Genomic DNA, 144,179 nt, shown 5'->3' with positions numbered 1-144,179 from the left:
GAATCGGTTGTTATTGTTCGTTACCGCATAACGTTCAATATGTCTATCTGAAAGGCGTATATCTGCAGAATCCCTTTGATGATGATCAACAACTGATGAATCCTTTTTGCAACATATACAGATTAGCACACTACCTAATATTCCTATAATGAAAGGAACGACAAAAAATAGTACAACATACAACCATTGACGACGTCTGCAGGCTACTCTCACATTGTTATCAACATCTGGGTGCCATGATAACGGACTTTTGCGAACGGCCTCAAAGCATACTGCATACGAATCATAAGTGGAACCGTAGTCAATCTGGCAAAGTGTCTTGTCCAGACAAGTTCTCTGGGCTCTATTAAGTAGTTTTAAGTTTGGTAATGGTTTTGTAAAAATGGCAGACACAAAAGATATGGTTGCAAGCTTATTGTAGAAAACGAAATACAAATCTCCAGATTGTTTCATTGTTTTAGGTGGTAATTTAAAAGCTTTGTCAAAAGTATTGTAATTTGTACATGACGAATCTATGACGTAACGAGTTGGCCCATTTATCCCACATCTAGTCCAGGAATCCGTCAGAATACACGACTTAAAGTCCATTAACCTTGTAAATATATATATCTTTTCAATTGCAGGTGCACAAATTTTTCCAGAAATCCTGTCTCCTTGCTTTAAGGACACTTTTAGGTAGAAAATACCATATCCCGGAACAGGTGTTTTGTTAATTCGAGTAATTGTAACTGTAGACTGTTGACATACTGCCTTACTAGATGCTTGTTTAGGTAAAAGATAGGCATTCACTCTGACTGGATATTCACTGGTTATATTAACACCACTGCAGAACTTATTAGAAAACCAGTCAACATAGTACATTTGATCCTGGGCTGGTATAGTGTTAAATGGTTTGTTTTTATGAAGGAGCTGTACTAAACCAGCGGTCAAAAATATAGCTATCAGTACAATCCAAAGAATATAGACTCTGTTTGTATTAGTAATATTAGTTTTCCGTTCTTCTAGTATTTGACTTGGGCAGATAATTGATCCAAAAAAATCAAAGCACTTTCCGCAACAGTTTCTCCTATTACTTGACATCTGTTATATCCTGTTGAAACCACAATAAACATCTGTAATATGAAATAAAAAAATATGTGTTACATCCAATATTTTGTTTTCTTTATAAAATTATCGTGTCCCAACTGTCATGCCCTACTTGTAATTTCAGCTTTTCGTAAGGACTTATGTATGATGGATACCCCCATACCCCCTCCTCCTTGTTGCACAAGTTCTTGGTTAATACATTATCAAATTCAAAGTTGACTTCAATATCATGGCCCATATCAAGCTGGTTATATTCAAACAGATTGTTTCTAGTTTAACAATTCTTATCATAACAAAACAAAAACCTATTTCATAAAAAAGGAGAAAAGGAGAATAGTTGTCAATTATGGTAACACAAGCGCCGAGCAAATCAAGGCAAAACAATTGATGATTTTTGCCCCTACAATGATATTTTTTTCTGACCAAGGTATACTCTCTAGGCCCGTACCCGGATCCACCACTGTATATGGATGTCGATTCCACTAGTGGATAGGAGACACACAGTGCCTTTATGAGTCTACCTGTTTAGTATGCGCATGCGTCAAGCGAATTAGACACGAAAATTTTTACTTGGCAAAATGTTTAGTTTTTTTAGTCAATTTTTGACTGTTTTTATATTTATTTTGAATTATTTTACATCTTTATTCTTATCTTGATTAACCCCTATAGTTTGAATCATAATTTAGCTGGATCTTACATGTATGTATTATAGCCGTTTACTGGAATTTTATTTTTATTGACATTTTGCCGGGAAACCGCCATTTTTAGCCATTGTTTACCTGGACTACCAAATTTTACGAACTTTTACATACACACATGTATTACATTGTGGAACCAAATATTTTATTCACTGGATATACATGTATTTTTACTGGAAGTTTTACACTGTGCCAACCATAATTTTACCTTCGTTCGGACTTATTATTGTGCAGTCAGGATAAAATAGAACTGTTTTCCGACTGTTTAGGTGAGTTTATCTTATCAGAGTCGGAAGACAAGAAGACATATCTTGAAATACAACATGAATCCCCAATACCTAATGGGTATAGCTATGGTTTTGTTACTCTGTGGAAAATGGATGGATGAAGACACAGGAACATCGTCACTCCAAGATCACCCTACAAAAAGGTCTGTGATTGCCACTGTTTTGCAGATACAAAGGTATGTACATCTTTACCTTAGCACCACACACAATGGTAGTAAAACACTGGAACATCGCGATCATACAAAAACCACCATCCCACCTTTTACATGTTTTAATTCGTATTCTACTGATAATATCAGGAATTGAACAAAACCCAGGTCCTGTTTAAAACAGTTGTGGAATATGTCGTAAATTAGTCAAAAGAAATGACAAAGCAATACACTGCGATGCATGTGATTTATGGATCCACAGACGATGTACATCTGTTGACAATACAACGTACGCTAAATTACAGAATACAACTAATCAATGGTTCTGCCAAAACTGCGTTGCACCATGCGGAATTTGCTCTTGCAACATACATAACTGTGACCCAGCAATCGAATGCGACAGATGTAAACCATGGATTCAGGACTCCTGTGCAATAGTGTCAAACGATGAATATAAAAACATACAAGCAACAAATTGTACATGGATTTGCCCATTATGTGATGAAAAAACTTATCAACATCCTACTCAAGTACTTCATCAGGCATAGAAACCAACAATACCTTTGATACTCTTACAAACACCAAAGAGACACTTAGTAGTTCAAAATGTACTTCAGATAAAAGCAGACACATTTATACCAGTAAGATCAGAACGGTTTCCATCAACATCAACGGTTTAAGAGGGAAAAAACTTGAACTGCAGGCATATTTACAAACTGAAAACCTCGACATAGTAGCGCTGCAAGAGACCAAAATCGACAACAGCATTACAACCAATGAATTGATTCCAGACACATTGGGCTATGATATATACCGCAACGACAGAACGGGCAATGGGGGAGGCACATTGTTACTCATCAAAACACACCTTGACTCAGCACCTGTGAAAATCCTCGAAAATGGATCAGAATCTATTTGTAGCAAAATCGTCTTGCAAGGAAAATATCATTATATAGGAAGCTGGTACAGAGCACCTGATGTCCCTTTGGATCAAACACAACTACTAAAGGACCAAATGGATAAAATCAAGAAATCAGGGAAAGCAAGCAAACAACCATGCATTCACGTCTTGGGGGTGATTTTAATTACCGTAAAATAAATTGGCAGACAAAGTTAAATAAAGATACCAACATATGTCTAAACGGTAGTGACGGCCAATCATTAATAGATATACTAAATGAGGCTAGCGCTGAACAACTCGTCCTGTTTCCAACCAGGGAAAGTAATACACTAGACCTTTTAATTACAACCTTACCAGAGCAGTTCACAGATATCCACTCACCTGATCGGTTTAGCGACCACGACATTGTCATGGGTACTCTGAGATGCACAATTCCAAGCAAAATAAGACAAGAAAGGACCTTCTTCCAATACTCAAAGGGAAATTACAATCAGATGAGAGAAGACTCAAGGGACTTCACCAGAGACAGATACTTCAATGGCCATCAAAACAACAGGAATGTAGAAGAAAACTGGAACATGATAAAAGAATTTATACTAGGAACCACCAAAATCAATGTACCAACTAAAACATCAAAATAAAAACAGTCAATACCATGGATAAATAATAATATCAAGGCCATGATAAAACGAAAGAACAGAACACACGCCAACTATAAAAAAAACAATAGCATGAGAATAAAACCAAAATGGCAAGAATTAAGACGCACAATTAACAAGGAAATTGAAACAGCCCACAACAACTCCGTCGACAACTTAATAGACGATATGAAAAAGGATTCTAAACCATTTTGGAAATATATTAACAACCAGAAGGCAGACAAACAGGGAATACCACCACTTAAAACTCAAGATAATAAGACCGCCGATACAGACCAACAGAAAGCGGAGGCATTTAATACGCAATTTACAAGCGTTTATACCAAGACGGAATATGCATCCATTCAATACCAAACTCCTCATGCAGACAAAATGAGAAACATCACAGTAACAACCAAAGGAGTCGAGAAGATACTTAAAAACGTTAATGCGTCAAAAGAGATGGGCCCTGATGGTATACACCCCCGAGTACTGAAAGAATTGGCACCTAACATATCAGAGGTAAAGGCTCACTTTTTCTTATAATCCATCCACAGAGGAACCATTCCAGATGAATGGAAGAGTGCTAATATATGCCCGCTATTCAAGAAGAACGACAGAACCATTCCAAGTAATTACAGACCAGTATCTCTAACATGTTACTAGAACTTGTCATTTGCTCCAACCTAATGCAACACTTTGAAGATTACAACATCCTAAATAGCCGACAAAATGCATTTAGAGGAAGACACAACTAATTAACGTCATACACGACTGGGCAACTGCCATTGACAACAGGAAACAAACTGATATATTTATTTTGGATTTTGAAGAAGCATTTGACACCGTACCGCACGAGCTATTAAAAAAGTAAACTTAACAAATAATGCGTGCCGAAAAACATCTTGAAAATTGGATTGACGCCTTCCTATCTACAAGATCTCAGTGTGTGGTAGTGAATGGGATTAAGTCCAAAACATCGACAGTCCTATCAGGAGTACCTCAAGGAACGGTTCTTGGTCCCATCCTAGTTCTATTCCATATCAATGACATAGCAGAAAATGTAACATCAGAAATAAGGCTGTTCGCAGACGACTGTGTATGCTACAGAGAAATAAAAAATGAAGATGACTGTGCAGAACTACAGAACGATATAGATACTCTTGGTAACTGGCCGACTAATTGGGGTATGAGATTCCAACCAATTAAATGCAACATGATGACATCGAGTCGCAAGAAGAAAATAACATCATTTAAATACACTCTCAAAAATACGGAACTCCAATTTTTTAACATCTATTAAATATCTAGGAGTAATCAAAATGACCTACACTGGGAAAGCACATAGAGGAGATATGCAACAAATCTTATAGGACATAAGGTTTACTAAAAAGAAACCTATCAGCATGTCCAGTTGAAGTTAAACTGCAGGCATATAAAGGACTGATGCGACCTGTCCTAGAATATGCAAGCACTGCCTGGGACCCACAACAACTATATCTTCAAGACCAACTGGAAAATGTACAGAAAAGAGCGGCTAGGTTCATAACATCAAACTACAACTACGAACCAAGAAGTATGACAGCAATTTTAGACCAACTGCAATTACCATCACTAAAATACCGCCGTACACGAAACAGACTGATCCTGTTCTGCAAAAGTATACACGGTCAAGCAAACTTGCCATCTGACCAACTGAAAAAACCATCAAGGACAACCAAGAACATGCATAGCCAACATTTCCTCAGACTTCAAACAAAATCGGACACATTAAAATACAGTTTCATACCAAATACCATTAAAGACTTGAACCAACTACCACCAGATATTTTCATCAAAATTCAGACAGCAGAAGAACCAGCTAAAACCTTTAGTGAAATTGTAAGGGGGCCCCACTTAAATAAATTACTTGACGCACGCGCGGTGTATTGATATCCTTGGATGTATCACCGTATTCTTATCAAGATCAAGATCGAGATCTGAGACGTATCGCTATAATTGACCGTTAGACACTTATCTTGATTTTTCAATGTCGTTTAAAATTGGTATAGAGTTGGGACTTCACAACTCACATGTTTCATCTCCGGTTTGCAAAAATAGGAAAACCTATGTGTAGTCCTTGACCATGCATTTATTCTCGAAAGTGCCAATCTGAGAAATCAAGCTGTAATCCGTACATATCGAAGACAAAGTATTCCGACACTGCTTAATCAGTCATCTGAATCTAAATCTTACGTTACTCTATGCAAAAAAAAAAATGGATAACAGTTAGGCTTTTGAAACGGTATCCCGGCAACTGTTCTTTTTCTTATATCTACGAACAGTGACATATAGTATATGTCTCAGGTGCGGAGAACCTCAAAAGTAACTTTGATTTCCAAAATAAAAAAAAGTCAAGGGAACAGTGTCCATGACATTTAATGAGCCTTCCTTTTAATCGTGGTATCTGTATAACCAGGAGTAACTCAAAGACGGAATTGATTATACCAAATTCTTTAAACTTTATTAGCAAGGTCCGGACAGTACCAGACCTAAGATCTAAACTGACTTCAAAATAACATACAAAAGTATATATAAAAACAGTATCTATAGAAACGGATTAGTGTCCAACGGATTAACTTCTTATCGTCTAGAAGGTATCCATTACGACAAACATCTTTTTAACAATAGAATAAATTAAACACAAAGAAATGTAAAAGGTTAGATAAACGGATTAACAAATTGTCACTGTATCACTTAAAATATATAATCAGAATTTGATTTATTTCTAATTCACATTTGTCCAAATCTTCCGGGTTATATCTATGATGATTTTTTACCGTTTCAATTTGATGTATCTATCAATAGCATAACTGTTATCCAAACTTTTTTAGAAAATAAATTCATCATAGATACCAGAATTAAGATTTGTACGCCAGACGCGCATTTCATCTACAAAAGACTCAGTGACGCACCAATCAAAAAAGTTAAAAAGGCCAAAAGAAAAAGTTGAAGAGCATTGAGGACCCACTCTCTGGTAGTCTTATATAATATTTATTTTGGATTTCAAAGCTTCATGATTGAAAATAATCGATTTGTCTATCTATATTTGTACGTACTGTTTATGTTAGATGTACTAATGTGTCGAACTGCGTAAATTTATCTTTTCATTCCTGAGATATCATGTTTTAAAAAATCATTTTGTACCCTTTTATTCGACCATTACTTTGTGATTCTTTAAATGTCTAATGAACTGTATTGTGAGCATAGCTGATTATGTCATAAGTATCAAAATCTCTTGAATCAGATGTTACTATTATCCAACATTTGATAAAATTGCATCCGATATTTGTCAAATCTATTTTAACTTAGCTATAGGTCTGATATGTCATAAATATGTATGATTGAGTATGCATTTCTAAATATTCAAAATATATGAAAAGGGTGTGTACTGGATGCCTCAACTGATTATCCCTTCCACAAAAGGATTGAAAAAGTCCCCGAGGTTTACTCGTCATCAACGGACCTCCGTCCCCACCCCCCCCCCCCCCCACCCCCCCACCCCCCCCCCCCCCCACGGCCCGCCCCCGAAAATAGTATAATATCATCTACAATACGTTATGTTGCAGATCATAAAATGGTTTACACTTTCAGGATAATGTGTAAAGTTCTACTATTTTACCCATTACTCTTTAATTTTTCACACAATACATTATGGGCACCCGACAATTCTATTTTACTGAACAGACTATAAATAATGTAACAAATCATTGATATAAATATAGGTAAAAACATTATATTATAGGTAAATAACTGTGATCATTGATGACCTGCATGGATATTACATATTTTCAAAAGTTTACCTGTCGTCAGAGGAATAGGTGTAAGGTTAATATTAGTTTCCTAACAATTCATGTGGAGAGAGGTATACTTCAATCATGATCATTGTGTTGTCCTCAATATGCATGAAATTTTTTCCACGGGACGTTAAACAAACATCAAACAATCAATCATTTTTGTGGTAGGGGTGAGCAGCTGAGTTATCAAATACCCCACCATATTTATTCATTTGAACATATCCTATATTTTATGAAATAATAAACTTGTTGCTATATGATCCTATATTACGATATTTAGTGCAAATATCTGATGCATTAACCATGTTAACGACTATGAATTTCATCACATGTTTAATAAATACTTACATCTGGTTATGATCTATAGTTTCAGATACTTGATTTAATCAGCAACCTCAACATATATTTTTTCTAAATATCTCGCCATTATCACACATAACTACATGAACTAGTGAAGCTTTAAAAAGTGGTTTATTCAAGCGGCTCACTCCTACCTTTAATTTAGTACGTTGTAAGTGTTCATTCCCAGTCTGTGGCGGATCCAGAACTTTTTGTAAGGGGGGCCCGCTGACTGACCTAAGAGGGTGGCCCGCTCCAGTCACGCTTCAGTGATTCCCTATATAATCAACCGAAATTTTTCCCACAAAAGGGGGGGGGGGCGGGCCCCCCCCCAGGCCCCCCCCCCCCCCCCCCCCCCCCTGGATCCGTCTATGAATTCCGATGTCGATACTTTATGATAAACCTTAAGTATGCTGAATACAAAAAGACAAAAAATTAACATCGAGTGCAAACGAAAAAAATACAACGTAGAAATCCTGTACCCAAGCTCCTGTGTTTCGGTATTGTGTAATATGCATAGTATTACTATATTTATAAATAGCTGATCTATTAATACATTATACCGTGACAATCTACATGATCTATGTATTGATATAAATTACAAAGAAGTATTTAATTGTAAGAAGAAGGTAATTTGTTTGTGTATTCATTTATATAATAACATACCATATAACATTACATGTTGACATTCATTCTACCTGTTCAACATTCACACCAGTCCTTATTTCGAAATATTCTGAAGTACAACAACAAAGGGCAATAATTCTATTTTATCATTGTGGTTTCAAACGTATCTGTATAATTCTGCAAATGTAGGCACACCTCCAAGGAGTTGAATAAAATGATATCCTTGACCACACGAATTATTAAGTTGAGAATATGTCCAAAACACCTTACAATTGTACTGTATCAATAAAACTAATTCTTCTATCCCACCACCATTTATATACAATTTATAAATAATTTCAGAAGAAAAAGATAAAATTAACTTTGTCTTGCAATCCGTATATACCCATGCAATTTGCTTCTAGTAATGGTCGATAGGCATCCGTTCAAATGTCCTGCTATATGATTTATACTGATGATACCTGTGGACATATCAGCAACCTGACCCTCAGTATCCTAAGATAATAATTACAAGCTTAATTAACATACAATTTACCAACGTGATGACTTTTTTCTTATCACATTTGTGTTGTTTGGTATGTATGTAGTTCATATCGATTCAACTACAGATTGTTAATAAGCTGTCCTCAAACTACTTCTAGCTGGTCACCAATAATATGATTAAGATTACTGAGTATTTTGTTTATTTATGGCATAATAGAAAGGATTAACCATCAAATGTACTTAATTTACACTATCTCAAATGAAGAATTTTACGAACAGTTCACTACCTCTATCAACTATAATCTGCATAAATCTTTTCCTTACTGTTTCAAGGGATTCACAATTAAGCAGAAAATGCGATAAAATGTGAGGACTTTTGTTACATAGCTTACATGTTGGACTGACTCTATTCTTTTTGAATGCCGCTCGTTTATATTGAAAAATATATGTCCCTTTTGCACTTTTGATTCGTGTAAGAATCCTTACAATATATCTGCGTCTGGCGTACAAAACTGCAATCCTTGCATCTATGTTGAGTTTATTTACAACCACTTGGTAGATTCCACTGCTGATGGAGTTTTTCAGCCAGTCCAATAGTCAGCACTTCTGTGTTGACTAAAATTATCATCGATATGGTCATAATTGTAAATTAACTGTTCATAAAACTTTTAATGTTTCTATATTCTAAGGATTTACTACCCCATGAATAGATTACATTAGCTGTATTTGGCAAAACTTTTAGGAATTTTGGCCGGTTCGCCATGCTCTTCAACTTCGTACTTTATTTGGCCTTTTTAACTTTTTTTATTCGAGCGTCACTTATGAGTCCTTTGTAGACGAAACGCGTGTCTGGCGTTCAAAATTTCAATCCATGTATCTATGATGAGTCTATTTTCTATTGTTTCTGTCCTTGTGGTAATCAATGGGTGTATTTTCCCCGATGGTATATTGGCAGTTCATATATTGAAGAGTTGTGTACATCTTTAAATCGTCTAGAATCTTGTTGGTCATGTAATGCACACTTTTGGGTATAAAAGACTTCCATCTATAATAGTTTTAGTTAGTAGATTGTCCAAAAAAAACTATATTGTCTATCCTTTATTGCAGAGAGAGCTTTTTTATATTAATTAACCAACTATTACTGTTGACAAATTTCAGTTTTAGCTGCCTTTCTGTTAATCTCCATTCAGTGGATGTTTTTGTCAGATCAAGTGAATGGACCGGATTAGTACAGTGTCCAAATATTTATATGTATTTTAGCTTCACAAGGTATTGTGCTGAAGAATCTACATATGGCTGGGTCTGCTGTATTAGTAGATAAAGATAGCTGTTTTATTAATTTCGTATGAAACAGATTAAGCGTCCTTAGTGATTCGCCTTTTGGAATAAAAGATTTCGAGTCCATAAGTTAGAACTGGCTGTACGAATGTTTTAAAAATTATATGTTGTCATGATGTCCAATCTTGGAATCCAGATTACGTAACCAATCAATTCCTTGTGTTGAAGTACGTCCCGATTTACCGAAGCACTGACTACTGAGCTGCAATCGGCAATCCTCGGGTGAATCCGCTACTCTCCTTCTAGATGAAGGTACGGAATCGGCCGAGTTGTGACGAATGTACTGAGCTGATGATACCATCGGGCATTGATAGTCCGCCAGCAGCGGTATCGACCCATTGCTGTAAAAAATGAAAACAACACTTTATAAATTTCATGTGTCCGAAGCGCTTTTCTGGATTTACCTTCATCAGGAACGCTCAACGCCGAATATTTGAAAGCCAAGGATGTATAAGAACTTTTAAAACAGTTGAAGAGCTATATGACAAAAAAAGCGCTTTAGAATAATAGCCAAATCCATCTAAGATCAATTTTGACTTAGGGAGTTGAACCCTTAACTTTTTTATAATTTGTAATTTTCTAAACGGACAATTTAATGTCAGTTCCGAAGTATTAACTACTGATGATACCCTCGGGGACTGATTGTCCACAAGCAGCGGTCTCAACAATTAAGTACTGTAAAAGTTTTGAAAACACTTTATAAATTTCATGCGTTCGAAGCAATTTTCGGGATTTAAATATATAGATAGATATAATTACTATAAATATCAGCACAACAATGTTAAATTTGCAAATTTGCGGAAGCAAATTTTTTGTTCTTCCCTCGCCGGGATTCGAACTCATGCTATTGGGATATCGTGACAACACCGCCTGCACTGTGTCCAGCGCTCTAGACCACTCGGCCACCTGGACTGAACTAAAAAATTCAGCTTTCGGTGGCCTAGTGTTACCTTTCCTCGTCAGTAGAATCTAGAGTTGTAACACAGTACATGATGTATTAGGCATGAAGATGGAATTGATTGCAGATTAGCTAAATTATCTGTCGTAAAGGATCGTAAGATGCAGTCACAGAAATAATTATTTGATAAGTACGTCTAAACAAGTGACAACTCTACGAAAGATCCATCCATTGGATCACCAGTGAAGGTGATACACGGCTGAAAACACATATTATATTCATAATTACTCTAAATATCAGCACAACCATTTTAAATCTGCAAATTTGCGGATACAAATTTTTGTTCTTCCCTCGCCGGGATTCGAACTCATGTTATTGGGATATCGTGACAAAACCGCCTGCACTGTATATATATAGATAGCTATGTGTCAAGATGTCTTATCTTGGAATCTAGATTGTTACATAACCAATCAAGTTCTTGTGTTGAAGTATATCCCGACTTGAAACACCCCTTGGTTGTGTTTTCTCTAAGGAGAGTGCAATGTTTGCTCACCCAATATCCCTTACTGTCATTAAGAACAACCGGAGTTAGACGATTTTGTCTAGTGGGTGTAACAACAGACTGACTTTAGTATTCCAATACTCAATATTTTGTCATGAGTTGTATTATGCTACTATAAAACGCAGATATACTTGGTCATTTACAGATAGACAAGATTATACACAAATGATGCATTGTATATCTATCTATGGAATATATAATTAAGCTAACTATGAATATATATATATATATATACTCAAGCAGACATTACAACAGTTATATACATGAAGCTCTATGAACTGCTGAATGTATTTTGGTATATATATATAAAACTGAATACAAGTATCGCCAGATTATATATATTTAAAAAAAGTCTTTATATGGTAAAACAAGTTTTATCTGATAAATCTTTCGACTCCTGTAAAAAGTAGATCGTTGCGAAAGTAGGAAAAGCGCAAATGTCCTTTTTAAAAAGCGCAAATGTCCATCTAACTTAAGCGCAAATGTCCTGTAAAACAACGCAAACTTCCCGCGCCGGATTTTGAAAATTAAATCTTAAATTATAAATTATAGATTTTAAAATCACATAAAACTACAGGCGATATAGAAACCTCTATCCATCGCTCCTTAAAATGATAAACCATAAAGACTTTTATTATAACAAGTACACATTTTAAACTGAAGATAGTCTAACTGATGTCTTTTCAGGGAGTTTTATCAATTTTAAGTTATAAAGTTTTTAATTTCTTGCAAGACCGATGTATACAGTGTTTCTATTCGTTCTCATTTCATTTTCATTTTAGTTTAACATATATAAATAAATTTTAAACAGATAATTTATTTAAAAAAATAAACGCATATATATTTAATGAGATGTCCCTGCAAATAGAGTCGATATCCTATAGAAGAAGTTGCTATTGGTGAGCGTTTAATGACAAAAATATCTTTCTCCACAACGACTGAGCTTACGGGATGGGCTTTTTCCCATTCGAACCCACTCTGCCTTGGACCCGCTGGGGACTCTATACCCCCTTGCCGAGGTTCGGGCGTACACTTCAAAAATTTCCTAGCTACGCCAGTGGTCAAGAGGGTTGTGGTGGTCTTTCAGCTCGTCATGCTTTAAATTCCTCTTCGTTCGCTACGGTATGTACGGTAGACGTCACATGAGTTTGTTTATTTTATTGTCATTCTTTAAATCGTATTTATAAGTTACCATTTGCGTCAAATAAAATAAAACATTTTTCGTGAAAAAAATTCTATCGTTAATCGTCATATGGGTTAGCCCATTTACACCCTCAATCAGGTCTGTAGAAAATTAGACTATATGATAGCTATGTATACTATAGCAGTGCTTTTATATGGGTCAGAATGCTGGAGAATGACCGAAAAGGACATCAAAAAGCTTTCCAGTTTTCACAACAGTTGCCTCAGAAAGATCTTAGGGATATTCTGGCCACGTAAGATTACCAACAAAGACTTCCATGAAACAACAGGATCCAACTACATGGAGAGACTACTTAAGCAAAAACGATGGAGATGGGGATGGATTGGTCATGTTCTACGAAGACCAGCTGACTACTTGACCAGAGTTGCCCTAAGATGGACACCAGAGGGGAAAAGAAAAAAGGACTCCCCAAAACAAATTGGAGAAGAACAGTTGAGGCTGGAATGAAAGACCACGGAATCAGCTAGGGCGAGATAGAAAAGAAAGCACAGAACAGAGATGAGTGAAAATATCTTTGTGCCTCCGGGCATAAGAAGGACTAAGTAGGTAGGTAGGTATGTGTTTTATATAAACAAACAAAATATTTGCTATTAAAAGCCTTGCAATGAATATACTAAGCAACAACTTAACGATACATTACGTCAAAAATAGAATTAAAAGAGAGGCGAAAGATGCCAGAGGGACATTCAAACTCATAAGTCGAAAAATAAACTGATAACGTTATGGCTAAAAAAGAAAAAGACAAACAGACAAACAACAGTACACAAGACACAACATAGAAAACTAAAGACTGAGAAACACGAACACACCAAAAAATTAATGCTTCTGATCGAAGTATCATTTAGGAAGGAAATGAATGCCTTTATAAGGTAACAGTCACACAGAAATATTTTTAATGAAGGGTAGGCTATTCATAATGGCGACTTTAGATCCCTTTCGGGTTTTTCAGTATACTACTGTGGACAGTAAACTGCACATTGCTAGAAAACTACGAAATATGCCTGATTAAAATAAATGGAGAATGTGTCCATGGGACACAAATGATTTCCCCGCTTGCATATAACGTTATAAAGGGACATAACTAGAGAACTGTAAAAGTGACGCCACCCTAATTCGAACTTGATCTTCTGTGCTTTATGGTAATATGCATTGGGTATAAGTTTCATAACATTTTGTCATGGCAAACTAAAGTTAGAGAACAGAAACCAATTTTGGGACGCGGGACGTACGGATGCTTAATGCCTCCTTCGCCTAACGGCGGGGGCATACAATGTTGATCTGCATACCGAGTCTCTGTGCGGCGAACGCGTCTAAAATTGGAAGAGAGATAATCATTGAACCAGCTTACCCACTATTTGAAAAACAGAGCGTTCTATCCTAATTTCACTCTTTCTCAAATATTGGTGCCCATATAATCAAACTAAAGTAGTGTTCTTCTTCAACTAATGGCATTATACTGTTACATTTTAGCTCCCCTTTTCAAAAAATATTATAAAATTAGAAGTTTTAGTTTAGTTACAGCACCGTTTTTACTTTCTGTTGCTAGAGTGTTAACAGAAAAACGTGACCGTATTGTTCACTCATATAATCGTGTACGCAGCAAAGCTTCATTGGTTCCTTTTTTTTCTTACTGCGTCATTTTAACCTGTATCTCTGAGGTACTGTATCGAGAGGTATTTATTAAGCAATTCGTCAAGACTTGATAAAGTATTTTGTGCTTTTAGTTAGTGGTGATGAAATTCTGCTACTTTAGCTACTAATACATTAACCTAGCTTGCATCACCTGTTCCAATGAAGGACAGTGTCCTCTTCTCTTAATATCATGAATTATTTGGCTTTCTAATATAAAAATAAATACATTTTTTTTTAAACATTTCATTGTCAAACTAATGGAATACCGAACTATTGGGTGTCGAAGCAATAGGGTGTCGGACTAATGGTGTGTCGGACTATTGGGGTGTCGGACTACTGGGGTGTCGGACCAATGGGGTGTCGGACTACTGGGGTGTCGGACTACTGGGGTGTCGGAATATCAGGGCTGCCCCAAACACTAACCAGAAACATCAAATCTTTCGTAGTCTCTTTCAGTGGGAAATCTAGTGACAAAATATTACCTCCCCTGTAAACACTGAAAACTAGATCTTCTCAATGTTTGTCCCATTTTAGCAAGGACGCTATCAATTATGAATTCACGGAAAAACGTTCTGGTAAATAGTAAAAAAAGAAATAAATTGAAATAAAAACAAAACTTCCACTCAATGTTATCATTTTCCGCCTTAAGTAGCAAACGACAAGTGCAGCAGGCTAAATATGTTTGGAGTAAAATTGGTTTAAAATGTTGCAATGCGAATAAATTCCTGGAGTACCAACTTCAATTATTTTTTTTACTGTCTGTATACCTCTCTGGAACATGCTTATAATTCGTATATATATACAGCTAGGTCAGAGAAAGTCAGGGGAAAAATTTCAAAGGAATCGATTGATATGCAGCAAAGATTGGCACTTTTGAAATTAAGTTACTAAGCAAAATCAAACAGACCTTATTTCGATGTAAACATTGAATGTGAATAGATCGAGAAGACCCTAAATACTTGTACAAAACTCGAGACGACCTTTTTTTTAAATTGTAGACAGAATAGTAGAAAGATACCTACTTTAAATAGTTATCTTTAATTTTTTTTTAACCTGCACAGACAGACTTTTAAATGTTTATATTCACGAAAAGACAAAAGTTCTCTATTGAATGTACATGTGACAAGAGCAGACCGGTGTGCTCGATAACTTAGGTGTGAAAAAAAGCATACTTTGGGAAATTGTAACATGCTAAGGACTTTTTGGAACACTCAAAAAATTGGTGACCCGAAAGATCTTTCGATTTTGTATGTTCATGATTTTTTCCAATTTTTTTTATCAATATGCAGCAAAGATTGGCAGTTTTTATATTTCAGTTTCACAAGCTTCTAAAGCAAATATCTCGATAAATACTGAACATAAAACATCGTGTATTTGCACATATATTTCTAATAACACAATTTAATAAAAAATTTCTTTAACTTTTGATCAGTATCGTCACCGGTATTGTTTTATTATTGACTTTCTCGGCTCAATCATAAGAAGATTGAATTTTCTTTTGTTTTCGTTCACTGGATATCCCACTGCTTTGAGTTTATTTAAAATTGTACCAACTTCTTCGCGATTTAGAGCAAGGCATATTCATTTGCCACTTGGCTGTTGATGAAGAACGTTTGTTATGGCAAGCCGTTCTCGTCAAAACTATGTTTAAACCATTTTTCGAAAAATTTACACACTGAGAATTAAAAAAAAAACACACTGAGATTAAAAAAACCTAAAAACACACACTGAGAATTAAAAATTACACACTGAGATTTCATAAAAACGCACTGAGAATACAAAAAATGAAAAACACACACTGAGAATTGAAAATTACGTACTAAGAATTGAAAATTACACAATGAGATTTCAAAAAGACACACTGAGATGAAATAAACTGAAAAACACATACTGAGAATTTGAAATTACACACTGAGTATTTAAAATTACACACTGAGATTTGTGCGCACTTTTTATGCGCACATATCTAATTAGCATACTTAATCTGAATCTATTACAAGCTTAAAACAACTAGGGGACAGAACTCGTTAGTCCTTCAATTTGGCGCTAAATGCTTTATAAAAAACACTAAAAACACATCGAATAGAAAAACTACGTTATTAAAGACCAATAGAACAAGAAAAATACCCACTTACTCTCATTACAAAATATAACCAAATGGTGAAAAACTTTATTAAAATTATAAGAAAACATTGGAACAATCTGCAAAAATATAATTTACAATCTGCGAATTTTTTTCCCAAGTGCCTATTGTAGCATATATACGTAACAAAAATATATATGATTACCTTGCGAAATCAATAACAGTTGAAAGACTTTTGAAAAGGGCACATGCTTAAACAGTTTTAAGCAAAAAATCCCGATATACTGTTAGTAATAATCTGAATTATAGGCAACAAACTTATGGATATGAGTTAGCAAAAAAAGTATTTATAAGTCTTGAAATTTATTACGAATGTTAGTTGTAGGAACCGCATTTCATTATAATGACAAGAGTTCTGGGGACCAAGATATTAATCTGTTGAATTATTCATCTCATGAATATTCATTAGTAATTGCGTTAACCCTCAGGGGTTAAAGCAGTATATATTGGACGATGTCCGTAGTCTTTCGGAACACCGGATGTTATTCGGAATACATCTGTTCTTTCTATGACCACCTTTCATATACATGCGCAATAGCTTATTAATTGACATGTTGAATAAGCATTAGCATCTTAAAGTTGCTATAGAGATATGTTACATATGATGCGAAATTTATTATGATGCAAGCTACTTTAATAAGCATTTGAATACTTCCTTGCACGCAATTACAAGCTGCTAATATTTACCTACATATATGCGTACTTATTTTAATTAGAGTCGAACGTTGAAACCAGCTGTGTTTAGATATGAGATAAGATTTCATGTAAACAGTGCGATTTATATTCGGAACGAGAATCGTTAAAACTAAAATCTATAAAAGAAGTATTACTAGCATTTCATTTAAGATTTTGAGTCTAGGGAAGATGTACTTGATGTACAGAGCAGGCTAATTCATTTTTTTATACTGAAATTAAAAAGAAGTCTTTCTTGCACTTTATTAAAATGTTACGTCTAGAATAGACCAAGGACGTATATAATCTATTATACGTCCTTGAATGGATGTAAAAAACGAGGATTTTTCGAAAAAAAATATCGTTTATTAAAAATAACGTTTAAATTAATTATGAAAGTACATTGCAAATTGAAATACAGTTATTTTCTTTGTTTAAATATTGCAACATTATTTCCTTTTTAAAAAACAAGGAGGTCATATAACCTCCTTGATTAAAATAACAAATCAGATTATTATAGGTATATCTGGATCCGTTTTCGTTATTAGAATGTGAATAAATAGATATTGAATATGAAAAAAACTAAAACTGAAATCTAAATCTAAAATATATTTAAAAAAAAAACACATTTGACCATGCAGATGAAAGAAATAATACTTCAAGCAATGAAATAACGAATTAAATGTGCCGCTTTAATTACGATCGATAACCTTAAAATTAATCATGCGTGCAATTTCAGCAGACTTAACAGGGTCAGCGATAAGATATCAAATGTCTATTTATAGACACCGAGTGGTGACAGATGCAGGCAGAGATAAGAAAAAATAATTTCTATTTATAGTTATCTGGGCCAGGGAACAGATTATCTAACCTGTAGTAATTAAGGCTCTTCAAAATGTTCGTCAAAATAAAAAATAATAATTATTATTTCTTGAAAACGATCAGATGATGAATTTTCGGTTTTAATATATTAAATACGAAAATGTAAAATAGTGCAAGGGGATTTTGAAAGACGACAGGATAATTGATACTTAGGTTTTATGCATGTAAAATAGTTTTTAGGAAATTTTGAAGTTTGTTTTATTTATGTTATATTTTTATAATTTTGCTTTTTTTCATTAACAAATGCATGTTTTTTTATGTAAACTTTGATTGGAACTTCTTTAACAGAATCCTGCTCTGTTATAAATATTTTTAGAGCAGTAAATTTTATAACTGGACATACTGAAATAAATAAGCTCCTTCATACCAAGATATTAATCTCTATACATTGAATGTCAGATATCTAAATGTTTTTCAACTCAAAATTATTATTGAAAAATTCAATATGGTTTTGTACATATTTATATCTAAAGCTTAGATTTCATAAACTTTTTAAGGAGCCTGAAAACTTCAATTCTTTTTGGCAATCTCTTTAAGATCATTATTGCTTAAAACATGTATACTATTTTATCATAAGTGTAAATATATAATTGAACCTTACTTTAATTGACGAGTGTTAATAATTTGTACTTTATAGTGCACATTATAGTAATACCATGGACACTAGAGTTTAAGATTATTTGAACAAAAGTTTATTGCTTAATTATGATTAATCTGTTAGAGAAAAGGATTTCATAACCAGTTAAAAAAATTCAATATCTTAGCCAATTTATTCCTTAAACACTTTCCCAATTAACTTCAAGTTTCAAAATCAAAATTTGTTCAAGTGATATCTTTGCATATAAATTGATACATTGTATGTGTCTGAATGTTTGAAAGAGATTCTTAATTTTGAAAAGTTATATGAAACTTTATTATTTTGTAGTGCCTGAGCTTTTGTATTTTCTCTAAAATGATCTTGCCATGTTTGTTTAAAATAAAATATTATTGGTATTAAATTGCTTTGTTGTTTGCATTTACGATTCCTTTCACTTAAACATAGAAGCAGCAAGAAACATGACATTGTATGACATATATAATTGAGGAATTAGTTTCTTTAGTATCGACTAATTTGAGTTAAAAAAAAAATTCAATATTGGAAATCAATGTTTTTTTTTCATTCAAAACTGCCTCAATATAAAAATAAGAAGATGTGGTATGAATGTCAATGACACAACTCCCTTTCAAGACACAATGTGGTACAATTAAACAAAATTTTACAGGTTACATTTTTTCTTTTAATACAAGCCATCTCAGTGATCAGTAGGCTATACAGTGCCCCCAAATGACTAGTATAAAACTATCCAGCACGAGAGAAAAAGGATAGGTCAATATAAGAAACCTACAAGGCAACTTCAGTTCCATTTCAATATTTAGATTATTCTAATGGATTTGTCAAATGTCAGAGGGAATATCTGTTTTAAATGTGGTAGGAATACCAATGAGACAACTCTCCATCAAGACACAGTGTAGTCAAAGTAAGCAATTATAGGTTATAATACAGCCTTCAAAACAAAGGCTTGGCTCACATTGAACTGCATCCTACTAGGGGCCCCAAGACACTGTTATAAAACAATTCAAACAGGAAAAATCAAATCTAATTTAACTTCAAACCAGAAACAAAAAACAAATATGAACTGCACCAAAAAAAACCCCAACTAAACAACATGCTTCTGACTTGGGACATGTGCTTATGAATACACCTGTTTTAAAAGAATTTACATACATACCATAAGACAGTAGTGTAACTTTACCATGTAAAAGACACCCTTTAAAAGTTAATGAAAAAACGTGTTCAAATAAAAAAAGGAGCACCTTACAACAGTTCATAAATGTGGCCTTTAAACAAACTAATGTTTAGAAATGGGTATTCAGTGATAATTTCAGGTTTGATTATGTTAGTTGTTTTGTTGTTTTCGATTTAGTTTGTTTATTTATAAGTACAAGGTGTAAGCTGTTTTGTCCAGGCTGTAAATAGCTTTCTTAATGAATTGGTTTTGGTCATCAAGGTGAAGAGAATACAGTGCAATTCAAATTATATATATTTACAATTAAACTTGCAGGCCTTTTTTCATGACCCACAATTTAAAATGTAAGAAAACATCAAAATAAAAAGGGACATTCAAAAAATATCTTCAAATCGAGTTAAAGGTTTTAAAAAGTTTTTGTTTTGAACAAAAGAGGTTTGTCATCTAAAACTTTTAAGAGCACAAAGCACACAACTTAAAATTGCCAATGCTTAATACCCTAAGCATCACAAAAACCTTGCAGAGCAATAATAATAATGAACAATATCAAGCCATTGTTCAAATAACCATGAACATATCTCAAATGCCAATAAAAACAGCTATTAAGTTTCACGTATTGCATTTCTTTTTTTAAGCACAAATAATCATTAATTGATTAAATTTCTTCACATTTGTATTTGAACATGAGCCTAGAAAATAACTCTTATCTAGAAAAAACAATTATCTAATATTTAATGCCAAACAAGCATTTGGGTTTACGATTGCATTTCTTTTTTAAAGAAAGCAACTTGTTTGCATATTAATCTCAGTGTGTATTTTTGAAATTTCTTTGTGTAATTAACAATTCTCAGTGTGTGTTTTTCAATTTATTTCATCTCGGTGTGTCCTTTTAAAAATCTCAGTGTGTAATTTTAAATTCTCAGTGTGTGTTTTTCATTTTTTTAAATCTCAGTGTGTAATTTTAGAATCTCAGTGTGTAATTTCGATTTCTCAGTGTGTTATTTTAGGTTCTTAAATCTCAGTGTGTAATTTTTTCGAAAAAATGGTTTAAACATAGTTTTGACGAGAACGGCTTGCCATAGTTTGTTGACCATTACATAACTTATAAAATTGATTGATTGTTGGTTGCTTAACGTCCAGTGGCAAATATTTCATGCATATTCAGGACGATAACTTATAAAAAGAAGGAGATGTGGTATGATTACCAATTAGACAACTAACCTCCAGAGTTCAAATGACGTTGAAGAATGCAATTATAAGTCACCGTACGGCCTTCGAGACCAATTAGTTATACATGCCATACACCAACAGTATGAGAATTATCAAAAATATCTACTTTTAATTTGATGATTTTCTCTGTCCAATTCAAAAACATATTAAGATATAACATTGTGAAAAATCTGAAGATTCATAAATACTCATTTACACATGTTCGATATTTCTTTTATTAAAACATAAGGTCAGTTAAATGTTCATGGTTAAGTTCAAATGTACAATGTGGTTGACCCAAAATGTATTCCACAGGTCATGGTCAAATAGTCTTCTATACACAAATAACTCTACAGTTATTTTGGTTTATTAAAATTTGAACTTATATGGCTTTAATTAGAACGTCACGATTTTTCACAGAGACGTATATATGTCTCTGATAATAGATAGCAAGTCCCCTCCTATAAAAAAAAATGGAATTAAAGACATGAAAATAAAATTACAATAAAACGATAATGGATTCAAGAATACTATTGCCAAATGTAAAACTATAGGAATTATTCAGTGGACATTATTCAAATTCTATATCTCACTGTCGTAGGAGCTGGGGGAGGGGGCAATCAGAGACACCCCGTTTTGTGTCTTGTTCTTTTTTTTTTATTGCTAATGAAAATGATCGGGGACACTGATTAACTTCTATATGACACATTTGCCTGTCACTTTGACACATTTGCCTCCCAACCTGATAAGCCTCGTCCTTTAGTCAAGTAGAGAAGCCTCGTCCTATTGTTAAGTAAGAGAAGCCTCGTCCTTAAGTCAAGTAAGAGAAGCCTCGTCCTTAAGTCAAGTAAGAGAAGTCTCGTTCTTTAGTTAAGTAGAGAAGCCTCGTCATCGTGTTAAGTAAGAGAAGCCTCGTCCTTTAGTTAAGTAAAGAAGCCTCGTCCTTTAGTGAAGTAAGAGAAGTCTCTTCCTTTCGTTAATTAAGAGAAGCCTCTTGCTTTTGTTAAGTAAGAGAAGCCTCGTCCTTTAGTCAAATAAGAATAGCCTCGTCCTTTAGTCAAGTAAGATAAGCCTCGTCCTTAAATTAAGTAAGATAAGCCTCGATCTTTAGCTAAGTAAGACAAGCCTAATCCATTCGTCTTAATTTAGTAAGAGACGCCTTTTCCTACAGTCATGCTATTATAAGAGAAGCATTGTCTCTTAGTTATGCTACTATAAGAGAATACTTGTCTCTTAGTCATGCTTTATTTAGAGAAGGCATGTCCCTTAGTCTTGCTTAACACAGAGAAGCCGTGTGCATTAGTCAAACTTTTAAGGGATAGACAGGGGTGAGGGAACTTGGGAATGAGGGGACGGGAAGCGACAGTCAGGGCGCTGAGAAGCAATAGTCTTGGGGTAGGAACTTTGGGAAGGGGAAGTAAAAATAAGGATATTCTGGGTAATATTTTTGATCTATTTTCGTCTGGGAGGGAGGTGGGAGTAGGGGGTTTGAGAGTTGGGGTGAAGGTAGGAGAGTAGGAGGATGGAAGTGATAGTTGCGGGGGTAGGGAAGTTGGGATCAGAGACACCCCTGTCCACCCCTAGTTTGAGGAGCTATGTTTCGTAGTTATGGTTTAGTTGGAGAATATTTCCGTGAATGAAGAAAGATTTTGTTATTTTCTCACATGTTTGAAGCGCGGGTATAAGTCACCAATCTCTGATAATCAGGATTAAATTTAACAAGCTAAATTTCAACATCATTGTTAGACCATGATTTCGTTGAATGTTTTATTAGTTATCATGAAGGATTTTCCAAAAATTTAACAAAATGTAAAAAATAACGTGATTTTTGAAAGTTTCCCATTCTGACCTTTGATTACAATTTTCAAAATATCCTCGCATTAGCACTCTACGACAGGGTTTATTCAAATGAAATTATATCTATCTTCAAAATAAGACCAAAACCAGCCTCAATATAAAAATAAGAAGATGTGGTATGAATGTCAATGACACAACTCCCTTTCAAGACACAATGTGGTACAATTAAACAAAATTTTACAGGTTTCATTTTTTTCTTTTAATACAAGCCATCTCAGTGATCAGTAGGCTATACAGTGCCCCCAAATGACTAGTATAAAACTATCCAGCACGAGAGAAAAAGGATAGGTCAATATAAGAAACCTACAAGGCAACTTCAGTTCCATTTCAATATTTAGATTATTCTAATGGATTTGTCAAATGTCAGAGGGAATATCTGTTTTAAATGTGGTAGGAATACCAATGAGACAACTCTCCATCAAGACACAGTGTAGTCAAAGTAAGCAATTATAGGTTATAATACAGCCTTCAAAACAAAGGCTTGGCTCACATTGAACTGCATCCTACTAGGGGCCCCAAGACACTGTTATAAAACAATTCAAACAGGAAAAATCAAATCTAATTTAACTTCAAACCAGAAACAAAAAACAAATATGAACTGCACCAAAAAAAAAACCACTAAACAACATGCTTCTGACTTGGGACATGTGCTTATGAATACACCTGTTTTAAAAGAATTTACATACATACCATAAGACAGTAGTGTAACTTTACCATGTAAAAGACACCCTTTAAAAGTTAATGAAAAAACGTGTTCAAATAAAAAAAGGAACACCTTACAACAGTTCATAAATGTGGCCTTTAAACAAACTAATGTTTAGAAATGGGTATTCAGTGATAATTTCAGGTTTGATTATGTAAGTTGTTTTGTTGTTTTCGATTTAGTTTGTTTATTTATAAGTACAAGGTGTAAGCTGTTTTGTCCAGGCTGTAAATAGCTTTCTTAATGAATTGGTTTTGGTCATCAAGGTGAAGGGAATACAGTGCAATTCATATTATATATATTTACAATTAAACTTGCAGGCCTTTTTTCATGACCCACAATTTAAAATATAAGAAAACATCAAAATAAAAAGGGACATTCAAAAAATATCTTCAAATCGAGTTAAAGGTTTTAAAAAGTTTTTGTTTTGAACAAAAGAGGTTTGTCATCTAAAACTTTTAAGAGCACAAAGCACACAACTTAAAATTGCCAATGCTTAATACCCTAAGCATCACAAAAACCTTGCAGAGCAATAATAATAATGAACAATATCAAGCCATTGTTCAAATAACCATGAACATATCTCAAATGCCAATAAAAACAGCTATTAAGTTTCACGTATTGCATTTCTTTTTTTAAGCACAAATAATCATTAATTGATTAAATTTCTTCACATTTGTATTTGAACATGAGCCTAGAAAATAACTCTTATCTAGAAAAAAACAATTATCTAATATTTAATGCCAAACAAGCATTTGGGTTTACGATTGCATTTCTTTTTTAAAGAAAGCAACTTGTTTGCATATTAATCTCAGTGTGTATTTTTGAAATTTCTTTGTGTAATTAACAATTCTCAGTGTGTGTTTTTCAATTTATTTCATCTCGGTGTGTCCTTTTAAAAATCTCAGTGTGTAATTTTAAATTCTCAGTGTGTGTTTTTCATTTTTTTAAATCTCAGTGTGTAATTTTAGAATCTCAGTGTGTAATTTCGATTTCTCAGTGTGTTATTTTAGGTTCTTAAATCTCAGTGTGTTATTTTAGGTTCTTAAATCTCAGTGTGTAATTTTTTTCGAAAAAATGGTTTAAACATAGTTTTGACGAGAACGGCTTGCCATAGTTTGTTGACCATTACATAACTTATAAAATTGATTGATTGTTGGTTGCTTAACGTCCAGTGGCAAATATTTCATGCATATTCAGGACGATAACTTATAAAAAGAAGGAGATGTGGTATGATTACCAATTAGACAACTAACCTCCAGAGTTCAAATGACGTTGAAGAATGCAATTATAAGTCACCGTACGGCCTTCGAGACCAATTAGTTATACATGCCATACACCAACAGTATGAGAATTATCAAAAATATCTACTTTTAATTTGATGATTTTCTCTGTCCAATTCAAAAACATATTAAGATATAACATTGTGAAAAATCTGAAGATTCATAAATACTCATTTACACATGTTGGATATTTCTTTTATTAAAACATAAGGTCAGTTAAATGTTCATGGTTAAGTTCAAATGTACAATGTGGTTGACCCAAAATGTATTCCACAGGTCATGGTCAAATAGTCTTCTATACACAAATAACCCTACAGTTATTTTGGATTATTAAAATTTGAACTTATATGGCTTTAATCAGAACGTATATATGTCTCTGATAATAGATAGCAAGTCCCCTCCTATAAAACAAAATGGAATTAAAGACATGAAAATAAAATTACAATAAAACGATAATGGATTCAAGAATACTATTGCCAAATGTAAAACTATAGGAATTGTTCAGTGGACGTTATTCAAATTCTATATCTCACTGTCGTAGGAGCTGGGGGAGGGGGAAATCAGAGACACCCCGTTTTGTGTCTTGTTCTTTTTTTTTGTATTGCTAATGAAAATGATCGGGGACACTGATTAACTTCTACATGACACATTTGCCTGTCACTTTGACACATTTGCCTCCCAACCTGATAAGCCTCGTCCTTTAGTAGGGGGGCAAGGGGGGTTCCAATAACAGCAAAACAGCAAATTGATTTGGCTTATAACTGATAACAAGGAATTGAAAAGGGATAAACAGATAACAGTAAATGAATAATTAAAATCAGTCGGGTCCAGGACAAATCCAGTATATATCTTATTATAATCCTTTGTAATGAATTCCATTTTCTATGAACATGTTTTTAGAGTTATACATCTAGAATTGGTTTACTCAATGCATGATGATATTTTTTTGTTATGGAATACTTTTTTCAGCATTTATTTCTGTACTTTTAAAGAAGCTCACACATGCTTATAATTTAAATAGTGAGTGTATTCTTAGAAAAGAATCACAGAGCTGAGTCTGTGTTCCTTATTATATAAAAGGTGTTTAGGTTAACTGGTCGTATGGAACTAGGACTTAATTGCCATCCTCATCAGGTATCCCTGGCCATATGTTTTCCTTTTTGTCGAGTCTGCGACTTTTGTCGCAAAAGCGAGACATAGTGATCACACATTCCGTCGGCGGCGTCGTCGTCAGGGGCATCCACAAATATTCACTCTGTGGTTAATGTTTTTAAAATTTGAATAACTTTCTTAAAATATCCAGGATTTCTACCCAAACTTGGACAGAAGCTTGCTTATAATCATAAAATAGTATCCAGAAGTAAATTTAAAAAAAAAATAATCCTATTTATCCGTATTTTACTCATAAATGGACTTAGTTTTTCTGCCAGTTTACATTACATTCATTCTGTGGTTAAAGTTTTAAAAAATTTAATAACTTTCTTAAACTATCCCAAAGTTGGTTTCCGTTCTCTAACTTCAGTTTGCCTCAACCAAATGTTATGAAACTTATACACAATGCTTATTACCACAAAATACAGATCAAGTTTGAATTTTGGGGTTGTCACTAAATTTTCTGGAGTTATGCCCCTTTACAAATGGAAAAAATGCTGAATTTTTCGTTTCCGTTCACCGAGTAAATTAAGTTTGCATTAACCGACTTTTATGAAACTTATACACAATACGTATTACCACAAAACTCAGATCAAGTACAAATTTGGGTAGGTTCACTTTTACTGTTCTTCAGTTATGTCCCTTTATAACTGTATATGATATGCAAGCGGGGGCATCATCTGTGTCCCATGGACACATTCCCCATTTATTTAATAACTTTTTACCCATTTTGTTGAGCCTGCGACTAACATCAAAAGTAGGCGAGACACTAGTACTGGGTTCCGCGGAACCCTTACGAATTTTTGTAATATTTTAAAAGAATTGTTCGAATTTAATATCGTCCTGAACATGCATGAAATATTTGCCACTGGACGTTAAGCAACCAACAATCAATCAATCAATCAATCGAATTTAATATACACATTCAGGGAAACAAGGATCGTTATCCCTATACGTAAAAATCAAGATAATTCTAAATACCTGTTCATAGAAAAAAGAATTTATTACAAAGGATAATAATAATATATACTGTAATGGTCCTGGACCCAACTAATATAAAAATGTTTATGTGATTAAATATAAGAAGATGTGGTATGAGTGCCAATGAGACAACTCTCCATCCAAGTCACAATTTGTAAAAGTAAACCATTAATATAGGTCAAAGTACGGTCTTCAACACGGAGCCTTGGCTCACACCGAACAGCAAGCCATAAAGGACCCCAAAAATGACTAGTGTACTGTAAACCCATTCAAATGTCTTTATGTTAATTGAATCCTTCTCCGAATACGGGACCACCATGTTACTAGTGGAAAGATCCCAATTCAATTTCTGCTGAAGATTGGCTGTCAGAATGCTAACATTCCAATTTTCAATAACAGTTAACAGCAAATACATTCTCACAATAACAGATAACAAAAAAACTAATAGTCCAATAACAACTAACAAGGAATAAGACAATAACAGCTAACAGCAAATATATTTTCAGAATAACAGATAACAAAGAATTAAATTGCCCCAAAACAGCATAACAGTTAAACCCTTGCCCCCCTCTTTAGTCAAGTAGAGAAGCCTCGTCCTATTGTTAGGTAAGAGAAGCCTCGTCCTTAAGTCAAGTAAGAGAAGCCTCGTCCTTAAGTCAAGTAAGAGAAGTCTCGTTCTTTAGTTAAGTAGAGAAGCCTCGTCATCTTGTTAAGTAAGAGAAGCCTCGTCCTTTAGTTAAGTAGAGAAGCCTCGTCCTTTAGTGAAGTAAGAGAAGTCTCTTCCTTTCGTTAATTAAGAGAAGCCTCTTGCTTTTGTTAAGTAATAGAAGCCTCGTCCTTTAGTCAAATAAGAATAGCCTCGTCCTTTAGTCAAGTAAGAGAAGCCTCGTCCTTAAATTAAGTAAGATAAGCCTCGATCTTTAGCTAAGTAAGGCAAGCCTCATCCATTCGTCTTAATTTAGTAAGAGACGCAGTGTCCCTCAGTCATGCTATTATAAGAGAAGCATTGTCTCTTAGTTATGCTACTATAAGAGAATACTTGTCTCTTAGTCATGCTTTATTTAGAGAAGGCATGTCCCTTAGTCTTGCTTAACACAGAGAAGCCGTGTGCATTAGTCAAACTTTTAAGGGATAGACAGGGGTGAGGGAACATGGGAATGAGGGGACGGGAAGCGACAGTCAGGGCGCTGAGAAGCAATAGTCTTGGGGGTAGGAACTTTGGGAAGGGGAAGTAAAAATAAGGATATTCTGGGTAATATTTTTGATCTATTTTCGTCTGGGAGGGAGGTGGGAGTAGGGGGGGGGGGATTGAGAGTTGGGGTAAAGGTAGGAGAGTAGGAGGATGGAAGTGATAGTTGCGGGGTAGGGAAGTTGGGATCAGAGACACCCCTGTCCACCCCTAGTTTGAGGAGCTATGTTTCGTAGTCATGGTTTAGTTGGAGAATATTTCCATGGATGAAGAAAGATTTTGTTATTTTCTCACATGTTTGAAGCGCGGGTATAAGTCACCAATCTCTGATAATCAGGATTAAATTTAACAAGTTAAATTTCAACATCATTGTTAGACCATGATTCCGTTGAATGTTTTATTAGTTATCATGAAGGATTTTCCAAAAATTTAACAAAATGTAAAAAATAACGTGATTTTTGAAAGTTTCCCATTCTGACCTTTGATTACAATTTTCAAAATATCCTCGCATTAGCACTCTACGACAGGGTTTATTCAAATGAAATTATATCTATCTTCAAAATAAGACCAAAACCAGCCGTGAGGTATCGGTCCATTTAAATTTACCCTTGTTGTTACCGATCAAAAATGTATTCCACAGATCATGATCAACTATTCTTCTATACACAAATAACCCTACAGTTATTTTGGCTTATTTAACTTTTAACTTATATGGCTTTAATTAGAACGTCACGATTTTTCACAGAGACGTATATATGTCTCTGATAACAGATAGCAAGTCCCCTCCTATAAAACAAAATGGAATTAAAGAAATGAAAAAAAAAACTACAATAAAACGATAATGGATTCATGAATACTATTGACAAATGTAATAATATAGGAATTATCCAGTTAACATTCAAATTCCATATTTCACTGGCATAGAGATGGGGGAGGGGGCAATCAGAGACACCCCGTTTTGTGTCTTGTTCTTTTTTTTTTTTATTGCTAATGAAAATGATCGGGGACACTGATTAACTTCTATATGACACATTTGCCTGTCACTTTGACACATTTGCCTCCCAACCTGATAAGCCTCGTCCTTTAGTCAAGTAAGAGAAGTCTCGTTCTTTAGTTAAGTAGAGAAGCCTCGTCATCTTGTTAGGTAAGAGAAGCCTCGTCCTTAAGTCAAGTAAGAGAAGCCTCGTTCTTAAGTCAAGTAAGAGAAGCCTCGTCCTTAAGTCAAGTAAGACAAGCCTCGTCCTTAAGTCAAGTAAGATAAGCCTCGGCCTTAAGTCAAGTAAGATAAGCCTCGGCCTTTAGTTAAGTAAGAGACGCCTCATCCTTTATTCAAGTAAGAGAAGCCTCGTCCTTTAGTTAACTAAGAGAAGCATCGTCCTTTAATTAAGCAAGAGAAGCCTCGATCTTTAGCTAAGTAAGACAAGCCTCACCCATTCGTTTTAATTTGATAAGAGACGCATTGTCCCTCAGTCGTTCTATTATAAGAGAAGTCTTGTCTCTTAGTTATGCTACTATAAGAGAATACTTGTCTCTTTGTCATGCTTTATTTAGAGAAGGCATGTCCCTTGGTCTTGCTTAACACAGAGAAGCCGTGTGCATTAGTCAAGCTTTAAGGGGATGGACAGGGGTGAGGGAACATGGGAATGAGGGGACAGGAAGCGACAGTCAGGGCGCTGAGAAGCAATAGTCTTGGGGTTAAAAAAACGGGGGAAGGGGGAGTAAAAATGATATGCTGGGAAATATTTTTGACCTATTTTCGTCTGGGAGGGAGGTGGGAGTAGGTGAAGGGAGTTGGGAGACGGGGGGAGGAAATTAAGAGTTGGGGTAAAGGTGAGAGAGTAGGATGATGGAAGTGATAGTTACGGGGTAGGGAAGTTGGGTTCAGAGACACCCCTGTCCACCCCTCAACTTAAGCTTGAGGAGCTATGTTTTGTAGTCATGGTTTAGTTGGAAAAGCCATGTCTCGTAATCTTGCTTTCATTTAGGAGCCATGTCTCATCGTCATGGTATAGTTTGAGGAGCCATGTCCCGTAGTCATAGTTTAGTTGTAGAAGCCATGTAGTTAGAAATTCAATGCCTTTTAGTCATGCTTTAGTTAGAAACTCTTGTTGTCCCCTAGACACGTTTTAGTTAACAATTCATTGCCCTTTAGTCATGCTTTAATTACAAGGCCGTAACTACTGATGAGGCAGACGAGGCAATAGCCTCGTCTGAATTTCTGGCAAAAAAAATTGATAAGAAAAATAAAATGGAGGCACGCAGGGGTAGAAAACATCCTTGCATTTTCATATCAAGAATTAAGTATAGCATACTTCGAATCATAGTAATTAATGCTGACGTGCAGCTTCTGTACTACGTTAGGTATCGAACTCTCTGCCTGACTACCATGCCAGTAAAACGGCATTTTGTTCTTCAATTATTTATTTCCAGCGAAAATGATAATGGATTTGTTTCCACATTATCAGTACGCAAAGTAAATCATAATTCAAAAAAATCGTATTCTTCAACTTGCTAGGTCAATATTATTAAAGAAGTATTCACAGCTCACGCAGGAGTATCAAAACACCCCACACAATTTGTGTTCATTTCTCTTTTCAAATTAAATGAAGATTTGAGGCATTTTCAAATGTTTTGCTTCCAAACTGACAACTATTCGAAAACAAAACGTGTATTTCGGATGGATGGAGGATTTGTTTAGTTTAAAACCAAGTGGGCTTTATTTCGGCTATATAATGGAGAGCAGGTTGTATGACAATTTCATTCGAATGTTAAATGTACAGGACAAGACATTGGGAGACTGAAGATTTTATTCCTTGTTATTATGAATTTTCATGAAGTATTGTGGGAGTACTTCGGGCTTGCGAAAAAAGACGGTCGCACAATTAAACATGGTAAAGGTGGCTCGAGAGTATTAGATTCGTATAATTATTGATTCGGGTGTTATGCATTTATTTATAAAATTTACAAAATAAACTAATTATTCAATTTCAAGAAATTAGTCAAACGATGTGATCTTAGTGGCACAAGAAAGGTCGAACTAGCATTCACAGACAGTAACTACGTTACACTCTTTGTATTTATAAAGTGTTATTGAAAATTTGTGTTATTTAATGAAGTGTTGACCCCACACACTTGTCCCCCTTTTTTACTATCAAACATGAACCATTCTGTAAATGGATACATGTTTAATGGTACAAAATTCGAGGCAAGTATCTGTAAGCCTGCTCTGATAGCCTAATGCAGTTCTTCATACGGTAAATATGAAACAAAAACGGATGTAACAAGATACATTTCGACCCCTTATATTACAGTTTTCGGCCGGGGGGCTTTGCCCCCCTGGTTCCCCCATTACTAGGGGGCAAGAACTGTGACCCCCAAACCCCTGCCTCATCTGTTTTGAAGGCCTAGTTTCGGCCCTGAATTAGAACCCCTCGTTGTCCCCTAGACACGCTTTAGTTGACAATTCATTGCCCTTTAGTCATGCTTTAATTATAATCTCTTGTTGTCCCCTAGACACGCTTTAGTTAGAAATTCATTGCCCTTTAGTCATGCTTTAATTAGAAATTTATTGCACTTTAGTAATGCTTTAGTTAGAAACTCTTGTTGTCCCCTAGACTCGCTTTAGTTAGAAAGTCTTGTTGTCCCCTAGACTCGCTTAGGTTATAAACTCTTGTTGTTCTCCAGACATGCTTTAGTTAGAAACTCTTATTGTCCCCTAGAAACGCTTTAGTTAGAAACTCTTTTTGTCCTCCTAGACTCGCTTTAGTTGGAAACTCTTTTTGTCCTCTAGACTCTCTTTAGTTAGAAACGCTTGTTGTCCCCTAGACTTGCTTTAGTTAGAAACTCGTGTTGTCCCTCTAGACTCGCTTTAGTTAGAAACTCTTTTTGTCCCCCTAGACTCGCTTTTGTTAGAAACTCTTTTTGTCCTCCTAGACTTGCTTTAGTTAGAAACTCTAGTTGTCCCCTAAACTCGCTTTAGTTAGAAACTCTTGTTGTCCCCCTAGACTCGCTTTACTTAGAAGTCATACTTTACTTAGTAAAACTATGTCCCTTTGCCATGCTGGTGTACTTTGCGCCAGATTATCCGCATGTGATTTATACATTAACAATATTTGTATTTGCTTCATAATTTTCATGTCTTGTTTTATTTTATTTTCATGCCGTCGACCAGAGTTATATTATAACAAACACATGTATTAGCAAGACAGTAACGTAAAACCATTGTGATTTCAAGGTAATTTATGGTCAATTTCATTATTAAAATTCGACCGTTAAAGACGTCAGATAACATCAAAAGCCACGGGACACTGGCGGTCGGTCAACAAAGCATATGATATGTTTTGATTTAAGACGTATGTTCAGGTGTAGTATAGTTTATATACCTTAATAACTAAATAACTACCCATGTAAACGAATTGATCCTTTGAATAAACTGATTATCAATTTAACACAGTAATAAAATCTTAAAATAGTGTTTTAATCAGTTCTAACATTGATTTTGCTTTTGAAAAATGAAAATATAACTAAATATATATTGCTATATATGTATAGTTATGAAACTCGTGACCCTACATCCTGTCGATACTGCTTACTTATATTTTTGCATATCACAAGGTACGTCACACGTTTCTCAGTCTCTTTATACTACCGTTGGATTCTTGTGTACTGGTTAAGTCTAGGAGAACTTATTTATCAGTCGTAATTGGCTGTGAACTAGCTTTCACAGTGGGAAATCTAGTGACAAAATGTTACCCTCCCTATACACACTTTATAGTTACTTCTTATGTTGTCCTGTGAAACCACTGTCCAGGGTTAGGGGATTGAGTGCCCACAACAGTGGCGGATTCAGGGGGCGGGGGGGGGGGGGATACCGGGGGTTGGAACCAACAGCACCGTCTTCGCCGAAAAAAGTATAAGGATAAACAAAAAATGCTTACCACAACGAACAGTAAATGGTCCAGATAGTCTGGCTTGGTACACGTCAGGCACAAACTGTAGTGGGGTTAAACTCCAGATAGCCTGGCTTGGTACACGTCAGGCACAAACTGTATTGGGGTTAAACTCCAGATAGCCTTGGTCGGTACACGTCAGGCACAAACTGTAGTGGGGTAAACTTCAGATAGCCTGGCTTGGTACACGTCAGGCACAAACTTTGTTTTGTTAAACTCCAGATAGCCTTGCTTGGTACACGTCAGGCACAATCTGTAGTGGGGTAAACTCCAGATAGTCTGGCTTGGTACACGTCAGCGGCACTAACTGTGGTGGAGTTAGACTCCAGAAATCTTGACTTGGTACAGGCACACACTGTGTTGTGTTAAACTCCAGATTGCCTCGATTGGTACAGCACACACTTAGGTGGTGTTAAACTCCAGATAGCTTGGCTTGGTAGCGACACACACTGTGTTGTGTTAAACTCCAGATAGCTTGACTTGGTAGCGGCACACACTGTGTTGTGTTAAACTCCAGATTGCTTGGATTGGTACAGGCACACACTGTGGTGGTGTTTAACTTCAGATTGCCTTGATTGGTACAGGCACACACTGTGGTGGTGTTAAACTCCAGATAGCTTGGCTTGGTAGCGGCACACACTGTGTTGTGTTAAACTCCAGATTGCTTGGATTGGTACAGGCACACACTGTGTTGTGTTAAACTCCAGATTGCCTGGATTGGTACAGGCACACACTGTGGTGGTGTTAAACTCCAGATAGCTTAGCTTGGTAGCGGCACACACTGTGTTGTGTTAAACTCCAGATAGCTTGACTTGGTAGCGGCACACACTGTGTTGTGTTAAACTCCAGATTGCTTGGATTGGTACGGGCACACACTGTTGTGGTGTTTAACTTCAGATTGCCTGGATTGGTACAGGCACACACTGTGGTGGTGTTAAACTCCAGATTGCTTGGATTGGTACAGACACACACTGTGGTGGTGTTAAACTCCAGATTGCCTGGATTGGTACAGGCACACACTGTGGTGGTGTCAAGTTAAACTCCAGATTGCCTGGATTTGGTACAGGCACACACTGTTGTGGTGTTAAACTCCAGATTGCCTGGATTGGTACAGGCACACACTGTGGTGGTGTTAAACTCCAGATTGCTTGGATAGGTAAAGTCACACACTGTGGTGGTGTTAAACTCCAGATTGCCTGAATTGGTACAGGCACACACTGTGGTGGTGTTGAAATCCTGACTAGAGTGCACACGCTGAAACGTCTCACCTTCTTTACTAATCATTGATATTATGTTGATAGTCCTAAATATAAAGCTTTACTACAACTATCACATAAACTTAACATGATCCAAGAAAATGAGGTCAAGGTCATATAAACCAATTAAGAAATACAAGTACACCTTACAATCATTCAATATACTAAATATAGTTGACCTATTGCTTATTGTTTCTACAGACTTAACCAAGAAAACTAAACATTGACCAATGAACCATGAAAATGAGGTCAAGGTCAGATGAACCATGCCAGGCAGACATTAATTGAGGTCTGTAGCTGGCATGTCAGTAACTGCTAGTAGTCCTTTGTTCATTTATGTATCATTGTCATTTTGCTTAGTTTCTTTTGTTACCTGTTCTGACATCTGACTCGGACTTCTTTTGAACTGAGTTTTACTGTGCGTATTGATATGCGTTTCTTTATTCTTCATTGGCTAGAGGTATAGGGGAGGGTTGAGATCTCACAAAACATGTTTAACCCCGCCGCATTTTTGTGCCTGACCCAAGTCAGGAGCCTCTGGCCTTTGTTACTATTTGTATGTTTTTTAATTTTAGTTCATTTATATGTTTTGTAGTTTAGTGTGACGTCCATTTTCACTAAACTAGTACACAATTGTATTAAGGGACCAGCTGAGGACCACCTCCGTGTGCGGAATTTTCTCACTGCGTTGAAGACCCATTGGTGGCCTTCGGTTGTTGTCTGCTCTTTGGTCGGGTTGTTGTCTCTTTGAAATATTCCCCATTTCCATTCTCAATTTTATGTACAGCTTGCAATCCTTCCATACAACAAATATAGCTGACATATTGCTTATAGTATAAGAAAAAAAGACCAAAACACAAAAACTTAACACTGAGCAATGAACCGTGAAAATGAGGTCAAGGTCAAATAAAACCTGCAAGACTGACATGTACATCATAAAATATTTCCATACACCAAATATAGTTGACCTATTGTATATAGTATTAGTAAAACAGACCAAAACTCAAAAAATTAACTTTGACCACTGAACCATGAAAATGAGATCAAGGTCAGAAGACACCTGCCAGCTAGACATGTACACCTTACAATCATTCCATACACCAAATATAGTAGACCTATTGCATACAGTATAAGAAAAACAGACCAAAACACAAAAACTTAACTATAACCACTGAACCATGAAAATGAGGTCAAGGTCAGATGACACCAGCCAGTTGGACATGTACACCTTACAGTCCTTCCATACACCGAATATGTTAGACCTATTGCTTCTAGTATCTGAGATATGGACTTGACCACCAAAACTACACCTTGTTCACTGATCCATGAAACGAGGTCGAGGTCAAGTGAAAACTATGCGGACCTTGCAAGGTACGCACATACCAAATATAGTTATCTTATTACTCATAATAAGAGAGAAATTAACATTACAAAAAATCTTAACTTTTTTTTCAAGTAGTCACTGAACCATGAAAATGAGGTCAAGGGTAATGGACATGTGACTGATGGAAACTTCGTAACATAAGGCATCTATATACAAAGTATGAAGCATCCAGATCTAGTCACCTTCTAAAATATAAAGCTTTTAAGAAGTTAGCTAACGCCGCCGCCGCCAGATCACTATCCCTATGTCGAGCTTTCTGCGACAAGAGTCGCAGGCTCGACAAAAACTGTTCAAACAGTTAATAAAAAGGACAAGTGTGGTTTTATGCAAACATGACAGCAACCAGTAAAGGAAAATTAATATAAAAACAGACAAAATTGAAGAAAAAAAAACATGCTGTCAGTGTAAAAGTGCAATGCTGACGGACAGAAAAAAAAAGTCAATATATCAGTAAAATGCAGAAAAAAATAAGGGTCTTTATTGGGTACTAGTATTCATTTCTGTAATTTTTAATATTTAGACCATTTTTTCTCAATCCATAATTCTTTTTTGTCAATTATTATCTATAATTCTTTATATTTAGTTATCCTATTTCTATCTATTGTTTGTGTATTTTGGGGGTCTATTTACTTTAATGTTGTAAATCCTACCCATGCCCTAAAAAATGTGAGATAGAAATAATAAATGACATAAATGGACATTTCTTTCCAATAGTTTGGACAGGACCTAATGTGACTCAAGTACTAGATTGCGTTATTATTTTATGATAACTGCTGTTTTTCACTTTATATTTATTAATCATTCTGTCATTTGACCTTTAGTTACCAACAATAAGATTGGACCAAGAAATATAATGATCTACCCTTTAAGAGGGTCTGGAATGGGGGTATTCATTTCTGTATTCTTTCTTTTTTTGCCATATTTTTCATTCTTTATAATTTTCGCCAAAAATTGTCTATTCTTCAATGTTAACACACTACTATATTTTCTTTTCTTTTTTTAATTTTTGTGTCATTTTGATGAATTCTCTATTCTTTATTTTTTATCCATTATTAGACCCTGCTTTAAGACTGTAAAAGTACAATAGCAATTAAGTCACAAACGGGAACATCGACAATGACAAGAATATACATGTAACTACGTAAATCCCTTAAATCCGTTATCCCTTTCAAGGTACCATGAACAACTTTCAGACCGTAAAGGTTTTGATTACACAGATTTATTATTTTTTTTTGTTATCACATAATAAAGATTTTATTATAAATACATGTTTTCCAACTCAAGAATAAGAATTAAACAAACAAACAAAAAATTTAGTTTTTAAACGGGCAATTCATGTAATAAAGCTGAAGGTCATAAAAATGAACGATTAGAAAATGTTTGTAAGTTATATTGAAATGTTTACGACTTTAGATTTTTTTTTCTCGAAAAATATATTTCCAACTCAATTCCAGTGTAGGCTGGTCCTCGCCCTTGCAAAATACGGGTATCTCAGATACCTTTGTTGTCATCTGTCAGAGCCAAACAGATAAAGGACAGGGAACCAGTCTAAATTCCAGTGTTGAGAAGTAACCTTAAAAGAATAAATTATTGTACAGAAATAAGAAATAAAAAAATGAGGCAAATCAAAATGAATAACAAAAAAAGGAGATGTCACTGGTATGACTGAGAATGAGACAAAATTCAAATTCTTTATTACATGTAACTTTGAGCCTTACGGCTCATCAGTGTATTAGACAAAAATGTGTGCTATTTTAAAGTCGCCCACTATGTCATGTTATTTGGTAACGAGAGTTTAGGGGAATATACCACCGCACGGGTGGATGGTTCCAGGGTATATAAAGCGGGACTTCTAGAAACCTAGTGATAGACAGGATAGATAGAGTTCTTGAGATAGTACGCAAATATAACGGACCCAAGAACAAGGCATTGGCGGTTTCTCCAATAGATACTTTTCGTGTCTTTATTATTTTCAATATGAAAATTACATTGTTTTGTGTGTTGGTATTTTGGACGATTTGTTCGACTACATCGAGGGAAATACCACAACAGTATTTACGTAAGTAGAACATTTTTACTCGATTAAATTTACAGAACCCTTTTTTTAAAAAAAAATAGTGTGCATCTTGTATAAGCTGCCATGATTCCAATAAACGTTTTAGGTCTGCAAATTAGCTAAAATACTATTCACGCCCTGTTTATACCAGATATCGGTATGACAGATGCATTAGGTAACATAGATAAAAATCTTGCAAAATCCATTGTATCAGGTTGGGAAGAACCCCCAAACGAAGGATATCCCTTAAACGAGGGATTGTCCTCAGACCAGGGCTTATTTTGTTGTTATAGAAAAGAAAATAGAAAAACTAAGACTTTTAACTTAAAAGGGGGAAAATTCATTATATTTGGAACAACTTTTCTAAAAGAGGGGTCCTTTTATTTTCAATAAAAAGGAAGATTGAAGTCCGTGAATATTCCATAATTAATGGACATGTTTTGTCGATATAATACCAGATAGACGTATTGTTCGTTTGAAGAAGTTTTTTTTATTGTTCTCCTTCATCGGTTTTGATACTGTACCTGTACAGTATGCATTGTCTGTGAATTAGGTGGATTCAAACGGAGGTCTTTCTCCCAAAAGTTTGTACAAAAAAAAATATAAAAGATGCTCAAGATTCAGTCGTGAGATCATGGAACTCATACACTTCAGAATTCAGATCATGTGATTGTAAACAGTGCCTCGTCCAGGTGAAAAAAGTTTGTTCGTGGATACTTACCTTTGTAACCACTCGTTTCAAAGCTTCAAACACAAAAATAAATATCTTAAACATTTGAGTCGAATTAATTCATTTCTTATTTCTTCGACATTTTTTTTTTTTAGTTTTTGAAGTCATATTTCTCGCCTTTGTTGGTATTATAACATTCAAAGGATTTAGAAATCTGTTATAAATTGATTGTATATAAATAATAAAACTAAAAAAGTAGAAAAAAATGACAGGTCTATGTCCTACTTTTTGAGATAAAATTAATTGAAAATTGGGCAGGAAATGATTTTCTCTAGATTTTTCATGCATTCAACATTGGCACCTTCTGTCTTTAATTGTGATGTCATAATAAAGTGGAATTTCATAAAGTAAAAACTGTTTTTTAGCTGAATTCTGCACAATTTATGACAGTTTTCTGAAAAAAAACAGTGGCGCCATTCCTTCACTCAGAATATTTTTGCTGAAATATTTTTTATATACCATATGTTTACTTTTTAATAAAAATTTCAATGGGCGAGGGGTGGCGTCACATACAAAATCATGAAAGAACGTCGAAAAATTGACAAAATGTCTAGAAAATTAAATCTATTCCTATTTCAGGCTAAAATATTTATAAATATGAAGCAAATATAAAATTTTCATTTTATACTTTTAAGTATCATACATTTAGCAATGCATACTCATTAGATTTAATTCAATGATTGAGGTAAAAAAAACTTTCGGGGCCGTTTATTGGGGTTCCTTACTCTACTCCTTTGTTTTTTAAATGAATCTTGGATGATATTTATGGCAAAGAAAAAAAGTCTTCGCTATCATGGGTTCTGATTGATTGATTGTTGGTTGCTTAACGTCCAGTGGAATGGGTTCTGAAATTGCACTTCTGTGTTGATACAAATAATCAGTGATGGTTATAATTATAAATTAAATACAAATAAGATGTGGTATGAGAGCCAATGAGACAACTATTCATGCAAGTCACAATGTGTAAAAAGTAAACAATTATAGGTAAGTACGGCCTTCAACACGGAGCATTGGCTCACACCGAACAGCAAGCTATAAAGGGCCCCAAAAAGACTAGCGTAAAACAATTCAAACAGGAAAACCAATGGTCTAATCTATATAAAAAACGAGAAACGAGAAACACTTATGAACCACACCAACAAACGACAACCACTGAACATCAGGCTCCTGACTTAGGACAGGTGCATATAAATGCAGCGGGTTTAAACGTTATAACAGGCGCCAACCTTCAACCTAACCTGAAACAGTGGTATAACATTACAACATAAAAAGACACACAATAACATGTCAATTGAAATTGCTTAACTCGATCAAAAAGACAATACACAAAAACAAGTATACACTGAACGAATAAATTTGATCTATGACACAATACAAATAAAATAAAAAAGATGTTTCAATGTCAAAAAGACAACTTTAGCCTAGGACAAAATGAGGTTATACAATATATAAATGTTTACAAAACTTTTAATTTACAAAATGGGGTTATACAATATATAAATGTTTACAAAACTTTTAATTTTTCGACAAACTAAGGATTTTCTTACCCAGGAATAGATTACCTTAGCTGTGTTTGTCAAAACCTTTCTGAAATTTTGGTTCTCAGTGCTCTTCAACTTAGCACTTTTAACTTTTTTTATTCGAGTGTAGACGAAAAACGCGTCTGGCGTTCAAAATTTTAATCCTGGTATCTATGATGAGTTTATGTACTAGTGGGTGTACGCTGATCTTGACGCTTTTATTTTGCTTTCACTTCTTTAACAACCATTAAATACAAATCAAAAGATTGCAATAGTGGCTGATTATAAAAATTTTAAAGGAGGGTATAGAATTAGATGTTATATTATTTTACTTATAAAATACTTATAGATACATTAATGCCACTTTACTTTTCAGAAACATAAATGTTTTTAAATGACTATATAAAACTGACCACGAATACCGTTAGGCAAGAAAAATACAAATCAGTATTTAAAACTTTCAAAGGAAAAAATTCAGATTAAAAAAATAAACATTTACTTACCCGATTTTAAATAATTTCCCTCATTTAACTTTATCGAAATTCGATAATAACATTTAATCTAAACTTATCTGAGGGTTACAAATATTCGTTTTAATTTTGACAATATTGAGTCGTACCTCTCATCCGAATCTGTGTCCTTTATAGTATGGAACGCTATAGCAGACAGTAAAATATTTGTTATATTTCCTATTTTGTAAATGAAAATTTCAACATATATCTATAACATATTATATCCTCTCCTTTCTTTATTTACAACAGAATTTGTCGAATTAAGAAAAGAAAAAAATTGTCGAGTACTGTGCCAGTCGACGGGTGTTACTAGTTGGACCTGACCGACTCACCCGGATGTGAATGTGATTTTTGGGAGTCAGTACAGGAGCCATCCACCCGATCGGTTTTTGTTTCTCGATCTTTTAATTTTTGTAATTGTTTGTATTTTCGTCATTTTCCTTTTGATAATGGTGTTTTGTGTATTTTTTTCGACTTACAATTTAGTTATTTAAATCAACTCTGTTCGCAGCTTCCTACATTTTATAGCAATAGTTCTTATTATTGTCCTCCTTGCTCTGTCGTACACCATACTAAAAACGTTAAAGCTTTCGATCCAAAGAAGTAGTTAGTTATAATCAAGTTATGTTATTTTCTCGCTAAGTCGAATCATTTTTATTATAATAATCACAATTTCAAATGTATATCCCGGAATTTAGACATTGCGCTTTATTTAAACGTGTTTTGCGGTTAAGACTATTCGATTTTATAGGTGTACTAAATATACTCACATCCTAGATACACTTGCTATTGCATCCTGATTCAACAATTTTGAGAACATTTCGTAATTGACAAATAACCTAAGCGTACCTTTAATTCATTTCTATTTTTTTTTTTTACAATTTTAAGAGTTGAGCGCTCAAAACATTATGTATGACAGTTGCTGTTCAAAGCCAGGAATCGATTTCACAAAAAAAGTTGCAACTAATATTGATCGTAAGTCAGTCTTAGTCGTATGTTTTTTGTGAAACCGACTACAGGAGCCTATCGTCCAGTGGTTGTTGTTGGTTGTCGTCTGGTTTAATTGTTTTTTTTTTCAATGTTTTTGGCTTGACTCAGGATGTTTGTTTGCATCTTTTTACATTGATATACCTGAGGCTTTGTACAGCTTATAATATTAGCGGTATAAGTTTTGCTCATCGTTGAAGGCCGTACGGTGATCCTTATAGTTATTTATATCCTTGTCCTTCGGTGGGTCACATTGACAACCATAGAACATCTTCTGTATCATTCGCATAGAGCATGCGTTAAATTCACCAAATTTGCTATAGAAGCTCCGGCTTCCCCCAACAATAGAAAATGAGCGCCGTGAACTTGAAGGTCATTGACAGTGGCGTTAAACATCAACAAATAAAAAGTTAAGTGGCAGCTGATTTTTACTGTCCATTAAGTAAGATGATATTAAATATCAAAAAAGGAAAACAAATTAAAATAAGAAAAGAAGAATATTTTATAAAAAATATCTTGGATTACACAAAAGAGGGCTGACACGGTAGGTTAATTTCACAAATCCTTTCTTTGTATGTTTTCCTTCACACTTTTTTCATCCTTTCCAGGCCCTAATGTTTACCCTCTATATCCCTCATCCCCACTTTGTTTACCCCTATTCCCCACATCCCAACTTTTTTTACGCCCATATCTCACATTCCAAAAGCGTGTCACCTAGGGCTCACAAAAATAAAAAAAAAAACGGCATTGCGAAAGCGTCCAAAAAATTGAGAGAGAAAGTCTGTTACTGTATGAAGTACTTTTTATATCTCCAATGGCAATTTTGAAACACTAGAGGATCTAATGCATCATAAAACACTTAATCTAATAATCTATGTTTTTGAATGAGTATATACACGTATCTAATTAGATATAGATTTAATTCCTCGGAAAGCCCATTTAAGGTGATTAGTTTATACAGTTTAAGTGTCAACACCTCTCATTGAGGTATATCTCTCATAAAGTTGGCAGGTCTGTTTTGAGTGTTTTAATCTCAAGTTAAACTGGTCCTAATGTGTTCAATGTACGGAAGGTCTTTCACTCTCACAGTTATTTTAAAATTATAATTCAAATAAAATGCAATAAAGACTATGTCTAAATTTATAGATATATTCTATCTACGTATAGTAAGAATTCATACTCGTGGTGTCATTAAACGGTATTATACCATTTGCATGTTTTGGGTGTAATGATGCTCAGCAATAAATTAAGACGCTCAACTTTGATTTATACTTTACAATTTATACATACGTAGCTGCAGGGGCGGATCCAGCCATTTTTAAGAGAAGGGGTTCCAACCCAGGATAAAAGGGGGGGGGGGGTCCCAACCATATGTCCCCATTCAAAAGCATATTTCAACTGTTATCGCGAATGAACAATATTTATAATGATAGAAAATTGTATGCTGGAAAATGAAAGTAAAATAAAGTAAACTTAGATAAATAAATGAATAAATAAAATATGAAAATTGAATTATATTGCATTGCTAAAGTTTTGAAACAATACAGGTGACGTAAGATTAAGTAATAAATAGTTTCGTCTTTTTGGTAATAATATAGTCAGTAATCTCATTTCTAGAGTTCATGTTAAGTAAAGTTTAAACTATTTTCAATTTAATGTTAAAGTATGAATTTATATTCTGATTTAGATAATATATTTCAGAAATTCTTCGCGTTTTAAAACAGATAAATATAAGTTTCTGAATATAAATACCAGAGACATGTATATCTCTGTAAATACCAAGGATATATGAATCCTTGTAAATGATCGTAATTTAAATACATATGCCTGTTATACAAAAATATAATGACTAAAATTCATCAATTCAAACGATTATTGTAATGGGATAACATGAAATCAAACAACTGTCTGTAAAAAAGTGAAATGACGGGTTTGTCCAATCTGCCGCCATGTAATGAATCATTCAAAGATCGGCATCATTCCGAAATTGAAAACAAGGCATACCCGTCAGTGCTTCAGGGCTTATCAATTTCCCGCCAGAATTTTTTGGCTTGTTTACTGCAAATATGATTTCCCCTGAAATATCTCAAGTTAAAAACAAGGAACTAAGACATCTAAGCTGATAGACCATGTTTACTGGATACCATTACCAAGTTCTATCATTTTGCAAAGTTTTAAGAAAAATCCTTGACTATGCATAGAACACTAAGTCTAAGTTACGAAAGGTATTTACTCATAGTCATATATTTAAGGCACTGGCTACGGTTACATGGAAATGTAACAATAATATAAAAATTATTGTTACATTGGAGACTAATTGCCGGAATGCAGGGTTGGGTAAGGAACCGATTAATTACGAATGTAACAATAATATTTGGGTCTACGGTTACATTGCGTTATTGTTACATTAACGCACTGCAATGTACGATGGGAATACTAATAGATATGTATTAAAATAAAACTTGAAAACTTTTATTTGATATTTACAATATTGCATACAATATTTTGATTTTTTATTTACAATGACCGTTTCTACAAATCCAGTATGTTGTTTTTGGAGCATGTTTTAGTCTGACACATTTTCCGTGAAACCACTCTGACTAAGCAGCCATCACAAACCAGTGATACGGCAATGTGCACGCTCTATATTGCATACCGTACAATTCCATTCTGCATTTTCCCTTTATGAAGTTTAAGAAACTTTCAATGTCTGAATGCCATGCTTCAGGTGAAAAATATGTTGTTACTCTTGCGATGTTTACATTTTCGTCCAATATTTTTTTTGGAAGCATGTTAGGTTGTTTAAATACAAGTCAATTGTGAAAGCAATAATGTTGACATTTGCCGACAGATTAAAATTGGTGGAAACAGTGTTTTCATTTTCAGAGTCTAGATATTTTGTGATCATCAGTCGTGACAGTACATGCTCTATTGAACAGTTCATTAAGTATTCATCAATAGTGATATTGAACTAAACTGTAGTAGTCATGATTTTTAACAACGCCAAAACAATCAATACTTATTCGCTGAATAATATTATTATTATTAATATTATCTAGTACATATCGAAGAATTAAGCAACATAACTATAGAAGGTTTAAGTTTAATAAATTTATCATACATTGCAGTCTTTAATGTAACAATAACGCAATGTAACCGTAGACCCAAATATTATTGTTACATTCGTAATTAATCGGTTCCTTACCCAACCCTGCATTCCGGCAATTAGTCTCCAATGTAACAATAATTTTTATATTATTGTTACATTTCCATGTAACTGTAGCCAGTGCCTATATTTAAGGTACTGGAACTGGAGCATGTGAGAATGCATCCTTTTCACTTTACCATGTTTACATGCTAGTTATCATTAATTATCTATTCTTTGAAGGCTAGATGAGTGTGATGGTCGAGTTTGGTTTGTCATTGACTGCATGGGCGGATCCAGCCATTTTAAAAAGGGGGGGGGGGGGGGGTTCCAACCATACATTGTATGTCCCTATTCAAAAGCATTGATCGTAAAAAAAAAGGGGGGTTCCAACCTGCCCCCTTGGATCTGCCACTGGATTGGAATAATTGAAATTTGCTGTATGGAGCCAAATCTGGGACATAATATATGTATAATAAAGTCCAGTCCCAGGCCAAATCGTGCATATTTATTTGTTCAGTTTCTGTTGTATAGTCATCATAGAAAATAGATGTAAATTACAAGTTGATGATTGAGAAAGAACTGTATATTTCATTTGCAGGAAATGCCAGAATAGCAAAAGAGTTGAATGAACTGGAACAGCTATTGAAAGAACGAGAATATGTAAGTACTATAACAGTTCAAGTCGTGTTGCTTCAGGAGGGACGTTTGAGAGGGTTTGGTGCCCTGCCTGACGCTCTGCCTGGTTTTGTAGAATGTTTGGGCACCAATCCCCTTTTCCTTCGTATTTTATAACACTCTGTAAATAAGCCGTCCGAATTTAAGTTGATTGATTTGTTTTTAGATATAAAGTTGATTTCTCCTTCAAATAGTGTAAAATTAATGAAATTGGTCCAGAAGGCAAGAGATGATGGGTTACCATAATCAGTAAAGATCACCCAATTAAATGACTATCTGATGAACATGTCAAGGCTGGGTTAAAGACTGTGGCATAATGACCATTAAGGGTAAAAGACAGGATGTAGCCCATAGCATTCTCGTTGATACAATTTCATTTGAACGTTATTGTTTAGTGATATAGTTATCAGTTTCGTTATTGGCTTTTAACATCAGTTTTTAATATTAGAATAAATTGACCATGTTTACCTCTAGGACTTTACTTTGATAAGATATTCTCATTCAATACAGGTTTATTTATATATCAATATTTGGCAAATGAATATGTGGTTGTATTAATATCAAATTCAAATCAGATCTTAAAGATTTTATCATCTAGGTCTCTATTTCTTTCATGATGTTAAAATTTAGAAATTAATTATCTGGACGTTTACATGTATTTGAACTTGACATAAACTTTTACATGTGTTTTATCAAGATATAGATTTGATGTTGATTTTATCTCTTGCTTTTATTGGTTATTAAAGTCTGGTATGAAGTTAACATGTACATTGTACTTCAATGTCAATTTGTGTATAATTTGACCTGTAGTGTCAAATTTAAAGGTCTTTTTGCACATTTCTTGTTTTATATTATACAATGTTATAAGGAACATGCAAGAATATAAGAATAAGAGGACATAGTTTGAGACAATTCTCCACCAGAAGCTAAATGACTTAAGAAGCATGTTTTATGAATCTAATGTTAATTGATATCAGGCCAAACAAATTCTAGTTGTTTCCTGCCTCCTTACCTATCTTTTATATTCATGCCTTAACAACATTTATGGACGATTTTGGTTTTTAAAAAGTTAAGATTCCAGAATATTTCCATATTATAGTCTATGTAATATAATTTAAAATAAATGTTTCCATGGGACACATATGATGCCCCCGCTTGCATATCATATAAAGTTATTAAGGGATATAAAAGTGACGCTACCCAAATTTGTTATTAATCTGAGTTTTGTAGTAATAAGTATTGTGTATAAGTTTCATAACATTTGGTTGAGGCAAACTTAAGTTAGCAAAATATTAACTTTGACCCTTTGACAAAAATATGAAAATTTCAAAAAACTTGAACCACACACTTTATCGGAAAAATTTCATTGGATAAATAGCAGTTTGACAAACACTAATTTTGATCATTGAGAAGCTTAATATTACCATAACAATAGAACGTGATTAAAACGTTCAGCTGATTTTTACAGAGTTATCTCCCTGTAGTGTTAGGTACCACCTTAATTGACAACTTGACCACCATTCTGTAATTGTAATGGAGAAAAAAATGACCCAAGACATCAAGCAACCAACATACAGACACTAGGTGTCAATACAATACAATACAATACAATACAATACAATACAATACAATACAATACAATAAAATATACAATACAATATACAACATACAATACAATACAATACAATATACAATACAATTCAATACAATACAATACAATATACAATACAATTCAATACAATACAATATACAATACAATATACAATACAATATACAATACAATACAATACAATACAATATACAATACAATACAATATACAATACAATACAATACAATACAATATACAATATACAATACAATACAATACAATACAATATACAATACAATACAATACAAAACAATAAAATACAATATACAATACAATTCAATACAATACCTTAGGCTTGTAAAAGAAGTGTGATTACATTTAATAGTAACAATCTTAAGATCTGCCATTAATATCCAATTCTCCAAATAACATGCATGAACAGAAAAGATATAAAATATAACAACCACCGACAAGGTAGAACAGGAACATTCAAATGTGTTGTGGTTAAACCTATGTACATTTTACTTACTGTAAATTCATAAATTATTCCATTTATTATTGCGATATTTGAAGAATGGAAAAAAAAAATGCAAGATTAAGTATTGCAATTTTCTAGAAAATATGTATACAGTTATCAGTATAATTATATTTCTCTAATTCTTCGTCAATTTATCCCTTTCTGCACCCATTGTATAAAAAAAAATTTAATCAACGTGTGGTTCGTTTGATCTCAGTTCTTCATTGGTTGAAATCTGATTATGACGTCGAATTTTCTTGCTTTCCTCTGAATTTCCTATTGTGACGGCATGAAAAAAGGCGACATTGCCTGATGACGTCACATAGAAAGAACACATCTTTTTGCAGATCATTCGAAAGAAGGAACAAATTGTTCTGATTATTGCAATACTCACGTAGTTGCATTATTCACATTAATAAAACCTCACGATGATTCTTAAATTTTCTGTATTCTATTTAACAGTATACCTGTACTCTACAGAGCATGGAGGACTTGTTATTTCTACCCTTCTATAGTTGTTACGGGTAGAACTTCTAGATAGTCCCCTATGCCCACCCTTTGGAGTGGGTATGCTATTTGTTTAATATTTTCGTTCCTTTATTATATAAGAATTGATCGTACAGTACAACGAAGTGGAAAAATTAGAAATTGTTTCTAAAATGTTATGAATGATCATGATTGGTGGGTAGTGGGTAGGCCCTAACTCCAATAATACAACGCCCTTAATCATCAGCGTCCTCCTTAATAGAGTGATGGTAGTGAGTTGAATGTAACAACTAGATTATTGGGGTTAGGCAGGTGTTAACAATATCCAGGTTAGCTGTAATGTACACTGATGATTTTATTTTATAGGAAACACAAAATCCAAGTGATGTCGAAGAAGGAAGGCAGATAGCATGGCAGGAACCAGAAGAAGAAGAAGAATTGGAGATAGAAGAAGAAGAAGTGGAGATAGAAGAAGAAAGGGAGCTCGAGGTAATTATAAATGGGAGTAAATTAATTTTACTATGTACTGTTCACAGAAATTTTGCACCGCAACAGGAAAACATGCAGGCCCATTTACAGTATTTGACCCATGAACACAACAAACTTTTACAAAGTGAACCAATAAATAAAATAATTTTTTTCTTCTCAAAATATGAACGTTTCTTTATGCATAAATGTTTTGATTCAAATTGTTTTTTTTTATTAGGTCAGACAAGGAAGATTTGAGAAATTACAGACTCCTCAACGACATCTTGACAGTCCTAGCAAGTCTTATGCTAGGAAAATGGAAAAAGGCATGCGAAAACTTACACAAAGGGAAAGGTTGGCAGAGAGAAAGATGAAAGAATGGAGGAAATCAAACGAAGCACAACCTATAGATGATCCAGAGGTATTGAGAATATGTCATAGTACTGCAACTTTTATGTTTAAGGCATAAACAAGTGTTTCACTGACCTGACCAAAGGTCTGGAAATGGTAATATTTGCCGGTCATGACCTAAACTGAAATCTATTTGTCCTAAACGCCAGTTTGGGATTTAGGACAAATTTAATTTTTTTTACAGAAACAATTTTGACTATTTCATTGAGATCAGGTTTCTTAATAGCCATTTTTCACTTGTTTTTGTTTCGTAATCCCTTTGCTTTGATAAAACTGCCACTCCAGTATAGTATGATAATCCTGATAACTATATTAATGCCTCAGGGAATTATTGGCTAATGATCGCTAATCACTTTTTACCTGTGTTTTTAATTCACACCTGGTATTGATCACATGCTCAGACCTAATACATAAAGAAATGAAAATACCATGGCAACTGTCTTCATTATTTCATTACTTTTCAGCAATTCTGATTTAAACATTAAAACTTAATTCAATTTACGTAGAAAAAAAGTCTTTAATTTTCACAAGTTACACATGTGCTTTATTTACTAAAATTGTAATACGCATGTGTGATATTGTCTTTAGCAGATTACACACTTAATTGTAAATGTAAAAAAAAAGTATTTTATAAAATGATTTCATTCCAAATTAAACGAGTGTAACTATTATCTGTTATATTCAAAACCTTTTAAAGGTAATGAAATTAAAACGACAGGGATTTCCTGTCAATTTGATAAACAAACTGAATCCTGCAAATAAATCCGGAATTATTACTCATACTTTTGTATAGTTGCGTAACTTTCGGATTTAAATTTGGCTTCAAAATCAAAAGGGAAACGTTAGCGATGTCTGAGAAATTAACCATTTTGAGTCATTAAAATCATTTCAATTTTAATTTGTTGCCTTCCCTAAACAGTTTTTGAACGTTTTTAGAAATATGGTAAAACAATTCATGAAGTTCAAACAGTCAATGGAAGTTCTTTAATGCTATGAATTTAGTGTGATTTTGACAATTTGAAAAAGGGTGCCAACTTTTAAGTCATCTCAAAATGACCGAAATTTGTGAAAAAAAATTCCGTATCCTTGGACCTGACCAACCCTAATTATTAGTGGCTACCTTAAGAATGTTTTTGGGTTGTTGATAAGCAAGCACTATTACAGTTTAGACTGTATAACCTGATTAAAGACAAGTTAAAAAATTTGGGGAAAAAAAATATTTGTGTATCTACCGTCCCCAATTTTCTAACCATGTTATTCGAAACAAATTATTTTTTTGGTTATCCAGATGCTAGCTGCTAGCTGTTGACCTCTGATGGTTTACTATTTACAAGAGTTTTCCCTTTATTGTAATTCCACTGCCACTTTCTTACTATTAACATTACTATATCTACTTTAATTGTCACATGTTAGAACCCTGCATAAGAATACCAAATAAGGTCATAAGATTTTGATTTCCAAAATTTCATATCCTTAAATGAATTTGGACATGAAGATAATTCTGGATGTCCTCCTAAGAAGGCTGTACTTGCATACTGTTGTTGATGTCAGACCAAGAACAAACTATTTTACAATTTGTTGATATTTAGAAAAGAATCAAACATAGAAAAGGATATAAATCTAAAAGAAGACTAAACAGGTTTTTCATTATCTTTTCCCTTTCAGAAAATTGATCCAGATGACCCTGTATCTAACCTGCTTGAAGGTATGCTAATTGAGAACAATGGACATCGTCATCGTGTAAGTAATTATGCAGTTATAAAAGATAATTTATTATCGTATATATTCTAACTAATTTGATTCCTTTAGAAAGAGTTACAGGGTCAACTATATTTTCAAAGGTGGACTGAAAACAGAAGATGATATTGCATGGGTGTTTTAGAAAAGTGATATTGTATGGTTATTTTTAGAATATCTGACACAATCAAAACAACCAATCAAATGAATAGCTTCTCTACTTGTGGCTTATTGGCAATAATTATATAACATTTGTTACCTATGTATGAGGTTGATACCAGGATATATCTACCTAAAGTAGTATATCGATCTCCGACTATGTCTTCAATTAATATACTACTTTCAAGTCGATATTTACTCATATCGACCTTATCCAAAGGCTATAATTTTATAACAAGATTGGGTGTTCCATGGTACCATAGTAACATATAGAAAAATAAAGCTCAAGTTGAATATTGATTTTTTTCTATTTTATGATTATTTCTTTAATTTTTATGCCTACGCCGTCATACTATAATGACTAAACCACTATAATGAACCTGATTAATCTTTATTATTTCTGTAGTCATTTACTGACTTTGATTGCTGATCCAATGACACTTAAATTAATGTTAAGTTAACACGCATATGCAAGTTTTAAGTAACTATAAATATAAGGCCAATTTTGTTATGCCCACCTACGATAGTAGCGGGGCATTATGTATTTCAGTCTGTGCGTCCGTTCGTCCGTCTGTCTCGCTTCAGGTTAAAGTTTTTGGTCAAGGTAGTTTTTGATGAAGTTGAAATCCAATCAACTTGAAACTTAGTACACATGTTTCCTATGATAAGATCTTTCTAATTTTAATGCCAAATTGAGAGTTTTGACCCCAATTTCACGTTCCACTGAATATAGAAAATGATATTGCGAGTGGGGCATCCGTGTACTATGGACACATTCTTGCTTTTACATTTAACAAATAGATAGTCTGGGGTTAAAGTTTGTTACACAGCAAATACTTTGTCAAACCTTCATCGAATTTTATGGAATGTGTTTATGATTAAGAGATAATGTCTGAAGCACACTTTTGAAAATTTATTTTCATTTTGAGTTTTTTTCTGATAGATGGACTGTTTTTACAGGTAACATTTACTGTCAGTCTGGGATTAAATTTTTTTGACATGATAAGTTTGTAAACCTTCATGGATTGTTATGAAACTTAGACAGAAGCTAATCTTCAAGACCAAGAAATAGAATCTCAAGAGAAAGTTTGAATTTTTTTTTAACATTCTGTATTTTACTGATAACTGGACTCACTTTTTAAGTCAACATTACACTTTTACACTGACAGCAGCAATCTGCGGAACCCCTTACAAATTTTTATATAAGAATATTTTATTTAACTGTTGATAACAAACATGATCTATTATTTTTAATTAATTTAACTTTAATTTTAATTTTGTAAACCAATCCTAATTAGGGACATATGCATACTAATCACATCATAAGTGTGAAACCAGAAGATAGAAACAAAAAGAGATAAAAAAAAAACCAGTAAATTGATATTTTTGTTGTCTATAATGAAATATAAACAATGTGAAGGATATTATATTGTTTTGATATTTTACAATTATTGACTTTTGATGAGGTTGATACAATGATTTATCAACCCCTGAGATATGATATTCATCGAGGATAATGGTCAAGGGTAAATGTCATATCTCTGGAGTTGATATATCATTGTATGAACTGAAATCAAAAGTCAACAATTGTTTTATTATATGACTTTTTATCCTTCTCCAGTTTTCTAGTATTTGCTCAAGATACTTTTAAAACTTTGTCCTGTTTTTATACTAAATATATCATCTGCTTTTGCAGTTGCTAATTTTCATAAGTTGAAATATTCAATTTAGTTTACTAAAAAATAACACACTGAAAACAAGAAGAGAAAAAAAACCCACTGAAAACAAGAAGAAGAAAAAAACGGGAATTTACATGACGTCATAAACCTATGCCATTGACGTGCTTTGGAATATCTATATTTAGGTACACAGGCGCTGTTTCAAATCTTATATTAACCTCTTGTGATTTTTTCTACGGTCGATGAATATAATGTTTTATCATTGTTTATCAAGGAGGATTTCCTATGCTTTTAGCCTATGAGAAAACAGAAAATTTATAGTCATCTAATAGCACTTCTTGTTGACCGATTCAGAAATCCTTTTAGTTTATCAAAGTTTGTTAATGTTATTAAAATTATTTCCTTTGTATTAAAATATTTAAAAATGTTCATGAATGTTCTTGTCATCACAAGACAGAAAGAAGTGACATTTCTCATCAATTTCATTTTTACATCTGATGTATAATATTTCTTCTTTTGGCAGTGGATGGATTTAATGAATTTTTTTTAACCATGTAAACTTCATGAAAATACTATAGAAAATTCTTCAGAAGATAATGAAAATAGTAATAAAGGAAAAATTACCTGATTAAATGTAGTTATAATCAACAGGTTCAAGGACTTCACCCAGAAAACAGTGCTAAGACGTACGGTGATTCCCACGACTCACACAGACTTACACCAGAACAATCAGCACAACTTGAGTTAAAGAATACAGTGAGTAGATTTTACAACATTAATGGCAAACCAATGTTAGAAATATACCTGTCGTTCTTCATACAAAAAATCTGAAAAGTGAAAAGTCTCTCAGTAGAATTTCATCATATTTATTTATTGTCAGCTTGACTTTCATTTTTCAGACTTACAATTTAGTTTTCATAGTCTAGTACAAAGACACCAGATTCTGAGGAATTTTCCCTTTTTTTTTCCTTCAATCTAGAGAAGCCTATTATAACTGTAAACCAACAAATTTTGGTGAGCGACTTATTTTTAGTGACTTTTGCTAGTAGAAAACAACACAAATATAAATTGTCATGAATGTATCAAACTTGAATATTTTCTTAAAGGAATACATCAAACGGGTTATATAACCACGATAATAAGTATGATATAAGGATAGGAATACCCTTTACCGTCAGGCATCAAACAGTCATTTTTGGCAACTGTTAGTGTCAAATTGGTTGAAATTTTATCTAATTTGTCAGAGGTCTCAAATAATTATCCTTACCGTTATTTTTGAAAAGAATTTAACGTGATTGCTCAAAATCAGTGTTTTTATGCCCCATCTAGGGGCCTTATGTTTTTCGGTCTGTGCGTCCGTTCGTTTGTCTGTCCGTCCATTCGTCCGTCTGTCCCGCTTCAGGTTAAAGTATTTGGTCAAGGTAGTCTTAGATGAAGTTGAAGTCCTATCAACTTGAAACTTAGTACACATGTTCCCTATGATATGATCTTTCAAATTTGAATGCCAAATCAGACTTTTGACCCCAATTTCACGGTCCACTGAACATAGAAAATGATAGTGCGAGTGGGGCATCCGTGTACTATGGACACGTTCTTGTTTTTTATTGTCATAAAGAAAGTGTATATTTTATCGTCATGCACCAAAAATTACCGTGAACGTCATTTGGCAAGATTTTTTACAGTTATTCGTCATGAAGGTACCCCCATTAAGACCCTCAAATAAAGAACTTGTGAAAATATGTTTGTTTATAGTACATTCTATATTTTTTCCAGGGTGATTCAAGCGGCAGAAAGAGAAATTTTGTCTCTTATACTCAATGGCTTTGGAAAGATGGGATTGTTCCTTATAATATACATAACATGTGTAAGTACTGGACTCTTATAAATGTAAATATTGTCAAACATAGTTGGTAATTCGATGGATTTAGAAGAGTTTTAAATTTTATTGTCATTCAGTTTTCGCTCACCTGGCCCACAGGGCCAAGTGAGCTTTTCTCATCACTTGGCATCCGTCATTACATCATCCTTGTCCGTCGTTCCATCGTCTTAGTCCATTGTTCCATCGTCGTCTGTTAATTTTTACAAAAATCTTCTCTGAAACTACTGGGCTAAATTTAATCAAACTTGACCACAATCATCATTGGGGTATCTAGCTGTCTTAAAAGTAGATCTTGTCTTGCTGATCATTTTTGCTTATTTAAGTTAAGTTATGGAGGAAATCTTGCAACGATTCCTTACTGGAGTCATTGCCCTTTCATGACAATATTTACCTTTTTTTTTGCATTTTGCCTTACATGATAAAAATTGTAATAGATAAATAGACACTTTAAATCACAATAATGATCAGCAAAGCAAGATCTACTAAGAAGTCAAATTTTGCCAATATAGTTAGTAGACTGTCACTCTTTATAGGAGTGATTGCCCTTAAATGAGGATTTTTTACCCTCTTTTGTGTTTTGAGCAAAAACTAAAGGAGATAGAGAGAAACTAAACAGACTAAATGATCAATAATGCAAAATCAACAAAACAGATTTTTGTCATGAATTTTATTCTTGTCTACAATGTTGGAGAGTGTCCTTTGTTGAATATGCACTTAGACCAAGGTGAGCGACACAGGCTCTATAGAGCCTCTAGTTGAGATCACCAAATTCTAATTGCCTCTATGTCAGGATTCAAGGGGTAAACTTAATCTAATAATGGCCGCTATAGTTTTCTTTTTGTCCATTAATTTTGGGAAAACTTTGTTTTTGTTAAAAAAAATCACAAATGTTGAGAAAAGTCTTTTGTAAATGCAAAAGGAAATTTTGCACAGTTGTTGTGCATATAATAATGTTTTGGTGAAGTTCCCTCAGATTTTAAGTAATTTCTTTTATAAACATGATAAATGCGAAATCTCCAAAAGTACAGGTAGGCGGCCTCAGAAATGTTGCACAGTTGTGATAATAGTAGTTTTGCATATTATATTTTCATGAAATTCTGCTTATTGATTTGGGGAAAAACTTCTATTTTTGTTATAAAATCATGAATTTTGAGAAATGTTTCTTAAAATAGGAAAAACTGATGTAAATGTGTATTTAATATATTTTGATTTAAGTTATTTCAAAGTGATCATGGTGATTGACAGATTGAAAAAAATAGTAAAAACTTAATTTAGAAAAAAAAATCACAAATTTTGAGAAGCATCTTCTTGTTGTAGGATGTCGTTTAAAATTGATATATAATATGAGCATAATATGCATTCCAAATTGATTCCTTAAGTTAAAATTTTGTCAAAAACTGTTTTGTTAAAAAATATTAATTCTGACAATCATATTTTTTGTGTTAAATGAAAAAAGGTATTTGCTATTAAGAAATGATTCTGTGTCAAAAGTACTGGTTCTGCCACCATTTACAAAAAATGCTCACCAAAATACATAGTGCTTGCATTAAAAAAAAAAAAAATTCTCATTGGCTTTTTTTATTGCAGCCTCAAGTTCTGTTACAGTAATTAACAACGCTATTAAACAGTTCGATGACTATACATGTGTTAAATGGATAAAAACTACTGATCCCCTGTTCGACCAATCAACACTTGGACACCAAAATGTGGTAACATTTATAAATGAAAAGTATGTCATGAAATATTTAATAATATTGAGCTGAAAATAAGTTTCATTAAATGTTGTAAAAGAAGATGTGGTATGATTGTCAATGAGACAACTCTCAACTAGAAACCAAATGATGTAGAAGGGTAGCAACAATAGGTCACCATATGGCCTTCAATAATGAGCAATACCATACTGTATAGCAAGCTATTGAAGTCCCAGAAATGGCAAATGTAAAACAATTCAAAACGAGAAAAGTAACGGCCTGATTTATGTACAAAACAATAAAAGAAAAGCAAATATGATTTACAGCAACCCACAACAACAACACTCCTTTAGAAAAGGTAAATTTGATTATTGTTAAATGATTTTTCTTCTGGTGTAGTTGGTTTTATTGGTGGAAACATTTGGACTAATACAGTCACAATGATTGAAATTGTATTTGTTATGATAAAACTCCATTGCAAAATTTTGCAGTTAGGATATATTATTGAACTTTACTTACCTTAACTTGAGCTCTAGTCACTATTCACATAGAAGTGTTTTTTCCATGTATAATCCTTACAAAATTTGACAATATTTTTCAACTAGTAGCTTGAAAAAGAAAGCTGTGTGACCCATACTTTTTATTATATTTTTGAAAAAAAGCATGAGGTAACCTACATTTGGACAACATATTAAAAATTTCTAACATTTTTTATTTAAACCACCTATCTACATTGTACATCTAACCATTTCTCGACTTCTCTGATTTTTAGCCCAAACTAACGGGTAAAAGCCCTCTTCAACACATATTGTCTTTGTGCTCTGACAGGTAAAAGCCCTCTTCAACACACATTGTCTTTGTGCTCTGACAGGTAAAAGCCCTCTTCAACACATATTGTCTTTGTGCTCTGACAGGTAAAAGCCCTCTTTCAACACATATTGTTTTTGTGCTCTGACAGGTGAAAATCCTCTTTCAACACATATTGTCTTTGTACTCTGACAGGTAAAAATCCTCTTTCAACACATATTGTCTTTGTGCTCTGACAGTTAAAAGCCCTCTTCAACACATATTGTCTTTGTGCTCTGACAGGTAAAAGCCCTCTTCAACACATATTGTCTTTGTGCTCTGACAGGTAAAAGCCCTCTTTCAACACATATTGTCTTTGTGCTCTGACAGGTAAAAGCCCTCTTCAACACATATTGTCTTTGTGCTCTGACAGGTAAAAGCCCTCTTTCAACATATATTGTCTTTGTGCTCTGACAGGTAAAAGCCCTCTTCAACACATATTGTCTTTGTGCTGTGACAGGTAAAAGCCCTCTTCAACACATATTGTCTTTGTGCTCTGACAGGTACAACAGAGGCGAAAGATACCAGAGGGACATTAAAACTCATTAGTCTAAAACAAACTGACAACACCAAGGCAAAAAACAAAAAAAAAAGGCCAAGAAGACAAACAACAGTACACAAAACACAACATTGAAAACTTAAGACTGAGCAAGTTATATTTGTACACACATATTGAGTTTTATTGCATTTTTAGGGCTTGCTGGTCCTAGGTAATATTTGTATTTGGTTGGCAATTTGTATTATACACATATTGAATAGTGTTTTATTGCATTTGTAGTGGGTGTTGGTCCTATGTTGGCAATGTTGATCCTCAAAGTAACAATAAACAGCCCCTTAGCTTATCCGAACCAGGTTGTGTTAGCGTAAGTATGTTGTATGATTCAGGGGCGGGTCCAAGATTTTTATAAAGTGGGCTGTAATTCCATAAAAGTGAATATTTACCATGTTTTTGGACTGTTAATGCCAAACAATGGTTTTTGTCTGAAAGCGAGACATAGGGATTGCTTTTCCGACGGAAATTTGTTTTTTGTTTAAGACTTAACTATGGGTCTAAAGGGAATTAGTTTTTTTATGTAGAACTATACTATGGGTCTAAAGGAAATTTGTTTCTTGTGTACAACTAAACTATGGGTCTACAGGGAATTTGTTTCTTGTTTACAACTAAACTGTCGGTCTAAAGGGAATTTGTTTCTTGTTTACAACTAAACTGTCGGTCTAAAGGGAATTTGTTTCTTGTTTACAACTAAACTTTGGGTCTAAAGGGAATTTGTTTCTTGTTTACAACTAAACTTTGGGTCTAAAGGGAATTTGTTTCTTGTTTACAACTAAACTTTGGGTCTACAGGGAATTTGTTTCTTGTTTACAACTAAACTTTGGGTCTACAGGGAATTTGTTTCTTGTTTACAACTAAACTTTGGGTCTACAGGGAATTTGTTTCTTGTTTACAACTAAACTTTGGGTCTACAGGGAATTTGTTTCTTGTTTACAACTAAACTTTGGGTCTACAGGGAATTTGTTTCTTGTTTACAACTAAACTTTGGGTCTAAAGGGAATTTGTTTCTTGTTTACAACTAAACTTTGGGTCTAAAGGGAATTTGTTTCTTGTTTACAACTAAACTTTGGGTCTACAGGGAATTTTTTTCTTGTTTACAACTAAACTTTGGGTCTACAGGGAATTTTTTTCTTGTTTACAACTAAACTTTGGGTCTACAGGGAATTTGTTTCTTGTTTACAATAAAGGGAATTTGTTTCTTGTTAACAACTAAACTTTGGGTCTAAAGGGAATTTGTTTCTTGTTAACAACTAAACTGTGGGTCTACAGGGAATTTGTTTCTTGTTAACAACTAAACTGTGGGTCTACAGGGAATTTGTTTCTTGTTTACAACTAAACTGTGGGTCTCAAGGGAATTTGTTTCTTGTTTACAACTAAACTTTGGGTCTAAAGGGAATTTGTTTCTTGTTTACAACTAAACTTTGGGTCTAAAGGGAATTTGTTTCTTGTTTACAACTAAACTTTGGGTCTAAAGGGAATTTGTTTCTTGTTTACAACTAAACTGTGGGTCTAAAGGGAATTTGTTTCTTGTTTACAACTAAACTGTGGGTCTACAGGGAATTTGTTTCTTGTTTACAACTAAACTGTGGGTCTACAGGGAATTTGTTTCTTGTTTACAACTAAACTGTGGGTCTACAGGGAATTTGTTTCTTGTTTACAACTAAACTGTGGGTCTACAGGGAATTTGTTTCTTGTTTACAACTAAACTGTGGGTCTACAGGGAATTTGTTTCTTGTTTACAACTAAACTGTGGGTCTACAGGGAATTTGTTTCTTGTTTACAACTAAACTGTGGGTCTACAGGGAATTTGTTTCTTGTTTACAACTAAACTGTGGGTCTAAAGGGAATTTGTTTCTTGTTTACAACTAAACTGTGGGTCTAAAGGGAATTTGTTTCTTGTTTACAACTAAACTTTGGGTCTAAAGGGAATTTGTTTCTTGTTTACAACTAAACTGTGGGTCTAAAGGGAATTTGTTTCTTGTTTACAACTAAACTGTGGGTCTAAAGGGAATTTGTTTCTTGTTTACAACTAAACTTTGGGTCTAAAGGGAATTTGTTTCTTGTTTACAACTAAACTGTGGGTCTAAAGGGAATTTGTTTCTTGTTTACAACTAAACTGTGGGTCTACAGGGAATTTGTTTCTTGTTTACAACTAAACTGTGGGTCTAAAGGGAATTTGTTTCTTGTTTACAACTAAACTTTGGGTCTAAAGGGAATTTGTTTCTTGTTTACAACTAAACTTTGGGTCTACAGGGAATTTGTTTCTTGTTTACAACTAAACTGTGGGTCTAAAGGGAATTTGTTTCTTGTTTACAACTAAACTTTGGGTCTAAAGGGAATTTGTTTCTTGTTTACAACTAAACTTTGGGTCTACAGGGAATTTGTTTCTTGTTTACAACTAAAGTATTGGTGTAAGGGGAATTTTTTTTGTTGACAAATTAACTATGGGTCTAAAGGGAATAGACCACTTTCGAGTTATGTCCTTTACTGGAAAAGTTTGTCTATTTTGTGCGCCTTTATGATGTCATTTACCAGATAGAGGGGATTGCCTCTTTGTGATCGTCATTATGCATGATAAACTAGAAATAATATTTGTACCATAGGTACTTAATCACATTTTCCTGATGACAGCAGTGCCGATTATCATTTATAAGAATTTAAATTGCCGACTAAATGGTGCAATATAGCATCATATTTTTTTCAACCGATCGCTCAACATAGGAACAGAAGTGACGACGCCCCTAAACGCACGAATGATGTTCACTAAAACCAAAGTTTTTGACGGAAATGCAACGAACTCGAAAGTTGTCTATTTGTTTCTTGTTTACAACTAAACTATGGGTCTAAAAGGAATTTGTTTTTTGTTTACAACTAAACTATGGGTCTACAGAGAATTTGTTTCTTGTTTACAACTAAACTATGGGTCTAAAGGGAATTTGTTTCTTGTTTACAACTAAACTTTGGGTCTACAGGGAATTTGTTTCTTTTTAACAACTAAACTTTGGGTCTACAGGGAACTTGTTTCTTGTTTACAACTAAACTATGGGTCTAAAGGGAATTTATTTCTTATTTAAAACAAAATCAAGGTCATATTAAAAAACTGTCTTTCTTTGCAGTTAAGCACTACTGTACATGAAATGTTACATGCAATGGGAGGACATCACGAACAATCTCGAACTGACCGTGATAATTACGTCAGTATTGAATGGCAAAACGTAGAACAAGGACAGGGCAATTATAACATGAAGAAGTTAGACACTCAAGACAATAACCCATATGATGCAGAATCTTCCATGCAGTACAGTTTGCATGTGAGTATTTTTGTCATAAAGAAAAAATTGTTACTAATAATTAACTTCTACCTCATTTGGTCTCTGGTGGAGAGTTTTCTCATTGGCAGTCATACCACATCATCTTTTTTTTACCTGTGTTGCTAAAGGCCAAAGCAGGTCTAGTAACTACTTGACTCGGTCCATCTGTGTGTCCATCCAAAAGACTTTGGGTAGGAAACTTTCGTCAAAGTTTTTTTAACTTCTATGAAAGAGAATGATTTTATATTTATTGTGCAGCTTGATAATGTGGAGTTTTAGTGAGTAAGCAGTTTTTACATGCACTGTGCAGCTACTTCCTGTTTGTCATGCAATGGCAGCTTCTTCCTGTTTGTCAATAGTTTGAAATTGTACAACGCTCATTGTACAAGGAAATTTCTCCTCAATGTTTTCTTGCTTTCAATGTAAGGGAATGATCAGTTATGCTTCAGTATACATGCAACCTCAATCAGTTACATGCAGCCACACAGGTCCAGATCTAGATCCCGTATAGGTCTTGTTAAATAAATATTGACTAGAGTGGTAATGATTCAATGATTAGCACCAATGTATGTTGATCATCCATTTAGTACAGTTTGTTAGTACTCTCTATTGTCAAAAAGGGAAAATTTGTTATGTAAATGCTGAGTAGAGTGGTAATGATTTAATCTTTGTAAAAAAATATATATTAGTAATTTCCTCCCTGTTTAAAGTTGACTGTACAAAGAAATGTACCTGATGTTGTTCTGTGCATCCAGTTTCATAGGCAACTGAACAAAGGAATACCTGATGTTGGTCTGTGCATCCAGTCTTGTAGGCAACTGAACAATGGAATACCTGGTGTTGGTCGGTGAATGCAGTATTGTAGGCGACTGAACAAAGGAATACCTGATGTTGGTCTGTGCATCCAGTCTTGTAGGCAACTGAACAATGGAATACCTGATGTTGGTCTGTGCATGCAGTCTTGTAGGCGACTGAACAAAGGAATACCTGATGTTGGTCTGTGCATGCAGTCTTGTAAGCGACTGAACGAAGGAATACCTGATGTTGGTCTGTACATGCAGTCGTGAAGGCGACTGTACAAAGGAATACCTGATGTTGGTCCCTAAATGCAGTCTTGTAGGCAACTGAACAAAGGAATACCTGATGTTGGTCGGTGAATGCAGTATTGTAGGCGACTGAACAAAGGAATACCTGATGTTGGTCTGTACATGCAGTCGTGAAGGCGACTGTACAAAGGAATACCTGATGTTGGTCCCTAAATGCAGTCTTGTAGGCAACTGTACAAAGGAATACCTGATGTTGGTCCCTAAATGCAGTCTTGTAGGCAACTGAACAAAAGAATACCTGATGTTGGTCGGTGAATGCAGTCTAGTAGGCGACTGAACGAAGGAATACCTGATGTTGGTCGGTGAATGCAGTATTGTAGGCGACTGAACAAAGGAATACCTGATGTTGGTCGGTACATGCAGTCGTGAAGGCGACTGTACAAAGGAATACCTGATGTTGGTCCCTAAATGCAGTCTTGTAGGCAACTGAACAAAGGAATACCTGATGTTGGTCGGTGAATGCAGTATTGTAGGCGACTGAACAAAGGAATACCTGATGTTGGTCTGTACATGCAGTCGTGAAGGCGACTGTACAAAGGAATACCTGATGTTGGTCCCTAAATGCAGTCTTGTAGGCAACTGTACAAAGGAATACCTGATGTTGGTCCCTAAATGCAGTCTTGTAGGCAACTGAACAAAGGAATACCTGATGTTGGTCGGTGAATGCAGTCTAGTAGGCGACTGAACGAAGGAATACCTGATGTTGGTCGGTGAATGCAGTATTGTAGGCGACTGAACAAAGGAATACCTGATGTTGGTCTGTACATGCAGTCGTGAAGGCGACTGTACAAAGGAATACCTGATGTTGGTCCCTAAATGCAGTCTTGTAGGCAACTGAACAAAGGAATACCTGATGTTGGTCGGTGAATGCAGTATTGTAGGCGACTGAACAAAGGAATACCTGATGTTGGTCTGTACATGCAGTCGTGAAGGCGACTGTACAAAGGAATACCTGATGTTGGTCCCTAAATGCAGTCTTGTAGGCAACTGTACAAAGGAATACCTGATGTTGGTCCCTAAATGCAGTCTTGTAGGCAACTGAACAAAAGAATACCTGATGTTGGTCGGTGAATGCAGTCTAGTAGGCGACTGAACGAAGGAATACCTGATGTTGGTCGGTGAATGCAGTATTGTAGGCGACTGAACAAAGGAATACCTGATGTTGGTCGGTACATGCAGTCGTGAAGGCGACTGTACAAAGGAATACCTGATGTTGGTCCCTAAATGCAGTCTTGTAGGCAACTGAACAAAGGAATACCTGATGTTGGTCGGTGAATGCAGTATTGTAGGCGACTGAACAAAGGAATACCTGATGTTGGTCTGTACATGCAGTCGTGAAGGCGACTGTACAAAGGAATACCTGATGTTGGTCCCTAAATGCAGTCTTGTAGGCAACTGTACAAAGGAATACCTGATGTTGGTCCCTAAATGCAGTCTTGTAGGCAACTGAACAAAGGAATACCTGATGTTGGTCGGTGAATGCAGTCTAGTAGGCGACTGAACGAAGGAATACCTGATGTTGGTCGGTGAATGCAGTATTGTAGGCGACTGAACAAAGGAATACCTGATGTTGGTCTGTACATGCAGTCGTGAAGGCGACTGTACAAAGGAATACCTGATGTTGGTCCCTAAATGCAGTCTTGTAGGCAACTGAACAAAGGAATACCTGATGTTGGTCGGTGAATGCAGTATTGTAGGCGACTGAACAAAGGAATACCTGATGTTGGTCTGTACATGCAGTCGTGAAGGCGACTGTACAAAGGAATACCTGATGTTGGTCCCTAAATGCAGTCTTGTAGGCAACTGTACAAAGGAATACCTGATGTTGGTCCCTAAATGCAGTCTTGTAGGCAACTGTACAAAGGAATACCTGATGTTAGTCTGTGCATCCAGTCTTGTAGGCGACTGAACGAAGGAATACCTGATGTTGGTCTGTGCATCCAGTTTGTAAGCGACTGAACGAAGGAATACCTGATGTTGGTCTGTGCATCCAGTCTTGTAGGCGACTAAACAAAGGAATACCTGATGTTGGTCCATGCATCCAGTCTTGTAGGTAACTGAACAAAGGAATACCTGATGTTAGTCTGTGCATGCAGTCGTGAAGGCGACTGTACAAAGGAATACCTGATGTTGGTCCCTAAATGCAGTCTTGTAGGCAACTGTACAAAGGAATACCTGATGTTGGTCCCTAAATGCAGTCTTGTAGGCAACTGTACAAAGGAATACCTGATGTTAGTCTGTGCATCCAGTCTTGTAGGCGACTGAACGAAGGAATACCTGATGTTGGTCTGTGCATCCAGTTTGTAAGCGACTGAACGAAGGAATACCTGATGTTGGTCTGTGCATCCAGTCTTGTAGGCGACTAAACAAAGGAATACCTGATGTTGGTCCATGCATCCAGTCTTGTAGGTAACTGAACAAAGGAATACCTGATGTTAGTCTGTGCATGCAGTCGTGAAGGCGACTGTACAAAGGAATACCTGATGTTGGTCCCTAAATGCAGTCTTGTAGGCAACTGTACAAAGGAATACCTGATGTTGGTCCATGCATCCAGTCTTGTAGGCGACTGAACAAAAGAAAACCTGATGTTGGTCTGTGCATCCAGTTTGTAAGCGACTGAATGAAGGAATACCTGATGTTGGTCTGTGCATCCAATCTTGTAGGCAACTAAACAAAGGAATACCTGATGTTGGTCCGTGGATCCAGTCTTGTAGGCAACTGAACGAAGAAATACCTGATGTTGGTCCATGCATCAAGTCTTGTAGGCAACTGAACAAAGGAATACCTAATGTTGATCTGTGCATCCAATCTTGTAGGCAACTAAACAAAGGAATACCTGATGTTGGTCCGTGGATCCAGTCTTGTAGGCAGCTGAACGAAGAAATACCTGATGTTGGTCTGTGCATCCAATCTTGTAGGCAACTAAACAAAGGAATACCTGATGTTGGTCCGTGGATCCAGTCTTGTAGGCAGCTGAACGAAGAAATACCTGATGTTGGTCTGTGCATCCAGTCTTGTAGGCGACTGAACAAAGGAATACCTGATGTTGGTCCGTGGATCCAGTCTTGTAGGCGACTGAACAAAGGAATACCTGATGTTGGTCTGTGCATCCAGTCTTGTAAGCGACTGAACGAAGGAATACCTGATGTTGGTCTGTGCATCCAGTCTTGTAGGCGACTGAACAAAGGAATACCTGATGTTGGTCTGTGCATCCAGTCTTGTAGGCGACTGAACAAAGGAATACCTGATGTTGGTCTGTGCATCCAGTCTTGTAGGCGACTGAACAAAGGAATACCTGATGTTGGTCTGTGCATCCAATCTTGTAGGCGACTGAACGAAGGAATACCTGATGTTGGTCCATGCATCCAGTCTTGTAGGCAACTGAACAAAGGAATACCTAATGTTGATCTGTGCATCAAGTCTTGTAGGCGACTTTACAAAGGAATACCTGATGTTGGTCGGTGCATGCAGTATTGTAGGCGACTGAACAAAGGAATACCTGATGTTGGTCTGTGCATCCAGTCTTGTAGGCGACTTAACAAAGGAATACCTGATGTTGGTCGGTGCATCCAGTCTTGTAGGCGACTGAACAAAGGAATACCTGATGTTGGTCTGTGCATCCAGTATTGTAGGCGACTGAACAAAGGAATACCTGATGTTGGTCTGTGCATCCAGTCTTGTAGGCGACTGAACAAAGGAATACCTGATGTTGGTCTGTGCATCCAGTCTTGTAGGCGACTGAACAAAGGAATACCTGATGTTGGTCTGTGCATCCAGTCTTGTAGGCGACTGAACGAAGGAATACCTGATGTTGGTCCATGCATCCAGTCTTGTAGGCAACTGAACAAAGGAATACCTAATGTTGATCTGTGCATCAAGTCTTGTAGGCGACTTTACAAAGGAATACCTGATGTTGGTCGGTGCATGCAGTATTGTAGGCGACTGAACAAAGGAATATCTGATGTTGGTCTGTGCATCCAGTCTTGTAGGCGACTTAACAAAGGAATACCTGATGTTGGTCGGTGCATGCAGTATTGTAGGCGACTGAACAAAGGAATACCTGATGTTGGTCCGTGCATCCAGTCTTGTAGGCGACTTAACGAAGAAATACCTGATGTTGGTCTGTGCATCCAGTCTTGTAGGCGACTGAGTGATGAAATTCCTGATGTTGGTCTGTGCATCCAGTCTTGTAGGCAACTGAACGAAGGAATACCTGATGTTGGTCCAGTCATCCAGTCTTGTAGGCGACTGAACAAAGGAATACCTGATGTTGGTCTGTACATGCAGTCTTGTAGGCAACTGAACAAAGGAATACCTGATGCTGGTCTGTGCATGCAGTCTTGTAGGCGACTGTACAAAGGAATACTGGATGTTGGTCTGTGCATCCAGTCTTGTAAGCACTCTCACATGTACAATTCCAGATTTTTATATTAGCAATGTCTTGGACAAGTTTGAAAATTGGCACAGATCTACTATTTTTAAAAGAAATGACTCTCCCTAAAATTGTAAAGAGTGGTGACCCTTATTCAGCATAAACCTTACTTCCTGTTTTGTATTTTTTCCACAAGTATCAGATTTACTTACTGTTTTGTATTTTGCAGGCCTTTTCCACAAATGGTCAGAAAACAATCCTCTTTAAAGATCAACGATTAGAGTTTTTGGCCGATTCAGCTGATGGTCTAGAGTTCTATGATATACAAGATGTTACTGTTGCATATAAATGTACAGGTAAGTAGAATTTGTGATTTTCTGTTTGTTTCAGTCTTTAAGTATGAAGAAAGAAAGATGTTGGATAAATGTCAACGAGACAGCAACCCAATGACAAATATAACCAAAAGACATCTTGTCAGAGGTCAACATGCATACTTAGCGATAGAGGGTTTGTATGCAAAATGTCAAGCTCTGGATAGTCCTGAGTCCATAACAAGCAGATATCATTATATTGAAAGCCAAAGCATTAAAACTAAAGTTCAGATTTCCACAACAAATTTTCTGTGGCTATAGCCTATTAGTGTATTTTGATGGTGTTTTTACTTACCATGCTAGACCCTCATGGGTAGTCAAGGTCGTTAAACACCCCCTAGTAGAAGTGTTTATATCTTAGCATCAGCTGTGTTATTGTAAACTTTACAGATAATGTCATTATTACCATGAAAACACATGAAATATTTGCCACTGAATGTTCAGCAAAATATTTAGTATGAAATCAATTTTTTACCTGGAAATCACTTTCTTAGATTTAAATGAGAGTATTTTTTGTCACCTTGTTTCAACAAATCTGTAGTTTCTCAGAACCTTTTGTATCAGTGCATCATGTCTGCAGAAGTTAACAACTGAAACTTATATCTTTAGCCGTGGTTTCTAAATGTTCCAAAAAGTCCAAGTATTGACGGTTCAGATTTTTTTTAATATATTTTTTTCATAATTATATATTTAGACCACTGCAGCACCACACCTAGCTGTCAGAATGGAGGCTTTGTTAACTTTCAATGTACATGTACTTGCCCAGATGTGCTGACTGGTGCCACCTGTGAACAGACTGTCTCCAATAGTCGTAAGTATCTGGTTATCTCCCCTGATTAATGTTAATTTTTGACAAATGTGTATTTAAAGCAAAGTATTGTCCTTGTGAAATATTATCCCCCAAGACAATATTTCATGACTTTATATCATGAAATTTTGTCTATCTATAAAATAATGTCCAGAAAAGGACAAATTTCCATATGAATCTTTGTCCATATACAGACAATATTTTATAGGTGAAATTTTGTATTATTAAAGGGAGGTAATCCAAGATTATATATTGTGTATTTTGAGATTCATGTTGGATTGTCATCAAATTTTGTCTCATGAAGGACATGCTATAGAAATTTAATATTTTTGATAATGATAACATTAAAGTGTTTTAATTGAATTCTGATTGATAATAAACTAACCTGCATAATTAATTTATGCAACAATTTTTAATCCACAGTATATTTGGGGAAATTACTTTTTATGTATTATATATGAGCCAGGAAACATAAGTTCCATAATTTTGTGGCTTGAATGTCAAACAATATATGTTAGAGAAAAGTGAACAGGTTGTATAAACCAGACTAAAACAGCTGTAAGGACAAACTCTTATACAAAAATAAAATATATGACTGTGTTAAATTATGTTGATAAAAAGCAATGAACTGGCATTTGTCTTCTTGTTGTATGGATAAAGTATTCACGAACAGGTCTGTGTGTAGATTGTGTAATATTATTTCTTTTATCTTGTATAATTATCATGTCTACTTCCCACTGAATCAGGCATTACTTCTCTTAAATACTCTAGAGTTTTTTAGTCTTGCCTGCGATGAAAGTCGCAGAAAGCGAGACATAGGGATTGCTTTTCTGGCGATGATGACAATGATGGCTCTGGCTCTGGCTCCTGTGTCAACAATTGTTAAGTTTTCTGCTTCAGTTAGATTGATAGGAACTACTTGTGATAGATCATTTCATATTTTGTATGAAGTCACATCACTATCATTACAAATCAGTTTGACGACTATTTTGAGACCCTGCCCCCCTAGGACATGCATGGTCCAGTGACTTTGATTTAATTAGCAATTTTCAATGTTATTTTTTCTGCTTAAGTTAGTTTGATAGGAACTACTTGTGATAGATCATTGATATTTAATAAAAAGTTGCATTACTATTAGTGCATATCAGTTTGACGACTTTTTCGAGGTCCTGTCCCCTTTGTCATGGTCCAGTAACTTTGAATTAATTAGCAATTTTCAAAGTTAAGTTTATCTGTTTAAGTTATATTGATAGGAACTACTTACAATAAACAACGACATTTTCTATAAAGTTACATTACTGTCTGTACATCTCAGTTTGTCGACCCACTAGATCATGGTCCAGTGACTGAATTAATAAGTAATGTTGCTGTCCATCAGATTGTCTTTTTCTGAATTTTATGCCGATAGGCGAGACATATCTCTGTGTGAACAGTTTATTTGAAATTTAATGAAAAAGATTTATTAATCTATGGTTGCATTGCCTATCAGGTAATTTTTGTGCCCCACCTACGATATATAGTAGAGGGGCATTATGTTTTTCGGTCTGTGCGTCTGTTCGTTCGTCCGTCCTTCTGTTTGTCCATCTGTCCTGCTTCAGGTTAAAGTTTTTGGTCAAGGTAGTTTTTGATGAAGTTGAAGTCCATTCAACTTGAAACTTAGTACACATGTTCCCTATGATATGATATTTCTAATTTTAATGCCAAATTAGAGTTTTGATCCCAATTTCACTGTCCACTGAACATAGAAAATGATAGTGCAAGTGGGGCATCTGTGTACTATGGACACATTCTTGTTCCAATTGAGCTTCAGTATATGATAAACTGTTGTTGAAATAGCATTGTGCAGTTTAATGTAAGTAGAGACTTGAAAATTTACGATATAGTCAAAAAATAACAAATATACTAAGATGGGTGCAATGAAAAAAAAAAGTTCATTGTATTGCTAATGAAATGCCTCTGGTCCATTATTAGTGCAGCTCAAGATTGATGGAGTTTCAGTCCATACGGGTGTGGAAACAAAGCATAGTCATCAAGATATGTGGTCAACAAGATATGTGGTCAACAAGATATGTGGTCAACACATAATCAAGCTTCTACTTTCTCATTATTTTGGCTTATCTTGCAACAACAGTCCCTAATTCTATAAGTTATTCTTTTTATAGCACCATATTTCATTTAGGATAATCATGTACAATAAATATAAGTACAGGTAAAGTGGCGATTATGAATTCTGTAAAATGGTGCAATTGATACCTTTGAAAAATAATATTTGGTGCAAATGATACATCTTGAAAATAGCAATTGGCCCAAAACGACTGCAGTGGTATAAATTGCCGCAAAAGGTGGCATATCCTTCTAGCTTGAGACATAGATAAGGGTCTGAATGGGGTTTTCAGAATAAGGAATGAGCCATATAAGAACAAAGAATGGAGATAAAATGACAAAAATATTAAAAAATAATATGAAGAAGGCCAGTGGCCGAAACGTCTTAAAAAAATGGTTTATTAACTACAATAAAAAATAATAAAGAATGGAGAATAATGGGGTGCTAAAACTCAAAGATAAGCAAGACTGTTTTACAAAAAGAAAGATTATGGACACAATATTTGAGTCTATTAATGTGAGTAATTTCAAGTTGAAAGCATACTGCCAGGTATACAGAAAACTGCAAATTATATTTAAGTTAATTAAAGAAAGTGGATCTAAAATTTATATTGATTTTGGAGACTGAGATTTGTTTTTAGATAACGTAATTTAATACATTTATAAGAAAGTGTGTTAAACATAAGATAACTGAAAGGGGGGGGGGGGGGGGGGGGGGTTAAAATAGAAGGTGAGTGGGAGTTAAAATAGGTTGATGTGTTGTGTTTGTTTTAAAAAGATATAACCATATGAATTCTTAACTTGAGCATTACCTAGAATAGATTATAAATTGATTTATTTTAGAAACTTGTGGAGGAGTTATCACCCTTGGTGTAGGAGAAGAAAGAATTATTGAATCACCAAACTATCCATCTAACTATCCAACAGGGCTAGAATGTACTTGGTTGATTAAGGTAGGAATTGTCACCTGGTGAAGTAATCAAGCTGTTCAACCAACTATCCAACGTCAACAGGGCTAGAATATTCTTGGTTTATTAAAATAAGAATTTGTTTATCTGGTGAAATCCCCAAATTATTCATTCAACTGTCCAACAGGGCTATAATGTTCTTGGTTAAATAAAGAATTTTGTTAATTGCTGAAATGACCAAACTATTCATTAACTATCCAACAGGGCTAGAATGTACTTGGTTGATTTGAGTAAGAGTGTCCAACAAGGCTAGAATGTGCTTGGTTGATTAGGGTAAGAGTATTCAACAGGGCTAGAATGTACTTGGTTGATTTGAGTAAGAGTGTCCAACAGGGTTAGAATGTACCTGGTTGATTAGGGTAAGAGTGTCCAACAAGGCTAGAATGTACTTGGTTGATTAGGGTTAGAGTGTCCAACAGGGTTAGAATGTGCTTGGTTGATTAGGGTAAGAGTATTCAACAGGGCTAGAATGTACTTGGTTGATTTGAGTAAGAGTGTCCAACAGGGTTAGAATGTACCTGGTTGATTAGGGTAAGAGTGTCCAACAAGGCTAGAATGTACTTGGTTGATTAGGGTAAGAGTATCCAACAGGGTTAGAATGTACTTGGTTGATTAGAGTAAGAGTGTCCAACAAGGCTAGAATGTGCTTGGTTGATTAGGGTAAGAGTGTCCAACAGGGTTAGAATGTGCTTGGTTGATTTGAGTAAGAGTGTCCAACAGGGTTAGAATGTGCTTGGTTGATTTGAGTAAGAGTGTCCAACAAGGCTAGAATGTGCTTGGTTGATTAGGGTAAGAGTGTCCAACAGGGTTAGAATGTGCTTGGTTGATTTGAGTAAGAGTGTCCAACAGGGTTAGAATGTACCTGGTTGATTAGGGTAAGAGTGTCCAACAAGGCTAGAATGTACTTGGTTGATTAGGGTAAGAGTGTCCAACAGGGTTAGAATGTGCTTGGTTGATTAGGGTAAGAATATTCAACAGGGCTAGAATGTACTTGGTTGATTTGAGTAAGAGTGTCCAACAGGGTTAGAATGTACCTGGTTGATTAGGGTAAGAGTGTCCAACAAGGCTAGAATGTACTTGGTTGATTAGGGTAAGAGTATCCAACAGGGTTAGAATGTACTTGGTTGATTAGAGTAAGAGTGTCCAACAAGGCTAGAATGTGCTTGGTTGATTAGGGTAAGAGTATTCAACAGGGCTATAATGTACTTGGTTGATTTGAGTAAGAGTGTGCAACAGGGTTAGAATGTACCTGGTTGATTAGGGTAAGAGTGTCCAACAGGGATAGAATGTACTTGGTTGATTAGAGTAAGAGTATCCAACAGTGTTAGAATGTACTTGATTGATTAGGGTAAGAGTGTCCAACAGGGCTAGAATGTACTTGGTTGATTAGGGTAAGAGTATCCATTAAGGCTAGAATGTACTTGGTTGATTAGGGTAAGAATATCCAACAGGGCTAGAATGTTCTTGGTTGGTTAGGGTTTTGAGTATCCAACAGGGTTAGAATGTACTTGGTTGATTAGGGTAAGAGTGTCCAACAGGGATAGAATGTACTTGGTTGATTAGGGTAAGAGTGTCCTACAGGGTTAGAATGTACTTGGTTGATTAGGATAAGAGTATCCAAAAGGGCTAGAATGTACTTGGTTGATTAGGGTAAGAGTATCCAACAGGGATAGAATTTCTTGGTTGATTAGGGTAAGAGTTGTCATCTGGTGAAATAATAAAACTCTTCACCCAGCTATCCTTTTAGACTTGTGTATATGTGGTTAAAAATTATTTTCTGGTGAAATCACTAAACTATTGATCCAACTATTCTACATGTTTAAAGTGTGCTTGGTTTTCAAAGGAAAATAATGTCTGTTCTGTGGTAAAACTCACCATACCATCCATCTATTAAATGTCGGTGGTCTATAGTGTTAACTTTAAGGTAGAACTGCGCTTGTGAAGCATTCTTGTTTTTTTTTCTTCAGGGAACGGCTAATAGCTTAGTAAGAGCCTCAGTACAGTACATGGATATATCTTCTGGTGCTACATGCAGTCATTGGTTGGAATATAGATATAATTTATTGGGACAGAAAGGCCCAAAGTGAGTATTATTGGTTAGAGTAGAGATATAATTTATTGGGACAGAAAGGTCCAATGTGAGTATTGTTGGTTGGAGTAGAGATATAATTTATTGGGACAGAAAGGTCCAAAGTGAGTATTATTGGTTAGTGTAGAGATATAATTTATTGGGACAGAAAGGTCCAAAGTGAGTATTGTTGGTTGGAATATAGACATAATTTATTGGGACAGAAAGGTCCAAAGTGGGTATTATTGGTTGGAGTAGAGATATAATTTATTAGGACAGAAAGGTCCAAAGTGTGTATTGTTGGTTGAAGTAGAGATATAATTTATTGGGACAGAAAGGTCCAAAGTGAGTATTGTTGGTTGGAATATAGATATAATTTATTGGGACAGAATGGTCCAAAGTGTGTATTGTTGGTTGAAGTAGAGATATAATTTATTGGGACAGAAAGGTCCAAAGTGAGTATTATTGGTTAGTGTAGAGATATAATTTATTGGGACAGAAAGGTCCAAAGTGAGTATTGTTGGTTGGAGTAGAGATATATTTTATTAGGACAGAAAGGTCTAAAGTGTGTATTGTTGGTTGAAGTAGAGATATAATTTATTGGGACAGAAAGGTCCAAAGTGAGTATTGTTGGTTGGAATATAGATATAATTTATTGGGACAGAATGGTCCAAAGTGTGTATTGTTGGTTGAAGTAGAGATATAATTTATTGGGACAGAAAGGTCCAAAGTGAGTATTGTTGGTTGGAGTAGAGATATAATTTATTAGGACAGAAAGGTCCAAAGTGTGTATTGTTGGTTGAAGTAGAGATATAATTTATTGGGACAGAAAGGTCCAAAGTGAGTATTGTTGGTTGGAATATAGATATAATTTATTGGGACAGAAAGGTCCAAAGTGAGTATTGTTGGTTGGAGTATAGATATAATTTATTGGGACAGAAAGGTCCAAACTGAGTATTATTGGTTAGTGTAGAGATATAATTTATTGGGACAGAAAGGTCCAAAGTGAGTATTGTTGGTTGGAGTATAGACATAATTTATTGGGACAGAAAGGTCCAAAGTGGGTATTATTGGTTGGGGTAGAGATATAATTTATTAGGACAGAAAGGTCCAAAGTGTGTATTGTTGGTTGAAGTAGAGATATAATTTATTGGGACAGAAAGGTCCAAAGTGAGTAATGTTGGTTGGAATATAGATATAATTTATTGGGACAGAATGGTCCAAAGTGTGTATTGTTGGTTGAAGTAGAGATATAATTTATTGGGACAGAAAGGTCCAAAGTGAGTATTATTGGTTAGTGTAGAGATATAATTTATTGGGACAGAAAGGTCCAAAGTGAGTATTGTTGGTTGGAGTAGAGATATAATTTATTAGGACAGAAAGGTCCAAAGTGTGTATTGTTGGTTGAAGTAGAGATATAATTTATTTGGACAGAAAGGTCCAAAGTGAGTATTGTTGGTTGGAATATAGATATAATTTATTGGGACAGAATGGTCCAAAGGATGTATTGTTGGTTGAAGTAGAGATATAATTTATTGGGACAGAAAGGTCCAAAGTGAGTATTATTGGTTAGTGTAGAGATATAATTTATTGGGACAGAAAGGTCCAAAGTGAGTATTGTTGGTTGGAATATAGACATAATTTATTGGGACAGAAAGGTCCAAAGTGGGTATTATTGGTTGGAGTAGAGATATAATTTATTAGGACAGAAAGGTCCAAAGTGTGTATTGTTGGTTGAAGTAGAGATATAATTTATTGGGACAGAAAGGTCCAAAGTGAGTATTGTTGGTTGGAGTAGAGATATAATTTATTAGGACAGAAAGGTCCAAAGTGTGTATTGTTGGTTGAAGTAGAGATATAATTTATTGGGACAGAAAGGTCCAAAGTGAGTATTGTTGGTTGGAATATAGATATAATTTATTGGGACAGAATGGTCCAAAGTGTGTATTGTTGGTTGAAGTAGAGATATAATTTATTGGGACAGAAAGGTCCAAAGTGAGTATTATTGGTTAGTGTAGAGATATAATTTATTGGGACAGAAAGGTCCAAAGTGAGTATTGTTGGTTGGAGTAGAGATATATTTTATTAGGACAGAAAGGTCTAAAGTGTGTATTGTTGGTTGAAGTAGAGATATAATTTATTGGGACAGAAAGGTCCAAAGTGAGTATTGTTGGTTGGAATATAGATATAATTTATTGGGACAGAAAGGTCCAAAGTGGGTATTATTGGTTGGAGTAGAGATATAATTTATTGGGACAGAAAGGTCCAAAGTGAGTATTGTTGGTTGGAATATAGATATAATTTATTGGGACAGAATGGTCCAAAGTGTGTATTGTTGGTTGAAGTAGAGATATAATTTATTGGGACAGAAAGGTCCAAAGTGAGTATTGTTGGTTGGAGTATAGACATAATTTATTGGGACAGAAAGGTCCAAAGTGGGTATTATTGGTTGGAGTAGAGATATAATTTATTAGGACAGAAAGGTCCAAAGTGTGTATTGTTGGTTGAAGTAGAGATATAATTTATTGGGACAGAAAGGTCCAAAGTGAGTAATGTTGGTTGGAATATAGATATAATTTATTGGGACAGAATGGTCCAAAGTGTGTATTGTTGGTTGAAGTAGAGATATAATTTATTGGGACAGAAAGGTCCAAAGTGAGTATTATTGGTTAGTGTAGAGATATAATTTATTGGGACAGAAAGGTCCAAAGTGAGTATTGTTGGTAGGAGTAGAGATTTAATTTATTAGGACAGAAAGGTCCAAAGTGTGTATTGTTGGTTGAAGTAGAGATATAATTTATTGGGACAGAAAGGTCCAAAGTGAGTATTGTTGGTTGGAATATAGATATAATTTATTGGGACAGAATGGTCCAAAGGATGTATTGTTGGTTGAAGTAGAAATATAATTTATTGGGACAGAAAGGTCCAAAGTGAGTATTATTGGTTAGTGTAGAGATATAATTTATTGGGACAGAAAGGTCCAAAGTGAGTATTGTTGGTTGGAGTATAGACATAATTTATATGGACAGAAAGGTCCAAAGTGAGTATTGTTGGTTGGAGTATAGACATAATTTATAGGGACAGAAAGGTTCAAAGTGAGTATTGTTGGTTGGAGTAGAGATATAATTTATTGGGACAGAATGGTCCAAAGTGTAAAAATTATGAAATATCAGACTAGGATATCTTTTAAAAAACTATGGATTTAGGACAGTTTGACCACATCCTCATCTTTTTAGTGTATATTTTTATAATACAGGGTATGTGGTACAAACTTTAATGCTGATGTAGAAGTATGGGACAGTACACCAGATGAGCTAAGCAATGCCATGATAATTAGATTTGACAGTAACACATACTCATCTGCGGCAGCATCAAAAGGATTCTCCATTAAAGTTACATCAATGGGAAATGGTTTGTATTTACAAGTGAAGGTATCTCTACATTATAAGCTTCTTGCAGTACTGGGAAGATGGTTTAGTTGTAGGCTATATTGTAAGCCACTTACGGTACTGGGAAGGTGGTTTAGTTGTAGGCTTTACATGTCCATCCATCATATGCTTGTAACATTTTCTTGTTCATGAAATAATTGAATGATTGATACACAAGTTTAATGATATGAGTCTATATCTGCAAGATGAGTTTTTAAATGGAAACGCTTAATAAAAGATCTCTTGAATATATTTTTTTTTTAAATTTGGATATTAAGGCCACATGACTCTATTGGCCATGTGCTCTATTGCCATCACATGGCATCAATTGTTGTTGTTTAAGCATACCTGTTAATTGACATGTATTTTGTGGGTGTGACCCACAAATTTACCATCTCATTACAGATTTAGTAATGACCTGCCTAGATTATCAAACAACCTAGGATATCAATGTGTGACCCATTTTTACCCGTATTCTAGTGCCATGAGACTTCCAATGTCTAAAATGCTAAAATTTCTTCTGAAAAATGCAAAATTAGAAATCTTTTCGAGACAGGAAGTTGATAATTTGCTCTCAGTTGAATGATTTACAGCTATCCAATTATAATTTTGACACTTTTGATTGTAAAGCAATAAAAATTAGCTAGTTATATGGTCAATTGTACCCAAGAAAGGCTGAAGCCTGTTAAGCTTGACATACAATTTTATGTCCTGGTTTATAATATTTACAGTTTGCAAATATCAATTATACTATTAAAATCATTTTAAAACAATTTAAACCCTTATTATACATATCTGTTTGAGAGATACATGTCCCTAAAATATTTTTAACCATTTATATTTGTTGTCACTAAAAATCCATGTGCTATACTTGGGACTGCACAGAATGTGAACAACAATACATTCTTCTTTCTCTTAATCTTCCTTCTATGTATAGGAGCACTAGCTATAGCTGATTTCTTAAAATAACTTGGGGTTTATAGAATTCATTAATAAAAAATAGTCTGAATGAAACAATTAGAGGGCATTGCTTTATATTGATAGTTGATAAATAATAAATATTTAACAAATACAATGAAGATGAAATGAAACCATTAAATTGAAATTTTGAATAATTTGCAGTAAATACTTCACAATTCTATATTGTACACATTATAGATTATTAAAAAAATTCTATAAATTCTTAAATTCAACCGAAAAAAGTTTGTACACGTTATGACCTGACATTTTTTCCTCTATTCAGATCATGACCTGCATTTTTGTCGAGCCTGCGACTTTTGTCGCAGAAAGCTCGACATAAGGATAGTGATCCGGCGGCGGCGGCGGCGTTAGCTAACTTCTTAAAAGCTTTATATTTTAGAAGGTGGAAGGTCTGGATGCTTCATACTTTGTATATGGATGCCTCATGTTACGAAGTTTCTGTCAGTCACATGTCCAATGTCCTTGACCTCATTTTCATGGTTCAGTGACTACTTGAAAAAAAAGTTCAGATTTTTTGTAATGTTAAATTCTCTCTTATTATAAGTAATAGGATAACTCTATTTGGTATGTGCGTACCTTGCAAGGTCCTCATGCCCGTCAGACAGTTTTCACTTGACCTCGACATCATTTCATGGATCAGTGAACAAGGTTAAGTTTTGGTGGTCAAGTCCATATCTCAGATACTATAAGCAATAGGTCTAGTATATTCGGTGTATGGAAGGACTGTAAGGTGTACATGTCCAACTGGCAGGTGTCATCTGACCTTGACCTCATTTTCATGGTTCAGTGGTCAAAGTTAATTTTTTGAGTTTTGGTCTTTTTTTCTAATACTATATGCAATAGTTCAACTATATTTGGTGTATGGAAATATTTTATGATCTATTTGTCAGTCACACAGTTTTTTTTTTTTACCTTGACCTCATTTTCAAGGTTCATTGTTCAGTGTTAAGTTTTTGTGTTTTGGTCTGTTTTTCTTAAACTAAAAGCAATAGGTCAACTATATTTGTTGTATGGCCTGCCTAGCATGGTTCATCTGACCTTGACCTCATTTTCATGGTTCATTGGTCAATGTTTAGTTAACTTGGTTAATAATAAGTTTATGTGACAGTTGTAATAAAGCTTTATATTTAGGACTATCAACATAATATCAATGATAAGTAAAGAAGGCGAGACATTTCAGTGTGTGCACTCTTGTCATTTTCATGTACCATTTACCAGCTCACTGGTAGGTAAATGATCAATTTGACATGTGCATGAGTAAAATACGTTTCTCAATAATTTTAATCATGAAATATTAAAAGGTTTATTATAGAATAATCCAATTGAAGTTGTTGATGACTGGTATTATTTTTCAGGATGTGTCAGCCTCCCTTGTGTATATGGAAAATGCAGCAGCCCTGAGGGTACCAGTACCTATACATGTACATGTAACCAAGGTGTATCAGGGACAAACTGTGATCAATTTAGCAGTGAGTATTATGTTACTGGTACTGTTGTTAACTGTTTTTAGGTCACCTGACTGAAAGGCCAAGTGAACTTTTCTCATCACTTTGCGTCCGTCATCCTCCTTTGTCGTCTATTCCTTCTCAACAAAATTTTAATTTAATTTAAAAAATGTGTCTGTTTCCCCCAGTTGCCAACCAAGATGGCCAACATGGCTAAAAATTGAACATAGCCCTGGGGTAAAATGCAATTTTTGCCTGTTATTTTGAAAACTGCTATGCATAGAGGAATTTTGACATAAGCAAAAATGTTCAGAATGTTGAGCTGTACTATACCTATTGCCTATTTGAGTCTAAACTGTCTGACGACTTCTTATAGGAGTGCCCTTCAGTGATGAATTTTACCATTTTTAATTTTTTTTTCATATCTCGAAAATCATAATAGATAGACTGAAACTTTAAAAGCAAAAATAATCAGAAAGACAAAATCTACCAGAAAATGAAATGACAAAATTCGTCAGATGACTCTTCATTAGAATGATTGCCCTTTAATGAAGAATTTTACCAATTTTTTACATTTTTATGCCCCACTTAGGGGCATTATGTTTTTTCGTTCTGTGCATCTGTTCGTTTGTCCGTCTGTCCTGCTTCAGGTTCAAGTTTTTGGTCAAGGTAGTTTTTGATGAAGTTGAATTCAATCAACTTGAAACTTTGTACACATGTTACCTATGATAGTGCGAGTGTGGCATCCGTGTACTATGGACACATTCTTATATATATCTTAAAAAACTATAATAGATAGATGGAAACAATACAAACATAAATGATCAGTAAGACAAGATCTACAAATAGGTCAACATGACCAAATCGTTAGTCGACTCCTTAGTGAAGTTATTGCCCTTTAATGATGATTTGTCCCATTGTGCCTATTGTAATAGATAGATAGAAACTGTATGAAGCACAAATGATCAGCAAGACAAGATCTATGAATAAGCCATAATGACAGAAATCTTCAGTCCACTTGTTTTGGAGTTATTGCTGTTTAATGATAATTTTTAATTTTTTTTGCATTTTTGGCCTATTATTTTGAAAACTATAATAGGTAAATAGAAACTTTTCAAAGGAAAAATTATCAGCAGGATAAGATTTATAAATATGTCAACATGACTGAAATTGTCAGTTAGCTCTTAATTGAGTTTTCCTCGTAAAAAGTGACCATTGTTGAAGATGCAGGTGAGCAAAAGAGGCTCTTTGGAGCCTTTAGTTACTTGGTTAGCAATTGTTCTGTTATTGTTTTTAAAATAAAAACCTTTCTCGAAATGAGATAAAAATCTATTCCAGAATTTTGTACTTTGAATTCCAAAGAATATGAGATGAGTGTGTATAGTTTTGTATTACCTCAACTTGGACAAATAATTAGTGAAAATCTAAAACAAGAAGTTCAAATTTTAATGAAAAATAATACCCTTGATGCACCCTGTCAAGCAAAATCATACCCTTGTTGCACCCTGTCAAGGTCAAACAAAATAATACACTTGATACACCCTGTCAAGCAAAATGATACCCTTGATGCACCCTGTCAAACAAAATACCCTCTTGTCAAACAAAATGATACCCTCAATGCACCCTCTCAAACAAAATAATACCCTCAATGCACCCTCTCAAACAAAATAATACCCTTGATGCACCCTGTCAAACAAAATGATACCCTAGATACACTGTGTCAAACAAACTGATACCCTTGATGCACCCTGCCAAACAAAATAATAACCTCAATGCACCCTGTCAAACAAAATAATACCCTTAATTCACCCTGTCAAACAAAATGATACCCTTGATGCACCCTGTCAAACAAAATACCCTCTTGTCAAACAAAATGATACCCTCGATGCACCCTCTCAAACAAAATAATACCCTTGATGCACCCTGTCGAACAAAATAATACCCTCCATGCACCCTGTCAAACAAAATGATACCCTCAGTGCACCCTGTGATGTTATTTGTGTTTTATTGGAATAGTAACCATGACTTTTATTATTTTTAGCCTCCTCTTCAATTCATTGTACATTTGAGTATGGAGAAAGCTGTATTTTTGAGAATGAACCAAGTAATGTGATAAATTGGAACTCTAACAGTGTAAGTTTAGCATAATATGCATTTTTATAAAAAAAAAAAAATTTGCTCACCAAAGGGCCAAGTGAGGTTTTCTCCTCACTTGGCATCCGTAGTCGTCTGTTAGCTTTTATAGAAATCTTCTCCTCTGAAACTACTGGACCAAATTTAACCAAACTTGGCCACAATCATCAAGGCAAGATCTACTAACAAGTCAAATTTTGCCGATATAGACTGTCACTCTTTATAGAAGTGATTGCCCTTAAATGAGGATTTTTTTTACCCTCTTTTGTGTTTTGAGTAAAATCTAAAGAAGATAGAGAGAAACTAAACAAATTTAATTATCAGCAATACAAGATCAACAAAACAGAGATTTCTTGTCATGAATTCTATTCTCGTCTACAATGTTGGAGAGTGTCAGTTGTTGAATATGCACATAGAACAAGGTTAGCGACACAGGCTCTTTAGAGCCTCTAGTTTTATGTCTTTTTTGGTCATATAGCTCTTCAACTGTTTTGTGGTTCTTATACAGCCTTGACTTTCAAATATTCGGCGTTGAGCGTTCCTGATGAAGGTAAATCCAGAAAAGCACTGGAGACCCATGAAATTTATAAAGTGTTGTTTTCATTTTTGAATGGATTGTAGGGAATTTATTCTTTGAAATACGGTCATTTAATTCAATTTCTGTGTCATTTGGTCTCTTTGTGGAGAATTGTCTCGTTGGCATTTATACCACAACTTCTTATTTTTATATTTAAACAGGGATTGCAGATTGTCTATCCCTTTTTAGCTCACGTGGTGTTTGTCATTTTCCATCATCATTGTCATTAACTTTTACAAGAATCTCCTTCTGAATCTACTGGGCCAAAGTTAATCAAACTTGGCCACAATCATTATTTGGGTATTTAGTTTCTGAATAGAGAAAATCTGACAGGGGCAGAAAAGTTTAGAATGATGTAATCTACAGGCTCTCCATTTATGTCAAAACTGTGTGACGACTTCTTATAGGAGTTATTGCCAGTAAATTTCAAATTTTTACATTTATTTTCGTTTTTACCTAATATTATAAAAATTATGGTAGACAGAGAGAAACTTAACGATAAAAAATGATCAGCAAGAAAAGATCTACAAGTATGTCAACATGGTCGAAATCATTAGACGACTCATTATTGGACAATTTTTACCAATTTTTTGTCCAATATCTTATAAACTTCTAGAACATTACATTAATTATGTGGAAAACAGAAGGGCCTGGAATGGTGTAACTTTTAATCAACACCATTGTCCTATATTTAATAGTTATATATACAGTTGAATTCTTTGATTCCTCATTTTTACGTGATGTTGGCTAACAAATTGGACCTCTTTGTTTTTGTGGTGTAAATGATAAATAGATAGAAACTTTAAAAAGCCAAATTAGTCAACAAGTCACGATCTACAAATAATCCAACATGACCGAAATCATAAGTCAACTCATTAGCTCACCTGACCCGTCACTTGGCATCCGTCGTCCGTCGTCGTTAGCTTTTTACAAAAATCTTCTCCTCTGAAACCACTGGGCCAAATTTAACCAAACTTGGCCACAATCATCATTAGGGTATCTAGTTTAAAAAATGTGTCCGATGACCCCGCCAACCAACCAAGATGGCCGCCATGGTTGAAAATAGAACATAGGGGTAAAATGTAGATTTTGGCTTATATCTCTGAAACCAAAGCATTTAGAGTAAATCTGACAAAGGGTAAAACTGATTATCAGGTCAAGATCTATCTGCCCTCAAATTTTCAGACAAATCTGACAACCTGTTGTTGGGTTGCTGCCCCTGAATTGGTAATTTTAAGGAAATTTTGCTGTTTTTGGTTATTATCTTGAATATTATTATAGATAGAGATAAACTGTAAACAGCAATAATGTTCAGCAAAGTAAGATCTACAAATAAGTTGTCATGACCAAAATTGTCAGTCGACCCCTTTAGGAGTTATTGCCCTTAATTGTCAATTTTTAACAATTTTTCGTAAATTTTTGTAATCTTTTACAAAAATCTTCTTCTTTGAAACTACTGAGACAAATTTAACCATACTTGGCCATAATCATTATTAGGGTATCTAGTTTAAAAAATTTGTCTGATGACCCCGCCTTCCAACCATCATGGTCAACTTAGTTAAAAATAGAACATAGGGGTAAAATGCAGTTTTTGGTTTATATCTCTGAAACTAAAGCATTTAGAGCAAATCTGACAGGTGGCAAAAATGTTCATCAGATTTATATTTATCTGCCCTGAAATTTTCGGACAAATCCGACGACCCGTTGTTGGGTTGCTGCCCCTGAGTTAATTATTTTACAAAAATTTTGCAGTTTTTTGTTATTATCTTAGATATCATTTTAATGTCTAATATCTAATACTATTAATTATGATTTTAACCTTATTTTACATGATTTCCAAAGCATCAGTAAATACAGGTGAGCGACACAGGCTCTTGAGAGCCTCTAGTTTTTAAAGTTATTGCCCTTTAATATAGACCTTTCCCAATTTTTTGCATTTTCGCCTATAATGGTGAAAACTATAATAGAGTTCTGAATACAAATAGAGAGGGAGGAGTTCTGAATACAAATTGAGAGGGAGGAGTTCTGAATACAAATAGAGAGGGAGGAGTTCTGAATACAAATAGTGAGGAAGGAGTTCTGAATACAAACAGAGAGGAGGAGTTCTGAATACAAATAGAGAGGGAGGAGTTCTGAATACAAATTGAGAGGCAGGATAGAACAATTGATATGATCATTATATATAGTCTTCTATAAATAGTTTTTAGTATGTCAGACATACATTAAGTTGAAGTTGTTTCCCTTTGGCCCCATATTGGAGGGCAAACTGGTTGAATTATACAAGGCTCAAACAAATTAAAATTGTTCAGAAAACATCTTTTTCAAAAGTCTAGTCTTATACTTGGTCAGTGTACAGCCCTTGGATGGTGTAAACTTCCCAAAAAAACATGTATGGTGTAATGGTGTATGGCATATGTTGCAATGGTAGAAGGTGTATGGTGCTATGGTGTAATGGTGTAATGTGCAATCATGAATGGTGTACGACATTTAAAGCTATGCAAAATATTGATAAGAACTGATTTTTTATTTTATACATTAACTTACAATATTGTGATCAAATTCGTTTTTTAAAATAAATAAATAATTTTGTAGTCACACACTTTCTTTGAAATTAAATTGCATTATGGTGTAATGTGTAAGGTGTATGGTGCAAAGGTGTAACGTGTATGGTGTAATGGCACAGAGTGTATGGTGTAATGGTGTATGGTGTTAGTGGAAAGTTTACACCATCCAAGAACTGTAACCATTTGAATTTGGTTGATTCATGAAGGAATTTGTGTACATTACCTTTCAACTTTACAACAAAGGGAAATAACTCTTAATTCAAATCACTTCAATCGAAAACTTTTATCTATAAGAGGCTTAAAAATAGATTATAAATAGAATAAGATAGTTTTTGATGATTGTATAAGTTTCTTTTTCTTTTTTAGATAAATATAGATTTTACCATACCACCCCAATGAATTCAATATATATTTAATCAAGATAGTTGAATTTTCAAACTTTGAAATGAGAGGTTTATTTATATCATAATAGAGAAACTTTTAAGTCATAAATACATATGGGAAAAAATATAGAAGACACTAAATAGATTTACTAGCTATTTATTGTCAGAATACTTGACTCTATAAATATATTATTGTTCCAAGTAACTGAAAATGACGAAGGTATTGCAGTTCAACTGAATTTTAGTTTGTACTGACAGCTATAAAATGTGCTCCCTCACAATGTTTGATAATGTCCAATCAAAATTGTTTTTTGAATGAATTGCATTATTTTTATTACCATATTTTTTAATAAATAGCAAGGCACACCATCAAGCAATACGGGACCTGACAATGCTCAAGAAGGATTCCAGTACGTGTATTTAGAGGCATCAGGAGGGAACCTAATGCCTGGTGATAAAGCTGTGATGTCTACAACTTTACAGTTATCTAGTAAGATAAGAAAAAATTACAAGAGTGTAGCAGTCACTTAGAAATGACAAACAATTCACCTTTCAGAATTTAAGTGACTAAGGGTAATTTCATTTTTTCTACCCCCCAAAAAAATAATGAAATATCATTGGTTGAATTTCCAGTGATTATGATGTTGTTAGCCAATCAAAACTTTTTGATGTTCACTTTTAAAAATATTACCCAGAATTCATCAGATTCTGAAATGGCAAATTCCACAGAATGTTAAAACCAATTTTAGTTCCACACAATTTTTAGTGAAAAGATCAAATAAAAAAGTCAAGCACAAAAATCCTCTAAGAATTTGTTTTTGTCAGTGTCATTATGCTGCCATGGAATGGTGTATGTGGCAGACAGGAATCTGTTTTAGCACATTGCTTTGAAGGCATAGATCCCTGTATGAAGCTGATATTACTAAATAAAATTCTTTTGTAGAATAATGACAAATTTTGAACACTTTATATCATGACTCTTTGACTGAAAACTATCAAACTTGGTTATAGTTGACCATACCATACTGCCATTTTGATTTGACTGTTAATGTAGGAGTTATGGGACTTTGATTATTTATTGATGACATCTTCTATCATATGTTATTAAGTTCTCATACTTAGTGAATGTGTAGTTGATAATTTTATACCACTATTTCTTCAGAAATACTTAGTGAATGTGTAATCTTATACATTGTAGCTACTAGCCGCTGTATGAAGTTTTATTATCACATGAAGGGTTCTGATATGGGTACCTTAAGTATACACACTGAGGGAACAAATACAGCAAAAACTTATATATGGATACAGTCTGGAGCTAAAGGCAATGATTGGATTAAAGGAGAAGTAGATATACCTGCCATTGATGGTCTTAAGGTAAGCAGCTTCTGTGATAGATGATTATGATGGGTGGCTGCTTAAAAGTCCAGCGTCAAATTAAGGTGGTACCCAACACCTTGACTAATATTAATTTGGCTCGTTTAATTTTCATAAAATTTTGACAAAATGTTTACTTTGACCCTTTGACAAAAATATAAAAAATTCAAAAAATTTGAACCCACCACTTTATCAGAAAAATTTCGTTGGTTATATAGCAGTTTGACAAACACTGATTTTGATCATTGAGAAGCTTAATATTTCCTTAACAATACAACGTAATTAAAACGTTTAGCTGATTTTTACAGAGTTATCTCCCTGTAGTGTTAGGTACCACTTTAAAGTCCAGTATCAAATTAATATGTATATTCAGTACGAGAATGTGTTAATGTAATATGAATATTAACCCTGTACTAGGCAGACATGGTGAGTCGGATTTTCAAAGTGCTAGTTCTCAAGGAAACAGTCCCCAGGAAGACATGTCACCTTACCCGGACACATTATTCTAAATCTGAGCCGACTAGTCTTTGCTCGTACTCCTTAATCCCCTGTGCTTAGCGGAGAAGCAGCAAATACTAATTTTAAAGTCTTTGGTTTGACCCGGCGGGTGTACAAACCTACGACATCCCGCACTTGAGGCAAACACACTACCACAAGATCACAATGCAATGCCAAAGAACAAAAAAAAAAATTACCAAAATACACACACTAGTCTACAAAACGCAACATAGAAAACTAAAGACTAAGCAACAAAAACAAAAAAACATAAACAAAAACCCCACCAAAAACCAGGGTGATTTAAGCTTTGTTTTTTTAAAGGTCTTAGAAAAGAAAAGAGAAGTTTCTTTATTGCTTTTGTCTATCTTAACATTGTGAGGCCACTGGATGTTAAGCAACCAACAATCAATCATTAACACTGTGAGACTATAGTGCTTAACACCTTATTAGACTACAACACCTTATTAGGTCACAATTTTCTTGGTAATTGTTTGGTTGAATTTTGTCTTCCTTTGATGAAGTCAAACAGCACACATAAGTATTGCTTCGCCAAAATCGAGAAAGCGAAGCACGGCACGCTTTTACCAGCATCTGTGGCTGCACATGCAGGGGCATCTGCAATGTATTAGTTTGTGATTAGGTCAGTTTATTGGGAACCACTAGTGGCAGGTCAATGATATTTGGTATGCAGTTTTATTAGCATTGGCACATTTCATTTCCATGGAGATTATTTGGCCCGCCCCCTCAGTCATGTTCTATTGATTTTGAAACCTTGCCGTTGTTTTACATGTATTAGGTCAGTTTAAGGGGACAACTAGTGGTACGTCAATGAAATGACATGATATGTTATACCGGTAAGTGGTATGCAGTTGTATTTAAGCAGTATGCGGTTGTATTTAAGTGGTATGCGGTTGTATTTAAGCAGTATGCAGTTGTATTAGCATTGGCACATCTCATTTCCATGAAGACTATGTAGTGATCATGTGTAGATATTGCCATTTTGATTTGAAAAAAAGTTGCATTATATTTACTATCAAAGTTACAAAAATGCAAGACATCTCTGTGTATACAGTGTATTACTGTTAGTTGTCACTTTCATCACTCTGGACTACAGACTACCTGAGTTTTTGTCTCGCCTTGACGGAGTCAAAAAGCGAGACATAGGTATGCTGTTTCCGGCGTCGGTGGTGGCGGCGGCGACGTCAACAATGTATTAGTTTGTGATTAGGTCTAGTTCATGGTGATCCACTAGTGGTAGGTCAATGATATTTGGTATGCAGTTGTATTAGCATTGGCACATCTCAGTACCATGGAGATTATTTGGCCCCGCCCCCTCAGTCAAGGTCTATTGACTTTGATACTTTTCATAGTTTACATGTATTAGTTTGTGATTAGGTCAATTTATGGGGAACCACTAGTGGTAGGTCAATGACATTTGGTATGCAGTTGTATAAGCATTGGCATATCTCATTTCCATGGAGATTATTTGGCTCAGCCCCCTTAGTCATGGTCGATAGACTTTGAAAATTTTGCTAAGTTAACATGTATTAGTTTGTGATTAGGTCAGTTCAAGGGGAACCATTAGTGGTAAGCCAATGTTAATTGGTGTTCAGTTGTATAAGCATTAGCACATCTCATTTCCATGGAGAATATTTAGCCCCGCCCCCTCAGTCATGGGTTATTTACTTTGAAACTTTTGCTTAGTTTACATGTATTAGTTTGTGATTAGATCAGTTTAAGATGAACTGTTAATGGTAAGTCAATGATATTTGGTATGCAAATTTATTGGCATTTGCATGTATCGTTTCCATGGAGATTATATAGCCCCACCCCTGATCATGGTTCATTGACTTTGAAACTTTTACATAGTTTACAGGTTAATGTTTGTGTTTAGGTATGTTTAAAGGGAACGACTTATTATAAGTCAATGGTATTTGGTATGCAGTTGTATTAGCATTGGCACATCTCATTCCATGGAGATTGTTTAGCCATGTACCTTCAGTCATGGTTCATTGACCTTGAATATTTGCATATCTTACATGTTAAAGTATTGCTATTTTTATTTCAACATTTGCTTTATCAAAATAACAAATAGGCGAGACATATCTCTGTGTTAACAGTTTATTATTTTGATCTATAATACAGGGCTTATAACTGTGTCTTTTTAACTGACAGTTCTTCATTCACATATATATTCCACTGGGTTAAATTCTAAAAATTCCGTTAAACTTTTTGATGTGCTTATTCAAAGTCAGGAACAGTATGAGGCGTTGTCTTTATTTATCATCTTATTTTGTCATTTTGTTGATAGTCTCTGTTAAATTAATCCGTACAATTCTCCATACGGTTTAGAGTTTGCCAAATCAAGACAGTACATTGATATTTAGATTACTTATTGGGCTTATGTGTTGTTGAGTGTCTGTCTCATCAAAACACATACAAAATTATGAATGTTGATTTGATTTTTTCACATTTCAAGTTAATACTGTTGACTTCATTATTAATGAATAAATATAACAATTCTCGCGATATGGCCGATTTTCTTAGAGGTACTTTTTTTTCAAATTCGTGCAACCAGATTTATAACGTCAGTGGATTTTCCGCAAATGTGACTACATCTAAAGCGATGTCGCGAAATGTAATTGTTCTTTTTAGAAACATCGCGAACTTACAACGTTCTGATAAACAATGTTGCGAAAACAACAAGAAAAATTTTGAAAAACGTTGTTATCTGCCCGTGCTACTGTATCATATGCCCTTAAATACACTGCTAACAGACAATAGCTGTACAAGGTTGAAAATTCTTCATAAACTAAGTTTGATATACAGCTTTTTCTTATTGTGGCTTAGATTTGATATACAGCTTTTTCTTATTGTGGCATAGGTTTGATATACATCTTTTTCTTATTGTGGCATATTTCTGACATATCAGATAATAGTTTAATATTAGTACATTGTATACTTCAAAGAATTTTCTACATAAAATGTGAAAAATGCAACATGAAAGAATTAATTTGACAAAATACTATTATGATTGCAGTTTAACTTTATATATACAGTGTTGCATTGTGACTTGTTTCAGATAACAATTGAAGGTGTTCGTGGATCTGGTTGGGCAAGCGATATAGCCATTGACGATTTATCACTTATTCCAGGAAGTTGTGGTAAGATTATTACATAGATTTAAAGGGGAGTTAATCAGGTAATTCCAGGAAGTTGTAAGATTATTACATAGATTTAAAGGGGAGTTAATCAGGTAATTCCAGGAACTTGTGGTAAGATTATTACGTAGATTTAAAGGGGAGTTAATCAGGTAATTCCAGGAAGTTGTGGTAAGATTATTACGTAGATTTAAAGGGGAGTTAATCAGGTAATTCCAGGAAGTTGTGGTAAGATTATTACGTAGATTTAAAGGGGAGTTAATCAGGTAATTCCAGGAACTTGTGGTAAGATTATTACGTAGATTTAAAGGGGAGTTAATCAGGTAATTCCAGGAAGTTGTGGTAAGATTATTACGTAGATTTAAAGGGGAGTTAATCAGGTAATTCCAGGAACTTGTGGTAAGATTATTACGTAGATTTCAAGGGGAGTTAATCAGGTAATTCCAGGAACTTGTGGTAAGATTATTACGTAGATTTAAAGGGGAGTTAATCAGGTAATTCCAGGAACTTGTGGTAAGATTATTACATAGATTTAAAGGGGAGTTAATCAGGTCATTCCAGGAACTTGTGGTAAGATTATTACTTAGATTTAAAGGGGAGTTAATCAGGTAATTCCAGGAAGTTGTGGTAAGATTATTACGTAGATTTAAAGGGGAGTTAATCAGGTAATTCCAGGAAGTTATGGTAAGATTATTACGTAGATTTAAAGGGGAGTTAATCCGGTAATTCCAGGAACTTGTGGTAAGATTATTACGTAGATTTAAAGGGGAAGTTAATCAGGTAATTCCAGGAACTACTGGTAAGATTATTACATAGATTTAAAGGGGAGTTAATCAGGTAATTCCAGGAAGTTGTGGTAAGATTATTACCTAGATTTAAAGGGGAGTTAATCAGGTAATTCCAGGAAGTTGTGGTAAGATTATTACATAGATTTAAAGGGGAGTTAATCAGGTAATTCCAGGAAGTTGTGGTAAGATTATTACATAGATTTAAAGGGGAGTTAATCAGGTAATTCCAGGAATTTGTGGCAAGATTATCACACAAATTTAAAGGGGAGTTAATCAGGTAATTCCAGGAACTTGTGGTAAGATTATTACATAGATTTAAAGGGGAGTTAATCAGGTAATTCCAGGAACTTGTGGTAAGATTATTACATAGATTTAAAGGGGAGTTAATCAGGTAATTCCAGGAAGTTGTGGTAAGATTATTACATAGATTTAAAGGGGAGTTAATCAGGTAATTCCAGGAAGTTGTGGTAAGATTATTACATAGATTTAAAGGGGAGTTAATCAGGTAATTCCAGGAACTTGTGGTAAGATTATCACACAAATTTAAAGGGGAGTTAATCAGGTAATTCCAGGAACTTGTGGTAAGATTATTACATAGATTTAAAGGGGAGTTAATCAGGTAATTCCAGGAAGTTGTGGTAAGATTATTACATAGATTTAAAGGGGAGTTAATCAGGTAATTCCAGGAACTTGTGGTAAGATTATCACACAAATTCAAAGGGGAGTTAATCAGGTAATTCCAGGAACTTGTGGTAAGATTATTACGTAGATTTAAAGGGGAGTTAATCAGGTAATTCCAGGAACTTGTGGTAAGATTATTACATAGATTTAAAGGGGAGTTAATCAGGTAATTCCAGGAACTTGTGGTAAGATTATCTCACAAATTCAAAGGGGAGTTAATCAGGTAATTCCAGGAACTTGTGGTAAGATTATCACACAAATTCAAAGGGGAGTTAATCAGGTAATTCCAGGAACTTGTGGTAAGATTTTCACACAAATTCAAAGGGGAGTTAATCAGGTAATTCCAGGAACTTGTGGTAAGATTATCACACAAATTCAAAGGGGAGTTAATCAGGTAATTCCAGGAACTTGTGGTAAGATTATTACATAGATTTAAAGGGGAGTTAATCGGGTAATTCCAGGAAGTTGTGGTAAGATTATTACATAGATTTAAAGGGGAGTTAATCAGGTAATTCCAGGAACTTGTGGTAAGATTATTACATAGATTTAAAGGGGAGTTAATCAGGTAATTCCAGGAACTTGTGGTAAGATTATTACATAGATTTAAAGGGGAGTTAATCAGGTAATTCCAGGAACTTGTGGTAAGATTATCACACAAATTTAAAGGGGAGTTAATCAGGTAATTCCAGGAACTTGTGGTAAGATTATTACATAGATTTAAAGGGGAGTTAATCAGGTAATTCCAGGAACTTGTGGTAAGATTATTACATAGATTTAAAGGGGAGTTAATCAGGTAATTCCAGGAACTTGTGGTAAGATTATCACACAAATTCAAAGGGGAGTTAATCAGGTAATTCCAGGAACTTGTGGTAAGATTATCACACAAATTCAAAGGGGAGTTAATCAGGTAATTCCAGGAACTTGTGGTAAGATTATTACATAGATTTAAAGGGGAGTTAATCAGGTAATTCCAGGAACTTGTGGTAAGATTATCACACAAATTCAAAGGGGAGTTAATCAGGTAATTCCAGGAACTTGTGGTAAGATTATCACACAAATTCAAAGGGGAGTTAATCAGGTAATTCCAGGAACTTGTGGTAAGATTATCACACAAATTCAAAGGGGAGTTAATCAGGTAATTCCAGGAACTTGTGGTAAGATTATCACACAAATTTAAAGGGGAGTTAATCAGGTAATTCCAGGAACTTGTGGTAAGATTATCACACAAATTCAAAGGGGAGTTAATCAGGTAATTCCAGGAACTTGTGGTAAGATTATTACATAGATTTAAAGGGGAGTTAATCAGGTAATTCCAGGAACTTGTGGTAAGATTATCACACAAATTTAAAGGGGAGTTAATCAGGTAATTCCAGGAACTTGTGGTAAGATTATCACACAAATTTAAAGGGGAGTTAATCAGGTAATTCCAGGAACTTGTGGTAAGATTATCACACAAATTCAAAGGGGAGTTAATCAGGTAATTCCAGGAACTTGTGGTAAGATTATCACACAAATTCAAAGGGGAGTTAATCAGGTAATTCCAGGAACTTGTGGTAAGATTATCACACAAATTCAAAGGGGAGTTAATCAGGTAATTCCAGGAACTTGTGGTAAGATTATCACACAAATTCAAAGGGGAGTTAATCAGGTAATTCCAGGAAGTTGTGATAAGATTATTACATAGATTTAAAGGGGAGTTAATCAGGTAATTCCAGGAACTTGTGGTAAGATTATCACACAAATTTAAAGGGGAGTTAATCAGGTAATTCCAGGAAGTTGTGGTAAGATTATCACACAAATTCTAAGGGGAGTTAATCAGGTAATTCCAGGAAGTTGTGGTAAGATTATCACACAAATTCAAAGGGGAGTTAATCAGGTAATTCCAGGAAGTTGTGGTAAGATTATTACATAGATTTAAAGGGGAGTTAATCAGGTAATTCCAGGAAGTTGTGGTAAGATTATTACATAGATTTAAAGGGAAGTTAATCAGGTAATTCCAGGAAGTTGTGGTAATATTATTACATAGATTTAAAGGGGAGTTAATCAGGTAATTCCAGGAAGTTGTGGTAAGATTACTACATAGATTTAAAGGGGAGTTAATCAGGTAATTCCAGGAAGTTGTGGTAATATTATTACATAGATTTAAAGGGGAGTTAATCAGGTAATTCCAGGAAGTTGTGGTAAGATTATTACATAGATTTAAAGGGGAGTTAATCAGGTAATTCCAGGAAGTTGTGGTAAGATTATCACACAAATTTAAAGGGGAGTTAATCAGGTAATTCCAGGAAGTTGTGGTAAGATTATTACATAGATTTAAAGGGGAGTTAATTAGGTAATTCCAGGAAGTTGTGGTAAGATTATTACATAGATTTAAAGGGGAGTTAATCAGGTAATTCCAGGAACTTGTGGTAAGATTATTACATAGATTTAAAGGGGAGTTAATCAGGTAATTCCAGGAACTTGTGGTAAGATTATTACATAGATTTAAAGGGGAGTTAATCAGGTAATTCCAGGAACTTGTGGTAAGATTATTACATAGATTTAAAGGGGAGTTAATCAGGTAATTCCAGGAACTTGTGGTAAGATTATCACACAAATTCAAAGGGGAGTTAATCAGGTAATTCCAGGAACTTGTGGTAAGATTATTATATAGATTTAAAGGGGAGTTAATCAGGTAATTCCAGGAAGTTGTGGTAAGATTATCACACAAATTTAAAGGGGAGTTAATCAGGTAATTCCAGGAAGTTGTGGTAAGATTATTACATAGATTTAAAGGGGAGTTAATTAGGTAATTCCAGGAAGTTGTGGTAAGATTATTACATAGATTTAAAGGGGAGTTAATCAGGTAATTCCAGGAACTTGTGGTAAGATTATTACATAGATTTAAAGGGGAGTTAATCAGGTAATTCCAGGAACTTGTGGTAAGATTATTACATAGATTTAAAGGGGAGTTAATCAGGTAATTCCAGGAACTTGTGGTAAGATTATTACATAGATTTAAAGGGGAGTTAATCAGGTAATTCCAGGAACTTGTGGTAAGATTATTACGTAGATTTAAAGGGGAGATAATCAGGGTAACAGGCTGTTTTTCTGTCCCAATGTGACCTGTTGTGAGGATCATAGAAATAACATGCATCTGTCCTTTTAAGTGCTCTCACATGTACAATTCTTTTATAAAACTTATATCGTAGATTTATATCAGTAATGTCTATGGTAAGTCAAAAGTCAGTGCTGTTCAAACTTTTTTTAAAAGAGTAGTTATACCTATTGGAAATATTTATTATCTAAAAATTGCAATGTAAGCACCTTCACATGTTCCAATTTTTGCCAAATTTCATAAAATTTATATCAGCAATGTCTAGCACAAGTTTGAAAATAAGTGTAGATCAAATATTTTTGAAAGAGTTAAGCCCCTTGGAAGTATTATGAAAATATGCATCTTAAATTTTGTAAATCTACTCTAGGAATAAGAAAAAATGCATCCAATTTAGGAGCAAGAGTTGAATTAGGAAGATTGCCTATAAAATGTTTTATTAAAGCACAAACCCTTTTATATTTAGCTAGACTATATAATAATAATATTAATCCATTGATAAAGGAAGCTTTTTCTCTAGCACAGTCTCTAGATTTGACTGGAACTTATTCATGGTATACATATGCAAAAAATATTGTTGAAGAGACTAATATTGACCTTAATATTTTTTCTAATTGTAAGGACATAAAAGATGTAAATAAAATAAAAAACGATATAAAGTTAAAAATGAAAAATAGATATGAAGATTTAATTGAAACTAAATTTGAAAACATTGATGATAAAAGTAAATTTTATCTATATAAAAAACTTAAAAAGGATTGGAAACTAGAATCTTATCTAAATATATCTAATTTTCAGATAAGGAGATTGATCACTAAATTTAGACTAAGTGATCACTCCCTCTTAATTGAAAAGGGGAGATATTTTAAAATCCCAAGAGAGGAACGACTTTGTCATAAATGTAAAATACTAGATGATGAGAAACATTTTTTACTCTATTGTGATTATAATAAAACACTAAGAAATGCCTTTTTTGAACACATATGTACTGAAAATAATAACTTTAATAATTTAAATGAAGAAGAAAAAATTCATTATTTACTAAATCCATCAACGCCTTTACAAACAAATAAGTTAGGATCCTACTTGAAAAAGTCATTAGAACTGAGGGCAGGGGACTCTTAACAACTTGTTTGTTTTTATAAATTTTGATGCTGTTTTTATTGTGTTTGTTTGATATGTATGTATATATGTTTATTTTGTTAATACATGTTGGTTCCAAACTGTAAAGTTTATAAGACAATAAAATATTTGATTTGATTTGATTTGAAAATTAATTATATTAAAAATTGCTGAAAGAAGTCATGATAATAGTTGATTATTATATCAGCCAACCCCGTTACAGCTGGTCCAACAAACTCACCGACTACAACTGCACCAATGACAACTAAACCAACAACAACTCAACCGACTACAACTCAACCAACTACAACTAAAGTGACTACAATTCAACCTCAACCGTCTACAACTACACCAATGACAACTAAACCAACTACAACTCAACCGACTACAACTAAAGTGACTACAATTCAACCTCAACCGACTACAACTACACAGATTCCACCAACAGGTATGTATATTGATGTTTTATGCTTACATCTAATCTGTACATCTTTGCAAACATTTTGTTTGGGGTGAGGTAGAAGTTGGTCTCATCCTGAATTCCAGTGAAAATAATGTGTCCTTTCCCGCATCATGATATTTTTAAATCCTGAATTTTTGAATTCCAGACGATTAAACTGACTATTCCAGAATTCCCCTGAGTTTGTTTAATGAACTTGGTCAGCTGGTTGATTTATCAAGTAGCACTGAACATAATGATTTCATATTTGGTCAGCAGGTTGACACTTATTGATTGAAACCACGTTCACTTCTCAGATCTGTCAGCTGCCTGCTTCTTTCTGCCCATACTTTGAATTTTTCAATATGTTGAATGAATTTGAATTTTACCTCTCACATTTCTCCAGCAATACTTAACATAATGACTGTATATTGGTCAGCATCCCAACCATAGTGAGTTGTTATGTGTGTGAGTTTAACAGAATGACTGTAAAATTGGTCAGCAACCCAACAGTGATGAGTTGTAATGTGAGTGTGAGCTTAACAGAATGACTGTAAAATTGGTCAGCAGCCCAACAATGATGAGTTGTAATGTGTGTGAGCTAACTAAGCTTAACAAAATGACTGTAAAATTGGTCAGCAGCCCAACAATGATGAGTTATAATGTGTGTGTGAGTTTAACAGAATGACTGTAAAATTGGTCAGCAGCCCAACAATGATGAGTTGTAATGTGTGTGTGAGCTTAACAGAATGACTGTAAAATTGGTCAGCAGCCCAACAATGATGAGTTGTAATGTGTGTGAGCTAACTAAGCTTAACAAAATGACTGTAAAATTGGTCAGCAGCCCAACAATGATGAGTTGAAATGTGTGTGTGAGCTTAACAGAATGACTGTAAAATTGGTCAGCAGCCTAACAATGATGAGTTGTAATGTGTGTGTGAGCTTAACAGAAGTGTCTAACACATACTTCCTGTTTTTCAGATACTTTTTAATGATGTTTTCAGGTATGCTTAGCAGGAAAGCATGTGCACTCTTGTTTTACTATAGCAATGGATAAGTTTTGATATGACGTAATTTGAGTTTGAGTTGCTTCTCTTGGCTGCCAGTGTGGAGAGGTAAATGGTTGAGTTACTTCCCTTGGTAGCCAGTGTGGAGGGGTAAATGGTTGAGTTACTTCCCTTGGCAGCCAGTGTGGAGGGGTAAATGGTTGAGTTGCTTCCCTAGGCTGCCAGTGTGGAGGGGTAAATGGTTGAGTTACTTCCCTTGGCTGCCAGTGTGGAGGGGTAAATGGTTGAGTTGCTTCCCTTGGCTGCCAGTATGGAGGGGTAAATGGTTGATTTTTCTTATTTGACCTACCAAATTGAAATTTGTGGTACAAACATATCTGATAAGAGATCCTTACTAGATCATAGTGATGAATCAAGCAAGGCTAAAAGAAATTTAAATAGTTCAGAAAATAACCTTTTCTACAGTTAGTGGTCAATATTATTTAACAAATTAGGCTAATTTATGAGGGAATTTCTGCACATAGACCTGCAACATGGTGACAAAAGGGAAGTTACTCTTGCTGAAATTGTGTCAATTGAAAGCTACGTATACAATGACAATCTTATAAGTAATATTGATGTTATATTGACAAAGGGAGATAAATTCATTCGTCGTTAACTTTTACAAAAATCTTCTCCTCTGAAACTACTGGACCAAATTTAACCAAACTTGGCAACTATCATCATTAGGGTATCTAGTTAAAAAAAGGGTCTGATGACCCGGCCCACCAACCAAGATGACCCCCATGGCTAAAAATAGAACATAGGGGTAAAATGTAGATTTTGGCTTATATCTCTGAAACCAAAGCATTTAGAGCAAATCTGACAGTAGTAAAATTGTTCATCAGGTCAAAATCTATCTGCATTGAAATTTTGAGACAAATCAGACAACCCATTGTTGGGTTGCTGCCCATTAATTGGTAATTTTAAGAAAATTTTGCAGTTTTTGGTTATTATCTTCAAAATTATTATAGATAGAGATAAACTGTAAACAGCAATAATGTACAGCAAAGTAAGATCTACAAATAAGTCAACATGACTAAAATGGTCAATTGACCCATTAAGGAGTTATTTCCCTTTATAGTCCATTTTTAACAATTTTTTGTAAATTTTTGTAATCTTTTACAAAAATCTTCTCCTCTGAAACTACTGAGACAAATTTAACCAAACTTAACCACAATCCTAATTAGGGTATCTAGTTTAGAAAATGTGTCCAATGACCCAGCCTACCAACCAACATGGCCGACATGGCTAAAAATAGAACATAGGGGTAAAATGCAAGTTTTGTCTATTATTTTTTGAACTGTTATAAATAGAGAAAATCTGGAAGTAGCAAAAATGTTCAGAATAATGAGCTCTACCAATTGTCCATATACGTCAAAACTGTTAGACAAATTTTATAGGAGTTATTGCCCATAAATGATAAAGTTTACCATTTTTTTCATTTTTACCTATTATCATGAAAACTATGATATTTAGAGAGAAATATTTTTTTTCTGTTATGCCTTATATGATTTAAATTACAATAGATAGATAAACACTGTAAATCACAAAAATGATCAGCAAGGTAAGATCTATTAAAAATTCAAATTTTGCTGATATAGTTAGAAGACTGTCACTCTTCATAGGAGTTATTGCCCTTAATTGAGGATTTTCTTTTTACCCCCTTTTGTGTTTTTAAAAAAAATAAAGAAGATAGAGAGAAACTAAACAGACTAAAAGATCAGTAATACAAGATCAACAAAATAGAGATTTTTGTCATGAAGTCTATTCTCGTCTTCAATATTGGAGAGTGTCCTTTGTCTGATATGCACCTAGACCAAGATGAGCGACACAGGCTCTTTAGAGCCTCTAGTTCTCTATCTTTTCAGATGGCACCCAGACATGTACATTTGAGGATGGTGCTCTATGTTTTTCTCTATCTTTTTAGATGGCACCCAGACATGTACATTTGAGGATGGTGCTCATGTTTTTCTCAATCTTTTCAGATGGTACCCAGACATGTATATTTGAGGATGGTGCTCTATGTTTTTCTCTATCTTTTCAGATGCCACCCAGACATGTACATTTGAGGATGGTGCTCTATGTTTTTCTCTATCTTTTTAGATGGCACCCAGACATGTACATTTGAGGATGGTGCTCTATGTTTTTCTCTATCTTTTCAGATGGCACTCAGACATGTACATTTGAGGATGGTGCTCCATGTTTTTCTCTATCTTTTCAGATGGCACCCAGACATGTACATTTGAGAATGGTTTTCCATGTTTTTCTCAATCTTTTCAGATGGTACCCAGACATGTACATTTGAGGATGGTGCTCATGTTTTTCTCAATCTTTTCAGATGGTACCCAGACATGTACATTTGAGGATGGTGCTCATGTTTTTCTCAATCTTTTCAGATGGTACCCAGACATGTACATTTGAGGATGGTGCTCATGTTTTTCTCAATCTTTTCAGATGGTACCCAGACATGTACATTTGAGGATGGTGCTCATGTTTTTCTCAATCTTTTCAGATGGTACCCAGACATGTACATTTGAGGATGGTGCTCTATGTTTTTCTCTATCTTTTTAGATGGCACCCAGACATGTACATTTGAGAATGGTGCTCATGTTTTTCTCAATCTTTTCAGATGGCACCCAGACATGTACATTTGAGAATGGTTTTCCATGTTTTTCTCAATCTTTTCAGATGGTACCCAGACATGTACATTTGAGGATGGTGCTCATGTTTTTCTCAATCTTTTCAGATGGTACCCAGACATGTACATTTGAGGATGGTGCTCATGTTTTTCTCAATCTTTTCAGATGGTACCCAGACATGTACATTTGAGGATGGTGCTCATGTTTTTCTCAATCTTTTCAGATGGTACCCAGACATGTACATTTGAGGATGGTGCTCTATGTTTTTCTCTATCTTTTTAGATGGCACCCAGACATGTACATTTGAGAATGGTGCTCATGTTTTTCTCAATCTTTTCAGATGGTACCCAGACATGTACATTTGAGGATGGTGCTCCATGTTTTTTGGTTCAAGCTACTGATGATGATTTTAATTGGACTGGTAAAAGTGTAAGTCAAAGTCAATGTCAAAGATTTTATTGGCATAAAATCCAAAATATGGATTGTCATCAACACACAAAGAACAAACCTTAATCATTACAATCAATGACATGTACATAAAATGGTAGTATATATGTTTAATATATCAATACAAAACATGAAAAGAAATATTTATTCTTTTTTTTTCCCTGTTCTATCTATTTGACTGGGGAGGTAATGACAGGAGGTTGAATGCCTAATGATATCAAATATAAAGAACACAATTTTTGTAGACTCTTTAAAAAATATTTGCCAAAATATCATCCAAGATTCATTTATAAAACAAAGGAGTAGAGCCAGGAACCCCAATAAACGGCCCTGGAAAGGTGTTTTTTTAACCTCAATTATTGAAGTAAATCTAATGGGTATGCATTACTAAATGTTTGATACTTAAAAGTATAAAATGAAAATTTTATATCTGCTTCATATTTATAAATATATTAGACTGAAATAGGAATAGATTTAATTTTCGTCTTTTTTTCTAGACATTTGTCTATTTTTCAACTTTTTTCATGATTTTGTATGTGGCCCCACCCCCTCGCCCATTGAAATTTTTATTAAAAAGTAAAGAATATGGTATATAAAGAATATTTCAGCAAAAATATTCATGGGTGCAGGAATGGCGCCTCTGTTTTTTGTAGCTCACCGGGGCCCTATGTGAGCTTATGCCATCACTTGGCGTCCGTCGTTGTAGGTCGTCTGTCGTCGTCTGTCCTCGTAAGCTATTTCAAAAATCTTCTCCTCTGAAACTACTTGGCCAAATACCTTCAAACTTTATCTAAATGTTCCTTAGGGTATCTAGTTTATAAATTGTATCCGAAGTTTTGATCCATCAACAAACATGGCGGCCATGGCTGAAAATAGAACATAGGGGTCAAATGCAGTTTTTGGCTTATATCTCAAAAACTAAAGCTTTTAGAGCAAATCTGACACTGGGTAAAATTGTTCAATTGGTCAAGATCTATCAGCTCTGAAATTTTTAAACGAGTCGAACAACCCATTGTAGGGTTGCTGCCACCAAATTGGTACTTTTAACAAAATTTTACAGTTTTCTGTTATTATTTTGAATATTATTATAGATATATATAAACTGTAAGCAGCAATAATGTTCAGCAAAGTAAGATCTACAAAAAAGTATATATGACCATAATTGTCAATTGACCCCTTAAGGAGTTATTGCCCTTTAAAGACAATTTTACACAATTTATTCATCAAGTTTGCTAACATTTAAAAATCTTCTCCTCTGAAACTACTGGGCCAATTACCTTCAAACTTTAAATAAATGTTCCTTAGGGTATCTTGTTTATAAATTGTATCCGAAGTTTGTATCCATCGACAAACATGGCCTCCATGGCTAAAAATAGAACATAAGGGTCAAATGCAGTTTTTGGCTTATATCTCAAAAACTAAATCTTTTAGAGCAAATGTGACAGGGGTAAAAATTGTTTAATTGGTCAAGATCTATCGGCCCTGAAATTATCAGACGAAACGAACAACCCATGGTTGGGTTGCTGCCACCAAATTGGTAGTTTTAACAAAATTTTGCAGTTTTTTATTATTTTGAATATTATTATAGATATATAAACTGTAAGCAGCAATAATGTTCAGCAAAGTAAGATCTACAAAAAAGTTAATATGACCAAAATTGTCAATTGACCCCTTAAGGAGTTATTGCCCTTTAAAGACAATTTTACACAATTTGTTCATCAAGTTTGCTAACATTTAAAAATCTTCTCCTCTGAAATACATGTGATCGATTCAGGCTCTTGAGAGCCTCTTGTTTCTTCAGAAAACTGTCATAAATTGTGCAGAATTCAGCTAAAAAACAGGCTTTTTTTATGAAATTCCCCTTTTATGACATCACAATTACATCACTAATGACGCAATTGGTGGAATTATGTTAAAACTGAAACAATTGGACACTTTGACATATGTTTTATTCGAGTTTTCACCACGTTATCACAGTAAATATTTTCAGATTTTTAGGGCCAAAATTATGAGTTAGTGAACCAACTCCTTTGATCACCAAATTTTGTATGATAAGGTTCTTGTCACTTTAAATTTAGATATTTTATCACAAGATTTGAATTTAAAGTGATAAGAACCTTATCACACAAGATTTGGTGGTCAAATTTAATTCTTTAAATGATTCTTAGATGATATTTTTGCAAATAAGGTATTTGTAAATTTAGATATGTTAAAAATTTTAAATATTTTGATGACATTCAGCATGTCTTGTGCTTAAAGGATGTTCACTCTTGTGTTTTTTATTTTTTAGTCAGGTATTGGGAACATCTAGTTTTATCAATATAATGCCAATACAAATTTTGCCCTACTATTAGTCTAACCCCTTCATTTCTTTTCTGGGGCCTCGGTGGCCGAGTGGTCTAAGTAGTTACTACTGTAATCACTAGCCAGTCAACACTGAGGTTGTGAGTTCGAACCCCGCTCGTGCGGGTGCACTCGACTCCAATCTTAATTGACTAGGATTGTCAGTTTTCCTATCGAAGGTCGGTGGTTTTCTCCGGGCACTTCGGCTTCCTCTACCAATAAAAACTGGCCGCCACGAAATAGCCCAAAAACGGTGCTTAAAAGTGGCGTTAAAACACCAAAATATCAAATATCTTTTCTTTTCTTACTTTTATAAGAAATAGTTGAAAAAGCAATTTTATAAAAGCAAATCTTATAAACTCCTTGTTATTTGTTCATAGCCTGTATGAAATATTCCACACAGAATGTACACGGAATATAGTAGGAATATTGCATTGAATTCCTACCAGAAAAGAGTGATATTCTAGTCAGACAGTAGTAGGAATCCACACGGAAAATAGCCGAAAAATTTAAATTAGCAGGAATTTCTTAGTAGGAATATTGTATATTCCTACCAGGAATATTTAAATTAGCAGGAATAATTTGGCGGGAAAATAAAATTCCTACTAGAAAACCTGGCAGGAATTTTTCAAAATTCCACATAGAAAAAAATATTTTCTAGTAGGAATCTAAAAATATACAAAATGTAAGTGTATATTCACAAATACACAACTGGGTCAATCATTTAAGTTTGAAACTCAACAACAAAAAACAAAGGAAATGCATGGAATTTATTCATTTAAAAAAAAGTTGACTTTTGAAATGTATGAGGAAGCTGTGATATATCCAAACATATATGTAGATGGGCAAAAATGATGATTCTAAGATGAAATTAAAGAGTTATGAAAAATTAATAAGTAAAATTATGCACTATTGTTGAATTAACTGATTACTAAATATATTGACAAACAGATCAAAAATTTCATCTTAAAAGTATAAAATTTACCTTCAATCTACATGAGCCATATTTTCTCATATTTCAATATTGTAGTTGTTTAACCCTTGCAGCATATTGTGTTCCAACACAACTTTTCATTCTTCTACCCTCCCAACTTTTGAATTTGTGAACTGGAACTTGTTTGCATTTAACACAGCAAAATTTGTGTCATTAGCAAACAGGAATCCAGTTTAAGATAATTAAAAAGATTCCATGTGGAAAGATTTTCTAGTAGGAATAAATTAATTCTGGTAGGAATCTTGTAGTAGGAAAATGAATAATCTTATCATATTTTCTGTCCAAATTCCCACTTTAGATTTTCAAAACAGAAAAAAATCCATACAGACTTTTAAAATTCCAGCTAGATGGTAGGATTTTACCAGTGGAGAAAAAAAAAATCCAGTCAGAATTTTGTTCATTTTCCATGTCCGCCTACTTTCTATATAGAATCATAGATTCTAGGTGGATTCCTACTACATTCCTACTAGTGTCTAGGTGGAATCCTACTACTTATTTCGTACGGGAGTTTTTGAAAGAAAGAAGGTGCCAATGTTGAATATATGACAAATCTAGAGAAAATTATTGCCTGCCAAATTTCAATTAATTTTATCTCAAAAACTAGGACATCCGCCTGTCATTTTTTTCTACTTTTTTTAGCTTCATGATTTATATACTATCAATTTATAACAGTCTTTGTAAAAAGCTTGCTATTTTAAAACAGAGGAGCGAACATACTTAATTGAGTTTAAAAATTAAACTTTTCGTAGATGAGAAATTTAGAATTACACTTTACTCACTTGTATCTATATTTATCTACAGATCACTTCTGCAGGACAATTTTCTTATAACACCAATTGAAAAAATCTTAACACTTACTGTTGAAAAATTCTTATTTCTACACAAAATTCAATATTAAATTTTTGGTCAGTTCAGAGCCCCAACCCAGATACAATGTAAACGTGGCAGTACATCCACACAATATAATATACTGCACTTGTAACACAGTTTACACTTCTATTAATCTACAGTCAAACCTGAATAAAAAGGTCACCCTCAGGACCAGAGAAAACTGACCTTTTAAGGGAGGCAACCTTTGTATTGATCACTTCTATTAATCTATAGTCAAACCTGTATAGAAAGTTCACCCTCAGGACCAGAGAAAACTGACCTTTTAAGGGAGGCAACCTTTGTATTGATGACTTCTATTAATCTATAGTCAAACCTGTATAGAAAGTTCACAAAACACATAATAAATTTAATACGTCACAAGTTTCTGGATTTACCTTTATCAGGAACACTCAAAGCCGAATATTTGAAAGCCAAGGATGTATGAGAACTGAAACAGTCAAAGAGTTATATGACTAAAAGTACCTTAAAAATAGCCAAATCCATTTTAAAATTTATAAACGGAACAATTTTAGAAATGTTTGTTCTAAACCTTGACTGTACTACTGAAAGTGTCGTTAAAATGTGATCTACAGATAGAAACATTCTTCAAAGATTATCTTGGTCACTTTATTTATGTAATTGTATTTAGGGCCAGACTGGTTCCAGTGGCACTGGACCACAATCGGCAGTTGAAGGCAGTTGGTACAAGTATGTAGAAGTATCTTCACCAGTGAGCAACAACGCTGTTGCTAGGCTAGAATCGTCAACGACATTAAATGGTAAATTATACTATTTGTTTTAAGGATGTTCACTACTCTGTTTCATAATAACAAGCTTTTCAAAAGACTGTTATAAATTGAAATTGTATGAATAAAGGAACTAAAAAAAGCAGAAAAAATTAAAGGGTCTGTTTGCTTGTTTTCGAGATATATGATTCTCACTAGATTTTTCATACATTTAACATTGGCACCTTTTTTCTTTCAAAAACTATGAAAAAATAACAAGGATTTTATAAGATTTTCAAATATAGCTTTTAAAACTAAATGTAATAAAATTATTAAAAGAAAAGTAGGTGTTAGCGGGTAAAATATTTATTAACACCACATGGATAAAACCAGAGGATTCCCAATATCTGACAAAAATTCAAAAACAAGAGGAGCGAACATCCTTAAAGGGGCACTAGCTGTCCAATTTGACTCAAATTCTCATATTTGATTTATAACAATGTAAAACATTTATCCAAACTATTAAAAGTCTAAAATAAACAGTTAACCGGACATGGGCATGATAACACGTAGCTTCGTTTCGTGTGTATTTTAGTCTAGATGCCATCTAATTAACTATTGAGTTGACCTCCAAAGTCATCCGATGACCATATAAGCGATGTAAACATAAATAAAGATATAAATAGATTAAGCGAACTCGTACTTTTGGATTTTTCTAGGTCTGTTTAATTTCATATTATAGATTAAAAATCTATGTTTATCATCGTTTTTACCTGTATAAGAATAATTTTTTGTGGACCGGATCAGTCAATCAAATGATTTGCCTATTTTCACTTTCAATGTTGACATTCTTTTCCTTTAAATAACTTTACACATACAATTCACGTGTTATCCATCTCTAGCTAAGGGGTTAAATTCACTTGTAAGTGAATAATTCATCATCAATGTTTCTTAGCTTATTTTGACAAAATTGAACCATACTGGCAGCTAAAAGCGAATAATTATTTCACTATTTCACTTTCATTAATGATTGAAAAAAAAAAAATCATATATTAGATTTTTTATATATCTCGTAGCTAGTGCCCCTTTAAGGAATTATCAATAAAAAGATATTCTGTGATATAACTTATTGTAGACAACATACAAGTAGAGTTGAAAAAATGAAGAAAGAAAAGTTTACATCACATGACTAATGAGAATATGCTACTGCCTTCCTGTAAAAACCATAAAAATACAAAAAGAAGAAAAAAAAGTTAATGTCTGATGACCAGTGAGAATTTGCCTATTTGATCTTTTAAAAACTATTTTTTCAGCATTGTTTAAAAATATAGAAAAAAATATTTCTTTCTTTACAGCAGGTGACTATTGTTTGACTTTTGAATATCACATGTTTGGATCTGATACAATGGGAGAACTGAAAATTTCAACTGGAGTTACAGCCCCTGAAAATGACTTGTTTAAAGAATCTGGTAACCATGATGACCAGTGGAACATGGGAATGATTACATTTACTTCTGTGGCAGGAATGAAGGTTTGTTTGTATATAAGATATCTCTACAGAAATGAAATAATTTATGAGGGTCTGGATGAGGTTTACAGAATAGAGAACAATTAGAGGGGAAATACAGAATAAAAGGTCAAAAAGATAATGAATAGAGAAAAATAAGCTCAAAAAATACAGAATGGCCCACATGGCTAAAAATAGAATATATTGTCTATTATTTTGAAAACCTCTATAAAAAGAGAAAATCGTGACAGGGTAGAAATGTTCAGAATGTTGAGCTCTACCTGTCAGACAACATTTTAAAGTTGTTATTCAGCCCTTAAATTGTGAATTTCACCCTTTTTTTTTCATTTTGACGCAGAAAGCTCGACATAGGGATAGTGATCTGGCAGCGGCGGCGTTAACTAACTTCTTAAGAGCTTTATATTTTAGAATGTGGAAGACCTGGATGCTTCCTACTTTGTATATAGATGCCTTGTCAAGAAGTTTCTGTCTGTCACATGTCCATTGTCCTTGACCTCATTTTCATGGTTCAGTAACTACTTGAAAAAAGTAAAGATTTTTTGTAATGTTAATTTCTCTCTTATTATGAGAAATAGGATAACTATATTTGGTATTTGCATACCTTGCAAGGTCCTCATGCCTGTCAGACTGTTTTCACTTGACCTCGACCTCATTTCATGGATCAGTGAACAAGGTTAAGTTTTGGTGGTCAAGTCCATATTTCAGATACTAGAAGCAATAGATCTACTATATTTGGTATATGGAAGGATTGTAAGGTGTACATGTTCAACTGGCAGGTGTCATCTAACCTTGACCTCATTTTCATGGTTCAGTGGTTATAGTTAAGTTTTTGAGTTTTAGTCTGTTTTTCTTATACTGTATGCAATAGGTCTACTATATTTGGTGTATGGAATGATTGTAAGGTGTATATGTCCAACTGGCAGTGTCATCTTACCTTGATCTCAATTTCATGGTTCAGTGGTCAAAGTTAATTTTTTGAGTTTTGGTCTTTTTTATTATACTATATATGCAATAGGTCAACTATATTTTGTGTATGGAAATATTTTATGATGTACATGTTAGTCTTGCAGGTTTTATTTGATCTTGACCTCATTTTCACAGTTCATTGCTCAGTGTTAAGTTTTTGTGTTTTGGTCTGTTTTTCTTACCTATAAGTAAAAGGTCAAATATATTCGTTGTATGGAAGGATTGTAAACTGTACATGTCTGCCTGGCATGGTTTATTTGACCATGACCTCATTTTCATGGTTCATTGGTCAATGTTTAATTTTTTTTGGTGAAGTCTGTTTCTTAGAAACTATATAAGCATGATAAGCAATAGTCAACTATATTTAGTGTATTGAATGATTGTAAGGTGTACTTGTATTTCTCATTAGGTTTATATGTCCTTGAGCTCATTTTCTTGGATCATATTAAGTTTATGTGATAGTTGTAGTAAAGCTTTATATTTAGAACTATCAACATAATATCAATGGTTAGTAAAGAAGGCAAGACATTTCAGCGTGTGCACTCTTGTTACCTATTATCTTGAAAATTATAATGGATAGAGAGAAACTTGTAATGAAGAAAATGATCAGCAAGACAAGATGTACAAATAAGTTTGCATGGCTGAAATCGTCAGACAACTAGTTATAAGAGTTATTGACTTTCAATGACAAATTTTTACAAATTTTGTGTTTTTTCCTTATATCATGAAAACTGTAAAAGATAAATAGAAACTTTAAACAGCAAAAGTGATCAGCAAGACAAGATCTACAAATAAATCTTATAGCCAAATTCTTCAGTCAACTCATTATTGGAGTTATTGCCCTTTAATGACGATTTTTGTCGAGCCTTCAACTTTAGTCAAAAAGCGAGACATAGCGATCCTACATTCCGTCGGCGTCGCCGTTGTCGTCAGCGGCGTCCACAAATATTCACTCTGTGGTTAAAGTTTTTGAAATTTTAATAACTTTCTTAAACTATCCTGGATTTCTACCAAACTTGGACAGAAGCTTGTTTATGATCATAAGATAGTATCCAGAAGTAAATTTTGTAAAAATAAAATTCCTGTTTTTCCGTATTTTACTTGTAAATGGACTTAGTTTTTCTGCCAGGAAACATTACATTCACTCTGTGGTTAAAGTTTTTAAAATTTTAATAACTTTCTTAAACTATCCTTGATTTGTACCAAACTTGGACAGAAGCTTGTTTCTGATCATAAGATAGTATCCAGTAGTTAATTTGTTAAAAAAAAAAAATCATTTTTTCCGTATTTTACTTATAAATGGACTTAGTTTTTCTGCCAGGAAACAATACATTCACTCTGTGGTTAAAGTTTTTAAAATTTTAATAACTTTCTTAAACTATCCTGGATTTATACCAAACTTTGACAGAAGCTTCTTACAATCAAAAGATAGTATCTAAAGGAATATTTTTATTGATTTTTTTCCTCATTTTTGTTGAGCTTGCGATTAACAGCAAAAGTAGGCGAGACACTGGGTTCTGCGGAACCTTTACGAATTTTTAGCAATGTTTAGTGTTTTTGTGTAATATCTTGAAAGCTATAATAGATAGGTAGACATTTTAGATAGCATAAATGATTAGCAAGACAAGATCTACAAATAAGTTAACATGGTTGTAATCATTAGTCCACTCATTCTTGCTCTTTAATGATGATTTCTACCAATTTTTGGCATTATTGCCCATTATCTTGAAAACTAGAAAAGATTGATAAAAACTGTAAAAAATAAACATGATCAGCAAGCCAAGATCTACAAACAATACAAATTTTGCCAAAATAGTTATCAGACTCTTTATAGGAGTGATTGCCCTTTAATAACAGTTTTTTTTCACTCTTTTGTTTTTTTGGCTAAAACTTAAGAAGATGGAGAGAAACTGTTAACAGAATAGAAGATCAGCAATACAAGATGAACACAAAAGATATTTTTGTCATGAATTTTATTCTTTTTAGGGGGGGGGGGGGGGGGGGGGCACGGTGGCTGAGTGGTCTTAGTAGTCAAACTACTGTATCACTAACCTGTCAACACTGAGTTTGTTAGTTCTAGGGCCACAGTGGCTGAGTGGTCTTAGTAGTCAAACTACTGTATCACTAACCTGTCAACACTGAGTTTGTTAGTTCGAGTCCAGCACATGGCAGTTGCGTGCTCTACTCCAATCATAATTGACTAGGATTGTCAGTTTTCCTACTGAAGGTCTTGGTTCTCTCAGAGTACTATGCCTTCCACCACCAATAAAAACTGACTGCCACGAAATAGCACAAAAGTGCTGAAAGTGGCATTAAACACCAATCAATGGAAAGTGTCCATTGTTGAAAATGCACATAAACCTATCTGAGCGACCCAGTCTAGTTTGTTTACGGCAAAAACTTAAGAAGGTAGAGAGAAACTAAAAATGATTAGCAATACAAAGATTTTCTACAGGCATATATGCTGACTTGGATAAAAGCACGAAATCAAATATCCATGAAAAGTAAATTTTTCATCCATCAACGTAAACTGGAACCCACTGAAAAAGAATCAATTTACAGAAAATAGACTTTTTGGCCAAAATTAAATATTAATTACCATGAAATGAAAAAGATTTCCTAGAAGTTTTTTTTACCAAGATCTATAATAAGGTAATGAAATTGTATAAATGTTTTCTCTTGCAGTTATTTATAGAAGCTAATAAAGCAACAACATGGAAGGGAGATATTGCTATAGATGATATAAAACTAAAGAGTGGGATATGTGATGGTAAGTTAATTACTGTGATATCATAACCTGTTAACTATACCACAGGTGGCACTTTAATATGGGATCTCAAGTTTAAGAAAAACAGGTTTTGTAATTAAAGATGTTTGCTCCTCTTTTTGAATATAACAAACTTTTTAAAAGACTGTAATAAATTGATATTATATAAATCAAGGAACTTAAAAAGCAGAAAAAATAGAAAGGTTGTGTCCTTGTTTTTGAGATATAAACAATTGAAAATTTGGCAGGAAATAATTATTCACTCTAGATTTTTCATATATTTAACATTGGCACCTTTTTTCTTTCAAAAACTATGGAAAATAACACGGATTTTATAAGATTTTCAAAAATGTCTTTTAAAACTTTGTGTTTTAATATTATGAAAAGAAAAGTAAGGGTTAGTGGGTAAAATTTTATTGGCACCACTTGGTTAAAACTAGAGGATTTGAATATCTGACAAAAATAAAAAAAATACCGGAGTAGGGAACATCCTTTAAATCGTAAAATTTAAACTCTGGGAAAATATATGGATATGTTCTATTCATCCTCACCCCCTCCCCCCCACCCCAATCCCAGGAAATTTGATATAACCAGTTTATTTACTGTGAATAAAGGACAGGTTTCAGTCATTTGTGTAATTTTGAACGACAATGTTTTATAGTTATGGGGGAAGTTTGAGAATCAGTTTATATGAGACACTATTTAAATGTTTTTGGGAAAATTTGATGATCAGTATATATGAAACAATATTTCATAGTCATGATAGTTTTTTGGGGAAATTTGAGGATCAGTATTTATAAGACAATAGTGAAAAACCCCATAAAAACGATTTCTTGAATATTTTAGTGTCTAAAAGGGTCTCTTTTATCTAAAATAAACAAAAGTATAAATTACAGGTTCAGAAAATCAAATATCCCCCTAATTTGAAATTTGGGAGGGGGAAATTAAGGATATAGCCAAAAACATGATGATATTGGCAGTGATGATAATTGATTCCATCATAAACTCCAAACGTGATAGTGACATTGAGTCAGAGAACTTAAGTTGGAATGGAAAATAACCTATAATAATAATGAAACACTTTTTGATGTAATATTCTTTATTTATATATATTTGTTATCTATAGGTTTGAACGTTGTTTTCAATTTAGACTTGTATATATATATATATATATATATATATGTTTTATTTTTAGTTAATGCATGTGACTCCAGTCCTTGCCAAAATGGGGGATCTTGTTCAGAAACAACAACAGCAAGTGGTTATACCTGTGCATGTCAGGCTGGATTTAATGAACAAAATTGTGAACAAAGTGGTAAGTGAGAGATGGAAAAATGACTAGAAGACAATGTGGGATATTTGTTAAATAGACAGCCTCTAAATTAAACATCACAAGAAGAAAAGACCCCAAAAAATCTAGATCAACTAAAAGTTTTCAACATTCATCAATTCTCGACTGAAAATTCAATTTTTTTTTAGATTTTTCTATTATTGGGATATTTTGACTGGATAGGATTTGTAAAACTAAATAAAGTGTTGCACTTAAAATTTTGTGTAATATATATTGTGTTTAAGATATCAACAATTATATAAGTTTGTACTTGGGTCACAGCATTATATTTTTGATAGTTGAGATATGTGATCAGAGTTCTCGAAAAGTGGTGGTCCGAAGGTTCACACCACAAAAATTTTGCAAAGGACCTACACAATTTTGATATTCTGCAATAGAAATTATATTGAGAACCAGCAGATTTTCGTCAAGGACCGACAGAGAAAAAAAGATTTTAAGAACTCTGTGTGATAAACTTCTGATTATGTTTTGTTGTCAATCACAATTAATTTCATCCTATATTCTATAATCTGTCCCAAAGGGCTTACAGTACTGCTTTGATTTTTTTTTGCAGATGGTAGATCAGTATCAGAATTTACTTGTGATTTTGAAGCACAAAATAATTGTGTGTTTGAAAATACTGATGATGATGATGATTTTGACTGGACTTATAGATCTGTAAGTGGCTCATGTGAATGACTTAATGGGGCATTCACTACTAGATATAAAAAAAAATTAAAATATGTGATTTTTTTTGTTCAATCATTAATAAAAGTGATATAGTGAAATAATAATTTGCTTTTAGCAGCCAATTTGTTTCAATTTTGTCAAAATAAGCTAAGAAACATCGCTCATGAATTAATATTATTCACTTGCAAGTGAACAATTCGACCTCATTGAATCCGTATTCATGTGACCTTCAAATGTGAGTCAAATCAGTGAACATGAATTTGACAGCTTATGCCGTTTAATTTAAAATAAGGAAAAAGACATTAAACCATCAAGTTACTGTGGATTAATTGGAACATCAATTTTCATGGTTTTTATGGGTATAGGTAAACCACGAAATTAGATGAACAACGAAGTACAAATTATCTAAAGGTTTGTATAGAAGGGAAATGGGGAATGTGTCAACAACAATGAGACAACAACCCGACGATGCAGACTTTGGCAAAACTAAGAAATCAAATATCCACGAAAATGCATTTTTCAAACAATCCTCAAAAATAAATTTATCCACAGTAATAGGGGGACTTAATGAGCATTGGAGTTGGGGATTACCTTTGTTTTAGTTTAAATTTTGACAAAAAATTGGTTGTTGTTTAAATCACTTAATCAATACTGTATATGAAACAAACACTTTTTCTTCTGGTCCTCCATTTAAGTGACATGTTTGCTGAGGTACATTGCTAGTCTTCTGGTCCTCCATTTAAGTGACCTGTTTGCTGAGGTACATTGCTAGTCTTTTGGTCCTCCATTTTAATGACATGTTTGCTGAGGTACATTGCTAGTCTTCTGGTCCTCCATTTAAGTGACCTGTTTGCTGAGGTACATTGCTAGTCTTCTGGTCCTCCATTTAAGTGACCTGTTTGCTGAGGTACATTGCTAGTCTTCTGGTCCTCCATTTTAATGACATGTTTGCTGAGGTACATTGCTAGTCTTATGGTCCTCCATTTTAATGACATGTTTGCTGAGGTACATTGCTAGTCTTCTGGTCCTCCATTTTAATGACATGTTTGCTGAGGTACATTGCTAGTCTTCTGGTCCTCCATTTTAATGACATGTTTGCTGAGGTACATTGCTAGTCTTCTGGTCCTCCATTTAAGTGACATGTTTGCCAAGGTACATTGCTAGTCTTCTGGTCCTCCATTTAAGTGACATGTTTGCTGAGATACATTGCTAGTCTTCTGGTCCTCCATTTAAGTGACCTGTTTGCTGAGGTACATTGCTAGTCTTCTTGTCCTCCATTTTAGTGACATGTTTGCTGAGGTATATTGCTAATCTTCTGGTCCTCCATTTCAGTGACATGTTTGCTGAGGTACATTGCTAGTCTTCTGGTTCTCCATTTAAGTGACATGTTTGCTGAGATACATTGCTAGCATGCTACTTACGATCAATAATCATTTAATAGACAGTTTTATGAAGCAGATTTATAAATTTAACAGACAAGAAGTAGATAAAAAAGTTTTGATAAAATAAACTGAACCAATGTAAATTCAAAAAGGTGGAAGTCCATAACATTTTTCAAAATCAAATGAATGACTATATCAACTAAGGGAACAAATGGAAGACAATTGTCATATTCCTACTTGATAAGTTACTGCTTTTTACAATCAATGTTGTTAGCATAGATGTATTTAACAGATGGGATTATATGACTTTCAAATTCATGCATTTTCCAGTACATTTTCTTTATCACAATGCTTATGTTATTACCTTACAGTAAGAACTGATTGTTCAATGATGTCATTTACACTGATTGACCTCAGGTCAACTGCCCATTCATAAAAATGATGATGAGTTACTGCTGTTAATGAATATTTTAAGAATGAGATTATAGTACCTTTTATGGTTTTGTATAGTTTTTTACATTTGACATTTCATATCTTTCATTTTTATCAAGGGGTCAACACCTAGTAGTGGTACAGGCCCTTCTAGTGCATATGACGGCACACAGTATGTCTACACTGAGGCTTCTTCAAGTGTTCAGGGGGACAAAGCTGTTTTGTCAACTGTTAACACTTTGCTTGCAGGTAAAATTGAACATTAAAACTTGAATAACTATTATATGAGGGGCGCCAGATAGAAATTGACCTGATGCAAGTGCAAGTGTACATGTACATGTATAAGACTTTGATTGATTTAGGAACATTCAAATACAAAATAAAAGATAAATTTTGGTCTTTTTTGTAGGGTTCTTATATAGCCTCAATTTTCAAACAGACTTTACGTAGGGATTTTTATCAACCCAAAATAAGTTCATAGATGTATTGATATTCATTTGCATAAGATTGATTTCTATCCGACACAGCTCATATATATAGATTTTTAAAACTTTTGATCAGTCATATTTAGTACAAATCCAAATAGTTTTTTACTGTTCGGACTTGTTTTATAGTCAAAGTCATGTCTGATGAACTACAGATCATTTCAAACTTTTTGTAGAGAGTTGAAAGAGTTGGTTTACAGTAATTATTATATGAGCGGCGCCAGATAGATACGCAGCTCATATATATATAGACTTTTAAAACTTGTGATCAGTCAAATGATATTTTATTGTTAAGACTTGTTGAGTCAAAGTCAGATCTGATGAACTACAGGTCTTTTCAAGCTATTTGTTAGAGAGTTGAAAGAGACCTCACATTTTATATAAAAAATACAAGACAATGTTTAGCATCCAATTATTGAGATATAACTTCAAATACTGTCATTCATTGCCTTAAAATTGACACAATGTTATATTTCCTGCAGGTACAAGTAGCTATTGCTTACAGCTTAACCTCCATATGTATGGTACACCTGGTACCTTTGACACAATGTTATATTTACTGCAGGTACAAGTAGCTATTGCTTACAGTTTTACCTCCATATGTATTGTACACCTGGTACCTTTGACACAATGTTATATTTACTGCAGGTACAAGTAGCTATTGCTTGCAGTTTTACCTCCATATGTATGGTAAACCTGGTAACATGGCCGTCAAGTTTGGTAACCGTGGTTCCTCTTCTTCTGTGTGGTCAGTGTCTGGTGACCAAGGAGATCAATGGGTCTTCTATCAAGTGGAATTACCTCCTAGCTTCACGGATCCAGTGGTATAATTATTGTATATCATACTTGTGTAAAATGCCAGTTTTTTATTGGTTAATTAAGAGTAGCATTCTTTTGGAGCAAGTGACTCAACATTTTTTTAACCTTAAAAACTGGCAAATCAATAATTTGAAAGACAAAAAATAACAGAACATTCCATATACCGTAAATTTTGAAATTATTGTGATGTTTTTATTAATGCAAATAATGCGACTGAATGAGTATCTCAATAATAAAAGGTATATATATATCTGATATATATAACTGTATGCAGATTTTCCTGAAATTGCAATAATCTATCTCGCATTTTAGTTCATTTTACCAAATTTCGAAATAATAAATGCACGCAATAATTTCTGAATTTACAGTAAAATAAACTTTAGCTGTGATAGTGAAAGAAAGGATTGTTACATCTAGAAAAAAGAATTTCTAATCTTGGGGAAGATATCAAAGACAAGAAGAAAAAATGATTAGAAGAAAAGTTAACAAAACTCTCAACAGAGACTTAATTTAAAATTTGAGCAACACGAATTGCACCAAAAAGTGGGAGGGGAGATAATTGTGATAAAGTATAGAATTTAGAATATATGAACCTTCATATGACATTCAGGAATTTCTATTTTTAGATAGTCTTTGAGGCAACCAGAGGGTCATCATATAGAGGTGATATAGCCCTTGATTCAGTTAAACTTATCTTGGGACAATGTAAGTATCAAGCTAATATAATATAGTCCTTGGTTCTGTTAAACTTAGTTTGTGAGAATGTAAGTATCGAGCTGATATAGTCCTAATGATTTAGTTAAACTTAGTTTGTGAGAATTCTAAGTATCAAGCTGATATAATCCTTGATTCAGTTTAACTCAGTTTGTGAGAATTCTAAGTATCAACCTGATATAGTCCTTGATTCAGTTACTTAGTTTAGGGAGTGTAAGTATATATACACAATTTGCTTATCAACGTGATGGACATAGTGCAATCTGTTCATCAACATGATGGACACAGTGCAATCTGCTCATCAACATGATGGACACAGTGCAATCTGCTCATCAACATGATGGACACAGTGCAATCTGCTCATTATCATGATGAACACCGTGCAATCAGATCATGTTGATGGACACAGTACAACCGGATCATGTCGATGGACACAGTGCAATCTGCTCATCAACATAATCGACACAATCCAATCTGCTCATCAACATGATGGACACAGTGCAATCTGCTCATCAACATGATGGACACAGTGCAATCTACAAGATTGACACAGTGCAATCTGCTTATCAGCATGTCTTAAGCGAATAACAGCAAATTGTTTTGTTTTTGTAAAAAAATTGATTCTTTACATAATTGTTTATAGTGTGGATTTATTTATTTTCATGGGTACCAATTTTCATGGATTGAAGAAAAGTTTAACGGACAATTTGTAATTTGTTGAATACTTCAATTCATGGTTTACACGTACGCACAAGTTCCAGCAAAATTGGTATTCAAATAATAACAATGAATCCACAGTATTTGATATGTCAGAGTCTGCTGAGAATAGTTCACTTTGAATATGGCTTTTCAACATTTTAGGTTTCAGGTTCAGTGTCAATTACAAAATTTTATCTATGTTGACTTAACTATTGATATTTTTGTTATCCTGCAACAAAACATCAGCATATTGATTAGTTTTTTTTACCCAACAGCAATTCAGCCGTTGGATTCTTTGACAACTGTTTAACCAACAGTACTTCATTCCTTTGATTGTTGGACAATTTTCTCGAAACAGTACTTTAACACTCTAATTTTTAAACAATTTTTCTCAAACAGTACTTCAGCACTTTGATATTTGGACAATTTTTCTCAAATAATATTCATCCCTTTGAAATTTGAACAATTTTTCTTAAACAGTACTGTAGTACTTTGATTTTGGACAATTTTTTTTAAACAGTATTTTAGCACTTTGATTTTGGACAATTTTTCTTAAACAATACTTTAGCACTTTGATTTTGGACAATTTTTCTCAAACAATATTCATTCCGTTGATATTTAGACAATTTTTCTCAAACAGTACTTCAGCACTTTGATATTTGGTCAATTTTTCTCAAACAGTACTTCAGCACTTTGATATTTAGACAATTTTCTCAAACAGTACTTCAGCACTTTGATATTTGGACAATTTTTCTTAAACAGTACTTCAGCACTTTAATATTTGGACAATTTTTTCAACAGTACTTCAGCACTTTGATTTTGGACAATTTTTCTCAAACAGTACTTCAGCACTTTGATATTTGGACAATTGTTCTCAAACAGTACTTCAGCACTTTGATATTTGGACAATTTTTCTCAACAGTACTTCAGCACTTTGATTTTGGACAATTTTTCTCAAACAGTACTTCAGCACTTTGATATTTGGACTATTTTTCTCAAACAATATTCATCCCTTTGATATTTGAACAATTTTTTCAAACAGTTCTTCAGCACTTTGATATTTGGACGATTTTTTTCAAACAGTACGTCAGCACTTTGATTATTGCAGGTCCCGCTCTAACCTGTACTAGTAACCCATGTAGCAATGGTGGTACCTGTAATGAGGACGGCAGCACTGCTGGATATAATTGTAATTGTATGATAGGCTGGTCTGGAGATAATTGTAATGTTCAAGGTGAGTATTCATATTTAAAATTGAGAATGGAAATGGGAAATATGTCAAAGAGACAACAACCCGAGCAAAGAGCAGCAACAGCCGAAGGCCACCAATGGGTCTTCAACGCAGTGAGAAAATTCTGCACCCAGAGGTGGGCCTCAGCTGGCCCCTTAATAAAAATGTGTACTAGTTCAGTGAAATAATTGCATATATGTTAATGAACTCATCCTAGATACCAGGATTAAAATTTTGTATACATGACGTGGGTTTCCTCTACAAAAGACTCATCAGTGATGATCAAATCAAAAAAGTTAAAAAGGCCAAATAAAGAACAAAGTTGAAGAGTATTGAGGACACGCAATTCTGAAGGTACAAACATGAGTCATTACTTTGTAATTTACTTTCAAAGGGATCATGAATGGTAGAAGGTTGGACTTGGGTCTATACACTATGGCCCTGAAAATTTTTTCAACAACATGGCCGCATGTAATCTTTTCCTGTTTTTTCATTTTTCATAAAACATCATAAAGGAGCATACAATTTCCAACAAATGTGAATCTGAGGAGCATACCATTTTCTGTAAATTTGCATATCTGATTACCGGAAGTATGAAGATAGATAAAACAAACAAGCACTTGTTAAAAACAAAAAAATGCTAATAGATAATCGGTTTTCATTTTCTTATTGCAAATTTAAAGAAAGATATATGATAACAAGTAAAATTTTCCATAGACTGTTGGTCCATTGGTCTGTTGGTCCAAAAAATATTTCCTTCCCACTTGTCTTGGGTACTTCTGTACAGAAGGACTTTATGTTTTTGTGGGAGTATGATAACTCCACATTTCTTTAAAAGAGTCTTTATATTTTTAGTAACAGATGACTACAGCTGTGGATTTGAGATTGATGCACCATGTATTTTCCAGGATTCAACTCAGGATGAATTTGATTGGACACGACGTACTGTAAGTTCTTATAAAAATCTAGTCTGTGTTTCACAAAAAGTAATAAAATTTCATCATTATAAAAGAGAAGCGAAAAATACCAAAGGGACATTCAAACTCATAAATCAAAAATAAACTGATAACGACATGGCTAAAAGAAAAAGACAAACAGACAAACAACAGTACACAAAACACAACATAGAAACCAAAGACTGAGCAACACGAACCCCACCAAAAATCAGAGGTTATTATGTTGATGACTAATCCGTTTTTTTAACAAAGATTCAGAGCTCACATATTTAAATATATACCCCTGTTCCCTCATTTTAATGGAGATAATAAGATCAGTGCTTTGCCAATGTTAAACCCTAAAAAATATTTTGATAAAAAAACAAGTGGAGTTTGTGTAATACAGATACCTCTCGTCTCCTTTTACTAGCTCATTCTAAAAATGTTACTGGACTACTGTTAATTCAGAAATAATTGTGTGTATTTATTATTGTGATTTTTAAAGAATGAACAAAAATGCGAGTTTTCAAGATACCTGAAGGCAAGTTCTTAATTATAATCACAATACTCATGTAATCACATTTTCTGATTAATAAAACATCGCAATAAATTCTGAATTTACAGTATTCCAGAAAAAATAAAAAGCTACATACAGATATATGAATGAGATACCAAAATGCGATGTCTTATATTTGAGGGGGTTGACAGGGGGGGTTAGCAATTCCCACTTTCCTCCCCCCTTACTCCCACTTCCCTCCCCTCTTACTCCCACTTCCCTCCCCCTATACTCCCACTTCCTTCTCCTATATTCCAACTTCCCTCCCTAATTTGGTTATAAATGTAGTATTCATGTCAGAATAAGGGAAATAACGTGTAAAACCAATTAAAATCAAGGGCAACAGATACAAATACCACAAACAACACAAAATAACCAAAAAATAACGTGCACAGAAAGCTAAAAATAAGCAAGCAAATGCAGAGGAATATACGGCGATCACAGACCAAAAGTACCTGTAGATGGGTTGGGAATGATCAAACCGACCCGGATTAACCTACCACCTCCACTTGCTTGTACCCATTCCGCAATATGACAGTTGTCACTTTCTTAGGCATAATGTTTTTTATGCTCCCGTCCAAAGTCAAGAACCGTCATTTATCATGTGTCATTAAAAGTTTTACATCACTATATGACGAATTGACATTGTTCTGTAACCATGGATTAATTACCCTTTTTCTTGGGGCCTTTCAGAGTTCCTTGCTGGATGTGAGTTCCACATGTTGAAATACTTGTTGTGACCTCTGAATGTTTGTTTCTGTAGTCACTAGTGGTGATGCGTTAGTGCATTTTTATACCCCGGCAACTGAAAGTTTGGGGGGCATATTGTTTTACCCCTGTCCGTCCGTCTGTCCTTCTGTCTGTCCCATTATGGGTATATAGTTATTCTGTCTAACTCCTCCTACAGTTTGAATCGTAGGAAGTTTTCACTTTGCTGTCTGTTTGTACATATATTGAAAGTGTGCATGTGGACAGGGTTTTGATTTTGATTTTGATTTGCTCTTTTGGGAGATAGTTGAACTTTGTCATTTTTTGGAGTATTTACTTGCATAAGATGAGCATTTTTGGAGAGATAGTTGAACTTTGTCATTTTTGAGCTGTAAGCGGTTAAATGTTATAGTTATTTTAAAATAACACTTTGCATCTGCTGGGGCATCAATTGTGTCTCCCAGACTCAATGACATCTCAAAGAAAGTCCTACATTGTTTTTGTTATAATACAGTTATTTCCATTTTTCTGTATTTTACTAATAAATGGACTTATATAGCCGACTGTAAGATATGGGTTTTTCTCATTGTTGAACGCCGTACGGTTGACTATAATTGCTTACATCCACTTCATTTGAACTTGGGTGGATAGTAAAACGAGCAAAATTTTGAAAATATTTATTTTTGTTTTTCCATATTTTACTGATAAATGTTCAGTCTGGGGTTAAAGTTTGTTACATGTCAATTACTTCTTCAAACCTGGCTTCATAGAGTTTTATGAAACTTTGGCAAGAGCTTTTTAATGATTAAGAGATAATGTCTGAAGCAATCCTTTGAAATTTTTTTTTTTTCATTTTTAATATTTTTCTGATAGATGAGCTTCGTTTTTTACAGTTAACATTTACAGACAGTCTGGTATTAAATTTTTTGACATGATACACAATCACAGGCGAGACACAGGGTTCCGTGGAACCCCTTACAATTTTTTGGCGATTTTACTCCTTTGATCTTGGAAAACCATCTTGTTCTAAGTTTTTATTTGTAGCACCTGGTTTTGGTTTCAACTTTGGACAGGCACACACAAATCTGTGGTTTGGTTAAACATCATCTTGATAAAAATTATCAAAAGTGGACGTTAGGGCTAGTAGCTAAGGTCAGCTTAAATATTTCTTCCAGACTGTTTTTGTGATATGGTTTGCTTTGTAAATAATGCGATGCAAATCAGCTTCCTCTTTGACAAGCTGCTTGTAAGCGTGGCACCAACGTTCTTCACTGGTAACAATAATCATACGTTGAACCTTTTCTTTAAATACACAAACTTCAAGCTCATAAAACGATATGCCATACTTAGAACAACGATCTGATAATTTATGCCCATGCTTGAAGAGTTTCTGAAAGTGTTCCCTGTTGCAATGAGATAGATGTAATAATTATCACGTGCAGTCCTCTCATTTTTTTGGTAAATGTGTATCCCTGCGACAATTGGAGCCATGACGGAAATATCTGTATAAGAGAGGTGAAGGATACCAAAGATACATTCTAACTCACAAGTCAAAATTAAACTGACAAGGTCATGGCAAAAAAAGAAAAAAACATACAGACAATCAACACAACACAAAATAGAAAACTAAAGATGAAACCCACCAAAAACTGGGGGTGATCTCAGGTGCTCTAGATCTGTATTTATCTAAATAGAAAATGGAAACGAATTCTGTCGAAATCCGACACCGGACGATTTTAGATCATTTTAGCCACCAATATAATATTTGAAATGGTTGGAGTTGACCACCTTAGAAGGTCTTATAATCATTTAGGTCCATATAGGCTATTTATATCTGTTTAGTTTCATTCTCATTTAAAAAAAAAAAATCCTGCCCCCTTTACTCCCAGTTCCCGCACCCCTATCTCCCGCTTCCTGTCCCCCTTACTCCCGCTTCCCACCCCCCTTACTCCCACTTCCCACCCCCTTACTCCTGGGTTCCCGCCCCCCTGTCCACCACCTCATATTTGTGATACTTAGGTAGTCACATTTTTCTGATTAATAAAAACTTCACAATAATTTCTGAATTTACAGTCTTCCAGAAAATATATGGAGAGTTTATTCTTTAGTTTAAAGAAAATGATACAACAACATGATGTATTAATTTTTTCTGGAGCTGATGTTATGGGCTTTAATGATAAAGAATAAGATTAATGAACTAATGAATTTTGTAGGGTACTACCCGAAGTAGCAGTACAGGACCAACAAGTGCAGCCAGTGGAAGTTACTACATATACACAGAGACCTCGTTCCCAAGAAGTAATGGTGATACAGCTGTACTCACAACTGAAGATACTAACTTACAAGGTAGGCTTCTTCATTAAATTGTATCTCTCTTTATTAGCTCACCTGGCCCACAGGGCCAAATGAGCTTTTCACATCACTTGGCGTCCGTCGTCCGTCGTCGTCGACGTCCGTCGTCGTTAACTTTTACAAAAATCTTCTCCTCTGAAACTACTTGGCCACAATCATCATTGGGGTATCTAGTTTAAAAAATGTGTTGGATGACCCAGCCAACCAACCAAGATGGCCGCCATGGCTAAAAATAGAACATAGGGGTAAAATGTAGATTTTGGCTTATATCTCTGAAACCAAAGCATTTAGAGCAAATCTGGCATGGGGTAAAATTGTTTATCAGGTCAAGATCTATCTGCTTTTAAATTTTCAGATGAATCTGACAACCCGTTGTTGGGTTGCTGCCCCTGAATTGGTAATTTTAAGGAAATTTTGCCGTTTTTGGTTATTATCTTGAATATTATTATAGATAGAGATAAACTGTAAACAGCAATAATGTTCAGCAAAGTAGGATCTACAATTAAGTCAACTTGACCAAAATGGTCAGTTGACCCCTTAAGGAGTTATTGCCCTTTATAGTCAATTTTTAACCATTTTTCGTAAATTTTTGTAATCTTTTACAAAAATCTTCTCTGATGAAACTACTAAGACAAATTTAACCAAACTTGTCCACAATCATCATTAGGGTATCTAGTTTAAAAAATGTGTCTGATGACCCCGCCCACGAACCAAGATTGCCGACATGGCTAAAAAATAGTACATAGGGTAAAATGCAGTTTTTGGCTCATATCTCTGAAACCAAAGCATTTAGAGCAAATCTGACATTGGGTAAAATTGTTTATCAAGTCAAGATCTATCTGCCCTGAAATTTTCAGACCAATCAGGCAACACATTGTTGGGTTGCTCCCCTGAATTGGTAATTTTAAGAAAATTTTGCAGCTTTTGGTTATTATCTTGAATATTATTATACCCCACGCAACGGGTTACGGAGGGTATAATGTTTTTGACCCGTCCGTCCGTCAGTCCTGTTTCTTGTCATCGCAACTCCTCTCAAACCACAAAACAGAATTTCACGAAACCTTTTTAGATAATAAGGACATACTATGTAGTTGTGCATATCGACAGGAAATTGCGATTCAATTTTTTTTCTAGGAGTTACGCCCCTTTGAACTTATTTACTTTAATGTACTACTGCAACAGTTTGTCATCGCAACCCCTCTCAAACCACACAACAGAATTTCATGAAACCTTTTCAGATAATAAGGACATACTACGTAGATGTGCATATCGACAGGAAATTACGATTCAATTTTTTTTCCAGGAGTTACGCCCCTTTGAACTTATTTGCCCAATATACTACTGCAACCTTTTGTCATCGCAACTCCTCTCAAACCACACAACAGAATTTCATGAAACCTTTTCAGATAATAAGGACATACTACGTAGATGTGCATATCGACAGGAAATTACGATTCAATTTTTTTTCCAGGAGTTACACCCCTTTGAACTTATTTGCCCAATATACTACTGCAACCTTTTGCCATCGCAACTCCTCTCAAACCACACAACAGAATTTCATGAAACTGTGTAGATAATAAGGACATACTATGTAGATGTGCATATTGACAGGAAATTACGATTCAATTTTTTTTCCAGGAGTTAAGCCCCTTTGAACTTATTTGCCCAATATACTACTGCAACCTTTTGTCATCGCAACTCCTCTCAAACCACACAACAGAATTTCATGAAACTGTGTAGATAATAAGGACATACTATGTAGATGTGCATATTGACAGGAAATTATGATTAAATTTTTTTTTCTGGTACAATTTTTTTTCTTACACTTATTTTATTAAGCAGTTAAGCTGCTTTATGCGAGCACCCTAGATTTGTGTTCTACCCAATAAATGCTGAAATATGTGCCATTGTTATTATCTGGCTGGCTATTATGTTATTTATAACTAATTGAACACTTTTTTCATACTTTTAATTCTGGAATACAAAAAATATGACCAGAAAAACCTTAAATGATCGTCGAACCACCCAAAAGTTTTGAAATTGCACATAGGAAGTAGTGCTCAATAGAAATCCTTATGTAGTTTATTATCCCCTGTGCTTTTGGCCAAGATGTCAAAGAACAATTGCATGAATTATTTCATCGCCGAAAATCTCTAATTACAAGTCGTTTACAGTTGCCAAATGGCACAAAGCGCAGGAATATTGTATAACGGCTGCGACTAATATGACACGGAGTTGAAGTCTCAGTTGGCGGTAATTTTAACTTCGTCGACAAAACGTAAATCAAGGACGTTTTAAATTTGGTGATTTCTGATAATAATCATTTTGTTCAACCGCTAGCTTTATACCGAAAATCGCCAACATGTTATGTGTAAATCCGAGTAAATCGTATCTGACAACATTGAAAAACAATGGATGCCATAAACCGGAAATGAAGACAATTATAATACCGGATCTAATTCCGGGGGCGGATAAGGGTAATTCCGGGTTTGCCGATCAAATACAATAAAAATATAATAATTCCAGGCATGAGACAAAATACATCTATCATGATGAAATATAAACTCTAGAATTGAAAACCAAAGATATATTGAAAAGAAAGAAAAAGCAGGAAATATTTTATACAGAAACTCAAAATTACTTTTAGTTCACAAATTTTCATGTCAAAAACCAATAAAATGTGACAGTATTTTCCTTATCATTAATAAATATTGGTATTACATATAGATGTTTTTATTGTTTAAACATATTACTACAATTCCATGAGGTAATTTCTTCTCAATTTTGAAGGGCCTATAAAAATCTGGAAGTTTCTTACTTTATTTTCACAGAGGAACTAGCTAATATAATATATAGTGCAACTAGATATGATACACTTAAACAGTTTTGAATTTGAACTGTTTAATATAATGGTATAATTAGTAATAAATAATCAATTGTTGAGACAACACACCCACCCACAGTGATACCCTCAGCCTCCCTCAGCCTTCCTAATACAAAAAAAAAAGATTATTTGAATTCATAAATTAATATATAAGACAATTACATTTATTATTAAACATGTTAAACGACAGTGACACTGACAATGAAACAAGCTAACTTAACACCAAAAGCACATTAAAGTATCTTACTGAGTTATGAACTATTTCAAGTAAAAGCAGGACCTGGAATTTAGGTTGTGGACCTTTCAGTTTGGAGTGTCAAAAGTCTTGGACTGTCCAGTACCAAATGTTAATTTTAACCCCTGCATTCACAGTAAAGCGATTTTGACGTGTATTGCAATTCCAAGTAGAATTTACTTTTGGACATTAAACGTTTCGAATGCGTATTAAACTAATTCAAATCAGTTAATAATGTGAATCGAATTCGAATTATGTGTGAACGCAGCATTGATATATCTAAGAAATGAAGAATATTAAAAAAAGATGGACAAAATATTTGTATTAAATTTGTTGCAATTTTTGTCTTGCCTTGACAGTGTCAAAATGTGAGACATATATATATATATAGGCATGCTGTTTTGGCGGAATCAACAATGTATTAGTTTGTGATTTTGTGATAAGGTCTGGTTTCTGGTAGGTCAATGACATTTTGTAAGTAGTTGTGTTAGCATAGGCACATCTCATTACCATAGAGAAGATTTGGCCCCACCCCCTTAGTCATGGTCTATTGACTTTGAAATTTTGCATAGTTTACATGTATATGTTTGTGGTTAGGTCAGTTTAGGGGGAACCACTAGTGGTAGGTCAATGATATTTGGTGTGCAGTTGTATAAACTTTTTCATTTCTAATTTCCATTGAGATTATTTGGCCCCGCCCCCTCAATCATGCTTTTTTTACTTGAAAATTTTGTTACTTTGAAATTTCATTTATTAGTTTTCGATTAGGTTAGTATTAGGGAAACCAATAGTGGTAGGTCAATGATAATTGGCATGTAGGTGTAGAAGCATTAGTACGTCTCATTTCCATAGAGGATATTTGGTCCTCACCCCTCAGTCATATGCATGATCTATTGACTTTGAAACTTTTACATAGTTTACATGAATGAGTTTGTGATTATTATGATTATGTCAGTTTAAAATTACCAGTAATCTTAAGTCAAAGCTATTTGGTATGCGAACGTATTGGTATTCAAAAGTTTCATTTCCATGGATATAATATAACCTCACCCCCTCATAATTATGGTTTATTGACTTAGAAATTGAATTTGTGTTAAGGTTTGTTTAAAGGGAATCGAACGACTTATGAAAAGTCAATGGTATTTGGTTTGCAGTTGAACAAGCATTGGCACCTTTCTTTTCCATAGAGATTGTTTAGCCTTGTACCTTCAGTCATGGTTCATTGACTTTGAATATCACTTACATGTTAAAGTATTACTATTTTAAGTGTAACATTTGCATTATCAAAATAACAAATAGGCAAAACATTACGTTGTGTTAATAGCTTATTATAGATTAGACATGTGTAATTATTATAAAATAAGGAGATGTGGTATGATTGCCAATGAGACAACTATCCACCAAAATTCAAATGAAGTGGATGTAAGCAATTACAGGCAACCGTACAGCCTTCAATATATATGTTGCATCATTGCTAGGCCATTATAACAACATCAGCATTTCTTGTAATACTAGTATACAAAAAAATTACACCATTTCAGATAGTTTCAGGTATGATTTGATAATTGTGCATAGTGGCACCAGCTGATGCAACTAAAAGCGCTAATATGGCATATTCAAACTCTAGTACATAGTGGAATTAAACCATACACCACTGTTGGACACCATAATTGAAATTATTATTCTGAAAAGAATATTCCTCCATGCAGCCTGCAACAATTAGCAAAACCTATACTGCATAGTAAGATATAAACGACCACGAAATGACAAATGTAAAACAAGAAAACTAAAGCAGCCTGATTTATGTACAAAACAATTATGAAAAATAAATATGATATACAGCAACAATCAACAATCACCAAATTACTGGGTCCTCACTATGGACAGGTACATACAGAATGTGGCGGGTTAAACATGTTAGCTGGCACAAAACTCTCCCCTAACATGGGACAGTGTATGTGCATAATCTCAGACATTAAATCTTTAAAAAATAAATTGGAAATAACTTTTGAAAGTGGTAGGATTGGATAGCAGAAACATTACGGTACAAACATTATTTGATACTTGAGAAATAGCTGAGATATATAGATTCTACCACTGCATCGAGTGTGATACGATATTTATCCACTCGAGACAGTTAAATTTTCAAATTTAAAACGCGAGGCTCGCCGAGCGTTTTAAATATTTAAAATTTAACTGTCGAGAGTGGATAAATATCGTATTACACGAGATTTGGTGGTGGAATCTGTTTCTCTAATGATTTTCAAACAATATGCAGGCAAACTTATTCCGTCTTTTCGAATGATCTGTAAAAAGATGTGTTCTTTCTATGTGACGTCATCAGGCATGGTCGCCTTTTTTCATGCCGTAACAATAGGAAATTCAGAGGAAAGCAAGTAAATTCGATGTCATAATCGGATTTTAACCAATGAAGAACTGAGATCAAACGAACCACACGTTGATTAAATTTTTTTTATACAATGGGTGCAGAAAGGGATAAATTGACGAAGAATTAGAGAAAAATATTTTCATCCATTCTTCCACTATATTCATCTTAACTTCTGCCAAGTTTACCTTTGATTTTTTTAATTAACTGCCTATAGCGCCTTTGGTGCTTTGATTTCTCCAATGACAATGTGGGGACGTGGGGTATGTGAGCGTGCTCACTAAGGTTCTTTCATTATAGATAGAGATAAACTGTAAACAGCAATTATGTACAGCAAAGTAAGATCTGCAAATAAGTCAACATGACCAAAATTGTCAATTGACCCCTTAAGGAGTTATTGCCCTTTATAGTAAATTTTTTACAATTTTCATAAAGGAGTAGGGCCACGAAGGGTTAAAAACGGCCCTGTCTCAGAAATTGACGAAATTACTGCAGAATGATCACTTACTAGTGTAGTTCATAAAATGATAACCATTAGACTTGTAACTGTGTTTGTATAATTTTCCAGGGCGTCAGAAAAGACCAAGGTACAATGGTATTTTAGCCATTTGTGCGTAACGTTAAAATTGTTTTCATTAACGTTGTAGTAACTTTATAATCATTTTACCACAAGAATTTTTTTACAAAATATTTCTTGAATCTCGTCCATATATCTTGTTTTTTTTTAACTCTATTAACAGAAACTTACTAATATTAAGGTTTAAGCTGCAAAAAGCGCTTTAATTTAATTTTGTATAAGTGGCCCGAATACTCGTTTCCTGTATTGATATTCATGATATAGAAATTGCAGAGACTATGTAAACAAACATAATTCTATAGCATAGATTAAATTAAAAGTCATAAAGGATTTTAAAAGATAAGCAATGAATGTCTTCTATTGGGCAGAAGGTATTTAGATTGAAAGCTGTAAAATATCTTGGCGAGCGAAGTACAGTCATAAAAAAGTATGAGGATAGTTTATCACACCACATCATCTTATTTGTATATGGAAAGAAAACCGTGATTCACTTAAACACAGAAAAGTTTATTTTCTAGTAAAGAAGTAAAACATGAAAACACAGATAAGGATAAACATTGTGTATAGACAATACATAGCATTACATGTACTTCAATAATCATAGATCACATCATAATTGTACAAAAGTCATCAGACACCATAACAACACGTGCACTCATAAACATCATTCTCATTCCGGAGGATTACATGCTTACTCTCAAAGCAACATTCAACATTTAACACTTGAATGAACAATAGTTTCTTATAATACTGCCAATGATACATCACTGAACACATAACATAGTACTGCTATCTCTAATTGTACCTAAAGCGCCTGAAATATGTAGTCATCTTTAAGAATTCTTTCAAGTGGTTCAATGAATCTTTTTTTATATTTTCCCGGAACTTTTTTGCTAGATAAAGTAATAGTTTAAAGGCAGTGGCTATTTTGCCGGCGCCGCCAAAATTAAAAATATGCTATTTTGCCAACTTTCGGTAAGCGGAAGCCAGCATGCCAGTAAAAAAAATTGTGTTTACAGATATGCAATTCAAAAACTGACTATTATTTCAAAACTAAATTTAATTTAAACATTTTTGATTTTGAAGCTATGTGATTGATTTTTTTTAGACTGTATAACGTTTTTATCAATTCGATTTGCTATGAGATTTTTGTCTTTGATTTTTTTTACAGCATAGTTTAAAATCTGAGATTTTATTCTTATGCATACGTGTAGCATTAGACTGATTTTAGAAGTAATTTCAACTACATGTTTTGATATGATTTCATTGCTACAAATGGATGCTCAATATTTTTTTTTTTTATTCCTTTTTACAAATTCTTATTTTCACTTGGACTAATAAATGTTTTTAAACGATTTTATGTATCTCAAATATTGTGACATTTATCTTATTCAACTATATGTCGAATAATAATTTGATTCGTTTATGTTGACAATGCACATTTTCGTAGTGTTTTTCACAAGTAAATATTAAAATTCACTCTTTACAAAGAACCGGCAAAATAACAAATTCACTGTATTGCCGGCGCCGACAAAATAGTCATTGCTATCGATATATGCTATTTTGCTTAATTTAATTAAGATATTTTAATTGAAGACCACAAAATAGCAGATTTTCTATTTTGCCGACGGCTGCAAAATAGCCACTGCCTAGTTTTAAAAACTCAATTCTCATTTGTCCATTGTGGACGATTTCATTTAGCGATTTAGCTATATTCAATTAAATCTATCCGACTTTTACATGTTTCTATCAATTACGTTTTTAAAGAACAAATACTTTTTAATTTTTATTTGATTCGTGTTCTCGTTAAACATGTTAAAAGGGCATTAGCTACGAGAAAAACAAAAAAGATATTTTTTTGTTCAATCATTAATGAAAGTGAAATAGTGAAATAATAATTCGCTTTTAGCAGCCAGTCTGGTTCAGTTCTGTCAAAAAGAGCAAAGAAACATCGCCTATGAATTATTCACTTCCAAGTGGATAATACGACCTCATTAAACCCATATTCAAGTGAAGTTCAATTGAACCCCTTAGCTAGAGATGGGTTACGCATGAACTAGGCGTGTTGAGGTGTTAAAAGTAAAAGAATGTCAACATTGGAAGTGAAACAAGGGTAAACCATTTGGTTGACTGATTCGATTTCAAAAACTCATTCTTATACAGGTAAAAACGATTATTAACATATTGATTTAACCTATAATTTCAAATGAAACAGACCTAGAAAAATCCAATTGCACGAGTTTGCTATCTATTTATATCTTTGTTTATGTTTAAATCGGGTAAGATGACCGTCGGCAGTCTTCAGAAGGTCGCCTCGATGGTTAATTAGATGGCGTCTAGACTAAAATACACACGAAATGCTGATACATACTATCGAGTCTATATTTGATGCGTATATAAAATATACTGAAACGCATCAAATATACCTAGATATTTTATATAGCACATTTAAAATAAAACATTGCATCGTAAATTGTTTATTTTACACTTTTTTTAATTTGAATATACTTTTTAGTATGTTAGAAGTCGAATATGAGAATTTGAGTCAAATCGGTAAACATGAATTTGACAGCTAATGTCCCTTTAAGTTTTAAACTGAAATTCTTTTATAAGGTTTTCACAATTGTCAATTTATTCTTAATTAGCTTTTATCTTGGAATCTTAAATAGTCTTGCTCTTGGTTAAAGTGTTCCGGTATTCCACATACAACTATCATTCTTATCTCGAAAAAAGTTTGAGTGTACTTTATTATTATTCTTATTATCATTTGGTCAAATTAAACAGATTCATGCCTCAATCCGTATGAAAAAAGAAGATGTGATATTATTGCAAAGAAGACAACTTTCAACCAGATACCGAATAAATAAAGACAACAGTAGTATACCGCTATTCGAAACTCATAAATCGATAGAGATAAAAACAAATCCGGGTTACAAACTTAAACTGAGGGAAACGCATCAAATATAGGAGAACAACGACACAACAAAAACACAACATTAAAAATGTAACACACACAGAAACGAACTATAATATAACAATGGCCATTTTCCTGACTTGGTACAGGACATTTTAAGAAAAAAAATAGTGGGTTGAACCTGGTTTTGTGGCATGCCAAACCTCCCGCTTTAATGCTAACGTCAAACACAACACCAAAACGACAACATCACATGACAGGACCACAATACAAATAAATGGGAGAACATATAGGACAAAGAAACACACGAATGACGTGCCCATATGGATTTATTTTAAAACTAATAGATATCCATGAATATCAGTTTTTAGCTTACCGGGGCCCAAAGGGCCCCATGTGAGCTTATGCCATCACTTGGCGTCCGTCGTCGTCTGTCGTCGTAAACTATTTCAAAAATCTTCTCCTCTGAAACTACTGGGCCAAATACCTTCAAACTTTAACTAAATGTTCCTTAGGGTATCTTGTTTATAAATTGTATCCGAAGTTTGTATCCATCGACAAACATGGCCGCCATGGCTAAAAATAGAACATAAGGGTCAAAAGCAGTTTTTGGCTTATATCTCAAAAACTAAATCTTTTAGAGCAAATGTGACATGGGGTAAAATTGTTCAGTTGGTCAAGATCTATCAGCTGTGAAAATTTCAGACGAATCGAACAACTCATTGTTGGGTTGCTGCCACCAAATTGGTAGTTTTAACAAAATTTTGCAGTTTTTTGTTATTATTTTGAATATTATTATAGATATATATAAACTGTAAGCAGCAATAATGTTCAGCAAAGTAAGATCTACAAAAAAGTTAATATGACCAAAATTGTCAATTGACCCCTTAAGGAGTTATTGCCCTTTAAAGACAATTTTACACAATTTGTTCATCAAGTTTGCTAACATTTAAAAATCTTCTCCTCTGAAATGCAGGTGAGCGATTCAGGCTCTTGAGAGCCTCTTGTTTTTATTTGGCGTTGATTGTAACGATATAAGTGTATGTAAGCTGCGTCCATTCAAGTTATTATTATCTATAACTATAATTAATATACAAGATCAATTATTTTCGTCTATGTATAAAAAAGAGATGTGGTATGATTGCCAATGACACAACTCCCCACAATGTTTGTTTTCTTTAAAGTGAAATGAAATGTGAACTATTTCTCATGGATATGTTATATTAACCGGTAAAAATGTTTAAGAGTTTTCAAACAATTTGCTTAGTGGCAAAAAGTACGATATAAACAAATATGTTTCAAAAAGATGAGCAAGAGGAGTACTGAGATAAACGTCAATGTGACAGCTACCTAACAATGATTAAATTAATATTCTATTATTCAACTGCACTCTGCTCACTGTCACTTTCGTCCATGGTATGTTGGATAAATGCTGCATCTTCAAGAGAAGCTCCTCACTTCTGGACTCCATGTGTGATGTCCAGATTATGTCTTGTATACCCTAGATACCAGAGTCTAGAGGCAATGTGTGAAAATTAACATTTTCTCGTCTGGAATATGCATCTAACTTGCCGCTGGACGTTTAACAGTCATCCATCATCACGAGACAAACAACTCTTGTAGTAAAATGGTGTGTTTCTTTGATATTCAATATTCTTTTTTTTTTCTTTTTCACCAAAAAGTGAATTAATAGACGCGTAAATATCTTCTCAAAAGATTTTAAAATCTTTAATCATTTATCTAATTATAATTAAAGTCTACTGTTCTTTAGAGGAGATATGATTGATAGTTGTTTGACGAACGTCCATGGAAAATACTTCATGCATATTTATGACGGAGAGCAGTTTAGAGAATCTATTTCAAACAGGAAACAAGAAATTGCATGTGTTGTCATTGAACATAAGAGAAAATTCTCCAAAAGGGGGAAGGAAAAGGGAGGGAAATAAAGAATCACATGACCAATTAAATAATACAACACCATGAACATATAGTGGCGCCAAAAAAAACAGCAATAAAAATATAAAAAACAGGTAACTACAGATTGAACACGAACCTCTGGCCATCACAAGAAACGAAAAAATCAGAAATATAAAGATATCTCATAGATAGTTTATTCATAGTAGGCAGCCATTTTTGTTGGTCGCTTGTAACATAGTCTCACTCAAATTTAAAAGAGACCACCAAAAAGAGACCAAATAAACAATTGCTCCTTGTATGCATTCTGACCAATTATGCACGCTATCACGCGTGAATATCACATATTTATTTGAAGTTACCCAAGCGATATGATTGTGTCGGATAGTTTTGTTTCATCTTTATTTCAGTTTTCATTGAAAACAAATATTTGTTCTAGATGAATGTCACGGACAGTATACACTATGCCCTCTCATGGCGTCGTAATTTTTATTCTAATTAAAGAAATATTTAAAAGCTTAGTTAACCACTGTGCAATATGATATCAAAATTCTCACGTGGTTTCTTCTTATGTTCTACGATTTTCTATGTATGTTTGTTCATATTTCTGTAATTTATTTACACCATCCGTAGTAATTATTTAAAATGTTAACTTGGCATGCCATACATGATAGAAAATACGGACGTGAAAGAATTAAAGCACTTCACCAAAGCGTCAACATGAGATTACATCCGCGGAAGTTACATTTCGACGATTTCGTGTTTAAAAAACAATATACGTGTTTCAAAGAGGAAATTTGAAATAGATTTTTTATGTTGACACCCATATCGATCTCTTGGATATAGAGTTTTACGGAAAAAACTACGGCTCTAATATTAAAACTGTCATATTTGTGTTTGCATAGCACAGACCAGGGTAATTATTACAAAATAACGTGGAAATGATCTTTAAAATAATTTGCAAGTTCGTAATTTTTATTTCCACCAATTTAATTGTCTTATTTTCTAATAAAAACAGTTATGAGGACGAATCTATCCGTGTTTAAAAACCTCGCCGGATCGGCGGTTAACGAAGCTAAAAACAAAGACATGTTATTCCATTTTCTTCTTTTTTGTTTGTTTTAAATAAGAAAATAATAAATTATAGAATTTATTCTATTTATAGCAATTGTACAAGTTCTTGGTACAGTTATTTTCCGTCACAGAATCTATCGTACTTCGTAAATGGCGGCGTTGAATCAGGATTTGCTTGTTTCTAATGTTAGCAAAAGTTAAATTTTCGATGTGGCCACAGGCCTCGACCACGCTAAATATTGTTGCAAACTGAGTCAATGTGTCAAACAATCAAAATAAGAGTAAACTTACTTTGGTCGAGGCCTGTGGCCAATACGAAATTTAACCAGGAAGTGTGAATTTCTTTAAGAATTTGGACATTTTGAGCGTTCCAGTTTTATTCCGGGTATTACGTCACATTAATGACGTCACAAAAATATGATTTTATACTATAATAACAAATAACGATATACGTAGATATGTTTAGCTATAAAGGATCCACCTTATTTCTCTTTTATTTTTTATCACCTCACAGGGCCAGTATCGGCACTTCGTGGCCATACTCCTTTTGTAAATTTTTGTAAATTTTTACAAAATATTTCCCACTGTAACTACTGGGCCAAGTTCATTATAGATAGAGATAATTGTAAGCAGCAAGAATGTTCAGTAAAGTAAGATCTACAAACACATCACCATCACCAAAACACAATTTTGTCATGAATCCATCTGTGTCCTTTGTTTAATATGCACATATACCAAGTGAGCGACACAGGCTCTTTAGAGCCTCTAGTTGAAAATCAAAAAAAAAAAAAAAAAAAAAAAATGTTATTTGGATGCAGATATTTCTGGTTCCTTATCTTGGCCTCATTAATTATTAATAGTATATAAAATTTGGAGCTTGTACTAATTTAAAGCCTGAGACATGAATTATTAAATTATGATATATCCATAATTTTTATAGTATCTTTTTATTCATTTTTTCTTTGATCTTACTGCCAAATATTTGTGAAGATTATGGACAGGACTTGACACTCGAAAATATCAGGCAATGATGCCACGTATCTGTGCAGCAATGTCATGTGTTTCTGTCCATTCACACCAATTTATAAATGAAATGCATGCGACTTCATTCATACAAATGAACAATCACAAAGTTTTGTATGCATAAAAGAAGTTATACTAACTAATTCAAATTATTTCATATGTCCAACCAAAAATCATTTTTTCAAGACAAGATGTTTAAAGTTATAATTGCATTCTTTACAGTAGACATCTCAATGTTAATTATTTGTAACCTAGCTCTTTACAGTATATTGATAATCCCCTCAATTCTTTGTAACCTCCTAACAGTATATTGATAGTCCCTCAATTCTTTGTAACCTCCTAACAGTATATTGATAATCCCCTCAATTCTTTGTAACCTCCTAACAGTATATTGATAATCCCTCAATTCTTTGTAACCTCCTAACAGTATATTTATAGTCCCCTCAATTCTTTGTAACCTCCTAACAGAATATTGATAATCCCCTCAATTCTTTGTAACCTCCTAACAGTATATTGATAATACCCTCATTTCGTTGTAACCTCCTAACATTATATTGATAATCCCTCAATTCTTTGTAACCTCCTAACAGTATATTGATTATCCCCTCAATTCTTTGTAACCTCCTTACAGTATATTGATAAACCCCTCAGTTCTTTGTAACCTCCTTACAGTATATTGATAATCCCCTCAATTCTTTGTAACCTCCTTACAGTATATTGATAATCCCCTCAATTCTTTGTAACCTCCTAACAGTATATTTATAGTCCCCTCAATTCTTTGTAACCTCCTCACAGTATATTGATAATCCCCTCAATTCTTTGTAACCTCCTAACAGTATATTGATAATCCCCTCATTTCGTTGTAACCTCCTAACATTATATTGATAATCCCTCAATTCTTTGTAACCTCTTAACAGTATATTGATTATCCCCTCAATTCTTTGTAACCTCCTTACAGTATATTGATAAACCCCTCAGTTCTTTGTAACCTCCTTACAGTATATTGATAATCCCCTCAATTCTTTGTAACCTCCTTACAGTATATTGATAATCCCCTCAATTCTGTGTAACCTCCTAACAGTATATTGATAGTCCCCTCAATTCTTTGTAACCTCCTCACAGTATATTGATAATCCCCTCAATTCTTTGTAACCTCCTAACAGTATATTGATAATCCCCTTAATTCTTTGTAACCTCCTTACAGTATATTGATAATCCACTCAATTCTTTGTAACCTCTAACAGTATATTGATAATCCCCTTAATTCTTTGTAACCTCCTTACAGTATATTGATAATCCACTCAATTCTTTGTAACCTCCTAACAGTATATTGATAGTCTCCTCAATTCTTTGTAACCTCCTAAAAGTATATTGATAATCCCCTTAATTCTTTGTGACCTCCTTACAGTATATTGATAATCCACTCAAATCTGTGTAACCTCCTAACAGTATATTGATAGTCCCCTCAATTCTTTGTAACCTCCTAACAGTATATTGATAATACCCTCAGTTCTTTGTAACCTCCTAACAGTATTTTAATAATCCCCTCAATTCTTTGTAACCTCCTAACAGTATATTGATAATCCACTCAATTCTTTGTAACCTCCTTACAGTATATTGATAATCCCCTCAATTCTTTGAAACCTCCTAACATTATATTGATAATCCCCTCAACTCTTTGTAACCTCCTTACAGTATATTGATAATCCCCTCAATTCCTTGTAACCTCCTAACAGTATATTGATAATCCCCTCAATTCTTTGTAACCTCCTAACAGTATATTGATAATCCCCTCAATTCTTTGTAACCTCCTAGCAGTATATTGATAATCCCCTCAATTCGTTGTAACCTCCTAACAGTATATTGATAATCCCTCAATTCTTTGTAACCTCCTAACAGTATATTGATAATCCCCTCAATTCTTTGTAACCTCCTAACAGTATATTGATAGTCCCCTCAATTCTTTGTAACCTCCTTACAGTATATTGATAATCCACTCAATTCTGTGTAACCTCCTAACAGTATATTGATAGTTCCCTCAACTCTTTGTAACCTCCTAACAGTGTATTGATAATCCCCTTAATTATTTCAGCTGGTAGTTGGTGCCTTTCTTTCCAGTACCATATGAAGGGGAGCAGCATTGGGAAATTAGAAGTATATGCTGGGGATAAATCATCTTCTCTGACAAGTATCTGGCAAAAAACAGGAGAGCAACCTGATCCGGACCTGTGGAAAACTGCTACTTTAGACATACCATCATATAGTAATCCTGTTGTAAGTATTATGTAACAATAGAAAACTGGCATATAAACTAAAATTTCTGTTTATATCTCAATTATCGGACACATTTACTCACCTCACATGATATCTATAGTTGAGTAAGGTATAATGGCATATATACTGTAAATTCTGAAACTCTTGCATGCATTTTATTATTAGAGGAAATAATGGACAAAAATATGAGAATTCAATACTTCAATATCTGAAAATGTTTCATACAAAATGCTTTTAAACTGTAAATGCCAGTTTTTATTTTTGCAAAAGCAATTAATCCCTCTATAATTTTCTCAATGATAAAAACATCCAAAAATTTCTGATTTCACAGTATTTATTTCCTAAATTATATTTTGATTTTAATATTTAATATTAAATTCATATTTATTAAAAAAATGTTTTGATGTAGATCTGCACTCATGAGTAATATATGCAAATCTTATATTTATGGGGGAAAAAATCATAAATAACTCTTGAAAATAAATCTTGCAAAAGAACTTTAAGTATAATTAGTATTTTAACATAAAATGAAAAATAGACAGTTTTAAAAGAAATTCTTTAAGGCCAAAAATGTCACTGCAGTTTTAGTTTGCATAGCAACACTATTTCCAATATTTGTCTTTTTTTCTCTTCAGATCACCATAGAAGGGGTCAGAGGTAGTTCATATAGAGGTGACATTGCTATTGATGATATCGCCCTCAATGTTGGTACATGTGCTAGTAAGTATAAGTTCTTTCTTTTCATCATTATAAATATTCCTGAGCTATTTGCCGCTGAATTTTAGCTTACAATTGTCAATAAAACTTTTTTGAAAGAAGTAGGTTTGTTAAAGGCCCTATTGTGACACCTTTTTCTGGCTTATATTTAAAATTAAGATTTATTGCCCTACATTTTCATTGTATAATTTAAAAGAATCTTTATCATAATTATTGACATAATCTCACCAAATATAAAGTTTATTTTTGGGTGGTACACACATTCTTTTCCAATTTAATTTATACTTACAAGTTGATGTAACACCAAGAAAATCAAGAAATTTAACAAAATGTACAAATTTTGTCATCGTAAATTGTCATATGTGAAAAATGTTTATCTTCAGAACACCTTGTACCTTTGTAGTTATAAAAAAAAACTTAAGAGTATGTATTGTAAAGTTTCAATTTTGGACAAAATCAGGGCCTTATTGCCTCTTCTTCTTTTTCTTTCTTCCTAGAGAAATTGTATAAAACTCTTTTTCCTCTTTTTTAGGTGCCGGAAAGTAAACAGAAAACAGAATAACCCTACAATCACGACTTTATGATGGTGTGATATTTACACTTATAATGATCATGTGATATTTATTAACTTGTTCATTATAATGATCATGTGATATCTAGTAACTTGTTCATTATAATGATCATGTGATATTCAGTTACTTGTTTATTATTATGATCATGTGATATTCAGTTACTTGTTCATTATAATGATCATGTGATATTCAGTTACTTGTACCATATCTGTGTCAGCAGTTTTTAAATATAATAAAAAAATGTTTAAATGCAATTGATTTTTATGAGTTCACCTTCCCAAAGGGGCCGGTGTGACCTTTGCCATCACTTGGCGTCCATCATCTCTTAAAGAGGGGGAAAGATACCAAATGAACATTTAAAATCATTTAAACGGACAACGCTATGGCCAAAAAAAAAAGGATCTTGAACCTAACAACAGTATACAAAACACAACATAGAAAACTAATTGAAAGACTGCACAACACGTATACCACCAAAAGTCAGGTGTGATCTCAGGTGCTACGGAATGATTAGCAGATCTTATCAACATGGGGCATGTTTGGGAGCTACCATTTGATTTATAGGGGGGGTTGGGGGTGGGCTAGTATGAAAATTTTGTCCTGCATTTGTTTTGAGTTGTAAATTCTATCCTGCCTTTTTATTTTTCACTCTATTCGGTCCTGCCTTTGTTTTTATTAGTTTATCCTGACTTTTTCTATATAAATTGTCATCCTGCCTTTTTCTTTTTTTTTTGCAAAGTGTCTCATCCTGCTTTTTTTTTGCAAAGTGTCTCATCCTGCTTTTTTTTTGCAAAGTGTCTCATCCTGCCTTATTTTTTTGGCAAAGTGTCTCATCATTTTTTTTGAATTTTTTTTTTTTGGCAAAGTGTCTCATCCGGCCTTCTTTTTTACTTGAAACTCCTGTTCTGTCTTTTTTTTTCAAATTAAATCTAGCCCCACCATAAAAATCAAATGTTAGCCCCTTAGTCATGTGATAACAAACTCAGAAATAAGTTATTCGGTTAAACAGAGGTCACATCTTGGGAAAAGAGGATTGGTTCATTGTTATAACAATTGGAACATAACTGTTGTCGTCTGTGAAACAGATATAACATAATGATCAACCAACTGATGGTCGTGAAACAAATATTACATAACTATCAACTGATGGTCTTTTCCTTAAACATTTCTGTTGTCGTCAACCAACTGATGGTCGTTTCCCTAAAATTTTCAAAGGTATGATTTCAATTCACCACTTAGAAGTCTTTGGTTAAAAGCTTTCCTTGTGAGAAGCAGACATCTTGGGTTAAAAGCTTTCCTTGTGAGAAGCAGAACTCTTGGGGTTAAAAGTTTTCCTAGTGAGATGCAGAAGTCTTGGGTTAAAAGCTTTTCTTGTGAGAAGCAGAAGTCTTGGGGTTAAAAGAAGCAGAAATCTTGGGTTAAAAGCTTTCCTCTTGAGAAGCAGAAGTCTTGGGTTAAAAGCTTTCCTCTTGAGAAGCAGAAGTCTAGGGTTAAAAGCTTTCCTCTTGAGAAGCAGAAGTCTAGGGTTAAAAGCTTTCCTCTTGAGAAGCAGAAGTCTAGGGTTAAAAGCTTTCCTCTTGAGAAGCAGAAGTCTTGGGTTAAGAGCTTTCCTTGTGAGAAGCAGAAGTCTTTGGTTAAAAGCTTTCCACTTGAGAAGCAGAAATCTTGGGTTAAAAGCTTTCCTCGTGAGAAGCAGAAGTCTTGGGTTAAGAGCTTTCCTTGTGAGAAGCAGAAGTCTTGGGTTAAAAGCTTTCCTCTTGAGAGAAGCAGAAGTCTTGGGTTAAGAGCTTTCCTTGTGAGAAGCAGAAGTCCTGGGTTAAAAGCTTTCCTCTTGAGAAGCAGACGTCTTGGGTTAAGAGCTTTCCTTGTGAGAAGCAGAAGTCGGGTTAAAAGCTTTTCTTGTGAGAAGCAGAAATCTTGGGTTAAAAGCTTTCCTTGTAAGAAGCAGAAATCGTAGGTTAAAAGCTTTCCTTGTAAGAAGCAGAAATCTTGGGTTAAAAGCTTTCCTTGTGAGAAGCAGAAGTCTTGGGTTAAATGCTTTCCTTGTGAGAAGCAGAAGTCTTGGGTTAAGAGCTTTCCTTGTGAGAAGCAGAAGTCCTGGGTTAAAAGCTTTCCTTGTGAGAAGCAGAAGCCATGGGTTAAGAGCTTTCCTTGTGAGAAGCAGAAGTCTTGGGTTAAATGCTTTCCTTGTGAGAAGCAGAAGTCTTGGGTTAAGAGCTTTCCTTGTGAGAAGCAGAAGTCTTGGGTTAAAAGCTTTCACTGTGAGAAGCATAAGTCTTGGGTTAAAAGCTTTCCTTGTGAGAAGCATAAGTCTTGGGTTAAAAGCTTTCCTTGTGAGAAGCAGAAGTCTTGGGTTAAAAGCTTTCCTTGTGAGAAGCATAAGTCTTGGGTTAAAAGCTTTCCTTGTGAGAAGCAGAAGTCTTGGGTTAAATGCTTTCCTCGTGAGATTCAGAAGTCTTGGGTTAAGAGCTTTCCTTGTGAGAAGCAGAAGTCTAGGGTTAAAAGCTTTCCTTGTGAGAATCAGAAGTCTTGGGTTAAAAGCTTTCCTTGTGAGAAGCAGAAGTCTTGGGTTAAATGCTTTACTCGTGAGAAGCAGAAGTCTTGGGTTAAGAGCTTTCCTTGTGAGAAGCAGAAGTCTAGGGTTAAAAGCTTTCCTTGTGAGAAGCAGAAGTCTAGGGTTAAAAGCTTTCCTTGTGAGAATAAGAAGTCTTGGGTTAAAAGCTTTCCTTGTGAGAAGCAGAAGTCTTGGGTTAAAAGCTTTCCTTGTGAGAAGCAGAAGTCTAGGGTTCAAAGCTTTCCTTGTGAGAATAAGAAGTCTTGGGTCAAAACCTTTCCTTGTGAGAAGCAGAAGTCTTTGGTCAAAACCTTTCCTTGTGAGAAGCATAAGTCCTGGGTTAAAAGCTTTCCTCGTGAGAAGCAGAAGTCTTGGGTAAAGAGCTTTCCTTGTGAGAAGCAGAAGATTGGGTTAAGAGCTTTCCTTGTGAGAAGCAGAAATCTTGGGTTAAAAGCTTTCCTTATGAGAAGTCCTGGGTTAAAAGCTTTCCTTGTGAGAAGCAGAAGTCTAAGGTTAAAAGCTTTCCTTGTGAGAAGCAGAAGTCTTGGGTTAAGAGTTTTCCTTGTGAGAAGCAGAAGTCTTGGGTATAAAAGCTTTCCTTGTGAGAAGCAGAAGTCTAGGGGTTAAAACGTTTCCATGTGAGAAGCAGAAGTCTAGGGTTAAAACCTTTCCTCGTGAGAAGCAGAAGCCCTGGGTTAAAAGCTTTCCTTGTGAGAAGCAGAAGTCCTGGGTTAAAAGCTTTCCTCGTGAGAAGCAGAAGTCTTGGGTTAAGAGCTTTCCTTGTGAGAAGCAGAAGTCTTGGGTTAAAAGCTTTCCTCGTGAGAAGCAGAAGTCTTGGGTTAAGAGCTTTCCTTGTGAGAAGCAGAAGTCTAGGGTTTAAAGCTTTCCTCGTGAGAAGCAGAAGTCTTGGGTTAAGAGCTTTCCTTGTGAGAAGCAGAAGTCTTTGGTCAAAACCTTTCCTTGTGAGAAGCAGAAGTCCTGGGTTAAAAGCTTTCCTCGTGAGAAGCAGAAGTCTTGGGTTAAGAGCTTTCCTTGTGAGAAGCAGAAGATTGGGTTAAAAGCTTTCCTTGTAAGAAGCAGAAATCTTGGGTTAAAAGCTTTCCTTGTGAGAAGTCCTGGGTTAAAAGTTTTCCTTGTGAGAAGCAGAAGTCTTGGATTAAAAGCTTTCCTTGTGAGAAGCAGAAGTCTTGGGTAAAAAGCTTTCCTTGTGAGAAGCAGAAGTCTAGGGTTAAAAGCTTTCCTTGTGAAAATCAGAAGTCTTGGATTAAAAGCTTTCCTTGTAAGAAGCAGAAATATTGGGTTAAAAGCTTTCCTTATGAGAAGTCCTGGGTTTAAAGCTTTCCTTGTGAGAATCAGAAGTCTTGGGTTAAAAGCTTTCCTTGTGAGAAGCAGAAGTCTTGGGTTAAAAGCTTTCCTCGTGAGAAGCAGAAGTCTTGGGTTAAGAGCTTTCCTTGTGAGAAGCAGAAGTCTGGGGTTAAAAGCTTTCCTTGTGAGAAGCAGAAGTCTTGGGTTAAAAGCTTTCCTTGTGAGAAGCAGAAGTCTGGGGTTAAAAGCTTTCCTTGTGAGAAGCAGAAGTCTGGGGTTAAAAGCTTTCCTTGTGAAAATCAGAAGTCTTGGGTTAAAAGCTTTCCTTGTGAGAAGCAGAAGTCCTTGGTTAAAGCTTTCCTTGCAAGAAGCAGAAGTCTTTGGTTAAAAGCTTTCCTCGTGAGAAGCAGAGCAGAAGTCATGGGTTAAAAGCTTTCCTTGTGAGAAGCAGAAGTCTTGGGTTAAAAGCTTTCCTCGTGAGAAGCAGAAGTCTTGGATTAAAAGCTTTCCTTGTGAGAAGCAGAAGTCTAGGGTTAAAAGCTTTCCTTGTGAGAAGCAGAAGTCTTGGGTTAAAAGCTTTCCTCGTGAGAAGCAGAAGTCTTGGGTTAAGAGCTTTCCTTGTGAGAAGCAGAAGATTGGGTTAAAAGCTTTCCTTGTAAGAAGCAGAAATCTTGGGTTAAAAGCTTTCCTTGTGAGAAGTCCTGGGTTAAAAGTTTTCCTTGTGAGAAGCAGAAGTCTTGGATTAAAAGCTTTCCTCGTGAGAAGCAGAAGTCTTGGGTAAAAAGCTTTCCTTGTGAGAAGCAGAAGTCTAGGGTTAAAAGCTTTCCTTGTGAAAATCAGAAGTCTTGGATTAAAAGCTTTCCTTGTAAGAAGCAGAAATATTGGGTTAAAAGCTTTCCTTATGAGAAGTCCTGGGTTTAAAGCTTTCCTTGTGAGAATCAGAAGTCTTGGGTTAAAAGCTTTCCTTGTGAGAAGCAGAAGTCTTGGGTTAAAAGCTTTCCTCGTGAGAAGCAGAAGTCTTGGGTTAAGAGCTTTCCTTGTGAGAAGCAGAAGTCTGGGGTTAAAAGCTTTCCTTGTGAGAAGCAGAAGTCTTGGGTTAAAAGCTTTCCTTGTGAGAAGCAGAAGTCTGGGGTTAATAGCTTTCCTTGTGAGAAGCAGAAGTCTGGGGTTAAAAGCTTTCCTTGTGAGAAGCAGAAGTCTTGGGTTAAAAGCTTTCCTTGTGAGAAGCAGAAGTCCTTGGTTAAAGCTTTCCTTGCAAGAAGCAGAAGTCTTTGGTTAAAAGCTTTCCTCGTGAGAAGCAGAGCAGAAGTCATGGATTAAAAGCTTTCCTTGTGAGAAGCAGAAGTCTTGGGTTAAAAGCTTTCCTCGTGAGAAGCAGAAGTCTTGGATTAAAAGCTTTCCTTGTGAGAAGCAGAAGTCTAGGGTTAAAAGCTTTCCTTGTGAGAAGCAGAAGTCTTGGGTTTAAAGCTTTCCTTGTGAGAAGCAGAAGTCTTGGGTTAAAAGCTTTCCTTGTGAGAATCAGAAGTCTTGGATTAAAAGCTTTCCT

The 144,179-nt window shown here is 34.2% G+C and overlaps 2 protein-coding genes across 5 annotated transcripts in view; one reads left to right on the top strand and one right to left on the bottom strand.

Annotated features, from left to right (window-relative positions):
* LOC127723214 (uncharacterized) overlaps positions 1-8,703 on the bottom strand; it is a 9,850-nt gene extending 1,147 nt beyond the window's left edge. Inside the window, exons 1-2 of one of the 4 annotated variants that reach the window (XM_052229771.1) lie at positions 8,601-8,703; positions 1-1,112 (exon numbers count right to left, since the gene is read on the bottom strand). The exon at positions 1-1,112 is cut by the window's left edge and continues 1,147 nt beyond it. In XM_052229771.1, the coding sequence (XP_052085731.1) occupies positions 1-1,080 (1,080 nt within the window). In that variant the 5' untranslated portion in view covers positions 1,081-1,112; positions 8,601-8,703. Of the gene's footprint in view, positions 1,113-7,943; positions 8,070-8,089; positions 8,249-8,416; positions 8,452-8,600 lie in introns of those variants that run through there. The other 3 variants (XM_052229774.1, XM_052229772.1, XM_052229773.1) reach the window with 3 other exon arrangements.
* Positions 8,704-37,963: 29,260 nt separating this feature from the next.
* Positions 37,964-139,028, top strand: LOC127723209 (MAM and LDL-receptor class A domain-containing protein 2-like). Its single transcript, XM_052229733.1, has 36 exons — positions 37,964-38,184; positions 45,677-45,738; positions 48,712-48,834; positions 49,052-49,234; positions 50,890-50,964; positions 53,451-53,555; positions 54,573-54,663; positions 56,266-56,407; positions 57,994-58,078; positions 60,885-61,079; positions 66,787-66,913; positions 67,623-67,739; positions 70,683-70,792; positions 72,775-72,890; positions 76,132-76,286; positions 78,640-78,753; positions 80,771-80,862; positions 84,744-84,876; positions 85,585-85,760; positions 89,341-89,422; positions 95,313-95,552; positions 99,572-99,660; positions 104,535-104,664; positions 105,966-106,141; positions 109,790-109,874; positions 111,067-111,186; positions 111,776-111,879; positions 113,825-113,954; positions 114,839-115,014; positions 115,636-115,714; positions 117,531-117,656; positions 118,509-118,600; positions 122,066-122,198; positions 137,304-137,485; positions 138,121-138,205; positions 138,735-139,028. Exons 1-36 carry the CDS (start codon positions 38,103-38,105, stop codon positions 138,746-138,748), a joined length of 4,326 nt encoding a protein of 1,441 aa, XP_052085693.1. The 5' UTR covers positions 37,964-38,102; the 3' UTR covers positions 138,749-139,028.
* The last annotated feature ends 5,151 nt before the right edge of the window (positions 139,029-144,179 follow it).

Source organism: Mytilus californianus, unplaced genomic scaffold (genome assembly GCF_021869535.1).
Source record: "Mytilus californianus isolate M0D057914Y unplaced genomic scaffold, xbMytCali1.0.p SCAF_13, whole genome shotgun sequence".
Classification (NCBI taxonomy): Eukaryota; Metazoa; Mollusca; class Bivalvia; order Mytilida; family Mytilidae; genus Mytilus; species Mytilus californianus.
Note: the sequence above shows the minus strand (reverse complement) of the source record. Positions and strands in the feature narration are given on the sequence as shown.

Excerpts from the sequence above, each read along its gene's own strand:
- LOC127723209 (XM_052229733.1), top strand. The coding sequence starts at position 38,103 with ATGAAAATTACATTGTTTTGTGTGTTGGTATTTTGGACGATTTGTTCG. Across the intron at positions 56,408-57,993 it reads GTAACATTTATAAATGAAAA|TGGGTGTTGGTCCTATGTTG; the intron begins GTATGTCATGAA and ends TTGCATTTGTAG. Across the intron at positions 106,142-109,789 it reads CTTCTGTGGCAGGAATGAAG|TTATTTATAGAAGCTAATAA; the intron begins GTTTGTTTGTAT and ends TTTCTCTTGCAG.